Below are 133,481 nucleotides of genomic sequence, written 5' to 3'. Positions count from 1 at the left end.
TATTAGAGCACATATTCATTGAGTCACATGTTATTATTTAATCTGATACCAAATTGATATTGAAATTAAACTCAAGTACCAAATTGAGACAAAAAAAAAACTAAGTAAGCCAAATTCATATACCAATTGTTATATTAATTTTTTTTTAAAATTGAATAAGATTTGGAACAACTTGAAATTGGATTTCACTTCTACAATTTGCCATGATTTTTAGCTGACCGGTTAACTTTACTAAGGGTGAGTTTGGATGGGCGGTGCGTTTAGCGTGAGACAAAAAATAACCTAAACGCACCACGCCGCACCGCACCCAATCGCCCATCTAAACTCACCCTAACTCGCCATTAGCATTTGTGGTTCATAAAAAGAGAGAGAAAAAGTCATTCTAATGATATATCTACATCTATCTATTTATATAACTACGCCAAAATATGTTATAAATTTATATATTCTTTAAAAAATTGAAATTTAGTCATTATATTTAATTTTTAAGAATTTAGTCTTTTACTTTTGATTTTAAAATGTAGGGTTTAATTGTTAACAATGTTTTTTTTAAAGGTTAAATTCAAGTTCGTTCGTCATTTTTCAATTATATGGCTACCAAGTAAGTATTTTTTTATTTGAAAATGGCACATCAATCAATTTAACAATCTTAATAGTTGGACCTAAATTATAAATTCTAAAAAGCAGAAAAACTAAATTTCAAATTTTCGAAAAGTATAGGGGCTTATGACGTATTTTAACCATATAAATATGCATTCATGGAATGTCTTTTGAATAAATTTAAATAGAGAGACACATGTCACCATTATAATTTTGTTTGTACATATATAAATATATCCATATATAATCCTATGTACATACATATATAGATATCACGAAAATGGAGCTTTGCACCCTTGGCTCACAAGCATCCCACGTGAAATTTTGTCACATAATATACATTGTTCCTTCCATTTTCGGTTGTTTTTACATTTCAGGGCCTCAATCACTTGTTCTTATCAAATAGGTCCTCCTTGAGAGGTCCAATACCACTCATTTTGGATGACAATATAAAATGAATCTATCAATTTTTGGCTCAACCCTATCATATAGGAATCATTTAAAAGAAAAATCAGATTCAAAGGTGGAATAAGACATGTTTTTTTAATAAAATTTTCAAGTTCGGGTTCGGGGTTAGATGAAACCAATTTTTAAAGTTTTATAATATCTATTATATTCTTTCGGGTATCAACATTTACATTTTTTGTCAATTTGAATCTTACTTTTTAAAAATTAAATTTAGCCGTTAACCTTTCAAAATGTACCAAATTATTTTTTGAATGAAATCCTGATTAATACATAAAATTTTTTAATGATATGTGCGAATACCGCGTGATAGTCTATATGTACTTCATGTTGACAAGACACTATTTAACTTATATGACACGCCAACAAATAATAATAATAATTTATAGAAAGTTTATAAATATTCAAAAAAATAGCGTGAAGTATATGTGGGTTGTCATAGACTACTATATTTAAAAATTTAACGTTTTAATCAGTATTTTCGTTTAAAAACAATAATTTGACTCTATTTTAAAGGTCGATAATCAAATTTAACTCTTTTAAACTATTTGAGAGCCGATTTAGTTTAAAAATAATAAGGACCAAATTGACAAAAAAAATTATAAACGCTAAAGACTAAATTTGACATTGTTTTTTTTACTAAAATATATCACCAATTGAACCCGTTTATGAAATCTAAAAATTCTATATTGTATTATTTAATATTTTGAAATAATTTTTTTAAAATTCGAATTCAAATATTAAAATTTAGAATAAAGTTGAGACCCCACTTTGTAGCATATTTCCCATCATGTTTGGGGTCCCCAATCTCCACTTAGGACACAACTGAAACCATCAAGATTCAAGTGGAGAGATTATTGTTATGATTAATTATTGATCAATAATCAACGGTTCTAGTTTTTCATTCAATTTCCAGCGTCCAATTTTGGACTACTGGTATTAATAATTAGGGATGATAAAATTCAAACCATTTAATAAATTTTGAATCGATTTATTTTGATCGGAGAGATTTTTTTTTTTTTTGTAAAGTGAATGTCAGGCAAATAAAGCGGAGTGCGGTGAAATTTTTTTTAACAACGAATATGGAGCAGTCATAATAAGTACTTGTTTCATTCTATCTCGTCTATTATATTAAATTATCATTTTACTATTTTATTTATAACTACTATAAGGATAAAATTATAATAATGCGTTATAAAAGAACTAATATGTGGGATGAGATAATGATCAATGCATCCAATATCTACGGAGGTGATCAGGGACGAAGTTATAAAAACTTTTTAGAGGAGCTGAAGGTGAATCATAAATTTTTTGGGGGGCGTAAATATTTTATCGTTAAGGGTGGCTTACCCCCCTATCTACACCTTTGGAGGTGATAATGATTTTTTTAATTATACATCCATGGTAGAATAAGGTAGGTGGTAAAGCAAAACGCGTGTTTAACAAATGGAGTGGTGGTGAATTTGACAACATTAGACCCTATCCCACTCCATTGTTAGAAATAAGATTGTTAGAAACGACAACCATGAATCTCAAAAAGAAATTACTCTGTACAACGTAAAACTAACATGAAAAATATATTTTTTATAAAACCGATGTATCCTCCATTTCTGTTTTATGATCCATTAAAATTAATCTTTTCATGGATACGAGGGTCACATCCCTTAAAAACAAAAGACAATTAGGAGCCGTTAATTAATAGCCACGTGTACGGTCAAGAGAACATTTTCTCCCCCCACTTTGAACCATCAAAGATTCAAAGCACCTATCAGCTTTGGCTTTCATTAGGGTTTGGAATTTTCCTCGAAATTTGTTTTTAACTTATTTTGACAAATCCGATTGCATGATTGGTCCTTTCGTTGTCTTTAGTTAACAATCACATCTCTCTCTCTAGTTCATATTAGGGTAATTTTTTTTTTCCGGATTTGAAAACTTGATTTCATTGGTTCGAATTTAAATTTAATTCGATTTGATTTGGATATAAAAAATTAATAAATTAAATTCGTCCAACCTGAACTAAAAACTAATTTGAATTTGAACGAGATTAAGCAAAGAAATTTAAAAAGAAACGAAAAATTGATTTGAATGGTAGTATTTGGTTCGATTTTGTTAAATTCATTTATGTTATTACTTAAATATATTCGATTTGATTTGATTTACAGTTGATATGCTTAAAATTTGCAACTATTCGAATTGAAACTATATTTTTTAATTTATAAATGCTTTTAGTTTTATATAACATAAATAGTTTTAATGTTTTGGAACCTATAATGACCCAACACGAAAAAATTGAAATGATTAAAATCTAAATTGATCCTAAATTAAAATGACTCAAAATTTTAAAAATTGATTTGACCTTATTTAGATTGAATGAACCCAAAATTAATATGACCCACCCGATTGAAAGATCTTAAATGTATCGAACGAATAGTCAGAGGTGACACAAGCGACTGGAAATAACCTTGACCCTCTAAAATGGAATATTTTCTCTTTAAACCCTCTAAATTCTCTAAAGTTTAAACTAATATAAGGTAAATTTATCTTTTGACTTCCCAAGAATAATAACATTATGATGATTTATTCTTTGTAAAAAATTGTAAAATTATAATCTAATACAGTGGTAAATTTACATTTTATCTCTCATAAAATTTATATTTTAACTTTGACTCCTCATAATTTGTTTTTTTGGCTTCGCTGGATATTAATTATCAATGAGAACTCAATCAATCAACCATGGAGTAAAAGAAACTTACCATTCATTTGCAATTGAAAATAGGAAATGTGTTGGGTGCAGTAATAAGGCACATTATCCTCTCAATGGGAGAACATTGTTCGAACATTGAAGACGACACTATTAAGAGGAACAGCCACGAACCTTGAACATGAACCGTAAAACGGATATAGAAAATACTTCCCAAAAAAGAAAATAGGCAATAGAGCCAATGGAATCTTAGCTTAATGACATGAACTTTAAAGAATTCAGATTCGAGTCTCGCTCAATGTAAATGTATAAATTCTCTCAAATTTTACTCCGAATTAGCTATTGAAATCATTATTCTATTAAATACTTGTAATGATTGATTATATTAAGAGGATAGATATAAAAAGAAAGATGAATGAAAGGATTTTTTTGCAATTGGAAACCAAACAAGAAGATAGGGTTGACATGAAAAGGGCACATGGGACAAGTGAAAGGCACAACATGGGCATGTTTGGTCTCTATGAAATGAGAACCGTCAATGGGGTTAGGTAATGAATGTATGGGGTCCAAGATCTAGTATTTGGTTGCCACTGTTATGATTGAGTAAATATCTACTTGTTTGGACTTGGAAGTACTATACATGTCATCACATGATGTTCCAAAATACTAGTAATCTAATTGGAATCATGTCCATCGGAATCACATTCATGATAATCACATTTGTCATTCATATATAGCGTATATTTATGATAATTTAGACATTAATGTCTGCTTAAAGGTGGGTTTGGATGGGCGATTGGGTGCGGTGCGTTTAGTTTAGTTTAGTTTACTTTTTGTCTCACGCTACAGTATCGCTACAGTGTCTAATCTCACCACCACCGCTGTTTTTACACTAATCGCAGGTAAACGCACCGCCCATCCAAACTCACCCTAAGATAATCTATGATGAAAAAAATATCAGTAAATTGACTAATTTGCAAAGAGTTAGATTTGTTTATGAGAAAAATTATTCATCTAAGTTTAAAAATCTGCTCAAAATTTGAGAAAAATATTCAGCCTAAAACAAATGATATTGAACAAAAAATGTAGGCTGGTTTAAAATATAGATCGGACTCGAGTTTGAATTGATTTTTTTTATTTGTAATGTTTTATATTATGTAATTTATAATACATAAAAATTAAATATACAATATACTATTATAATGTAAACATTAAAAAAGTTAAGATAACTATATAAAAAATTATTAAATATTAAATTAAAAATAATTTAAATATATATTTTTAAATATGGGTGGGCTTGGGCAAAATTTTAAGCCCATATTCCAAGTCAGACCGAGTTTGGACAAGTTTAGAGTGTGTTAATATCATGTCTAGACCCGACGCATTTCAAGAACTATATGAGATAACTCTCTTAAAGACATTTGAACCCTAGATGATGGACCTAGACATTTTTTCTCCTTTAAGACTATTGACTCTCATTTTCCTCCTTTCTAATCATCTCTTGACACTCACGTCTCGATCATCTTAATGTATCTGTGACTCTCCATCTCTTAAGTGAACCGTCATTGTATCAACAAAATTTTTTTTACAAGAGAAGGAAACACAGTTACTTAGAATCGAACCCAAACTCTAATACTTACGACAAAATACTCTTGCCACTAACTCCTTGTATCAATAAATTAAAATAATAAAAAAATAAATTTTGCAATGTTTTATTTTTATGCAAATTAATAAATAAATGAGTGAATAAATAATGAACAGATCGAATATATGTTCTTTTTCTAGGTATTTTCTTTATTTTTAAAAATTTATAATAGAATTTTAAATCGAGCATGTTTAATTTTTCATTTTTCATTTATATTTAAATATATTTCAAATAATAATAATCTTGGGTCTTCATTACTAAAACATAAATTTAACTCCTATTTTAAATTTCAAATCTAATATTCTTATAAAAAAATTAAAACACTCAATTCTTAAACGTGGTTAATTAAATGTAGCTACAACGAGAAGAAATTTCCTTGTATAAAAAAGTAGTGTATAGCCGATTGAATTTTAGCTCGATTGGTATAGACATTATTGTCGATACAAGAAGACGTGAGTTTAAATGCACTGAAACGTATTATCTTTTTATTTATGAATTAGAAAGAATAAACATTTACTAGTTACGATTAACGAGGAAGATCTTAGATCATATTATTACACTTATAAAAATTGATTATATTAATTAAATTAAATTAAGACAAGGAAGGCAACATGTCCAACTGGGTGGGAGGTATGTTGCTGTCATCAACATGTCCAAGATTGCAGTAGAACCGTCAATATATTTATTTATTTATCTATAAATCAACAGCTGGATTCTAGAGAATTGGAAATTGGGCAAAAAAATATCTGAAAATTCTGAAAACGACAAATCTATGTATTTTATTTTATTATTTTTTTGGAAATATTTTATTTTATTAATTATAAATTTTATGGGTTGAAAAAAGACATGTGCTAGGCTACCAAGGGCTTTCCCTGTTAGGAAAAACTTGGATCGGCATTTATTGTCATTTTTTTGAAAGATTTTTTGTAATGGGTTAATTTCATTATATATCCTCAAATTAATATCAAAATTCTAAATTACAAATCATTTTAATTGAATTGTCAAAGTAATCAGTATTATATCATTAGTTTGGAGTAGAGGTGCTCATGGGACGGGTCGGGTCTAAGCATGGTATTAACATGTTGGGTTTAAAATTTTACTCAAACTCGTCCATATTTGCAAAACACTAACCCAAACTCATTTTAAGCTCGTCTATGTTTAAAAAAATTATTTTATTTTAATATTTAATAATTTTTTATTTATTGAAAATTTCTATACAGTCATTTTAACATTATTTTAATGTTTACATTAGAGTAGTATTATATATTTAATATAGTTTTATTTTTTTAATGTGTTCTAAATTACATAATATATAAAAATAACATAATATAAAGTATTATATAAACTGGAAATGTGTTGGGGCGGGCTTGGGTCTTGAATATTCAAGCACAAGTCCAGCCCATATTTCAAACGGGCCTAATTTTTTTTGTCCATACCCAAATTTTAGTCTAATATTTTTGCCTAAACTTTTTCAAATTTTTAATGGGCCTTTGAACTTGGACGGGTAATCTGACCTATGAACAAACCTAGTTTGGAGTATATTATACTCCATTCCCTACCCTTAATAATAATAAAAAAGAATATGAATATATATAAAAGAGAGAGGCTAATCTAAAAGGGCAGACAATGATTTTGGTTCTCCAAAAATAAAATAAAATTATTATTTAGTCCTTTAATAAATGACTAAATTGTAAATTAATATAAATTAAATTTGTACTTTGACTCTCTTCTAAAATTATAAAATCATAAATTAATACATGATAAAATTATATTTTGACCACTCAAAATTTATAATTCAAATCCATCCCTAAAAATATTATTGATATTGCATTTTCTAAACATCTTAGATTCATATTGTCCATTCCTTTATAATTTGATTTTTAACTAGCATTGAAATCATAAACGTACAACTATACAATGGGAAATTCAAGGACCAATTTGAAATTTAAGCGATAGATAGAGGGGGTTCAATGAAATTAGTCATTTTTTGACCATTTCTTTTTTTATTTTTTTATACCAGATATATAAATACCCCATTGCAGGGTATCTCGTGAAAAAAAAAAAAAAAGGCTCACAAGCCAAGAAAGCTTTTACCTTTGCAACCATTTCACCACCTTCATTTACGTTCAGTCACACATTTGCTAAATCTTCCATTGAATCTAGACACCTTTACGCCCCCTTCTTCATCTGCAAAAAAAGAAGAAGAAAAAGGTCATTTTTTATCACTTTTTCTTACTCAAATTCCCCAACTTCCACTTAGTGTACACATTAGTTCCTCTTTTAATGGTTCTTTGATCTCAGGGTCTTTAAGAATTTAGCTTCTTTTGAGAGTTTTATGATCTGGGTTGTTTATGTAATCTTAAAATACTTGGATTGATCCGATCATTTAGCCTCTTTTTCGTGACTCACTTTTTTGGGTTTTAGTCCCTTTTAAGTATCTAACACAACTTTACCTTTATGTGATTTACACTTAAATTTCAGGGTTTTTCAATCTGATCCATCTCTTTTCTTGCTATATCAGCTAAGGAGCTTCAATGGATTCATGTTGTGTAGCTTTTAAACCCAATTCTCCTTTATTGAATACAAGAAATGGCTATGGCAATGGAGATATTAAAAATACATTTTTAGGGGAAAGAACAAGAGGGAGTGTTTGGTTCAATCAGCTCTCAAACACATTGAGAGGTGATGATAAGAAGGAAAATAAGATAAAATCTGGTGTTTCTGCTGTTCTTACATCAGATACACCAAGGGAAGCTGTGGTATGTTTCAAAACTTTTTCCCGTTTATGTCCCTACATGATCTTGTATTTTGCATTTTTTAATGTATGATTCATGACTATTTGAGAAAATTTATCTGTTTAGACATTGAAACCACGTCGGTTTGAAAGACCAAGAGTTGACCCCAAAAATGTAGCTTCAATCATATTAGGAGGTGGTGCAGGGACTCGTCTTTTTCCACTTACTAAAAGGGCTGCTACACCTGCTGTAAGAACATATATATACACGAATTTGATGATATATACTTGATTTTGATGCTAAAAGTACCATAGAGGTCCTTGTACTCCTTGTACTCAGATTAGTCCTAGAGCAAATTGGTCATTTAATCTACTTACGAGGACTAATTTTCTCTTTTTTAGTAGAGAAGCTAAAATGCTATCTGGCTTCTAATACAGGGGCTTCTATGGTACTTTTACTGATTTTGATTCATATAAAACATGTTGTTGAATGTTGTTTTTTATGTGAATTATGATGTTTTTAGGTTCCAGTCGGAGGATGTTATAAGCTGATTGATATTCCAATGAGTAATTGTATCAATAGTGGGATCAACAAGATTTTTGTTTTGACTCAGTTCAACTCGGCTTCCCTTAATCGTCACCTTGCTCGTACATATTATGGCAATGGTATCAATTTTGGAGATGGTTTTGTCGAGGTACGATGTTTGAGTATCAACAGTATTAAGGATTCATTTGTTCTTAGATTATTGAACGATTCATTCGGTTAACAGGTTCTGGCAGCGACTCAAACATCGGGAGAAGCAGGGAAGAAATGGTTCCAAGGAACCGCTGATGCTGTGAGACAATTCATTTGGTTATTTGAGGTAAAACCCGAGTTTCGTTTTCCCTTTCTAATTTTGTGTAGTTTGTTTTTGTGATGAATTAAGTTTATTCTTGTAGGATGCAAAGAATAGGGATGTCGAGAATATACTTATCTTGTGCGGTGATCATCTTTATCGAATGGATTATATGGAGTTTCTACAGGTATTGATTGCTTTTTACGAGATTGGGACTCGTGTTTTTTGGCATTTAACTAACTAATTTCCGATGCATAACAGAGTCACGTCGACAATAATGCTGATATTACAATCTCGTGTGTGCCAGTGGACAACAGGTTTTTATATCTTCTCTTGTTTTAATAACGTACTTCTTGTTGGATATATATTTAAAAAGCTGACCATAATGTGTTACTTTCTAGCCGTGCATCGGATTATGGACTGGTGAAGATGGATGGAAGGGGTCGTATTGTCCAGTTTGCTGAAAAACCAAAGGGTGCCGATTTGAAAGCAATGGTAAGCATGTTCAGGCATCGATGTTATCACGGTTATTACGATAAGAAACTGTATTATTTACGTGCTTTATTATTATGATTCTCTGTAGCATTACGATAAGAAACTGTATTATTTATGTGCTTTATTATTATGATTCTCTGTAGCAAACTGATACCACACTTCTCGGGTTGTCTCCCCAAGAAGCTATGAAATCTCCTTACATTGCATCTATGGGAGTTTACGTATTTAGGACAGATGTGTTATTAAAGCTTCTAAGATGGAGATATCCGACTTCAAATGACTTCGGGTCCGAAATCATTCCTGCTGCTGTCATGGAGTATGATGTCCAGGTAAGAACTTTTAAAAACGGAACTTCTGTTTAAGCTCCAAATGCACAACTGACCCCTATCAAAGCTATGCACTAAATTCTGAGTGTCTCTCGTATGTACAGGCATATATTTTCAAAGACTACTGGGAAGATATCGGAACGATCAGATCATTTTATGAAGCCAATTTGGCCCTCACTGAAGAGGTTGGTGAAACTTATATACGAACTTACCGCTCGGTTCTTGAAGTAAATTTAACCTCTAATACTTGTCTCCTTTTTGCAGTTTCCGAGATTTGAATTTTATGATCCAAAGACACCTTTCTATACATCTCCCCGTTACTTACCACCAACCAAAATCGACAAATGCAGGGTACGGGATTGGTCTACTTTCGGTTTTATTTCCGGCACTTTTGTTTTCTTACTTCTCACGTTTTGGCCCGTTTTTACAGATTAAAGATGCAATAATCTCCCATGGATGCTTCTTACGAGAATGCAGTGTCCAACACTCGATAGTTGGTGAACGCTCGCGTTTGGACTATGGTGTTGAGCTTCAGGTTTAACTTTCATCCTTTTCCATTTAAGGAAAAACCGATTTCCGTTAACGTTTATTCTTTGATTCCTCTTATTCACTCTTTGCTATCTAACAGGACACGGTAATGTTGGGAGCAGACTATTACCAAACTGAACCCGAAATTGCTTCTCTATTGGCAGAGGGTAAGGTCCCGATTGGAATTGGACGCAATAGTAAAATCAGGTAACTTAACATGAAGAACAAATTCGAGAGTCGAATGAAATACAAGAAATTTATTTTTTTCTAAAAAATGTATGGTTTTTGCTTTTATAGGAACTGCATTATTGACAAGAATGCTAAGATTGGAAAAGATGTGGTCATTGTGAACAAAGATGTAAGTATACTATCCCTTCCATTTTTAGAAATTTGGTCCTTCTTAGTTAATTGAGCAAATTGATCCCTTTTAAAAAAAAATTAGATCAATTTAGTCCCTCTCAATTTCGATCAATTAATCATGATGTTCACTTTTTACATCCATTTATCCTAATTTTGATTGGTATAATAGCCATCATTGAAATCCTTATTTCTTCCATTTTTGGTAAAAAGACCTCATTAGTTCCTTTCAATTTCAAAATTGAGTAAATTGGTCACTCCTAGAAAAATCGAGTAATTTAGTCTCTTTCAATTTGAAAGTTTGAGCAACTAAGGACTATTGATTTTCATTAATTTATTTTTGATTAGTATAATAACCTTTAATGTTTACATGTTCTATCCATTTGGTTCTAATTTTAAAAATTCAACAAAAGCCCTTAATATTTATACACTCTGTCAATTTGGTCTTGGTTCTAAATTTGTTGATATCCAATAGGATATTAATTTGTTAAACTTTTAGAATCATAACCAAAATGACAATTTGTATAAACGTTAAACACTAGATTTATTATTATACCAATCAAAACTAGGATAAATTAACTAAAAAATATGATAATTTATTCAATATCGAAATTGAGAGGACTGAGTGGTCTATTTACCTCTATTTTTCAACCATGGCTACATCAAATTAAACTATCAATGAACTGCTGTTATTTCTTTTGATTAGGGTGTTGAAGAAGCAGATAGACCAGAAGAAGGATTTTACATAAGGTCAGGTTTAACCATCATAATGGAGAAGGCAACCATAGCAGATGGCACAGTTATATAAAAATGGGGGACCTTAAAAATGACATCCATGGGGGCAGCTTTGAAGATTGGAATTCGAGTTGCGAAAAAAGCAACCGATGAAGATTGAATTCGAGTCTGAATGTCGGATATGGCGGAATGCTGTACATGCAGCATTTGCCTTTGAAGAAAAAGAAATGAAAGCTGCAACTTATTATGTAAATTACAAGTTCTTTTATGTACTGTAAAATATGGTTCTCATAGAAATAAGTTTAAGAAAATAAGATGGCTAGCGCTTTAGCAGCCCTTGTTTCCTTTTATTAGTAGAGTAATAATATATCTTTTGAGAGACTAAAATGGCTGATGCTCGTTTCTTTTATCGATTTTTATCCGTTTTGATGTTAATCGTTTTAAGAAGCATCCGAAGTGTTGTTTGTCGACAAACCTTTTAACAGGTTGGTATTGTTTGTGGATTAAGTTATGGTAATCTTACAATTTTATGGTGTGTGAGTTGGAGTGTCAAAAAGAGGCTACTTGGGACATGGGTTTGCACGAAAGCATTTTGTCGGGTTGTCGGGTTGGCTTCGGTGAACGGTTCATCTATCAAAAGAAATGTGTGCATTTACTTATTTAGGGTTCACGTGGAATTGTGATGTTGGGATCTTGGGTGCTTATTTTAGTAGGTAAATTAACGCCTACGCTCCAAAAGATAGATTATTACGGGTTATATTTGGGATTCAGGTATCTGTTTTAAAGGAAATTTATCTAAAATTACCTATAGGTGGATGCATGGTTAAATGTGAACATTGGTTTCTATATATTAAGTTAAAGATCAAATTAATCTTTTTTATTGAAAATTTCATCTATTCTTTTTTTGTTAAAAATTGGCACTGCGTTAAGAGTCGGATTGTTTTTTACTTCTTTTTTACTAAAAAATTGGTAAATTAGTCCTTATATGTTAAGTCAAAGAGCAAATTGATCTTTTCTGTTAAAAATTTAATTCATTTTTACTATTAAAAACTGACACGGCTGACAGAATAATCAAATAATTACATGTGTTGTGCTACGTGTACTTCATTATAACGTATAGGGGTTAGTTTTAACAATAAAAATGAACATAATTTTTAATAGGACTATTTTATTCTTTAATTTAATATATAAATATTAATTTACTCATTTCCTTTTAATAAATGGAACAAAATGCATATAAGAACTTCCATAATACTTTTGCCAAACATTAGCCTACGGTGAGATTTGAATCATGCCCATATATGACATTATTATACTTCTAAGTTCACTTATCGAATCAAGTGACACCATACATCCCCTCTAATGACTTATAAGATCTACCGCACTTCGAAAACGTAAAAAATCTCACAACACCCTCCACGTGGCAGGTCACCATATTGACACACTCTTGTTCTGGCTTTTGTCTTTACACGTGGCCTAGTTTACGTAGAAACATGTTGCCACAAAATGCATGAAAAACAAAAACAGTTTCCTCATAAAACCAAAACAATGAAGAACATAATAACAATAGTAATACCCTAATCACCATGCAAGATACGAGGAGAACTGATTTGAAACTACTAGAAGGAGGTGTCTTAAAGGAAGCAGAAGAGACCATCAAAGCTGATCATGTCGGAAACAACCCTGAAACTGATTCAGATTCAGCCACTGCTCTGCAACTTTTTCTTGATCGTATCCCCATTAACAATTCAATCCCTGGCATTAAAAACTCTCCTGGTAATCCATTTATTACGCAATATATATGTATATATGTATTTAGAGACAAAATATGTAGTTGTTGAAATTAAACTTGGGTTTTATATATAGTTGTGGAATTGAAAACTGGGGATACTGTGAAGGATGCAATTGAGTTTTTGTATACAAAGAATGCCTTCGGTGCTCCCATTGTTGATGTTTTAGACCCTGAAATCCCATTAACCAGATTCCCAGATCGCTACATTGGTTTCCTTGATTTTGCCACCTTGGTTCTCTGGTCCCTTCAGGTATGTGTGTGTGTGGTTATGCCCTTTTGCCGAATGCTAGCAAGGAGACTGGTGTAAGTATGTATGTATGTATGATTATGTCCTTTTGCAGAATGCTAGCAAGGAGACTGGCAAAGGCAATTTCATGTCCTTGCTTGAAAAGAATCCTGAAATTGGCAATACAAAGGTCTCTTTTTTTTTTGGCCTTTTTTCTCTTGTTGAATTCCATGCCTTTTAAGGTGAATTATAGGTGGATAAGAATTTGGATTTAGTAATTAGATTTCGATATTTTTTATATTTTGAACTTGGTAATTGGATCTAAATTTAGGGGCTAAAATGAGTCTTGCTTTGAAGTTCAGGGTTAAAAATTATATTATCCCTCATGTGTTGAATTTTACCAATTGGAACTAGGTAGGGGAGTTAGCAAAATCTTTCCTATGGAATCCATTTTTCCCTGTACGCTTAGAGGATACCCTATTTCATGTTCTGTTGCTGATCTCGAAACACCGAATCCAAGTCGTGCCGGTCATCGAACAATCCAATCTTAAAGTCACAGGTTTCGTTACACAGGTACAAGTACTTATAAATCTAGCTTACCAAGCCATATATAGCAAATAGAAGGCTAACTTATTGCCTATTTTATGATAGAATGCAGTTATCCAATTGCTTCTTCAATCTGATGGACTCACTTGGTTCGACAGTATTGCCGAAAAGCCGCTATCGGAATTCCGGTATGTGTATCGTTTTCGAGCAATTCTTGCTTAAGTTTTGATTTTTTTACATCTTTTTTCAGGTTCGAAAACGAGAGTGTAAGTTTCGTGTATGGTGATGAGAGCATAGCCGATGCACTTCATGTCTTGTTTAAAAGCCAAACCGGTGCAGTTGCTGTTATCAATAGACAAACTCGAATGCTTATCGGTAGTGTTAGAAACGGCGATGTGTACCTTCTTATGGAGAACGATAAGATTTTCCGTGATCGAAAGTGAGTAATGTTTGTATTTCTTGCCACCGTTGACAAGTAGTACAACTTACAGAAATTTTTACGGTTTTACAGGGTTGTGACCGTGGAGGAATTCATTCGTATCGAGACTAGTGACAGGGATCCCGATCCTACCATCGAACGAGACATGGGGGCTCTTTTATCGGCAGGGGTTCTTCAACTACGAAATAAATACCGTCCGAGAATGGACTCACCGGTCACCAACAAAAAAACCGATACACTCAAGGAAGCAATGAAGAATGTAGCAAGAACTAAAAGCGATTTCTGTTTCCAAGTCGATGATTCGGCATACTCACGTTGAGAGACATTATCCTTCAGTTTTCGCCACCGTCAATGAACTCTAATATCGATGGAGGAGGCTTCTTTGAAACTGCACTCGAACTGACTGGTTGTCAGATCAAAGGTGGAACACTAGTTTGTGATCATTAATGCATTTAGTCCTCAGGAAGAGTCACCATTCGGTCTGAGCGAGTGCCGGTTCTGGTTCCAGTTTTGGCATTGCTTCTATCTACTGGAGTGTGCTCAACTTGAGATGTTTTAACACATCTGCTCGGCTCCGGTCCTAGAACATGTCGACGAACAGCAGCATGTTGGTAAAGAAGATGCTTAACATTTAGAATCTGGGTTATTGAGGTACTTGTCCTTCCATCATCTACTCGAGTTTAACCATAACAGAAAACAACATTGTCGGGAACGGCTCCGAAAGGATTAACGATTTCGGAAGAATATGTTTATGTAATTGTTAAAGATTTTTAAATTATTATTAAATTGACACAACGACTAAATATTTGTTGTTTGTTGTTATATCAATTTTTAAATTATCATTGTATTAAAGCTTAAAAGTGTTAACTTTTAAAGAAAATATTAAGTTTCGTTTTCTTCCTTCAATTCTATCAAATCAAGTTTTATTTTTTTAAAATCAAGTTCTTACTTAAATTATTAAAATACATCAAAAGGTTTTTGACCATTAATTTTAATAGTTACTTTTTTAATAAAAATTATAAAACTTTATAAAAATCATAAAATAGTAAAAATTATAAAAATTTAAAATAAAATATAAAATTCGTAAAATTCGTATTTAAAATAATATTTTATATTTTTATAATTTTATTAATTTAAAGTTTATATTTTATAATTTTCTAGTTTTTAATAAAATTTAAATATTTTTATATTTTTATTAAAATTTAATAATTTTATTTTTTATAATTTTTATTATATGTCACGCTGTGATTGTGACCAATCACACGGGTGATTTTAATTAAAAAATTAGGAGTAATTAATTTTAACAATTAAATTTTAAAATTAACTATAAAAAATTTTGATAATTTTTTCAATTTAAGCACTCAATGAGTAGAAAAATAGGGATTAATTCTGGTTTTTTTTTTGAGAATTTTTGAGGCTGTTAAGTTTTTTATTAATAATTGTATGATCGATAATAAAAAAGAAATAATTAAATGATTATTTTATTACTTGACTAACTAGATGACTGTAGTCTAGCATTTAATATAGATAGAGAAAGGCATATGGTTTCCCCTTCCGTTTACATCAGTGTCGGTGAAACTAAAAAGTCAACGCTGTAACAAGGGGGAAAAACATGGTAAAAAAAGAGTGAATATTTATAAAAAAATTGAAATGAAAGATGCCCATCTCCGAATAGATCTGCTTGTTTATCGCCTCTTGCTTTCATCTCTTGTCACCAGAAAAAACTATTCCTCGTAGTCCAAAGCTGAACAACGGAGGTTCCTTTTGAGGTTTGAGTTCTTTTAAAAACTATATTTAAAACCAATTTTTTAGTTTTATATTGATTCTTCTTAAAGATCCCAATTTGTTTTTTCAAGCATTCCATTTTTTTTTTTTTAGAATTCATGATAGATTCCTTTTTCAATTCAACGATTTTGGTTGTTCTGGATCTGGGGTTTTGAGGTTTGCTTGTTTTCTTTCAAAGAAAAAAAAATGGGTTATTGTTTGTTTAGTGAGAAAGTTGAAGGGAAATTATGGGATCTCATGTTCTTCTGGTAACTCTTGGTTTTTGTTAGGGGTGAGCATTCAATCGAATCGAATTAAATCAAATCGAAAATTTTCGAATTAATCAAATTTTCGAATCTTATTTTATCATCTTAACTTTATTTAAAGTTTTCTCGAATCGAGTCGAGTGAGATAGAATTTGAATCGAATATATTTGTTCGAGTTAAATTTTAAAAAATAATTTTGGGTCCTTTTAACTATTGTCACCCATTGTAATAAAAATTGTCCACATTAATCAAATTTTTTATTAACTTTTATCACCTCATAATTTATTTATTAATTTTTATATCTTGGTTAGCTTCTTTGCTTGTTTAGTTGTTTCAATTATCTTGATTCTTGTCACTATATATTTTGGAATTAAAAATATATTAAATGTAAAAATATGATTTTTAATAAAATTTATTTTAAAAATAAAATGTGAAATTGATACCAATATAAAATTCTAACACGAATATTTTATGGCATAATTAATAATTCAATTTTAATATAAATATTCAATATGACTAAACAATTCAATAATTTAAATAATATAAAATTTAATTTAATAATATAAATAAAATTATTACTATTTATATTTAGTGATTTTTGGATAATTTTAATTTTTATTTGAGAGTAAAGGGTGAGAAGTAAAAGTTTAGAAGAAAAATAAAAAGTTTTGAGAAATAAAAGTTTGAGGGAATATAAATAAGGAGAGTAAAATTTTGTAGGGAAAATATTAAAAAAAATTTGGAGGAGAGAGGGTTTGGGGTAGGTGAGAGGTGGGAGGTGGGAGGTGGGAGGTGGGATGGGAAGGGAATAAAAGTTTTAGGAAAAAAGTGGGAGGAAGTAAAAATTTGGAGGAAAAATAAAAGGTTTTGAGGGTTTTTTGGAGTAAAATTTTGAGAAAAAATAAATGGGAGAGTAAAATTTTGGTGAGAAATAAATTTTGGGTAGATTGGGAGGTTGGGAGGAGAGAGGAGTAAAAGTTTTGGGGGGAAAGTGGGAAGGAGTAAAAGTTTGAGGGAAAAGTAAAAATGTTTAAAAGTTTGGAGTAAAAATGTAAAATATTATAGTTTAATATTCGAATTATTCGAATTATTTAAGTTATTCGAAAACTCAACTCGATTCGAACTCGAAATTCGAATAACTCGATTAACTCGATTCGTTTAACTCGAAATTCGAATTTTTTTCGATTTTTTCGAGTCGAATCGAGTTTTGCTCACCCCTAGTTTTTGTGATATGGGTTTGATTTTCCTTTTGGTGGGTTTTGTGTATTACTTTCAAAATCTCAGTTCCAAATTTCTGAATCATGAGATTTTAAGCATGTACTTGGTAAACAAACATAGCATTAGGGTTTTTAAGTGTTTATTTTGGGAACTTAATGGATCTTTGTGCTTACTTTGATTTGATTCTTTTCTTATGAAATAGGATTTGAAGCTAATATCCGATGGAAGGAATCGGAGGGCCACCGATGCCTCAATGGGGACATGATGCTTGGAGGATGTATCAGTATTATCTAGATAAGTCGACTCCTCATACGACTTATAGGTGGATCGGATCCCTTGTTATAGTAGCTATCTATTGTTTGCGGGTCTATTCCGATCAAGGGTTTTACATATTCGTGTTCGGTCTAGGGATTTACCTACTGAATTTGCTATTTGGATTTGGGTTTTTGTCTCCTTTGGTTGATCCTGAACTCGAAGGTTCCGATGGACCTTTGTTGCCAATAAAACGTTCAGACGAGTTCAAGCCGTTTATTCGTAGGCTACCCGAGTTTAAGTTCTGGTAATTGAAAATTTATCATTCATGTTCCTACTTGTAATGATGCGGTAATAGTTTGTTTTATGTGCTCTGTGCCTAAATCTTTTGTGATATTTTGGTTAAGTCTAAAGCATAGTCTGGTTTTCGTGATGGATGGAAACATACCTTATGTTTTTTACCAAGAAAATTTATGTGTGAATATGTACATGTTTTTTGTCATTGATGATCATGAAACTTAAGGAATAGTTATTGCATTATTTAAGATTTTAACTAAATGGCATGCTTTAAGTGACACGTAATTACTGTTTTTAAGGTAAAGGTACTATGAAAGTCTTTATGTTAGAAGTCGGATTGTCTTTTGCCTCGTTTATTCAAAAAATGGGCAAATTAGCTTCTGTACATTAGATCAAAGAGCAAATTCTTTCTTTTACTAAAAATTCTATCAGTTTTTACTGTTAAAAATTGGTTCTTGTATACTAATATGAGGTACATGTGTCACATCATGTGTCACTGTCTGGTTATTCTAGTAGTCACGCTAGTTTTTAACAGTACAAATGAATGAAATTTTTAATAAAAATGATCTATTTGCTCTTTGATATAACACACAAGGGCTAATTTGTTCAATTTTTTAATAGAGAGGGTAAAATGTAATCTGATTCATGTAACTTTAACCCTGTCTTTAACTGCAATGTAGCATAAGAGTTTCTTGGAGATGATTTAATCTCTAAGATTCCAACCTTTGTTGTTCTGTTTGGTGTTTTTTAGCATACTTGCTGAATATGAGACGAAATGATCTTGCATTACAATTTACGAGCACAGGCGACAGTGTTCTGCTGCAAGTTTCTGATTTTGGAAATCTAGAAGAATATGATTGAAAGCATATTTGCTCTTTATCTGTCAATTTCATCATTAATCACCTCGTCATTGTCGATTATTCTGATTTCATGCATGTCACTGTTTCTTTATAAGTATAGAATAAGGACTTATTTAGATAAACTATTAAACTTGCGGCGCTTTTTCTTGATCTCAGAAGTTCATTGTCTTGCAGGTACTCCATGACCAACGCTTTCTGCATAGCATTTGTCATGACTTTCTTCTCTGTATTCGATGCTCCCGTCTTTTGGCCTATACTACTTTGTTATGGGATCGTTCTCTTCGTTATTACAATGAGGCGTCTAATCGGACATATGATCAAATACAAGTATATCCCATTCAGCATCGGAAAACAGGTTCGCCTTTAGTTTATAACAATTTTTTTTTCTTACAGAAATATTCCGGTAAGAAAGGTTCTGCTAGTAGCAGTGGTTCTCGTGAGGATTGAATCTCGGCATACATGATCATTGATTTTCATCTTTGGAGAAGATGAATTTATGCTGTTTATGGATTTTTTTTTTTTTTAAATATGCAGTTTATTACAAAAACATAAGTTCAGTTTGACCCTGCTTATACACATTTTTAAAGATATGATCAAAGATTTTGGGGGATTATTGTGCAGAAATGTATACATGCAACAAAATCATTGTTTCAGTCCTCTGATGGTTGATATTGGTAGCTAAATTGTTAGTGATAAAGATCATCTTTTTTTTATTATTAGGAGGAACCATCAATGGTTGATTATGCGCTTAATTTCTCTTCTGATGTGCTTTTTCATAACTGGTGCAATGATGGGGTTTTCCGCAGTAAATGGAAAATAGGGTAAACTATACAAATAGTGATTCAACTATGCCTATTTTCTATTTTGATCATCAAAATTGATAATAGAAACTTTTTTAATCGACATAATATTACATTTAGTTTTCATTTATTCTAATTCTTAATATTTTATAAATTTATTCCTTTGGATTTATAAATTTTATCAAATTTTATTTCAAGGCTATAAATTTGTAAAACTTAAAAAAATCTCAATTATAAATTAATAATATATTTATATTTAGTAAATTTGTAGTGATTTTGTAAATTTGATCATGCTCATGTATCTTTCTTTAAATATACTTATGAATTTTCATTTTTTTCATTTTAAGCACACTCATGAAAGACTAAAAATATATCAAAATAGTTTATTATCTAATTTAGTTGTAAATTTTAAAAAAAATAGAGGTGATTTAAGAGTTATTTAAATTATATTACTAATTTGTACTTGAGAGATTTTTTTCTTTTTGGGTTTTACAAATTTATAAATTAATAATATATTTATAGATGTAGAATACTTTAAAAGCTAAAAATTTTGGTTGGGAAGATTGAGGATCAAATTGATAGAGTATGTAAGTATTGGTGACTAATTTTGTTATTATACTCATAGAAAAAAAAGCTTTCCGTTATCAATTTAATGGTGGATAATCGAACATGAACAATTTAAATATTAGTGTTTAAATTGAAAATTTTTAAATTTAGGTGACCAAAATAGGAACACGAGAAATAGTTGGGTGACCATTGTTATATAGTTTACCTATATTAAAAGGGTAAACTATTCTAGTAGTTATCCGGTTATTAATTTTTGTCATTATATATTGTAATATATATTAGTATTGGAATTTATTTATATATTTTATTTATAATATATTAGGATATTATATTAATATCATTTTATATTATTTATCTTTTCTATTTCATTTATTTTATTTGCATTTAGAATTTAGATTCAAAAAAAGAGAGTAAATGTATTTGGTGAATCAAATACTATGGTCTAATAAGGAACCTTTCGGATTCGTTGATAATTTTTTGAAAGATTTCTTCGAAAAGGTTTCATTAACTTCTCATTTATATCGCGTAGACCTTGTTGTTGCGAAAATTCTTAATTCATGAGTTGTAGGGAGGGACTTATGTCGCCACAAACAGAGGCTATAGCAAGTGTTAGATTCAAAGCTGGTGTTAAAGAGTATAAATTGACTTATTATACTCCTGAATATGAAGTCAAAGATATTGATATCTTGGCAGCCTTCCGAGTAACTCCTCAACTCAAAGTTCCGCCTGAGGAAATAGGGGCCGCGATAGCCGCTGATTCTTCTACTGGTACGTGGACAACCGTGTGGACCGATGGGCTTACCAGCCTTGATCATTACAAAAGGCGATGCTACCACATTTAGAATTTGGGTTATTGAGGTACTTGTCCTTCCATCATCTACTCGAGTTTAACCATAACAGAAAACAACATTGTCGGGAACGGCTCCGAAAGGATTAACGATTTTGGAAGAATATGTTTATGTAATTGTTAAAGATTTTTAAATTATTATTAAATTGACACAACGAGTAAATATTAAATTTTAAAGTTGTTGCTATATCAATTTTAAAAAATTTTAAATTATCATTGTATTAAAGCTTAAAAGTGTAAACTTTTTAAAGCAAATATTAAGTCTCGTTTTCTTTGTTCAATTGAATATTTAAATTTTAAAATGTATCAAATCAAGTTTTATTATTTAAAAAACCCATTAATATTTTTCACTCAAGTACGTATGAATTATTAAAATGCATCAAAATGTTTTTTACACTTAATTGTGTACTTAAATTATTAAAATGCATCAAAAGATTTCTTGACCATTAATTTTAACAGTTACTTGTTTCTAATTTTTCAGTTAAAGTCATGATGTGTCATAATCATTGTTAACAAAAATTATAAAAAATTATTAAAAATATAAAAATATTAAAATTTATTAAAATGAAGAAAATGTAAAAATCAAAACTATAAAACTTTATAAAAATCATAAAAATAGTAAAAAAATTATAAATAATGTAAAAGAAAATATAAAATTCGTAAAAGATTCGTATTTAAAATAATATTTTATATTTTCTATAATTTTATTAATTTAAAGTTTATATTTTTGTAAGTTTCTAGTTTTAATAAAATTTAAATATTTTATATTTTTATTAAAATTTAATAATTTTATTGATTTTTTATAATTTTTATTACATATCACGCTGTGATTGTGACACGGGTGATTTTAATTGAAAAATTAGGAGTAATTAGTTTTAACGATTAATTTTAAAATTAACTATAAAAATTTTTGATAATTTTTTCAATTTAAGTACTCAATGAGTAGAAAAAATAGGGGATTAATTGTTTTTTTTTAATTTTGAGAATTTTTTATAATTATTAATAATTGTATGATCGATAATAAAAAAGAAATAATTAAATGATTATTTTACAACTTGACTAACTAGATGACTGTAGTCTAGCATTTAATACAGATAGACAAAGGCCGAGAAAGGCGTATGGTTTCCCGTTCCGTTTACATCACTGTCGGTGAAACTAAAAAATCAACGCTGTAACAAGGGGGAAAAACATGGTAAAAAAAGAGAAAATATTTATAAAAAAATTGAAATGAAAGATGCACATCTCCGAATAGATCTGCTTGTTTATCGCCTCTTGCTTTCATCTCTTGTCACCAGAAAAAACTATTCCTCTTAGTCCAAAGCTGAACAACGGAGGTTCCTTTTGAGGTTTGAGTTCTTTTAAAAACTATATTCAAAACCAATTTTTTAGTTTTATATTGATTCTTCTTAAAGATCCCAATTTGTTTTTTCAAGCATTCGATTTTTTTTTTTAGTATTCATGATAGATTCCTTTTTTAATTCAACGATTTTGGTTGTTCTGGATCTGGGTTTTTGAGGTTTACTTGTTTCCTTTCAAAGAAAAAAAAATGCGTTATTGTTTGTTTAGTGAGAAAGTTGAAGGGAAATTATGGGATCTCATGTTCTTTTGGGTAACTCTTGGTTTTTGTGATATGGGTTTGATTTTCCTTTTGGTGGGTTTTGTGTATTTTTTTTCAAAATCTCAGTTCCAAATTTCTGAATCTTGAGATTTTAAGCATGTACTTGGTAAACAAACATAGCATTAGGGTTTTTAAGTGTTTATTTTGGGAACTTAATGGATCTTTGTGCTTACTTTGATTTGATTCTTTTCTTATGAAATAGGATTTGAAGCTAATATCCGATGGAAGGAATCGGAGGGGACGGTGCATCGGTGGCATCACCGATGCCTCAATGGGGACATGATGCTTGGAGGATGTATCAGTATTATCTAGATAAGTCGACTCCTCATACGACTTATAGGTGGATCGGAACCCTTGTTATAGTAGCTATCTATTGTTTGCGGGTCTATTACGTTCAAGGGTTTTACATAATCGCGTACGGTCTAGGGATTTACCTGCTGAATTTGCTAATTGGGTTTTTGTCTCCTTTGGTTGATCCTGAACTCGAAGGTTCCGATGGACCTTTGTTGCCAACAAAAGGTTCAGACGAGTTCAAGCCGTTTATTCGTAGGCTACCCGAGTTTAAGTTCTGGTAATTGAAAATTTATCCTTCATGTTCTTACTTGTAGTGATGCGGTAATAGTTTGTTTTATGTGTTCTGTGCCTAAATCTTTTGTGATATTTTGGTTAAGTCAAAAGCATAGTCTGGTTTTCGTGATAGATGGAAACATACCTTTTGTTATTTACCAAGGAAATATGTGTGTGAATATGTACATGTTTTTTGTCATTGATGATCATGAAACTTAAGGAATAATTATTGCATTATTTAAGATTTTAACTAAATGGCATGCTTTAAGGGACACACAATTACTGTTTTTAAGGTAAAAGTACCATGAAAGTCCTTATATTAGAAGTCGGATTGCATTTTGCCTCGTTTACGCAAAAAATGGGCAAAAATGGGCAAATTAGCTCAAAGAGCAAATTCGTTCTTCTATTAAAAATTCTGTCAGTTTTTACTGTTAAAAACTGGTTCTTGTATATCAATATGAGGTACAGATGTCGCATCATGTGTCACTGTCTGGTTATTCTAGTAGTCACGCTAGTTTTTTACAGTACAAATGGATGAAATTTCTAATAAAAAGGATCTATTTTTTCTTTGATAGAACACAAAAGGGCTAATTTGCTCAATTTTTTAATAGAGAGGGTAAAATGCAATCTGATTCATGTAACTTTAACCCTGTCTTTAACTGCAATGTAGCATAAGAGTTTCTTGGAGATGATTTAATCTCTAAGATTCCAACCTTTGTTGTTCTATTTGGTGTTTTTTAGCATACTTGCTGAATATGAGACGAAATGATCTTGCATTACAATTTACGAGCACAGGCGACAGTGTTCTGCTGCAAGTTTCTGATTTTGGAAATCTAGAAGAATATAATTGAAAGCATATTTGCTCTTTATCTGTCAATTTCATCATTAATTACCTCGTCATTGTCGATTATTCCGATTTCATGCATTTCACTTTTTCTTTGTAAGTATAGAATAACGGCTTATTTAGATAAACTATTAAACTTGCGGGGCTTTTTCTTGATCTCAGAAGTTCATTGGCTTGCAGGTACTCCATGACCAAGGCTTTCTGCATAGCATTTATCATGACTTTCTTCTCTGTATTCGATGTTCCCGTCTTTTGGCCTATACTACTTTGTTATTGGATCGTTCTCTTCGTTCTTACAATGAGGCGTCAAATCGGACATATGATCAAATACAAGTATATCCCATTCAGCATCGGAAAACAGGTCAGCGGCTTACAACACAATTATGCCTTCGCCTTTAGTTTATACTCGTGGCCAACCAGGAAATCTTAACAAATCTTTTTTCTTACAGAAATATTCCGGTAAGAAAGGTTCTGCTAGTAGCAGTGGTTCTCGTGGGGATTGAATCTCGGCCGGTTCGGATTAGGACATACATGATCATTGATTTTCATCTTTGGAGAAGATGAATTTATGCTGTTTATGGATTCTTTTTTTTTTTTTTAAATATGCAGCTTATTACAAAAACATAAGTTCAGTTTGACCCTGTTTATACACATTTTTAAAGATATGATCAAAGATTTTGGGGAATTATTGGGCAGAAATGTATACATGCAACAAAATCATTGTTTCATTCCTCTGATGGTTGATATTGGTAGCTAAATTGTTAGTGATAAAGATCATTTTTTTTTTATTAGGAGGAACCATCAATGGTTGATTATGCGCTTAATTTCTCTTCTGATGTGGTTTTTCATAACTGGTGCAATGATGGGGTTTTCCGCAGTAAATGGAAAATTAATGGCTAATATATAAAAAGGGTAAACTATACAAATAGTGATTCAACTACGCCTATTTTCTATTTTGATCATCAAAATTGATAGTAGGAAACTTTTTTTAATCGACATAATAATACGTTTGTTTTCATTTATTCTAATTCTTAATATTTTATAAATTTATTCCTTTGGATTTATAAAATTTGTAAAACTTAAAAAATCTCAATTATAAATTAATAATATATTTATATTTAGTAAATTTGTAGTGACTTTGTAAATTTGTTCATGCTCATGTATCTTTCTTTAAATATACTTATAAATTTTCATTTTTTTCATTTTAAGCACACTCATGAAAGATTAAAACATATATCAAAATAGTTTATTATCTAATTTAGTTGTAATTTTTTTTAAAATAGAGGTGATTTAAGAGTTATTTAAATTATATTACTAATTTGTACTTGAGAGAATTTTTTTTCTTTTTGGGTTTTACAAATTTATAGATGCAGAATACCTCTAATTTAAAAGTTAAAAATTTTGGTTGGGAAGTTTGAGGATCAAATTGATAGAGTATGTAAGTATTGATGACTAAATTTGTTATTATACCCATTAGAAAAAAAGGCTTTCCGTTATCAATTTATTGGTGGATAATCGAACATGAACGAATTTAAATATTAGTGTCTAATTTGAAAAATTTTAAATTTAGGTGACCAAAATAGGAACAAGGAAATAGTTGGGTGACCATTGTTATAGTTTACCAATATTAAAAAGGGTAAAATATTCTAGTAGTTATCCGGTTATTAATTTTTTTGTCATTATATATTCTAATATATACTAGAATTAGAATTTATTTATATATTTTATTTATAATATATTAGAATATTATATTAGTATTATTTTTATATCATTTATCTATTTCTATTTCATTTATTTCATTTACATTTAGAATTTAGATTCAAAATAAAGTAAGGAATTATAAACTTAAAAAGCAGGGATTGGGTTGCGCCATACATATGAAGGAATATAAAATAATGATGTATTTGGCAAATCAAATACCATGGTCTAATAAGGAACCTTTCGGATTTGTTGATAATCTTTTGAAAGATTTCTTCGAAAAGGTTTCATTAACTCCTTATTTATATCGAGTAGACATTGTTGTTGCGAGAATTCTTAATTCATGAGTTGTAGGGAGGGACTTATGTCGCCACAAATAGAGGCTAAAGCAAGTGTTAGGTTCAAAGCTGGTGTTAAAGAGTATAAATTGACTTATTATACTCCTGAATATGAAGTCAAAGATACTGATATCTTGGCAGCCTTTCGAGTAACTCCTCGACTCAAAGTTCCGCTTAGGGAAGTAGGGGCCGCGGTAGCCGCTGAATCTTCTACTGGTACGTGGACAACTGTGTGGACCGTTGGGCTTACCAGCCTTAATCATTAAAAGGGTGATGCTACCACATTGAGCCTGTTCCTGGAGAAGAAGATCAACATATATGTTATGTAGCTTACCCTTTAGACCTTTTTGAAGAAGGTTATGTTACTAACATGTTTACTTCCATTGTGGGTAATGTATTTGGGTTCAAAGCCCTGCGCGCTCTACATCTAGAGGATCTGCGAATCACTACTGCTTATATTAAAACTTTCCAAGGCCCCAAGGGTAGATTGATACAATATAAACCTCTGGTAAAATGCCTTTCCCCGGTAACCCAGCGGATAAAGTACATTACATAGTCTGTTTTAGGGATTGGCGACTTACCCATTCCCTGACTTTGGCACTGGACGTTCCAAAAATGGGTACTATTGGGTTGGGTGAATTAGCTTTCCTTCTCCTTTTAGGACCTATCCGAAAGAGAATCCAGTACTTCTTGGTCGTGAATATCTGAATAGGAAAAATTACAAAATGAATAGGAAAAATTACAAAATGATCTCTAGCTATTCAATTTTACTTTTTTGGTCACTAATTTACTAACGGTCGTAGCTTTTAAAATTGACATAATAGTAATTTTAAGCCTTAACATTTATAAATTATATCCATTTAGTATTGATTTGAAATAATTTGTATAATAGCAATTTTAAAAGCTTACGAGTTATCTTTCGTTAATAACAAGTTTGTAATTTTTATAGTTAAATGGTAAAAAAGTAATTACTAGTGAAATTTACCCAAAAAATATTATATAAAAAATCCATCAAGCCCAAAACCAACCATAAAAAAAAAAAAAAAAAACCCTAAACCCCATGTATTCAATTGTAGAAATATATAAACCCTAATTCTCTACCGTCTTCATTTGGTTGCTATTGCTGTAGCTTCTTCTTCTTTGCCTTTTTCGAACTTACTGAAGCTATGGGTAAAGTGAAGGGAAAGCATAGATTAGATAAGTACTATCAATTAGCCAAAGAACACGGCTACCGTTCTCGAGCATCATGGAAATTAGTTCAGCTCGATTCCAAATTCTCCTTCCTAAAATCAGCCCACGCCGTTCTCGACCTTTGCGCCGCTCCCGGTGGTTGGATGCAAGTCGCGGTACAACGTGTTCCCGTCGGCAGCCTCGTGCTGGGCCTCGATCTCGTTCCCATCGCTCCTATACGAGGTGCTGTCGCTCTCCAACAAGACATAACTAAATCCGAATGCAAATCCAAGGTTAAACGGGTGATGGAAGAACATGGTGTTATGGCTTTTGATGTTATTTTGCATGATGGGTCACCTAATGTTGGTGGAGCTTGGGCTCAAGAAGCAATGAGTCAAAATGCTTTGGTTATTGATTCTGTTAAGTTGGCTACCCAGTTTTTAGCCCCTAAAGGCACTTTTGTTACCAAGATTTTTAGGTCCCAAGATTACAGTTCTGTTCTTTATTGTCTCAAACAGGTAATAATTTTATTCATTTGTTTAAAAAACATAGTTATAATCTGTCTGTTAAGGTTTGGGTTTGATTTGGTTTGGTCTTTTTTGTAGTTATTTGAGAAGGTTGAAGTTGATAAACCAGCAGCTAGTCGTTCAGCATCAGCTGAGATTTATCTTTTGGGTTTAAAGTATAAAGCCCCTGCAAAGATTGATCCACGTCTTCTTGATGTTAAACATTTGTTTCAAGGATCAACAGAGCCACAAAAGAAGGTTTGTTTTATGTTTCAAAATCTCTTTAAAAGGCTAAACTTTGATTGTATCTTTTGCTCATTATGTTTGATGATTGATGTAGGTGATTGATGTACTTAGGGTATCGAAACAAAAGAGACACCGTGATGGGTAATCTTTTCCCTTTTTTTCATACAGCAATTCGACTGCTTTGTTCTCATTGTTATTGATTCCTCTGGTTATGCTTGGTTTTCCATTACAGTTATGAAGATGGAGAGACAATCTCGAAGAAGGCGTCTACTGCTGCTGACTTCATTTGGTCCGATTCTCCTCTCGAAATCCTTGGTTCGGTTACTTCCATAACCTTTGCGGATCCGGCTTCATTGCCTATTAAGGATCACAGCTCCACCACAGAAGAGGTGATTATCGTATCAGTATTGCTATTGTTTTGGCTTGCCTTAAGTTTACTTGTGATTACTTACTTTGCTTCTGCTTGACAGGTCAAAGCTCTTTGCGATGATTTGCGTGTTTTAGGAAAGCAAGATTTCAAGTACCTTTTGAAGTAAGTAACATGTTTCCTTTTGAAGTCCTACCTTTTGAAATTTTTGTGATAATATGAAAATGCGCATGAATGTGACATGTATTAAGGTGACTTGATTACCTTGATTTGATATTTGATTGTCGTGTAGGTGGCGGATGCAATTGAGAAAAGCTTTGTCTCCTGAAAAGGCTACTCCTACTCCTACTCCTAGTACTGTTACTGATGTCAATAAAGGGGATGAGGAGAATGAAGATGATAAGTTACTCAATGAGATGGAGGAGCTCACGTATGCCATGGAGCGTAAGAAGAAAAGAGAGAAGAAGCTTCTCGCAAAAAGACAGGCAAAGGTTTATTCCTCATTTGAGAAAACCCTCATCCCTACATGACAAAATCATGAAATGGATTGAATTTTGTGTTTATACCAATGATTATGTTTCTACATGATAGTAAATTAAATGATTATACCAATGATTAGCTTTTCTTATAGCCCTTTTTGTCAGAATTCATGTTCCTACTCCAAACTGTATTATGTTGCCTTTCGCACTTGTTTTGTTGCTGATTTTTTACCTCACTGTTCTGCAGGACAAATCACGGAAGGCAACGGGAATGCAAATCGATGCCCTGGAAGACGGTTATGTTGATCATGAGTTGTTTTCTCTTTCTTCTATTAAGGTTCGTTTTTCATCACTGAAGACATAAAATCGGATAACTCCAATGTTTCGTAACCACTAAATGCAACTGAACTTAAGGCTGAAGTTATGTCATTTGAACCAGAGGCAAGTTGATGATTAACCTTTGTAAGCCCCTTTGTAATGGGCATGACCTAGGCATAGTTGATGTTTGATCTTCTTGGGTATTAATATGCCATTTCTGATTAGAAGCCGGTTTTGATCTTAACATATTTTCCATTTACGCATTGGGATCTTTCTGTTTTACTTAAATGGTGCTTGGGTTTTCTAAATGACATCATGACAACCCTTTATACGTTCATCTTTTTACTTCTGCAGAATTTTTTATTGATGCTAATCTATTGCTGCCTTTAGGGTAAGAAAGATCTTGCGGCTGTTGATTCCAACGAGTATGATGATGGGAATGTTGATGTAAGGGGTAGCGAAGATGAAGAAAACCAAGAGAACACTGAAGATGAGTCATTCAGTGATATCGATTCTGACGAAGAACGAAGAAGGTTGGTATCTGCTTTTCATGTCCAGGATACATAATTTCTATAATGTCTCTGTATGTTAACCTTGTAATTTTAATGCTAGATATGATGAAAGAATCGAAGAGATCCTTGATCACGCTTATGAAGAGTATGCGGCCAAAAAGGACGGGAAAACAAAGCAGAGGAAGCGTGTGAAACAAGCCTATGAGCAATTGCAGGTATGAAGCTCTTAAAGCGTGTCTAGAGAACTTTTCTATATCCCGATCCCTTAATTGAATTTTCCTTCTTGGGCTGTTCAGGGTGGTGATGACGATGATGTTATGATTTCCGATCATGATTCAGACAAGGATGTGGCTGATCTTGAAGCAAATCCTCTTATGGTATCACTAGACAATGGGGAAGGACCAACTGAGGAGGAAATTACAAACAGGTGGTTCAGTCAGGATATTTTTGGTGAAGCTGTGGAGCAGGGGGATTTAGGGAAGTATGACAGTGGTGATGAAATGGAGGTCGATAATCGAGATGAAAAGCCGGTTATTCCTGAGAAGTCGAAAGCAAAGAAAAAGCAGGATGAAAAAACTTCTATTCCTGACAAGGCCAAGGAGAAGAAAGTAAACAATGCTGCCGGCCCCAAAAGCACCAAACTCCAGGGTGCTTCTAAAGCAGAGGACGATTTTGAGATTGTCCCAGCACCGGCTACAGATTCAAGTGACGACTCATCTTCAGATGACTCAGAGGATGACGATGTTGAAACGAAAGCTGAGATATTAGCTTGTGCTAAGAAGATGCTAAGGAAAAAGCAAAGGGATCAAATTCTTGATGATGCTTATAATAAATATATGTTTGATGATGACGGTTTACCGAAATGGTTCTTAGAGGAGGAAAAGAGGCATCGCCAACCAATTAAGCCCGTTACAAAAGAAGAGATTGCTGCAATGCGTGCACAATTCAAAGAGATCAATGCTCGACCAGCTAAGAAAGTTGCAGAGGCAAAAGCTCGAAAGAAGCGGATTGCAATGAAAAAGCTCGAAAAGGTACGGCAGAAAGCAAACAGTATTTCAGACCAAGCTGACATCTCCGAAAGGTCAAAGAGGAAGCAAATTGAACAACTCTACAAGAAGGCTACACCCAAAAAGCCCCAAAGGGAATACGTGGTCGCGAAGAAAGGGGTTCAAGTTAGGGCTGGCAAGGGGAAAGTCCTTGTTGATCGACGGATGAAGAAGGATGCTAGGGCACGAGCAACGGGTAAATCCGGAAAAGGCAGTTCAAAGAAGGGAAAGAATGGTAAAGCTGATAAGAAAGGTAAAGGTTCTAGCAAGGCTTCAGGGAGGAAGGGAAACAAAAACAAAGGTGGCCATGCATGAAAGAACAAGTTTTGAAAGATGCAATTTTAGATAAAAAATTGAACAATAAATTACATTTAGGAACTGTTTTCTTTTGTTGTGGTTGACACCTGATAGATTAAATTGAAAGTACGATGCTTTTTTGAGTGTTTGCTGATTCAAAGTGTAATTTGCCTGTTCCATTTGCGGCATAAATATTGCCGTTTATCTATTGGCAGTCAATTTTGTTATGTATTTAAGTGCCTGATATATTTTGCTTGCAAAATGTACGTCCAGCTAATGCCTAATGCACATGTAGTTTTATTACTTTGTTATGTATATATTTGCCTCCATGCCCTGTATCAATCAGTTGGATCTAAAAAGTGGAATCAATATAAATCAATTGACTTGAGATATTTTAGTTTTTGAATTTTTAATAATTTTTTATCAGATTGATCAGATCGGTAAATTAGTGATTTGATCGATTTAATTATCGATCCGGTTTAAAAAATATTGCCGATCATCGTGCTTTATTTTGACCCCAATTCTTTCAACTTTGGGGTTGCCAGGTTTTGTGCCGATCATCATGCTTTGTTTTGACCCCAATTCCTTTGATTAAGGGGTGTTTGCTTGTTCATTCACTGTTAGCATTTTCGTTGCCTGCTTCCTTATGGGTACCAACGTGATGACTAGGGTTTTCCTTGTCAAGTGACTGAAACCATCTTTGCAAGATTTGATTCTCTTGCTATAAGCTCTGGTGGACGAATGGTAGTTGTTGCTTTCTTTGATCTAGTTATACCACACGTTTTCTTGACCTCGTGAGTCAATATCCTTGATTAAGAGGGATCATCTCGTGAGTTGAAAACACTAGAAAACCCATGACCTTACGACCCTATACCATGCTCACACATTACACATACTCGTTGTCTTGGCATAACAGCTCATACCTATGATGATAAGATATCAGTAGGTCAATGGACAACACATGACATCTTGAAAATGATTAAAAGTAATTAACCTGATAAAGGGACCAACATACTCTCTCTTCTCCCCCTCTCCGATCTTCTCTGGCAACCCACAATCCTACCATCCTACCATCCTTACAGCTCTTCGTCCACGGGGTAAATCGTCACAATCCACTACAATCTCTTTGTATCAAGAGACTATTTTAATGAAATTTGACAAAAGGGAAAAAAAGTAACAAAAAGGAATTTGTTAGAATTTAACACCAAAAAGTTGGTTTATAAAGTAATGATTTATTCACACTAAAGTATCTAAATGCTCACTAACTGTAGTGAATTTCAAGTGTGGATAGAGTTTAGTCCCATCAACCCCACACTCATCAATATCAAAATATGTATGATCTCCTTTCACAAAGGCAGAATATATGAAAATCATCTCCAAGTTGTCCGGATATGAACTCTCTGCAAATTCCGCAATCAACCCGAGTTTAATACATATCAAAACTAGAATCAAACTAGCAATAACTCAAAAAATAGCTATGACGGTTCCTTCTATAATGGCACATTATACATACCTTTGATTTTCAGAAGAAGCTCCTCTTCCGGTACATGAATCTTCTCGAGTTCCCTACCAATTTTATTCTCCCACATTGCTACAAGCTCATTGATGGAGTATACATTCCCTTGGGGTCTCAAATACAATGTCTTGTTAAGCGTTCGAGGATCATCTATGGCATTGATGGTGCATGCAGCAACGTCAACATCCTTCACAAAGACGGCTGCAAGAAAGAGAAAAAGCACATTGCTTCATAAATGTCCTAATGTCCATATCAAAACACGAATATATTAACCCTAGCAGGCCATGAGCAAACCTTTAGCATTTCCATCTCCGAAAATAGTGACCTTGTCCCTCGGGGGAGCCTTTAAACCAGGTTGAGCTAACGATGGAAGTAAATAACCCATGAATAGGTTGCAGCAAATGTAAGTATAAGGAATGTCTTCAGCTTCTATAAGACGTCTAATCTCAGTTTTTCCAGCATAGAAACGATGAGCCAGGTTATATATCTGAATTTTGTTGGGATCTACACCGAACTCAGAAGGAATGAACTTCTGTTCCCATTGCAATTATTGAGTTCAAATATGAGTACATGAACTTAGATGATTGATATTTCATTATTAGCAGCTAATCCAAAAGATTCACAAATAACAATACCATTATTAAACCTTTTCATAGGGTTAAAGTACCTTGGAGGTCCTTGTATTATAGGAACAAATCAAATTAGTCTCTCTATTAGTAAATGAATCAATTTAATCCCTGTAAGAGGAATCAAATAAGTCCAAATTGTAATAGAATTAACATTTACGGTATAAAAGTGTCTTGAAAATTATGTTTTTCCAATTGCAGTTCAATTCCAAATGAAACTTTTCATTTACAAAACCATAAAAGCTTTATAAATATTAACTCTATTCTAACTTGTCCTTATTTGTTTCATTTTGATAGTACAAGTACTAAATTGATCCACTTAATAGTAGTGAGACTAATTTGATATGGAGGGACCTTTAAAGTACACCCTTTTCATAGTCTAAACCATTGCAATTATTGTATTCAAACAAGATGAACACTTTAGGGTTTATATTCTACTATTAGCTTAATCCAAGAGATTCACAAATTACAATGAAATCATCAAAACTTTCTAAAATCTAAAACCAATATAAAATTAGGGTTCCATAAAAAAAAAACCTTTCTTGATTCCTAAAAGTCCCATTTCGCCAATTTAAAAAAGGGGCAATCTTCAAAGACAATATCCAAAATGAATTGAAGGGTTACTAACCTTAATACACCCAGATTCTTTAATAACCTTAAGAAGTAGTTTTTGATCAAGAGCTTGTTTTGATGGGATTGAACAAATAACTACATCCACTTGTTTCACTGCTTCCGTGAGACTATTTTCATCTTCAAGTGAACCCTGAAAGTCCAATTTTTGAAAATTCAAAATTAAAAACCAGTCCTTTGGGTATTAATAAATGATTAAAAGAAGTAGGAAAAAGCTGAAAAAATGTTACCTTGAGGGGAATGGCACCAGCAGTGGAGAGAAAGTTGAGTTTTTGAGCTTTGTTGGGGTCATTTAAAGAAGAATCTCTTATGAGAATATAAGTTGGGTGACCAAATTGAAGGCTGAATTGAGCTAAATGGTAACCTAATCTTCCAGTTGCTCCTATTATAAGGACTTTACTCTTCTCCATTGATGGAGAAATGGGGAGAAACCTTTGTTTTTAACGGCATGGGTCTTTGTAAGTGAATTTGAGAAGAATAATACTTTTTTGGTTACACTACAAAAACAGTCGGTTCTTTTCCCTCCATTACATTTTAGTTACTTAGTCTAAAATATTACGTTTTAGTTACTTAAATTATCGTTTTATTACGAAGTGGTCATTCAACTATTAAGCTGCGTTAGCTCCCTAACGGCAGTCTTACGTAGTAGTCCAAATAGGTTTTAACGGAATTTAACAGTAGAGTGACTACTTCGTAACAAAACAATAATATACGTAAGTGACTAAAATATAAAATTTCACATATAAATAATTAAAATATCTTTGATAAACAAAAGTGACTATTTTTATAATTTACCCATTTAATAGGAAAAAGGAATAAATTTGGCTGTTTTGGGCTTTAAAATATTGTATTAAATTGTGGTTTAAGCACTTCTTTTATGATAATTTGTTGAATTTCAATGGCTTAAATTTTATTTTTATTTTTATTGTTTTGTTTGATAGGTGGGTTATAATTTAATATTGGGTAAATTACCCGTTAATCTCTCTACAATTAGTTTATTTTATTTTAGTCACTAAAAAAGTTAATTTTATCACCATCATTAATTAAATTGATCAAATTGGCCATTCCATCCTTAAATTTAATAGAATGCTATCATTTTCTCTTTTTTCTTTAAATTTTCTGTTTTTTTCTTCATTCAATTTTTGGGGTAAATTACACTAAAGGTTATTAAACTATTAATCAATTTACATTTTGATCATTTAACTTCAAAAAGATACAAAACAATTATTGAACTATTGAAAATCTAAAAACTAAGTTTATGATTTAATCCAAATATATATATATATATATATATATATATATATCGAAAGAATGATTGAAATATTAAGGTCGAGATGTGTTTAAGCAAGAGAGGAAAGGAAGAATATGAGAAATGGGAGAGGAGAGAATGGAAGAAAAAATGAATGAAAAAAATAAAGAAAGAAAAATTGAAAAATTATATAAGAGTATTATGTGAAATTTAACAGTGAAGTGATTAATTTGGTCAATTTAATTAACGGTAGTGATCAAATTAACAATAAAATTTCGAGTGACTAAAATAAGAATGATTTAATTTTAGTGTGACTAACAAGGCGTAGGTTACCCTTTAATATTTCAACCATTCTTTCAATATATATATATTCGGGATAAAGCAACATTTTTGTCCTCTTGCAATTTGCTAACTAATCACAAGGACCAGATTAGGAAAAAATATAAGTTCAAGGACTAATATAAAAAAATTAAGAACCAATTTAAGAAAAAAAAAACTAGGTTCAAGGACTAAATGTTGACTTATCCCTGTATATTTGAGCCATAAATGGCCTCATGTCTTCCACGTTATCAACATTCAACAATGACATTGAAGACTACACCTTACTTAAAAAAGGTTAAATTTTTTTAATAATTTTTTAATCTTTTTTAAAAAAATTATGGACTAAATGTGAATTATCATTTATCAGTATCGTTAAAATTTTTACAATTTAATCAATTTTTTCATTTTTTTTGGAATTAAATCTTGGAGCCTTAAGTTGACAATAATTCTCATGTTGATGTCTGAACTTTTTTTTGTCTAAGTTAGTCCTTAAACTTGGCAATTATTTTTATGTTAGGCTTAAATTAAGTAATTGTTCTCACATTGGGGTTTGAACTTTTTTTGTCCAAATTAATCCCTGAATTTAGCAATTGTCCTCGTATTGGGGCTCAAACTAATCAATTCTTCTCACATTGGGGCTTGAACTGTAACACTCCTAACCCAAATCCATCGTCATAATAAGGTTACAGAGTATTACCAGAGTTTACAGATCAAATAAACAGACATTTCATATCATATAACATCCATTTCATAAACCAATCAAAATTAAACATATTGTCCCTTATACAAGCCCTCGAGACCTAAAATACACGTTGGAAACAAGTCGAGACTAGTTCGGATACTCAAAGAATTTTTTTCGAAAAACATTGAAGTTTTTCAAAGTTGCAGGGGACACACGGCCGTGTGGCCAAACCGTGTGACTCACACGGTCAGGAGACACGCCCGTGTCTCAGGTCATGTAGGCATTCAAAATAGGGACAAATGGTCGTGTCACAGCCCGTGTCTGTGCCCGTGTAACTCTCTAACTTGGGTAACACGGCCAAATAACACGCCCGTGTGCTAGGCTGTGTTGAACATATTGACTTGCACAATTTTAAAGATACATGGGACACACAGCCGTGTCACCTAGCCGTGTGTCACACACAATGAGACACACGCCCGTGTCTCTGCTCATGTGGACGAAAATAGGCCATTTTCTAGGCCACATTTCTCTCCCAATTTGGATCAACCTGAACACAACAATTTACATATCAACAAGCCAATAACAAGGCATTCAAAACAAGCTAAAAACAAGTCTTAAACATGTAATATCATAACATACAACCAATATGTCATTAGGCACCTCAAATGACAAATTAATAATACGTCAACCAAATATCCATATTTACCTAGATGACCAAATTCATGTATGCATATTCAAACCACATTTTACTTCCTTTCATTCTACCATATCACTCATGCATCAAACATGACAAAGTCACTTATATATATGCATCAAAATATACCAAGCACAAGCCATTCAAGTGGCTAGTCTCAACAAAACCCGTATATGCCAACATTGGCCAAATTAACCTATACATGTCATTATAACCAAAATTTATTTTCTAAAAGTACCAATAGAGCCGACGGATAGTATGAAATAGCTCCGACCAGCTTCCAACCCGAACAAGCTTCCGAATTACTATAAAACATGGAAAATAACATAGAGTAAGCATTTAAGCTTAGTAAGTTCGTATAATACAAAATTTAACATACCATATTTCCATAAAATAGGTAAATAAACATAGTTTATTTCAACCAATTTGGCCAAAGCCTAAACACATGATCATCAACATAATAGCCATGAAAATCACATATAAGATCCAACACACATGGTTGAATTAATCAAATAATCACATTTCATGTATTTCATGTATATACCGGTAATAGTCCATATCAAACTCATATGATTTCATAACAAAACTGTACCCGTTGAACTATTTAAAATACCGTTGGATACACGGGTAGTACACACGAGGTGTACTAAATTGTAATCCGTCAATTCATATTCATGTATGCTCATACGAGTTGTAAACAGTAAGCTCTTTCAAGCTGAATAACGGGAAGCTCATGCGAGCTGTATAACGAGAAGCTCACGCAAGTTGTGGTGTGTCTGCAACACATGCAAGACCCCAACCAAATTGGTAACCCTAATGACATGTCATTTGTATCCTACAAATTTCATAAGGTTCAAACGGGGCTCGGTAATTGTCAAATATACAACTGATATTTATTCATGGAAATTATACAATTCACAAACAATAATTCAATTAAACACATATAAATATACACTTTAATTACACAAACTTACCTCGACAATGTATTTAGATACGAATGCGACTAATTCGATATATTTTCTTTGTCTCGATCTAACTCCGTATTAGGTCTAACTGAATCTATACGAACAAATTTAACTCAATTCAATATAATTCTCATTCAATTTAGTCCAACACATATTTTTTGGAAAATTACTATTTTACCCCTATACTTTTAATTTATTGCAATTTAGTCCCTAGGCTCGGAAAATGACTTTCATGCAGTTTAATCCTTACACATATTAATAGCAGCCCACATAATTCAAAATTTCATAATTTTACCATAAATTTATCATCTTTTTCAATTTAATCCCTAATTGATAATTTCATCAAAATTCTTTTTACAAAATTGTTTATCTAACAACAACCTTTCATTTTCTATTATAAAGCTTCAAAATTCAAGCATAATCATTAAAAGCAAAACCCTAATACTTTAACTGTTTTACAAATTAATCCCGAGTTAGGTAAATTAGCTACTAAGATCTCGAAACATAAAAATCATTAAAAACAGGACAATAATACATACCTAATTAAGCAAAACAAGCTTGCTAATATCTCAAGCTTCCATAGCTAGATTGTTTTTTTTTTTATGGTAGATGATGATAATAGATGATATTTGTTTATTTGTTTATTTTATTATAACTTTAATCATTAATTTCCAAAATTAACCTTAATATTTCATGAAATTTTCAATGATGACTATTCATACTTATCCACTAACCACCTTAATGGTCTATTTACTATATAAGGACCTCCAATTTCAAATTCTGTAGCTATTTAATACCAATAGCTATTAGAAATCAACTTTTGTACTTAATGCAATTTAGTCCTTTTCATCAAATTATGTATGTAAACAGTAAAATTTCTTAACAAAATTTTAATACGGTATTTCTATCATACTGTAAACCATATAATAATAAAAATAATTTTTTTCAACTTCAGATTTGTGGTCCTAAAATCACTATTCTGATTTCACTGAAAATGGACTGTTACATGAACTTTCTTTTATACAAGTTAATCCTTGAACTTGGCATTTGCTCCCACATTAGAGCGTAAACTTTAGGGTTTTCAAGGAAATATCAAGGATTAACATAGATAAAAAAAATTTAGGGCCCAAAATGGGAACAATTGTCAAGTTCAATAACTAGGGTTTTTTACCAAATTAGGATAGAAAAAAAAAATTTACTGAAATAGTATGTCAGAAAAAAAATTTGCCAAAATATGTTACTTTTTCATTGGAGCCTATTAGATAGGCGCCAATGAATAAAATAATAATAATAAAAAAATTTATTAAAATATAATATTATATTTTTTTAATATTTTTTTAAAAAAATACGGGTCAAAATACGGTCGGGTCGGGTCGGGTCGGGTGGCGCCTACCAAGTAGGCGCCAATGAAGGAGCCTGGTACCCAGGCGCCAATGGGTCTGCCCCCCCCATGGTCTGCTGCTGCTGCCATGCCATTGAAATGTCTCTTCAAAACAAATTTATTTTTGCTATAAGTATTAGCAAATGAACCAAGCTCCAGTCGGTAGAGAAAAAAAAAAGAGAGAAAGGAGAAGAGGAGAAGGAGAAGAAGAAGAAGAGAAGAAGAAGAAGAAGAAGAAAATTTATAAAAAAGGTAATGTATTTTTTAATAAATAATTTTGTTTATAATTTAATAAGTTTATAGTTTGTGAATTTTTAGTATATATTTTAGAAAATATTGTGAATTTTATGTTATTAATTATTAATTATAAATTATCTACATTTAGTGTTTATAGTTTAAATTAGAATTTTGTATGAATATTTTAAATTTTTGTATGAATATTATAATTTTTTATGAATATTGTAATGTTGTATGAATATTGTAATTATTTTATAATTAAATTTGTATTTATAGTTTTGGATTAGTAATTTTTGTATGAATATTGTAATTTTGTATGAATATTATAAATTTTTGTATGAATATTGTAATAATATTATAGTTTTGTATGAATATTGCAATTTTTTTGTATGAATATTGTAATTTTGTAATTTTGTATGAATATTATATTTTTTGTATGAATGTTGTAATATTATAATTTTGTATGAATATTGCAATTTTTTGTATGAATATTTGTAATATTGTAATTTTGCATGAATATTGTAATGTGAGGATATATTGTAATATTGCAATTTTTGTATGAATATTGTAATTAGTTTATAAATAATTTGTTAGTAATTTGGGAAAAATTCACAATATTTTGTGTTTGTAATTATTTAAAATTTAATTTATTAGCAATTTAGGATTAAGCTATAAGTTGTTGTGTTTAGTTTAGTATTTGGTGAGCTTAACATATAAAGTTTATAAAAAATTAAAAATCATTTCATTAAAAGTTTAATTATAAAAAATTAAAAATCATTTTATTAAAAGTTTGGGTTTTTACACCAATAATATAGAAAAAAATACTGAAATAGGATGTCGAAAAAAATTTACCAAAAATAATTGACTTTTTAATCATATAGTTGTTGTTAACTTATTTAATTTTTATATAATGTAACTTTTATATAATTAAATTTTATTTGATTTTGTATTTATTTAACAATAATTATTGATTTTTGAAACAAATTAATGAATTCATTTTTTTATTGCGATTTGCGGAAATGGGTTCTCTAATTAATAATAATAATCACATATCAAGTACTATTAATGAGATGGTAATAAAATTTATTTTGATAATCATGTTATTTGTTAAATTAAATTATATTGTATTAACTATTTTGCTAATTTAATAATGTCGTGGTCCGTATCATGCGCATTGAGGGTTGTGTTAATAGTGTAGGGTTTCACCAAATGAACGCCTAATACCATACTTAGAGTTAGCGGGTTCGGATCGTGACATTGATTCGGACTTTGATCTGCGATACGACTTGATTTCCGCTTTAGTCGAGCGATGGCGTCCGGAGACCCACACATTTCATCTGCCGTGCGGAGAGTGTACCGTCACTCTAGAGGACGATGCAGTACAGCTCGGGCTTCCCATAGACGGGAATGCGATCACGGGCATAAGTTCAATCTCTAGGCCGGCTACCCTTTGCAATGAATTACTTGGACGCTCGCCAAGTCAGGGGAAATTTACCAGTTTGAGATTTTCATGGCTACATGCCAATTTTGAGCATTTGCAGTGTAATCGCTAATGAACGGGAGGTGATGCAGGTGTTCGAGCTTATATTATGCACCTTATAGGGGTGTACTCATGCGGATGCAAGCGGCAAGAAGGTCCACTTGATGTACTTACCCTTATTATCCAATTTGCATAACGATCGTTCATACGGTTGGGGTCCGCAGATTTTAGCCATTACGTATCACGAACTTTGTCGGACAACAAATCCTTCTCGGTGACATTGGCGGATGCCTCATCTTCTGCGATCGTGGGCACTTTACCGGATGCCATTCTTGGCATCTATTAGTCATCAATCATATGTATTTCCACTCGTTAATAGGTGATGAATTTTTACTCATTATAATAATTAGTTGACTTTTTTTTATAATATATTATTCTAACAATTTGTTTTCGTAGGTGGAGAAGTAATCCAGGGATCGGGAGGTCACCGTCGGTTCCGATATATCGTTTAATGATTGAGAATCATGCTGGAGAGGGGGTACGTTTTTCGAATATAAACTTAATTTTATTATTTTATCTCACTCGACCCGCGTTAATATAACAACGTTATTAATTGTGCAGTTCATTTGGATGCCGTATTCTGCTCCAGAAATTATGGCAGTTATGCCATCATCGGCCCGCGTCCACTCAAACCTATGGTGTATTAGCGCACCCATTATCAATTTTAACGTAGTGGAGTGGTATCATGGCAATCGAGTACTCCGACAGTTCGGTTGCATACAGTAAATCCCGACACTGCCAGTACAATTGGGGGAGATCCATGGGATGAGCAAGAAGGGGAGGTATGGAGATAATTGGGAAGAAGTGCACGAAGAGTATATCACGATATGGAACAACCGGTTCAGGATGGTACCTCAGATGGATCGTGCTCCGGATTTGCAGCCCTCGTTAGAGTATATACAGTGGTACTGTGAGACAGGGAAACCATTTCTGTTTGATGGGCGGTCGATTGTAGTCCCTCCGTATACGACACGAATTACGCAACCCATTGGAGATCTGCATCATGCACGAGCGAGCAGGGGCGAGCGAGCGAGCGAGCGAGCGAGCGAGCGAGCGAAAGGCAGAACTACATTCTAGGGATAGTTCTTATCATCCAGAATTAGGGGGCGGTGACTATTTTGTGGCCTCGTATCCACCTCAGTACTCTGCTCCTTCTGGCCAATATCCGCCGTCGTACTCCTCTCCTCCCGGATCAAGTTCATCGATGGCATTTGAGACATATGATTATTCGTCTATAGCCACACACCCCAACATCTTTGTTGAGGAGAATGTTGATAACCGTAATCGCCCACAACGTCGTCGTCGAGCTCCACAAAAATATACCCCTAGAACCACACCATCAAACCATCAATTTTAGGGGTTTTGTAATAAACACCCGTATATTTATGTAATGATAGTTCTTATCTAAATAAAATTACAATGGTTTAAAAATGTCTCCATAACTGCAACAAATTGTAGACAATTTTATGATTCAAACCATATCTATGTAATGAAGTACATATCAATTTCTACTCGATTAAGACGATTGTCCAACATGGTAGTTTCGGAGAGGGCATTTACTTCGATTATGACCGGGTAATCTGCATACGCCACACAAATTCCCGTCAGATTTCTCCCTAATGTCCATTTCGTTATGGATTCTGGATGATTGCGGACGACCTTTCAGGTTTCTACGCAACCTTATGTCTGGGACTAGCTCGAAGGTCGCCGGAGGTACCTCCCAAGTAGATAGGTCAGGAAGCACGGGGAACTCGTTTTCCCATACACGTAACGTGCGTTCGATGGTGTACACTTCATCTATAAATTGTTCTACATTGAGCCCAACTTTAGCACAAGCTGCCACGACGTGTGCACATGGAAAATGAAGTGTTTGAAACCTTCTACAATCGCACCGTCTATTTCGGAGATCAACTCCGTAGGACCTAGGTGGTATACTGGGTCGACGACCGATGGTTTCTGTAACTCGAAACGTTTCATTATGTCGTGAATATACTTCTACTGTCATCGACCTTGCCATTCGACGGTTTACAACCATTGCATCCCTAATGCCTTCGACAAAGACATGGCCCGCCTCCGTCTGGTTCACTTGTTGCTGACCCATTCTTGGCATCAAGGTAGCCAACCTGAAGAACGTTGCCGAGAAGACAGATGAAATTGGAAGATGCCGTGTTTTTAATAACACAGCGTTGATCCCCTCCACTAAGTTTGTAGTCATTTGACCATAACGAAAGCCATCGTCAAAACTTTGAGCCCATTGCCACGGCTCCATGGTACCCAGCCACTGCCGAAAAGATGTGTTGGTTTGACCCTCCATGTCACTTACAAGCCGGGCCATTCTTTGGCGAAAAATGTGTGGCTCTAACTCAGACAACTGCATATATATTGAAAAAATTTAAGTTCTGATTGCTCTAAAACATTAAAACTTATATTTAAAAGATAAGGTAATTCTTTACCCATTCTCACAACTTGTCTCTTCCATCTGCATTCTTATAATCTCATTTGGAAGTTAGCGCGATGTCTTCGGATGCGATAAGCAGATCGCCATGGTACACCGTAACGCCTAATGGTCGCAATTAATCCTTTTCCTCTATCGGAAATGATGCAAATATTATCATTGCTAATCACATACCTCCGAGTTGGTAAGAAAGAACTCCCATGATTCCATGTTCTCCTTATCGACGATGGCAAATGCTATCGGAGTACGCTCGTTCTGTTAGTCTTGAGCAACCGCAAGAAGTAAGATCTGTGTGTATTTTCCATATAGCCAGGTTCCATCTACTTGCACAAATGGTTTGCAGTGGGGAAATGCGCGCACACATTGATCAAAAGTCCAAAACATCCGATGGAAAATTCTTTTTCTCGATTGTAGTTGGTCATTTGAACCGTCATAAGATCGTGTCTGCAACTCAATTACAGTCCCCGGTACGTGTTCCCTCATGGCGGCTATCCATCTCTGTAATTCATTGTACGATGCATCGAAATCTCCGTACAATTGCTCCATTGCCATCTGTTTAGCTATCCATGCCTTCCGGTATGATACTCGATACTGGAATCGTGCTTGTATTTCAGCAATCAGTACCGAAACTTTAATGGTCGGCATGTCTTTCACCATTGGCATGATGCATGTACAGATAGTTTTGGAGTCAAGTTTTCGATGATCTTCTGTCAGACGTGTTGAAGTGCATGTGTGGGGCTCCACAAATTTTCGTATTTCCCACATCTGCGACTTCTGCATAAATGCATTTCGTACGCCAATTGCGACCTTTCGCCGACCTCCAACACTCTCCAATATATAATGTTGGTTCGGACTCGATGACTTTGTAATCTACCGATATATTCATGCTATACCGCTTAATCGCAAACATACATTCTTCCTTACTTTCAAATCTCTGGCCCACGCGTAACTCATCTGGATCATAATATATGCCCATTCGGTAACCATGTGGTATTTCGAGTACTCCGAAACTCAATTTGCCGCGCGCGACGGGTCTATCCGAGACATGTGTGCCCCAGGATTATTGTGTATCTGTCGATGAATCTGGTTTCGATTGAAGACGATTAACATTTCCATCCTCATTCACCCTTCGTCGTCAATATCATCCGGGACCTCGTCTGCGTCGGGATCACTCTCACTATCCACTTCGTAATCAACAGGATCACTACTATAGTATACATCATCACCAACCACATCAGTCTCGGCTGCAGCATTAAGATCAATATTTATCCCATGTATAGGTGATTGACTATCAACATACGATACCGGAACTACCATACACGGCGCTTCAACTCCATCTTCTTCACCTAATGGAGTGGGATCTTCAGTTGCCTCCACACTGGCTAACTCAACAAATAACTGAATCGGTGCATTTTTGTTACTCGAAGTCCCACAATAAAGAGCGACCATTATTTCCATGTCTTCATCGTCTACAAGTTCCATTTCGGTAAATTTTATTGGATCTGTTGATATTGGAAACTTGTAGAAAACTCTTGATATCCTTCTCCCACAACGTCTATAAATTTTTCACTAATTTTTTCCTTCATATCATCAAATGAGATATTTCTATCAAATCTCATTGCTACTTGTTTGCGACATTCAAATATACATCCCACAGTTGTTAAAATTTCTCCATCGAAATAAACGCATACAAAAAACTGATTCTCCATTTTCAATACTAGATCTGTAAAAAAAGAATTTCAAATTTCTTAAAACTGTTTCAAAATGTAAACAAAATACATAAAAATTGCAAAATTACAATATTACAATATTCATACAAAAAAATTGCAATATTCATACAAAATTATAATATTACAACATTCATACAAAAAATATAATATTCATACAAAATTACAAAATTACAATATTCATACAAAAAATTGCAATATTCATGCAAAATTATAATATTACAACATTCATACAAAAAATATAATATTCATAGAAAATTACAAAATTACAAAATTACAATATTCATACAAAAAATTGCAATATTCATACAAAACTATAATATTATTACAATATTCATACAAAAATTTATAATATTCATACAAAATTACAATATTCATACAAAAATTACTAATCCAAAACTATAAATACAAATTTAATTATAAAATAATTACAATATTCATACAACATTATAATATTCATAAAAAATTATAATATTCATACAAAAATTTAAAATATTCATACAAAATTCTAATCTAAACTATAAACACTAAATATAGATAATTTATAATTAATAATTAATAACATAAAATTCACAATATTTTCTAAAATATATACTAAAAATTCACAAACTATAAACTTATTAATTTATAAACAAAATTATTTATTAAAAATACATTACCTTTTTATAAACTTTCTTCTTCTTCTTCTCTTCTCCTTCTTCTCCTTCTTCTCCTTCTCCTCTTCTCCTTTCTCTCTTTTTTTCTTCTCTACCGTCTGGAGCTTGCTTCATTTGCTATTACTTATAGCAAAAAAAAATGTTTTAATAAAATTTCAATGGCATGGCATGGCAGCAGCAGACCATGGGGGGGGGGGGCCAGCCATTGGCGCCTGGTTACCAGGCTCCTTCATTGGCGCCTACTTGGTAGGCGCCACCCGACCCGACCCGAACCGACCGTATTTTTATCCGTATTTTTTTTAAAAAAATATTAAAAAAATATAAAATTATATTTTAATTAAAATTTTTTATTATTATTATTTTATTCATTGGCGCCTATCTAATAGGCTCCAATGAAAAAGTAACCTATTTTGGTAAATTTTTTTTCTGACATACTATTTCAGTAATTTTTTTTTTCTATCCTAATTAGGTTAAAAACCCCTATTTTATCAATTAATTTTAAAAAAGTTATAAAAATATTTATTGAATTATCAATATTTTTTATCCAAGTCGTTGGATTGTTAATTTTTTTTAATCGGGTTAATGAGCTGCTCCAAGTGACAATTTTATAATCAATACGGTGGATTAGTACACATTGATAAGTAGAAAGGAAAAACCTTAAATCTGAATCGATTTGATGGTAAGTGTTGGAGATTGAAAGGAAAGTTGTTTTGATTTTGATTCACACATTCCTAATGTTCAAAACTATTTCATGAAAAAAAAATTAATTGCAGAAAGAAAGAGAAAGATGAGCTTTCGATTAGAATAAACAGTGCAACAAACATTGAATGGGTTTACCATTTTATTTTATTGGGTTAATGAAAAAAATATTAAATAATCTTGAGAGTGATCAAATTGTAAAATTTACTGTTCTCATATTTAACGTTTGTTAAGAACAATCAATATGAAACTTTCTAATACTTCAAGAATCAATTTATAACTTTTGAAATTAAATGATCAAAATATAATTTTACGACATTAGATACAATTTACCCTTAATTTTAAAAAGCAAAGATTTAAAGATTTTAAAGCCACCGCCAAATAATTTTTCATGCATTATTAAAACATTTTTTAAATTAAATGCACGAGTTTCAGGGTTTTTTACCTAATTAGGATAGAAAAAAAAATTACTGAAATAGTATGTCAGAAAAAAAATTTACCAAAATAGGTTACTTTTTCATTGGAGCCTATTAGATAGGCGCCGATGAATAAAATAATAATAATAAAATTTTTTTTAAATTAAAATATAATTTTATATTTTTTAATATTTTTTAAAAAATACGGGTAAAAATCTGATCGGTTGAATTGGGTGGGTGGCGCCTACCAAGTAGGCGCCAATGAAGGAGCCTGTAACCAGCGCCAATGGCTCCTTCATTGGCGCCTACTTGGTAGGCGCCACCCGCCAACCGACCGTATTTTTACCCGTATTTTTTAAAAATATTAAAAAAATATAAAATTATATTTTAATTAAAAATTTTTTTATTATTATTATTTTATTCATTGGCGCCTATCTAATAGGCTCCAATGAAAAAGTAACCTATTTTGGTAATTTTTTTTCTGACATACTATTTCAGTAATTTTTTTTTCTATCCTAATTAGGTAAAAAACCCATAAAATAGTTTACATTTTTTCACTTTCCCACCTACCACCTACCGCTTTGAATTTCTGACAAAATGACTGCCCATGTCATTATCATTATCAGTGGAGTCGATCAAATGTATCTTTTAAAATATTTTGTAAAATGGGGAGCGGTCCATGTCAAGTGGATTCCCATTAATATGAATCTTTAATAATTTTTCTTCAATTTTTGTTATCTTTCCGTCACATAACAAAGAAATTCAATTAACTGTCGATTGAGTCTTAACTCAATTGGTATAAGTATTATTGTCAATGCAAAAGAATAGGAGCTCGAGTGTACTAAAGCACATTATCCTCGTATTTATGGGTTGGGGAGGGACTATGGGTAATTTTAAGCATTGTATCAAAAAGAGCAAATATGATCATAACCTATAATATTCTCAAATTAGACCTGCTAATAACATTATAAAAATAGAGTAATCAAATTACAGTAAAATTATTAACTTTCAATTTTCGATATAGTAGAGGGCTCAAACCGAAAATAGAACCAAAATATTATAGCTAGAATATTTTATAAAATTGGTTCTTTTTTTATGATCATTGAATTATGTTGTTTTGGTACACATATTTCACTAATGTGAATATCAAAATGCATTTAAACCCATTTATGAATTCCTCCTCCCCTTTTCTACACTACCAAACAAAATTCTTTGATGAATTATAAGAGGAGGGCAAAGTCTTAATAGCAATGCGACTAGTACGATTCAAACCGAAACTATAACTCGGACGGTGAACACCTTAATCATTAGGCCAACACGAAATTCAAATTTTTAATGCTTTAGTGCTACCACAACATAAATATGTGTGACCAATGTAAAAGCATTAAACAACTCAAAAAACAGCATGAAATTATGTGATTAATAAAATAATTGTTTTTAATAATACATGAAAAATCATTTGATGGCAGATAAATATAGGTTAAAATATGCCAGAAGTTTACGTATTTTTAAAAATTTAAAGTTTAGTCTATATATTTTTATTTTTAGGAATTTAATTCTTACATTTTTATTTTTCAAATTTTAAGTCCAATTGTTAATACACTTAATTATTTTTGTTAAATTTGTTGGTGTGATATTTTGAAAAAAATCACTTGTTAATCATGTAATTAAAAATGACGTTTTAATTAACATCAATTTAAAAAAATAAAATTATAATGATTAAATTCTAAATTTTGAAGAGTACAAAACTTATAACATATTTTACTTATTTATTGTAAGATTTGTTTTTATATACAGTTTCATTAAATAAATTGATGTCCGTTGATTCATGATACCAAATTCAACTAGACTAATCAGTAAATTAATATTAAAAATACGAGGGTTATTCGGATTTTTCAGGTCTGGCCTTTTTAGAGTACTTTTTTTTCTCATTTGGATTTAATATTCAAACTCAAGTTGTTTTAAATCATTTTAAAATTCAAATTATTTTCATATTTCAAATTAAAATTCAATTTAATCCAATTAATCACGTTCTCAACAAAATTCAAATTTTATAATTTTTTAATGAAATAATATGTGATCCACGTCCATAGATGTCATTTTTCCACTTCAATTCTAATCCCTGTGGCTGACAGACCACATATTTCAGACAATCATTTTCAGACCACATATTTAGGACCCATTGACGACTCATGGATTTTAAAGCTAACGTTGGAAGTATATTAAGAAGTTCGATATTTTTAAATTTAAGAGATTGGTAGAGGCAGTCCTCTAAAATGGAAGAAATTTCATTTAGAATTTTTATAATTTATAAAATTTTAAATTAGTAAAAGTAAAATTGTACTCTGGCCTCTTCAGAATGATAAAAATTTTGATTTAATATTTTAAAAATTATAAAAAATATATGCTATTAAAATGGTGAAATTATATTTTTACTATTGTAAAAATATAAAATTTAATTCCAGCATTTCCCCAAAAAAAATTTCCTAGCTTCACTTCTGTTTGTGGTGAAGATGAAGCTGAGTGTCTCAAAGGTCCAAATCTTTTTTTTTTTATAATAGGTAATTATGAAGGGAAGGGATTCATTTGCGTCGGTGTAACTATTCCACAACTTTTTATATGATTAATATTTTAATTATCCAATTATTGGATTTATCGATATAATTGTATTTGCCATGCATGCAAATTTTCAAACCAATCTGATATCTCTATCATATCGATCTAAAAAGTGTATATATTAAAATTCATTAACGGTTAAAAGTTTTTTTTTTACATAAAGCAAATAGTTAGAATTTTTTAAATTTATGTAAAATTTGACATGAAATATGACTATTGGATTGTTAAATTATTAATTGTATGAAAAGTTAAGCAATAATTTAAAACACTTAATTTTAAACCGATATAAGTGGATTCTCCCAATTAAAAAATATATGAACTTTTTTATGGACATAAAATTATAGATTTAATTATGGTTTTAGTCTGTTTTACTACGTTAAAATTTGGGAATTAAATTTTTTATTTTAATTTGGTATAATTTTATATTTTTTTGGAGAAAATAAAAGATATAGATTCAAAAAAGACTAGACCCTCAAAGGAGGATCTTCAAATAATCTTAAACTTAGCCTTCTGTCACGAATCATCTTGGCTGGATTATCCGCAACAGTGTTCTCCTTCGAGGGAATATCGTGTTAAATCCTCAACTACTTTACCTTTATCACGAAATAGTGTGTGACATAATAGGCTGTTTTACCAAAATAGTCCAAAAATAAATTATATTTACAAAAATAACTCAATTTCAAAAACAATTACCAAAATAACCTAAAATGAACAGTACTCACTCGTTTTTTGCACAAATAATTGTCTAATAATTGTGTCAGAATTAAAAAAATTAATTTTTTGGGTTTTGGTCTGTCAATGGTCGGAACCCATGTATTTTTTTAAAATTGTATAATACTGATATACGAAAAAGAAAAAAGAAAAAAAATTATTTTTTTGGGTGCTGGTCTGTCAATGGTTGGCACCCAGTACAAATTTTTAAAAAAATTCTTTTTTTTCGTGTCAAAATCAGATATAAATATACGAAAAAAATAAAAAAAAATTTTGGGTGCTGGCCTATCAATGGCCGGCACCCAATACAAATTAAAAAAAAATTTCTTTTTTTTTCGTGTGAGAATCAGATATAAATATACGAAAAAAATAAAAAAAAATTTGGGGTGCTCACTTGTCAATGGCCGGCACCCAGTACAAATTTAAAAAAAAAATTCTTTTTTTTTCGTGTTAGAATCAGATATAAATATCTGAAAAAATAAAAAATTTTGGGTCTTTGATGCATCAATGGCTAGGCACCAAGACAAATTAAAAAATTATTTTTGTATATTTATATCGATTCTAACACGAAAAAAATAAATTTTTAAATTTGTCTTGGTGCTTAAACCATTGATGAATCAAAGACCAAAAATTTTTTTTCCGTATATTTATATCTGATTCTGACACGAAAAAAAAAGAAAATTTTCAGCACCCAATTTTTTTTATTTTTTCGTATATTTATATCTGATTCTGACACGAAAAAAAAGAATTTTTTTTAATTTGTACTGGGTGCCGGCCATTGACAGGCCAACACCCAAAAAAAATTGTTTTTACTTTTTTCGTATACTAATATTTGATTCTGACACGAAAACAATTCAATTTTTTTTTACTGTTGGGTGCCGGCCATTGACAGGCCAGTACCCAAAAAAATAAAAAATTTTCCTTTTTTTTTTTCCTTTTTCGTATATCAGTATTATACAATTTAAAAAAATACATGGGTTCCGACCATTGACAAGTCAAAACCTAAAAAATTAATTTTTTTAATTCTGACACAATTATTAGACAATCATTGGTGCAAAAAACGAGTAAATACTATTTATTTTAGGTTATTTTGGTGATTATTTTGAACTTGAATTATTTTATAAATATAATTTATTTTGTACTATTTTGGTAAAACAGCGGACATAATATATTGTTGTTGATCAATATATCATTAAAAATTAATATTTTAATACATTAAGAAAAACTGGTTTGACATAGTACTAAATTAACGTTGTACGTGTTTGAAATAAAATTTTAGAAAGTGTTGTTGCTACTTTTTAGACATCTTGTCTCATTGCAATAATTAATACAACACATAAAGGCAAACATATGTTGCTTGTGTCAATTCGGAAAAATAATATTTTAAATATATAATTAAATGATTTTCAATCCACACGATATTTATAAAATTAAAAATTAAAAGTTATAATATGGTCGAATTTTGTGTGTGTTCAACATAAGCTTAGAAAATTAAGCTAGTATTAGTCCTAATGAAAATTATCATCAGTTACCAACAACTGTTTAATATCTTATTCAAGCTAGCATCTCACATAATGCAGAGGATCTTCTAAAATAACCAGCTGCTCAATTTTATTGACATTTCACTGAATATGTTAAAATTTAACTTCCTAATTTTTGAAACACCAATCGTAAATCTGTCTTACTTCAGCAACGCTACTTAACGTAGCCAACTCGTTGTGAATAGTTTCAATCACCATTGTGTTGTTACTTTTCATCTAATATGCTCAAATTTCAAGAATTCGCTTTTCCTATTTTTTTAATTTAAAAATACCCATCTAATTATTTACATTATTAAGATTCTTTTATTAATTTTGTTGGTGTGATATTCTAAAATTAAAAAGAAAAACTTAGTGGCCACGTGATAAAAAACATATTGTAATTCAGATAGAGAATTTTAACCGCTGCATTTTAATCAGAATAAAATATTGAAACTAACTAATGACATTTAAGTAAAATGCTAATGTATAAAAGTTAAATATTAAATTTGAGAGTAATATAGGGATTGAAGTTGAAATTTAACCATCAATAATGTAAAAGGCATGTGGTAAAAAGGACAGAGTGGTATAAATTTGCAGTTCGTCCATTCGTAATAATTTATTGTGTCTTTTCCAAATATAAATAATTCAAATTAATATTTATAGTTATGGAATAAGTGGGAAATTTTCATTTTAATCCCTTTATTTTCCTAAATAAGATTCCTGACTTTGAGGAGAATATATTATTACTGCTAATTTTTTTCTTTTAAATGAGTCCTTGTCAATTGGATTATGGTCAAAACTTTATGTTTGAAAAAAATTATACTTTATTTTTATAGTTACGTGTTTGAAGAAAATAATTAAAACGTCTTATCATTCCATTCATAGTGTAAATTTGAAAAAAAAAAATCTTTTAATATATAATTCCACTAGTCCTTCGGTTGAATCAAGAATCAAATTCAGAATATACCTATTCATGAGTCGGGTTACTCGTCTATGCCCGAAGGTCCATCTAAATTTTAAGAAGGTTTAGGGCAAAAATATTAGGCCTGAAAATGGGCTTGGGCAAAAAAATTAGGCCCATTTAAAATATGAGCCGAGCTCGAGCTTGAACATTCAAGGTCTGAGCCCAGCCCGACCAATTTTAAATTTATAATATTTTATATTATATAATTTAAAATACATAAAAAATAAGCCTATACTAATTATGTAATACTACTCTAATGTAAACATTAAAATAATGTTAAGATGACTATATAGAAAACTTCAATAAATAAAAAAGGTATAAAATTATTAAATATTAAAATAATATAATATAAATATTTAAAAAAATAAAAATAATATGAGCAGACCTAAAATGAGTTTGGGTAAAATTTTAAGTCTAGATTTCATACCAGGCTAAGCTTAGGTAAATATAAAATATATTAATATCATACTTAGATTCGACTCAAATCCAACCTGACTTGACATGGCTCATCAGCACCTCTATTTTAGAACAAATATTGTATAATTGTTCGGTTTTCTATAAAAAATATTATTCCCCAATGTAAATAACCTAATATTGGTTTATATATTTTTTTAATTTTTTTATATTTTGACTAAAATTGTTTGAAATCTATCGAGAATTTAATATAATATTTATTCACATAAATAAATAAATGAATTGAAAAGTCTCCATAATAGCATATTTTATTTATTTAAGTCCTTCAAGCTTTATTTCATGTTCTTCATCTTCTTCTTTTAGTTGTTCATCAATTAAGCAAGCTTATAGATTCCAGCTATGGCGGAAAAGAAATGGATTCTGATACTTTTTTTAACTTTCATCATTGCAGTGTCTCAAGTTCACCATTTATACATGGGGTACTGTATACGTACATACATACACACACGCACACACATATATATGTATAAATTCATGATTTGTTCAATGATTTTGTGTTTTTGCAGGGAACTAGCAAGCATAATGCTTGAAAAGCTTCAACAATGGCGGAAACCATTCAACAATGGTGGAAAGAACTTAGCAATTGGACCTAACTTAACAGCTTGTCATTCATCGTACGGTCGACCGGATCTTCTCGTTTATTGTTGTCCACCGGGGTTTCAGACTCCAGTACCCTTTACCGATTTTAAGTTCCTTGACCCATCACCGGTCCGTGTCCGACGACCGGCGCATCTTTTAAACGAAAGTTTTATAGCTAAATATAATAAAGCTTTATCAATAATGAAGTCACTACCATTCGATGATCCACGAAGCTTTCTCCGGCAAGCTAATTTACACTGTCAGTTCTGTACCGGCGCTTACGAGATGTTGAACCGTTCCGGCTCGGAGCTGAACATCCACCGTACGTGGATGTTCTTTCCCTGGCACCGGATGATGATATATTTTCACGAACGAATCCTTGGTAGCCTCATCGGAGACGATACTTTCGCGTTGCCGTTTTGGGCTTGGGATATCCCGGACGGAATGACGATACCGGACTTTTACGTAGACGAGAGCTCGCCATTTTTTCACAGCCAGCGCGATTTCTCTCATTTTCCACCTCGGGTGGCAGATTTAGATTATAGCACTGATGATAACGATCCACGTTTTGATGGGAAAGAACAAACGGAAACCAATTTGGCATTTATGTATAATCGAATGGTGTCCGGCGCTAAGAAAACGGAGCTGTTCATGGGATGTACATTTAAAGCCGGCGACAAGAACTGTGATTCGCCGGGAACTATAGAGAGTGCACCTCATAATACTTTACATACATGGATCGGGTCGGGTTTAAACCCGGGAAGGGAAGATATGGGCAAGTTTTACTCGGCGGCGAAAGATCCGGTTTTTTACGCTCATCATTCAAATATCGATCGTCTTTGGGAAGTTTGGCGGGATATCAACGATCGGAAACTGGATATCGACGATTCCGATTGGCTTAATTCTTTCTTTTTTTTCTACGATGAGAATCTGAATTTAGTAAAGATTAAAGTTAAAGATGTTCTTGATATAACAAAACTCGGTTATTCATACGAAGAAGTGGATCGTCCATGGTTAAACCACCGTCCTCCGCCGTCTGTACCACCGGAACAAGCTCGCCGGATAATAAAACTGAAGCAAAACGAAAACCCAGTTTTTTCCTCCGATTTCCGGCGAGTTTTAGACGGTAAGTTAACGGTAACGGTGAACAGATCGGTAAAGAGGGAGAAGTTTGACGAAGAAGAGACCGTCGTTGTGTACGGTATCGTAGTGAGAGGGAATGAATACGTGAAGTTCGATGTGTACGTGAATTTAAGCGATGACACGAAAATGAACCCCAAGTTCAGGGAATTCGCCGGCACTTTTGTTCATATCCCCGGCGGTGGCCGCGGCGGCCACGACTTGAAGAAGATGAAGCTTAAACTGGGAATTTCTGAATTGTTGAAAGATTTGAAAGCTGATGAAGATGAAACTATATGGGTAACATTGGTACCGAGGACTACAAGTTGTAGTAATGTATCCATTGAAGGGATTAAAATTGAATACATCAAATAGATTTTCTTTCAAATCTCATTTTTTGATGTAAATCGAATTGATTAAATTATCGATTTTTTTATGTATTTAAATATTAATTTAATATTTAAGCGTAGAGGACTAAATGTGGTAAGTTCTCACTATGTTTCTATATAAGGGTCTACCGTAAGTTATAATCAATTTAATTATTTGTAGTTGATTAAATTGGAGTAACAATGCCAATTTCATTGTTCGATTTATTGGTCATGAATGTTTATCTTACGATTCACGTCATATATTCAAGTCATATAAATTAATATATAGTTACGATGTGTGATGATAATAATTTGCTTCTGTTAATGAAATGTGAATCACCTCAGAGTAAAAAAAATATTCATAAAAAAATTACTTATAATCCCTCCTTAACTTATAAATAAGAGAATAATATGTTTCAACACGTGCCAGCTCGACAATAAACTTTGACCTCTCTTCACTTCATCACAGCACACTTTGATTGACTTTAAGTATGACAAAAATGTTAGAAGCAAAGCACCGACACCTCTATCTCATACATTTACTCTACCCCAAGACATTAATGAATAGACATGACTTATGTGTTATGTGTTCAAAAAACAACCTCATTCCTTAATTATGAGATCGGGAGTTTCTTAATAATGAAATAACTTTTGACTATGTATGAATTTTTAAAAATATTTTAATTAAATTATTAAAGTATTAATCAAGCTTTTCTATCAATTTATTCAATAATATAAACATTAAATGTCGTTTTAAACATAAGGTGGAACATATTTAAAAATGTAAACTACATTTATGGTCATTTTTGTTTACCTCATGTTACGTTTTAATCACTTATGTTTGAAATGTTATGTTTTAGTCGCTTACGTTAACGTGTTGTAACATTTTAGTCATTAAGCTGTTAGTTGTCGTTAACGGTGTAACGACGTAGTACGTTAAATCATCATTTCAAACAAAAAATTTAGGTTAAATTATACAATTGGTCCCCATATTTTTTCATTTTGAGCAATTTAATTTTTTCTTTTATGTTCTTTTAACTTTCTTTCTTTTTTTTTTCATTATTTTCCATTTTCTTCTGCTTCTCCTTATATTTTCCTACCTTTTCCATTTCTTTTAACATATCAGTAAGTCGAATTGGCAATGAAGAAAGAAGCATGGTATGGGTTTATGGGTTTTGGTTATGGACAATGATGGCTTTCAACTTTTTACTTATTTCTTCATTGTCAATTCGAAAAAATATGGGGATCGATTATATAGTTTAACCTAAAATTTTTGTTTGAAATGATTTAATATGTCACGTCAGCTTACTGTTACACTGTTAATAATAATTAACGGCTCAGTGACTAAAATATTGTAACACGGTAACGTAAGTCACTAAAATGTAACCTGATGCTAACAAAGTGGCCATAAATGTAATTACTTACCCTATTTAAAACGAAAATACATTTATTTATCGCTTCAAATATTAAAAAAATAACCTCATATCTAATTTGTTTTTTACAAATCAAATTCAAGTATATATATTTACAAATTTATCTTTGAGTTTTAAATATGTTTTACACTATATTTAAGTTAACAATTAAGTTGACTAAAGGACTTGGAATGATACTAATATTTTGAGAATATTTTGGAGTTTAAAAATTAAATTGAAATTTGTACAATAATTGAGGATGTCAGGTGAAATTAAACCTATTTATGTCATTGAATTGATTGGTACTGGGAGCACCACGTTTCTTTTTCGAAAGCCACAGTTCAAGCGAAATGATGGTATAAAATAGTAACCACGTATTATTTGTTTTCCTTTTTTTAATAATCTAATATCACATCAATATTTTTATCTTTAAAAAAATCTTGAAATTCAAGAGAAAATTACTGATGTGATATTAAATTATTGAAAAATAATAATATCCGTGTTTCATACAATCTTTTCTCGCCATAACTTACATTTATAGTATAATAAAATTTAAATATGTTTCATGGGATATATGCTATTTTACTAATTTTATTGTAAAATTTACTAATTTAGTGATAATAAAAGAAATGTTTTATATGCTAACATTGTTTATACATATCTAAAGGTAACGTAACATATCCGATAATTTAATAAATATCGAAAATTCTTTTTAAGAATTTTATTACATTCTATTGAACGAACGTGTCACATTATACACCACTTGTGAATATTGTGGAGCATGTGTTTCAATGGTTGTGAAGGCCAATGGTATTACTTGGTCTTACCTACCTCCCTTCTACTTTCTCCATAGCTTTATTATTATTATTATTATTAAAATATGTTCATTTACTATAAGGGTTATTTGGACGGATGTTTATTTTTAGTGTGATGTATTTAATTTTTTTCTTATTGTATAATATTTAATCTCATTATTATCATTATTTTTACACTAATCGTAAATAAAATTATCCATCTAAAGGGACCCTAAAATAAAAAGTTATTTTTCATCTTATGATTAAAATTGATTAAAATTACAATATAATGACTAAATCCACAATTTACACAGCATAGTAATCTTGTTCTATATATATATATGGAACCAATGTATCTTCTACTAAATTTATTTTACGATCCATGAAGTTTAATTGATTAAATTTTGTGATTATCATTCTAAATAATTATTTTCCGAGACTCAGACTTGAGTTCTCTCTTTAAAAATAGAATATACCTTAAATATTGTGGACCATTTGTTTCCATGGTTGGGAGGGAACCAATGGTCTTAACTACCTTGTACCATGTTCATAACATTTATTATTATTAAAATACGATATAAGTCTTTACACCGTTTATAGGAGTTTAGTTTCTCTAGTTTTCAAACTGCTAAAATTATTTTGTTCAATCTAGGTTCATTACAACACCATTTTTTTAATTACACGGCTATCAAGCGAGCATTTTTAAAATTTTAAATTATCACATCAATAAATTTAATAAAAAAATATTAACAATGTTAACAATTATATCTAAATTTTAAAATTTAAAAATATAAATATAAATATAAAGACTAAATTCTAAATTTGAAAGCACATATAGTAAGGGGGTTAGTCATGACTATCGGTAGTAGATACCCTGGTTATGACAAAAAAGAAATGGTTGAAGAACAACTTCAAACCACCAATTTTTCCTTATGTGAATAGCTCGACAATAGACTCTTGCCAATCCAAGAGTCCTAAAAAGATGCTTCTAGAATTTAACCGAGCTTTATGATAAAGAAAAACCGAACTCTAACTAATAGACTCAACTATTCAATCCCTTAACATAACATGATTACCTTTTCACTTAGACTACATTAATTTGTTCTTACAAATCAATTTATGCTAATTAACTATGTATTGCTTTAATTATCGAACAAGGGACCCTACTTTAGATGATAACAAAATAACACTAAGAGACGATTTTCACCTATATTGTAAATAGGAGGATGAATAATTTGATTGGTATGGATTTTTATCAGTTAAAAAGGCTTAAATTGTTAAAGTGGGAGGGTTTATAGGGTAATTAGACAAAAATGTATGTTGGTGGACGATTTACATATGTTTTGAAAGGAGATTATGAAATGTTTTAAAGGGCAAATTAGTAAATAAATAAATAAACATAAACAAAAGAAACAAAACACTCATATTCTTCATTTCATCATCTTTGACCGAAAATCACCATTGGAAGACTTTGAGAAGTTTGGCCAAGCATCTATCTTGCATGGAAGTGCGTTTTTAAGTAAATTTTATGTTTTTGAAATCCTTGTAACTTAATCTAGCTAACCCGAAGACTAATTCGTAAAATTTTTAAATGTTTGAAAAGTTACCATCAAGGGTTTTACAATTTTTTTATGCTAAATGGTAGAATATGAAACTTTATTAAGAATTAGGATTAATTTGTAAAGTGAATTTGGATAGTTTTGAGTTTAGGGACTAAAATGTTAAAATATTAAAGTTTACATAAATTTTCTAAAAATTTAGTTGAATTGGAGCTGTTAAGGGATGGTATATGAATTGGCCGGAAAGTCTTGGGTTTAATTATGAAAAATATGTAAGTTTCGATTTTAGGGACTAAATTGAATAAAAGGTAAAAATTGAGGGTGAAATGGTAAAATTTTAATAAAGAGGCTATATGCATGAATTTAAATGTTTTAAGGTATTTGAATGGTTAATTGAATTAAATTATCATATAGATCACGAAACGAATCAACCAGTAGACAAACGCGAAAAATGAAGAATTGCTTAGTAGTCCTTAGTGTCGTGTTTGTTGTTATTTCAGTTTAGGTAAGTCCGTATAGTGTATAAAAAAAACATTAATTGTCATGTGGCACACACGTAGACTACCATGTGGATGCCACATCAGCAAAGTTAACAAACGTTAATTTTTCCATCAATTTTAGGGTGATTTGACAAACATGCAAGTTCATGGGCTAAAAGAGATAAAAAAATTGAACGAAAAATTAAAATACAATTCAAGAGACAAGTCATTAATTTCTTTTTAAGGAAGTGATCCTATCCATTTTTTTTTCCTTTTAAAATTAAAATATTGTATTTTACTATTCGTAAATATTAATATAATAAATATTTATGGATATTTTTTTCCAATAATTTCATCTTGTTGGCTTCATAGTGTAGGGGTGAAAATTGAATAGAGGTGCTCATGGGCCGGGCCGGGCCCATAAAAAATTTTGGCCCAGGTCCTAGGCCCGGGCCCGACCCGACCCGAAATATGGGCCTAAGATTTTGCCCAGACCCGGCCCGGAAAAAAATCATAAGCCTGGGCCCGACCTGGCCCGGCCCATTTTTATTTTAAAAATTTTAAAAAATTATTTTAAAAATATTTTAAAATTAAAAAAATTTAAAAAAATATTTTAAAATTTAAAAAAAATTAAAAAAATATGTAAAAAATATTTTAAAATTTAAAAAAAATATATTTATTAAATCGGGCCGGGCCGGGCCCGGGCCGAAAAGTGGTGCCCGAGGCCCGGCCCGTTTTCTAAACGGGCCTCGTTTTTTTGCCCAAGCCCATATTTCGGGCCTATATTTTTACCCAAACCCTCCCATATTTCGGGCGGGCCGTCGGGCCGGGCCGGGCCGCCCGGCCCATGAGCACCTCTAAAACTGAAGCTATCACTTGAATCTTGTGCAACATGTATGTTTTATGTGTTTGCTTTCATCATGGGTTGGACTGATCAGTGACCAGTGGGCTTAATTCCATTGTTCTTACCTACCTTGAACTATATTCATACACACATGTTCTTTTGCAAAGCAGCAGTCTTGTTCGTTGTAAAATTTTATCTGTATGTTAGATCAAAGAATAAACTGATCATTTCTATTAAAAGTTTCATTATCTTTTATAGAATAACCAGACGGTTACACGTGACATGTCATGTGTACCTCATTCTGACGTATAGAGACCAATCTTTAACAGTAGAAATGAGTGAAATTTTTTTAAGTAAAAAAGACAAAATGTAATCCAATTCTTAATATAAAAAATTTTAACCATACTTTTACTCATCAATCCCATTAAGAAGGCAGATGCTACATACTCCAATGTTATGTCGATTCCAACTCTATTGCAATTCCAAGCGTTGGTCCAATTAATAAACTCCCATTAAGAAGGCCCATGTGCCATTGTTGTGTTGATTCCAACTCTTTTGAAGTTCCATGTGTTGGTCCAATTAATAAACTCCCATTAAGAAGGCACATGCTCTAATGTTGTGTTTGATTTCAACTTTTTTGCAGTTCCATGCGTTGGTCCAATTAATAAAGTCCCATTAAGAAGGCACATGCTACATGCTCCAATGTTGTGTTGATTCCAGCTCTTTTGTAGTTCTATGGTTGGTACATGGATTAAATTTTAAACATATGATAAACTATCATTTGGACAACTTGAATCTAATGTGTTAAGATAAGAAGAAATAGCTCTCTTAGATTTTACTGATGTTATTCTTTTAGCACATTAAATATAAGTTGTCCATGTAGCAGGTGCAAACGAGTTTGAATTTTGACTTACATGGTTGAATATTGTAATAGCCTGATTTTCAGTGATGTCAGAAACAGTGGTTCGAGATCACCAAATTTGGCAAATAAGCTCGTAAATTTTTATTATTTAATATTTACGAGTCAAATGTGGTTTTTAAAAGATTTTTGAATTAGTAATTTGTGTTTTATAAGGCTTTATTTACGGGCGTGTGTGACACACGGCCTAGCACATGGGCGTGTGTCCCCTGCATCTTAAAATTTTAAAACAGAATGCTCAAAATTGATCACACGGCCTGGTACACGGGCGTGTGGCTTGGCCGTGTAACCCCTACACTTAAATGTATTGCAAGTAAGAGAGTTACACGGGCTAGGGACACAGCCGTGTGCCCTACTTCAAATACCACACGGCCTAAAACACGGGCGTGTGTCCCTTGCACCTTGGAAATTTTTGAAATTTCGCGAAAAAATCTCTGAGTTTCCGATTTAGTCCCGAATTGTTTCTAATGTATGTTTTGGGCCTCGAGGGCTCATATAAGGGACAATATGATAAATTTATGACTAATTTCTGATATGAATGTGAAGTAATATGAAATATTTGAGTCTGATTGGTAAACCCTGATAATGCTCCTAAACCCTGTTCCGGCGACAGATACGAGTTAGGAGTGTTATAAATATAATCAATGGCTAGGCAAATAAAATGACTTGATTGAAATAATATTGATATTTTGAGGAGTTAATTAAGATGTTTTAATATTTGAAGATCAATTTGAAAATCTTGGTCATAGTTTGAAGACATTTGGTGCAATTAACCCTAAACAGAGGCGGATCCTTTTGGGGACTAAGTCCCCCAAAATTTTAATTAGACCCTTTTAAAAAAAAATCTCATTAAACTCCTACAATTTTTTTAAAAATTTTACTTAGGCCCAAGATCCCCCATTGGCTTTAAAGATATTGTGATTTACATGTTTAAAAGGAACTCTATTAGAATAATGTATCTATTTTTGTAAAGTTACAAGCATGAAACTCAAACATATAGGATGCAACCTTTGTATCGAATCAATGCCTCGGTTGATAGACGTACTTATTCACTTTCAATTAGTAATAGTTTATAACTAATTATTTTTAATGAAATATAATTTTTAAAGATAAAAATATTTTCTTAATTTAATAAAAAATTTATATTAAAAGATGATTGATGTGAAAATTTTGTATAAAAATGAAAATAAATAAGATTAATATTTGATACATTAATAATATATAATCCTATGCAATATCATTTAATCTTATAAACTCTAAAAGTTCAATTAATTATATAATGTCACATTATTAAAAATAAAATAAATTAAATTTTAAAATATTTGATGATATATCATCGTTGAATTCACCGATGATACATAAAATTATATATTGTGCATAAAATATAAATACAAAGCGAATACGTTAATGTAATTCAAATCAATATGAATTGTTTCGGATCGAGTAAGTGATAACTATAAAACTCTAAACCCAATTCTTTTATACAATACAATTTCATTCCCCATACATTAAATTACTACACGGACGAATTTATGGATCGAATCTTGATCTCTAAACCAATTAATGTAAAGAGATTATTTGCTTTTTATGAACCATAGTGATGCATGCAAGGGTGCTTAGAGTTTAGAGGGTCTTTTGAAATTTTTTGGTGTGGGTCTAAGCCACCCTCGCCCACCGATCATGTCCTTGGTCAAGAATGGTGCAGCTTCGTCTTGTGATAGGCGGTGCGACCATTGAACCCTCTTCGAGGTATCGGCTCCCGGACCATAGCACTTATGTTCACCATAATACACAGTGCTGTCATGGAAAATAGGAATTCGTTAAAATAGTCTAATTTTAGCCTCTCTTTTTTTTATTGGTTTAGTTGTATCTTTCGTCGTTCTATTTTTTATTTTTATAATATTACAACTTTATTAGTAAATGGAGATATAAATTATACCCTAACCTCCATATTGGTCTTTAAATTTTTTTGAGCTCAAAAGTGATACCTAAATTATAAATTTTGTCTCATTTTATCTAAAAGAGTGTACGACTGCCAATAAGAATGTGTCGTATATTGGTATTGTTTTTTAGGTAAACCGTGACAAAAATAATAGTTTAGATACCATTTATGAGTCAAAATACTTTAATGGTCAAATTGAGAATTGGGATATAGCACAGGGGTCAATTTACTAACAAAGCCTAATGTTGTTAGTAGGTTCAAATTGATAACAAAATTAGTTGCTCCCATTAAATTTTCATTTATTTGGTCAAATGTTCAAGGTCACGCAAAAAATCAATCAATCATATATAACTAATAATAAATTTACATGTCAGCTGAATGCTTAAAGCTGTTTTAAAAATACTAGTAACTTTATAAAGATATAAGGACTAAGTTTCAAATTTTAGCATATTAAAGGGACTAAATCCAAATTGGACCTTTATGATTAAATAATGTACCTATGCTTGGTTTGGTCTTGCCAGTCATCCCATCCTTGTGGGACAATCACATTGGACATGTAGGTGTGGGCAAAGATGACTCGAGAATAAGCACCCCACGGCCTTCCAAGGAAAGCAACGCCAATGCCGGTTACCTTGCAACCCAAGAAAGTAAAACCAGTGTTTTCCGACGGTGAAATCCTCTTTTGGGCCGTGATGGATCCGTTTCCCTTCGAAAGGGAATGCAAATGGCACCTCTATCATGGAGATCACAGTTTATATATTAGAGCATGCAACCAATGAATGTTGGCTACAGCAGCAACGTGCATTGCATTTTCAAGGAAAGAATTCATGTTTAAACACTAAAGATGACATTATTAAGAGAGACAATTATGAACTCTGAAAAAAAATAATTTTGATGTAGCATATATTAGAAATGAAGGATAACTTGGTCATAAGTAGTATGCATGGGCACTCACTTCATAAAGGGAGGCAGCATTTCCACATATGAAATCGGTGGCACCTTCAATGTAGCAATTGTTGAAATAATGCTTACCAGCATCGTCGAGGAGAGTGTCTTGATAGGAGAGAAACCTACATCCATAGAATGCAGCTTTGTCGCCGGATACCCTCACTGCAACAGCCTTGCCGCTCGTCCCAAATTTGTTCTATATATATCCACACATATTATTTCATTATATGCTGAAATTGGTTAGAGGGTTAATTTCACCAAACGTCCTTAAGCTATTGCTTAGATTCTAAATTGATTCTTAAACTTCAAAGTGTTCTAATTGAGTTCTCAAAGTTTAGTAATATTGTATCAATCAATTCCTTTTGTCGGCCTAATAAAATATTAGTATCAATAAAATTTAGGAGGAGTTTTGTTAACACGTAAAATCCAAATTTTCTATGTAGTAAATACACATGTGTTTATAATTTGATTAATGTATACTCATTGTCAAATTTGAGATGACATTTAATGCCTAGACTGATGGCTATTTTCCATGGACAACTTATCGGATTAGAACACCATAAAACAACCAGCAATGAGTCAAATTCGACAATCAAAAACAGGAAGTTCAACAACTGATTTTTACTTAATTGGACTGTTGATTTCCAAGTTACCAATCTATAATATTACTTAATTGGACTAACTTCTCAACAGTCTTAAAGTAAAAGGATGTAATTCACAATTAAATTTATATCTTGCAGTTTGGAAATCAATTTAAAACCCAAATGTCACCAAAATCAGATATGTATACCTGAATTGTAAGATAGCGTCCAACGAAGTTGGAAGCCAAAACAGTGAGTGTTGCAGAACGAAATATCTCCCCACCTTCACTCCATGTTATTATGGTATCAAAGGGTTTAGTGCCACTCAATGTTATAAATGGCTTATCAGCTGGCACAACAATCTTTTCCCTGCATGAAACAAAACAATTCTAAAAAAGGTTTTCTTTCTTCAAGAAAAACCCATCATAATTTAGCTTATTATAAATCACCTATAAGTCCCTGGCTTGACCAAAATGAAATGAACTTGCTTATTATTAGATGGAACAGCATCAATAGCATCTTGAATCTTCACGAAATCGCCACCGCCGGATAGATCAACCTTTAAAAGAATGGCGGTAGACATATCTATGTCAACTTTTGCAGCTCTAAGAGAACCAAAAGGGACTACTGCGATTGCTAAAATGAACATGAAATGAATTGCATGGCTATATATATTGATATTTGCAGCATCACCGCAACACCCCATGTGCGCATGTGCTGAAAGCTTTTTCTTCGTCGGTCTCGATGGGTGTGCATGCAATGGAGCTTGATTGAAACACAATCGAACTAGGGTTTACGTAGGAATAACACAAAGGGACAGTTTGGGGGGTTATTATATGATCTCTTTAGGTACAAAGGGAGTGAATTTGTCAAACATATAGGTGAACTGAAGTGTTTGAATTTCTTATGGTTGAAAGTTGAAAGTTGAAAGATATGGTGATATTATGATTCACGCTAACTTGCATGTCAAGTAATTAGAGAGAATAATAATAACTAATCTTCATGGTAGAAAATGGTTGCCATCAAATTGTTATTTATTTTATTTGGGGTTCGTGATTATCGCTACTAACAATATTGTTTCCAAAGTTCAAATTCAATTTTTTTTTAAAAAGTGCAATGTGCTTTACCGTTACACCCAGCACTTGTTGGTGTAACAACAACTTCTTTGAAAGTTCGCGAACAATGTTTTGGCCATTTTTGGCAAAGATCAAGGTATTGTGAAAATTGTGTAGTTAAATTTCTTTATTTAATTCAGTGTTTGTAATGATTGACTTTGATTGAAATTGTTAATATAGTTAATTGTAACTTAAGAAAATGATTGTTGCATTACATGTTAAAAAAAAAAAGTAGGTTATGGTACACCCATAAGGTGGATAAAAAATGTGTAATAAATATTTTATTAAAATTTTATATAAAAATAAATTTTTAGTTGAAAAGATAAAGTTAAATATTTAAAATTCATTGCGTCAGGGATTCAAATTTTATATAAAAACATAAAAAAAAAAAACAAAAGCACCCTTATAATAATACAACTTAATTTGTATACAAAAAGTATTTCGATTTTTGTTCAATTAAATTAGTACCCCGATTAACTTATGAAACCAACTTGATTAGAGCTTAGGGTCCTTTTGGATGGGCATTTATCTTCTGGGGGTGCGTTTAGTTTTTTTTCTTTTCTTATGCTACAGTATCACTACAGCATCTAATTTCACCACCACCTTTATTTTTACACTAACTGCAGGTAAACGCATTGCCCATTCAAAGGGCCCTTAGTATAGATTTAAACGCATTGCCCATTCAAAGGGCCCTTAGTATAGATTTATAATTACTAGTAAAGATGTTGCAAATTTTATATATTTTTTCACTAGGTAGGTTTACTATAAAATATTTTCCTCAAAACTAAGAATCAAATGGTTACACCTAATAACTTGACTTATAACAAGTAAACATGGGAACATTCTCAAAAGATTTGTGTTTGGAAGTTTCTATTTGAAACTTTTTCAAAGATTTATAATTCAATACTGAGCTTTTAAAATAATTTTTGGACAAAGCCCCAGTAGTTTTCAGTCCAATAACATAAACATCAGCTTATGTATTGTGAATCTTGTCCTGACTGATGCCTTGGGTTAATTTTATACAAAGATTGTGAACACAATATGTGGTTTGTGTGCCTTTGTCTCAGCATAGAAATTGAACATTTTTACTGCAATTTGTCTATTCCTGTTTATACCATTTACTATATCTAATTGTGGTAGCAAGTTGGTCGAATGGTGGTCAAGACAAACATTTGGGATTTTACTTCTCACAAACAAAAATTTTTCATGTGGTACCCACAAACACAAGAGAATCTTTCTGGTTTTTTTATTTTATTTTATTTGAGATGTTTTTTTTAATAAAATATATGTTTAAATTCTTACACTCACGCGTACACTACACTACCACACAGGAGAATTTACAAATCGAATCTTAATATCAAGCATGGATGAACTCACTTCGTTGAATGTGCCTACTACTCAAGTTTGGATTTGGGAGAGGAGAAAAGGCAATATCATGTTTTGTGAACAATAGAAAACAAAGCCGTAACTGGGAGAAGGCTTTTCTAACATTGCTTCCTTTTTTTTTTTTTATTCACAAAACTCGAGTTCAAAACTTACTTAAGAGGTATTGAGCTTGTTACCACTCAACTCAACAAACGTTAATATTTTGAAGAAAATTATATTAGTGGCGTCAAATGCAATTCGCTTTGCAACTAGACATATTACAACTTATTTAATTTGTTGATATGTTTTGTCTTAATTATTTTATTACATCTTTTTAAGGACTTGAGCAACAATTTTCAATGAAACTCAATTAAACAAGTCTATTTTCAAAGGAGTTTTAGTACAATTTACTTAACTTATTTAAAGAGATACTGAATGTGAGTATCCCCTTGTTGATTGTTTTACTTTCTAATTTTAATTATATCTTTAATTGTAATTGACAATAAATTACTGAATGCAACAATGCCGATGCATAAGAACGTGGGTTTGAGTGCGCTAAAATACATTATTCTCCTATTTAAGGGTTGGGGAGAGACTATGGGTAGTTTTAGGCATTATATCAAAAAGAACGAATATGATAAGAACCTATAATGAGATTAATTAATAAAAGAAAAAAAGATAAATATATTTGGGAGGTCCCTCTATTACCATAAAACGGATAAAAACATATATAATTACATTAAAAAAAAGTAAAAAAGTCATGTGAAATCTGGGAATATTTGGAGCCCTTAGTCTCTAAATAACAAAGGGATGGTTCACATCCCCTTGTTGCTGCTCATTATCTGCAATATCACTGTCTCAATCAAACATACATATAGTCTCAAAAAGGGAGCCAACATGATCCACTTGTTGGTCCCGATGTCCACTGTCCCAATTGGTGTGTTGTCAATTTGTCACATTGTTTCATTCCACAAAGAGACAACTTGTGTACCATTGGATTAAGTCATAAAACATTACCAAAAAAAATAAATAAAATTGTGGTGTTTCTTGCCTTGCAATGGCAAAAATGGGGGAACCGTGAAAAAAATTGCAAAATAATTTATATTTTCCATGCATTTAATCAATTTCTGTCAACATCTTTACTAATAAAAGTATGAAAACTCTTACATTAGGAGTCAAATTTCTCTGTCTCTTCCACTAAAAAAATGGATAAGTTAGTTCCTATACGTTGGATTAAAGAGCAAATTAGTGCTTCTTATTAAAAATTCCATCTATTTATACTGTTAAAAGTTGGTGTGATTGACGAAATAATCAAACAGTGACATGTGACCTGCCACATGTACATCATGCTAATGTATAGGGGTCAATTTTTAATAATAGAAATGGATAAAATTTTTAACGGAAAGACTAATTTTGCCCATTTTTTAATAAATAAGATAAAATGCAATTCAATTTTTAATACAGTAGCCCTTTTACCTTAATTGTTGTTAGTCTATTTTGATACCCTAAATGGTCTCATCCTACATCAAATCAATCATTCATTGTACACCTTAAATTCTATCGGAATCAATTGGAATATGCAATTTGAACACGAGAATAAGCTGGAAATTTCATTAGTTATCTAATATTATTATTCATACCATTTTCGAGCATACGTACAAAATGTTCATATATACCGTATATGTACTTAAAAACAAACAATCGGGGAATCAACTCGAATCGTTGATTGATATTAATCTTTTGCCTTCGTCAAATGCCAACATTATACAGATTCTGCAACTCAACATCCAATGTTGCAGCGCTACAGAAGGTGGTTGAATTTGCTGCATTTACATATACAAGTTGTTGAATCCATATAATGAGATGCCATGGTGAGTAAAAGCATATATAGGAGTGAAAACAAAGGAGTAAGGAAAGGAAGTTACATCGAGGCAGGACGAGTCGAGAAACGGCGTGTCGGGGACACAAACGGTTCCTCGAACCACTGTTTCCGGATTGAAATGAAGATAACAAAAGGGCTTTGCCATATCTGAAGATATCCCATTCCCAACTCTTGGAAACACCTGTTTAGAACACAATTCCACCATTAGCAATACAAAAAGTTATCAACAAATATAGATAAGGGTAACAGTATCGTGGAAGTTCCTATAGTAGAAGTCAGATTATATTTTGCCCCTCTATGAAATTTTTAATAAAAAAACCGGTTTACTTTTTTATCTAATTTGGAATAGAGAGAGGTAAAATGCAATCTGACTTCTAATACAAGTACTCTATGGTACTTTTACCTATATATAGATAACTGTTGATTTTGCCTTACATCCTCCTTGGCAAAAGAGTTGTCAGTTAAAATCAAGCCTTGGATTTACAGCAGCTATTTCCATTGATAAGAACTGCAGATTATGAGCAAAGAGGAACACAATTAAGATCATAAATACATATATACATAATATTTGAAGAAACTTATAGGGTTTTTAGTGTAAGACCTCAACTTGGCGTTGAAGCGATTGAACATAATTGATAATTTCATCAAGCATTCCAGCTTTACCAGTGATTTTATTACATCTTGGAACTAAATTTTGTAGATATTTCAGTCTTTCACTAATTTTCTCCTTTCTAACCTGCGTCAAATCATAAATCAGCCCTAAAAATATCATGAAGAGTCTTGTATTAGGAGTTATATTACAATTTGTCCCTAAAGAGTAAATTGATCATTCTCTTAAAATTTTTATCTATTTCTATTGTTAAAAATTAGTCCCTTACGTCAACATAAAATACACGTGAGTACATAACGTGTAATAATTTAGCTGTTTTGTCATTTATACCAATTTTTAATCATAAAAATGAATAAAATTGTTAATAGAAATGACGGTTTGTTTTGTCATTTAGACTAGTTGATCTATTTTTTAAGTAAAAGGGTAAAAATACAATCAACTCACTCTCTCAGCTAAGCTGTGACTGTCAGTGGCTTGACCACGACGTGCTCGGACATGAATATAATCAGGTTTTTGAACCTCAGAAACCTTTGAATTTGCCTTGTAACTATTGCTTTTAATGGTGGTGCTTGGTGGACCTGTAATTTTTGACTCTTTTTCTTCTTCTTCACAAGCTTTGATCTTCTTAGTGGAACCATCTTCCACAACAGCCTAAAAGATCAACCAAAAAGACAAATTCCCAATTTAATGATTTAAAAAAAAAAAAAACCCAACATGATATCCTTTGAAACCATGGTCTTGTTTTGGTTCTAGTCACAAATCAGAGGATTTCTTTCTTTTTTGTAAGCACATTACCTTTGAGTTTTGCAGCTTATCAGCTTTCCTTTTCTTGTAGCTCTCTCTTCCAACGGATGAACCCATATTCTCCGCCGCCTCGGAGGCTGCTACGGCTGCCAGTACGGGTGGTTGACGGCTAGACGTCCTGGAAATGGCGTAATCTATATTGAAACTCGGTTCATTACCGTACTCACATGGCTGAAACCCCAAGGTAGCCTTTTCAAGTTTCCCAAACTCAGACCAGGAAGGTTCTTTGCCTTCCCGAGTCAGCACCGAGTCATCACTCATTAAACCACCATGAAAGCTATTGACATGAGTGGATTGAGTCGAAATCACTCCACTTAACTCGTTGAAATAAGTTTGTTCTTTCACTGTCATGTCGGAACGTTGTAATATCTCCGGCAATGCTCTGTTCATGTCAAATTCTCAGAATCGAAAACAGAACAAAAAGAAGAAGAAGCGAAAGTTAATGAAAAAATGGTGATAGTAATAGGAAAGGATAATAGGCTATAATATATATTGTTGAAGACAAAGAAGGTTAGGCAAGTTGGCTACTTGAATTCATGGCTACATGAGTTCATTGTCAAGGATACTTCCATATATCACTAGTTCATGATGATATATAAATATATGTATATATATATAGGCAACAAGCACTCCAACATTTTCAAAAAAAAAAAAAAAATCAATTTAACCTCTCGGAACATTTTGCATCAAATTTGAGCCCTAAACTTGATCAAAGTACTTCGTTAATCAAAATTATTAGTTTAGGGTTCAATTAAAAAAGTTTGAAGGGATTTAATTAATTTTTTCGAAAAAGTTTGATGACTTATGGTATATTAAGCCATATATATATATACAAGCTGTTGTTTACGAGTTTAGTTGAGTTAGTGTTACCAATCAATGAGTTTCAATTCGATTAAAAATTAATAAGAACTCAATTTTTGTTCGAGTAGTTAATATTATTAGAAGAGTATTTTCGTCTTTTAATATTTTTATGTAAAATCTAGAAATATATACTCGTGACAAAAGAATTCTAGTTTTTTATATAAATATATTTATACATTGTATCAACATATATAATTTTCAGTGGTAAAAAGAATTATGGAGATCGTTGTACTAAGAGTCGGATTGCATTGAATTCTTTTCTAAAAATGAATAAATCAGTCCATATTTATCATATTAAAGAACTAACTGGTCTTTCTATTATAAATTCTATCCATCACTACTATTAATAATACAAATAAATTAAAAATTTAACAAAATGATCGATTTACTTTTCGATTTACCGTTTAAAATTAATTTATCTAATTTTAAATAACTAATCTTTAGTTCAATATCTTTATACTACTTTTATCAATGAAAGATTTTTATTTAATGCGAAAGGGAGAGAGACAATAAGGGAAGATAACTTAATAACATTTGGTACTTTAATTAAGTTTCAATATTTAATTTAGTATTCAAGTTTTTTTTCTAATATTTTTATTCGGGTTAGGTTTGAGTAAAATTTTAGATCTATTTTTCGGGTTTGAGCTTAAAAAACGGGTCTAAAATTCTATTGGAGCCCGGCCCATAATCATCTCTGGGCCTAAGCAACTATTCGACTATTGGTACAGTAGATCAGGATCCATCGACGAGTAAAAAAAAATATACCTTAGTTCCAAGTCAATCTGACAATCGATGTCGGAGATTTGAGAAAAAAGGTTTGGATTTTGGTTCATAGATTTGTGATATTTAAAGTTGTTTCATGAAAAAAGAAGTAAACTGTAGACGAGAGGGGGAATGAGAGCTTTTTGATTGGTACGTGAGATGCAAATAGAGAATACCATACAACAATAATATTGACAGCCTAATAGCTTAAATGAAAATTTTTAAATAACTTAGTAAACATTTTATAACTTTTTAAAATTAAGTGACCAAATAGTACAGTTTTTGAATTGAATACTTAATATTCTATTTTTTTTACTCCATCCTACTTAACATCCTAGGCAAATCCCAAATCAGCAAAAGGATAACAACACTAAGTAGCAAGAGGCCTTTTGGGGTGTATGGGCACTCCAAAGAATCATGTGCACCCAGAATAGATAATATTTTACGGAACTAGGTGTTGGCTATGATAATTCCTTTAATCTTATTTATAAATTCTAAATTTTTTACCTAACTATTTTTTAAATATATTTTAACAAATAATTTAATAGGTTTCAACTTTCATAATATATTTTGAAATATGAATTGTTATTTTCTTTAAATTCCTCACTATTAAGATTAAAAAATAATTTATTGTTCATATATTTCTTGGATAATTCTATTATATTTGAAGTTCTTATGTTGCAATAACAACAACAAATGCATTTCAAATTTATGGACTGCATGTGGAATCTAATTTAGGATAGTGGTGGGGCAGAGAGCCATATACTGTCTCCATAACCAAAGGCTGTGGGCTTTGGGGCCACTGACATGACCTCCACGTGGGCTTCTCCGCTGCACGGAAAAACGGCTTCTTTTCTTTAGTAACATATTAGGGTTAATTCATCAAACATCTCCAAACTTCTATCCAAATTTTAAATTGGTCCATAAAATTCAAAATATTTTTTTAAAATCCACAAAATATCAGTATTGATTCAATCAAGCCTTTTTGCCAGCTTAAATATCAATTTAGTCATAAATGCTAGTTTTAATATTATATTAGAGGTAAAGCTACGAATTTTGTATTAAAAGAGTTGAGATAAAATTATAAATTTTTTAGGGTTAAAACTAGAAATTTTATAATAAAAGAACCAGAATTAAGACTTCAAAATTTTAAAATTGTTTATATTTAAAAAAATTAATATTATTTTAAGTTTTATTTTATATCCTTTTATATATATAGGCCCGACCCAGGGGTAGTTTGGGAGTGCGATCGATCAAAGCCCAGGGGCCAAAAATTATATTATTGTATTATTTTGTTTCTGTTTTATATATGCATATATCCAACTTGCATACACTTGCAAAACTAAGACCATAGACCCATAACAAAGGGCAAGCAAATGGCCTAATGGGACCTCTCCTCTCCTTTCCATTTCATTTCTTCCATCAGTTTTTCTTTGGTCTTTATTAATATCAATAAATAAAAATATATTTGAAATTACAAATATTCCAAATTTAGTTGTATGTATATACGTAGGAGTAAAAATTTTTTTGGTGAATTACAGTAACAGGGTAAAACCCGAACAACAAATAAGACTAGTGCGACTCGAACCCAAACCATATTTAGAGCGATAAATACCCTTGACCATCAGATCATCACATAAGATTCAGAGTAATGATTATTATTACATATATAGCATTAAAGATTAATATAACAATGGGTTCCAATAATTGGAAACTAGTAATTTTAGCCTCCTATAAATCATCAAATTATAAATTAATACACATTAAAATTTATATTTAACGTATCAAAAATTTATAATTCAATTTTGGTCCTTAAAAAATTTCCTAAATTCGGCCTTCACAATGGGAGTTTGGGGATATTTGGACGAATGGATGATATCCGATCTCCATTTTCTTATCCATCCACTCCTTTGATCTCAAAGAAGTTCAATAATTAAAAGCCCTATCCGTAAAGGTAGCTGAAATTCAATTTAATTATTTTAATAGTTTATATATTTATACTTTTTAAATGATTAAATTAAAATTTATCTTTTTTGGGCTCAAAGTACAAATTTATTATATATTAATTTAAAATTTTATAAATTTTAAAAAATTAAAGATTAAATTTCTCATTTTAAGGGGGACAGGCCTTGTTAGCCCTCCTCCCGTAGCCCTTGCCTATACTAAACTCGACACCCAATCGTATTGAAATACTTCAAGAATATATATATATATATATATATATTCCTAAAAATATTTCTCTTCATATCTATTGAGGGAAATAATAAAAATCCCATGATCAAATACAAAATCTTCTTACTATACTATTTTAACATTGATGAAAATATGTAGTAGGTCTCTTTATTATAGGGGCATGATTAAATTAATTTTTTATCATTAAATAGATTAATTTAGTCTTTGTGTTATTAAAAGGAATCAAATAAAGCTAATTAAAATTAATATTGTTTGAAGTAGATCAGTGAGTATCAATTTAAAGAGAGATAAAAATTCAGTTAATTTACGAATTGATATAAATTAATTAAACCAAGTTAAAGAAAAGATTGAACACAAATTTTATAATTTTTAATAATTTTTTATTATCATAAAATTTTAATAATTTATTTAATTTTAAATATATAAACCAATGGTTTGACCGATTCGAGGATTAATACCATTCCAAAGACATCATTAAAAGCTAATGAAGGCAACATGTGCACATAAATACATATGTAGGTATTTTTCTATGCTTTGGTACCCAATTGGCCAATTTATCTAAGGATGTCAGACATCGCACTGTTCATTGAAAACCATCATTCATCTATTTATGGAAGGATAATTAGAAATTTGGTTAAATTCCGTGTTTTATCCGTTTACTAAGTTTATATTTACAATTTAATCCTTTTGGTTTAATTTGATATAGTTTAATCATGTAATTTTATCATATCATTGATTAGTTTAAATAGTAGTTACAATCATTAATCATTTTGGTTAAAATGCTAAATTATTTTTTCTTATAACACTTACTCCAATACACGCAATAAAAAAAATCAACATTATGAATTGATAACGATATTTTTTGTATCATCGTTTTAATCAGAATGACCAATGTAGTTAACTATTTGGATTAACCCAAAATATGAGAACAAAATTCAAATTTTAACGTATTAGAAGGACTAAAACTTGAATTTAACTTAGAACCAAACTCAAATTTGAAATACATAACTTACACATGCAATGGATGCATGCATGTGGCATTTGGATAGGGAGCTGATGAGTCAAAGAGCTAAAGGGGCCAGTCAAAGGCAAAATACTTGGGTTCTTGCAGGATCAATGTCTGCCCGTCAACAGTAAAGACAAGTTACAATAATGTCCATAACTGCTACCATATACATGGCCAAACAATTTTTTGGGAGGATTAATTTGCTCTTTGTTAGTAAAAAATTAAAATAAAATATGAAGTACATTTCATGAACTGTTATGGTATTTTTATAGTTGTTAAAGATATTATCATTTTGGGTTTAAGATTTTGTAATATATAATTAAAAATAGAGTAAATTACACCCAAGATTATTGAATTAAAGATATTAACATTTTGATCACTCAATTTAAAAATATTGGAAATGGTCAGTTAACTATTCGAAAGTTTTTATTTACGTCATTGAACTGTTAAAATCGCTACTGTATGTCATTCTATGTTAGCACCACCTGCACCAATCGAAAACTCCACTTCTCCTTCTATTCCACATTTTTTTATGAAACAGTTTTGAACGTCACGAATCTGCAAACTGAAACCTAAACAACTTTCTTTTCTAATCTTCGATACTAATCGCTAGATCGACTTGAATCTAAGGTATGTTCTTCTACTTATCGATGGGTATTGAGTCACAGTATCAATCGTCAAATTGTCGTTTAGAGCTCACTAGTCAGACTTTTTTAAAAACAATTAACAACCCAGCGACTTAAATTAAAACTTTCGAATAGTTTAGTAACTTAATTGAAAACTTTCGAATAATTTAGTGACCAGTTTGTAACTTTTTGAAGTTGAATGACTTTAGGTGTAATTTACCCTTAAAAATAATGTTTAGGTATTACTTTGTAAATATCCAAATATAATTGATGGTATTCATTCATCTCCAAGCCAAAATGGAGCAAGTAATGCTGCATATAATTGATTGGATTAAAATTCAAGTAATCAAAATGTAAGGCTAGTTTCATTAAAAGCTTTTGATAAAAGTATGACATGGGTGGGTTTGGTTCGGTTTGATTGAGTTTTTTGAATTAATCGATTCATTTATGATAATTTGGTTTAGTTCAATTTTTTGGGTTTTCATTCTGATTTTAGGTTTTAGGTTTTGGGTTTTGAGTTTACGAAGATAATTTCTAATAATTTCTTTTAATTTTTATAAGATTTTAATTACTTGTTTAATTATTATTAAATTAGCAGTCAAAATTGAAAAATAAATGATTTCTTGAATCGGTCTGTAAAATGTTGGGCTCTTATTATCATTGACCAAAGTCAAACCCTAACGACGTAAAGGCAAATCTCAGCCCAATTATTTGCAATGAAACGTTCGGCTCATCAAGAACATTACCAATATGGACTTGGGCCAAACAATTTATTAATAAAAATGCTCAAATTCTCTTTATTTTTAATTTTTTGAAAAATTATTCATTAATTACAAGAAATTGCTCAAACCCTTTTTGTTAGTTTATGTGTGTGGGAGAAATTTTTTTGAATCATATTAATAATATATATGAAAAAGCACATAATAAAAAACCACAATTATAAAACCATTCAGTTCATGACACGTAAGTAATAGCTACAGTGAAGGGAAGTCGATACCACCCCACAATTATAAAACCACAAGGTAAGTATTCTGTTCGTGACACATAAGAATGTCGGAACAAAAATAACTCCCTTAATTTGACTTGTGTGATAGAAACTGATGTCCCTTAATTGGGGATTGATTCTCTCATCAGGTGCATCCAAACTCATACTATCACAAAGCCGAGCCATAAAAAAATATTGCAAAAAACATATTCTCCTTTGGATCTCAATAAGTTGGCAGCCATTACAGTACAATAAGTTGTAAGCACGGTGGATGTCGAGTTTAAGATTACCTACCACACTAATTTCAAATTTAATTTATATCTAACTGTTTAATTTTCAAATCTTTCCCCTAAACTCGACACTCATGATATCAAGATGCTTTCAATACATTATAGTAATTACTCTAATTTTCATGAAGCACCCACAACTGTTAAGATAGTGCTAAAAAAATTGTATTTTGAAAAATAAATTTTCAAATTAAAATTTTAAATAAATAATATAAAAATCTATAATAAAAAAACCTAAGAGAAAACAATCAATTAAGCAAACATCATGATGAATTATAGGTTAATTGCTATCGTCAATTGATTTTACGATTACGAGTTATCTATGGCTTCAACTCGTGCCTATCCTAGCTAGGGAAACACAAGCTTCAACTTTGGAGTTATATGGCTTTAATTAAAATTTTTATCCATTTTTACTGTTAAAAAGTAGTTACTATACGTAAGCACGAGGTACATGTGCCACATCACATGTGATTGTTTGATTATTCCATCAATCATTCCAGTTTTCAACAGTACAATCGATGAGATTTTTAATAAAAAACCAATTTGCTCTTTAATTTAATGTACGATAACTAGTTTTCTCATTTTTTAAATAAAGATGGCAAAATATAATTTGACTCTTAATACACGAGTCTTTATGATACTTTTCATTAACTTAATAATTTACTATACATTTAAAGCTTTAATAATAGTTGTTAAAAGAAACAGATAAAACGAAATGAATGGGCAATAAATGGTTGAGAAAAGTGGCAATGAATACATTTGAACTAAATTTGAAATTTAAAATTATCGATGTTGAGGGAACTTTACTTGAATATCAATCTTAACTGTAAAGCAGAAGAAGAAGAAGAAGAACCCAGCCAATTGGTCTATAGCGTAGTGATCAGGTCATGCTACCAAGGTTTAAGAGATCTAACTAGTGATTTTTCATTATTTTCTTTATATTTTTTTTGTTTAGACAATGTTTTTATAATCGGGTTAACGATCGAATTAATCAAATCATTAGTTTTCAGTTTATTCATTTGATCCAATTTGATTAAATAAATTATTAAAAGATCATTAAAAATTAAAAACTCAATTTAACAAACTATTTAATAGATCTCTACCAATTCTCAATTTAACAAGTTAATCTAATTCGATTTCGACCACCTTATTGCTGTCTTCTTTAAATGAAAATAAATGTTTTACAAAGCTAACATGACTTAGAAGAAACCAGAGCAAATATGACTAAGAATCAAGTGATGTACATTGTTCCTACAGCCTATCCTAGGCCATAAATGTCGGTTCACATCGATTAAATAGGGTACCTGTTTAATCCTAGGCCATTCTTAGGTTAATTTATTTCAAATTTTAATTGGATTTTATAGTTACCAAGGGCTAGATTATTTCTTTGCCATTGCCCCACAACCTACTATTTGGTAGATTAAACAAATTAATGATTTGGTAACCTATCACTTAATGTATCTGCTTGTTAGGGATCAATCCGTATAAACAGCGAAATAAAAAAAATAAAAGATCAAACATAAATTTTACGTGAAAACCTCTCAATTAAGAGGATAAAAAACCATAGGCAAGGAGACTTTACTAATGAGAAAGAAATCTGAAAAGTATAAGATGAAGATAATCAAAACAAACCCTGAATACAAATCTCTCAGACTAAAACACAAATTTCTCTTAAAGCTCCATTAAAGCTATTTCTTAATTGTGTTATGTTGTATTTTTCATCAACCTTTCTAGAGTTACTAAGGCCCTTTTATAGGCCAAATTCGGAGGTCAAATATGACTAAAACGTCTTGGATAAATCAGAGTTCGACTGAGAAAAAATAATCAGAGTTTAATCAGGAGAAGTAACTCGGTTAAGTGGGGAACATGTCATCACATCGTGACGTTGTTTATCGGCTCGTCGTAACGTCGTCCGTCGCATTGTCAGGACGCTGGCTCTTCCTCGTGGCGACAACGTCGACCTTGATTCGTCCAAAATGCGAGGCACACTCCACAAAATTAAGATTTTGTAAGAAAATACTGAAAATTAATAACTGAAAAATTAAATAATGAATTTGAATTATAATTTTTTTTAATTTATTACTTAAAATTAAGTATTGAATATAATTAAATTGTATGATTAATATAATATTTAAATTATGAAAATTTTTATTTTATATTTTTATCTTTACTTTTAAACATTTTATGTTATTTTAAACCACGTTACTAAGAATATACACATGAAATATTTAAAATAAATTATAAAATATAAATATAAAAATCGAATGCATTGTACTATTTTATTAAGTGATAAGTAGTTTTATCTTTTAATCCTTTTATATTATAAAATTTTATTTTACCCTAAATTTTCAAATGTGTTTAAAAATATAATTTAATCAAAATATCAATTTTAATTAATTAAAATTTTCAAGGAATCAAACAGGCTTTTAGTATAAATTTTCACCTTAAGAAATTATGTAGAAAAATTATTAGAGTTCGCCTCTTTAAGCCCTTTAAAAACTATATTTTAGTTCCTAAAATTTAAAATTCAATTCTAACCTCTGAAAAATAAAATTTATAATTTAATCCTTGAAAAACCGTAAAATTTAACTGATAAAATTATATTTTAACTCTTTAAAAATTTATAATTAATGTCTGACAAAGTATAAGAAACGACATTTGTTTTCCTTTTTCAAAATTCAAAAGAGAAAGAAAAGTTTACTTCCTTTTAAAATATTTATATGCATGCATCATTTACAATTTTAGCAAGTAAGGGACTAAAAAAAAAACTACATAAAAAAAAGGGGGCAAGTTTGGTGATCTCTTACACCTAATAAAAGCGAGAAAAATGAGATTAGTGGGACCTTAATGCTATAAATTACAAGATTAGTGGGACCTTAATGCTATAAATTTCTTAACCCCATGCATGATATCTGGCACCACATGGGTTAAGTCCCCTAAAACAAGGTTTTTAGCAAAGTTGTATGTATATCATGTACCCCATTTAATTTAATATCCGATTAAGAGTCAAATCAGATAAGTTCTCTCAATCTTATTTTATTGATCCACAAAGAAGGTTATTACTTATGCAATTCTTTTAGACCCATTAATTAATACCGTTGCATTCTATAGACTCATTAGGGGGTAAATGCTGGCCATAAGTTTTAAAACTTTTCCATATCCGGGATGAGAATTAAACCTCGGAGTATTAGTTAAGATAGGAAAAACCCTTGTCGTACTTCCCAAGTAATAGTGTACTAATCATAATCCATAAAAAAAATCCCTCATGTGATACGCTATCTCATATTATATCCTTAAAACAATGGCTCATTCCGCCAAGCAATGTGAAGTTTAAAAAATTGCTTCCCCCAAAGTTTCATAACAAGTAAATCCAAAAATTGATTAGCATGGCCCATTACTTTCTTGTTTAAGAAGTGAAAACAACCACAAAAAAATTTGGGGTTGATTTGAAACTTAATATACTAATGGAGGTAGGCCTCCTAACACACCCTAGAAACAAGGAAATGTTTTATTTATTTCCTCAAATAGGATTTACTTTAAAGGGGGATTGAAAAGCACATATTGGCTATGATCCTTTACCAAACTTGTTAGAGAAATTAATTTCAATCAAGTCAAGGCGAAAATTAAATATGCACTATGTGTCAAGTAACACACAACAATTTGTAGATCAAAATTGGTGGTTGTGGTGGTGTAACCTCATTTGTGGTCTTATAGCAATGTCAATGGCTAATGAAAAAGATGAATCCTTTACAAGGGTTAATGAAGTTACAATGACTGTTCATCTTGGTGTGAGTGTCTGTTTTTTTATATATTTGAAGGATTCTTAAAAGATTGTATCGTAACACTTATGTTCGAATATGTCAGATGCAAATAACGACAACGCTGGGGACCTGGCAAGGGTTTCGTCTCTTAAATGAAAATTTTCACTTTTGGTCTTTTAAATTTTATAAAATTTTAAGTTAGTATATCGTAAAATTACACCTTGACCCTTTTTTAAATTGATTTATAATTCCTTGAGTCAAAGAAAAAAAATTCAACTTTATTCAATTGTATCTCAATATGACTAGGCAAAGCACTTACATGACAAATATTAATATATATATATATATATATATATATAAACTTATTGTTATTATGATTATAGCAGTGGTGACGTGGCACTTTAAATCATAATTTCAAACAAAAATTTTAGGTTAAATTATACAACCGATCCCCATATTTTTTTGTTTTGGGCAATTTTTTTTCTTTTATATTCTTTAAACTTTACTCTTTCTTTTTCTCTTTATTTTCCATTATCTTATGTTTCTCCTTCTACTTTCCTACCTTCTCCATGTCTTTTAACATATTAAGAAGTCGAATTGGCAGTGAAGAAAGAAGTAGAAAGTCGAAAGCCATCATTGCTTATAATTAAAACCCATAAACCCGTACCATGATTCTTTCTTCACTGCCAATTCGACTTCCTGATATGTTAAAAGAAATGGAAAAGGTAGGAAAATAGAGGGGGAAGTAGAAGAAAATGGAAAAAAAAAAAAAGAAAAAAGAAAAAAAAGGAAGTTAAAAGAACATAAAAGGAAAAATTAAATTGCTCAAAAAAATATAGGGACCAATTGTATAATTTAACCTAAAATTTTTGTTTGAAATAATAATTTAACGTGCCACATCAGCTTACCGTTACACTGTTAATTGCAATTAATAGCTCAATAACTAAAATGTTCCAACATGAAAACGTAAGTGACTAAAACGTAACATTTCAAACATAAGTGACTAAAATGTAACCTGAGGTAAACAAAAGTGACCATAGATAAAGTTTACCCTTTAATTTATAGATGAACTCTAGAAACTAATCAAATATTTATTAGTGGCTAAAGAGACTTTAAAAAGCCTTCAACTTTAAAACCTTGTATAGAACTCATTCAACTTGCATAATTTTCACTAAAAGTGTCATAACTCAAATTCTCAAACTTCAATCGACGCACCAAACCCAAAATTCCCGACATGTATCATAAGTTTGTTTGGTTTTTTTCTTTTGGTGCCCAAATAAATGCTTGCGACTTGCTCTTAAAAGACTCAATCCTAAATTCGTATCACTCAATAGTATGATTTGGTCATTTGATGCAATTACATCTTTTTACAGACTTCAATCTGTGGATTTCATGGGAAGCAAACTACAAAAACCAGAAAACATTTAAGTACAAACATTGTATTCACCATATGTATAAATCATTCCAGGTACAAGAAGATGATCAAGCACTACTACATTCATAACATTCAACAATAAGCACATTAACCCCCCCCCCCCTTCAAGAGACTAAACGATCACCGTGTTATATCGGGACCGAACTTAAAAACAAGATAACACTCAAGCCATCGAGAAAATGAACACACTGATTAGAGCTACAGATTGAGCTGCACTGGGTACCTATGAATGCAATCTTCCCATGGATTATTAGGAGATGGCTTCACATTCCGGAGTGCAACCCAAACCGTGCTGTTACACTTGAAACCACTCCCGAATGCAATCTGCCAAACACGGTTTCCCTTCCGCATCCGGCCTTTTGCTTCTGTATAGGCAAGTTCATACCAGATCGAACTCGAAGAAGTGTTGCCGAATCGGTGAAGAGTCATACGGGAAGCCTCAGCATGTACCGGAAGAAGCTGCAAATTCTTCTCAAGCTCATCAATTACGGCCCTCCCACCGGCATGAATACAGAAATGATCGAACGCGAGCTTGAAATCCGGGATATAAGGCTTGATTTTCGCATTGAACAATTTCTTGGCAACTAATGTTACAAAGAACAAGATTTGTTCACTTATAGGAAGAACAAGGGGACCCATTGTTGTGATATTGGTCTTGAGTGCACCACCAGCAATTGCCATTAAATCTTTAGACAACGAAACACCTGTTTTACCATTATCATCCTGTTCTTGGTAAACACACTTGAATGCCTTGTCATTTGCCCCACAATGTGTCCTAACCACATGAACAAGCTTATACTTACTCCGCCTCCGATCAACAGACCGATTTGATAGCAGAACCGCGGCACCCCCGACGCGGAACAAACAATTCGGGATCAACATCGATTTCTTGTTCCCAAAATACCAATTTTGTGTAATGTTTTCAGTACTAACCACAACAGCATAACTATTCCTATGAACTTGTAACATGTCTTTAGCAAGATCAATGGCTATAACACCGGCACTACATCCCATACCCCCAAGATTAAAGCTTCTAATATTACCCCTTAACTTATATTTATTAATGATCATAGCAGACAATGATGGTGTTGGATTAAACAAGCTACAATTAACAACAAGTATACCAATGTCTCTTGGTTTAACATTAGTATTAGCAAAAAGCTTATCTAATGCACCAAACATCACCTGTTCTGCTTCTTCTCTTGCAGCCGCCATTGATGGTCTTGGTGGAAGGTAATGCATTGCTTCAGGCACACATGTTTCTTCACCAAGCCCTGATCTTTCCAATATCTTGCGTTGAAACTCCAACGAAGATTCATCAAAATCACCTGTTAGCTTTGAATGTTCCATGAACTGTTGGTATTTGACTTTCAAATGTGATGGAGGAAGATAACATGAATAATCCAACAAGTAAACGGATCTTGGCCGGGTCATGATATAAACAGTGGATCCAAACACAAGAACAACCGAAAACACAATGAAACTAACGAGGTTGTACTGAAGTTGAAGCCATAATTGATGAACATCATCAAGACTCAACCTTGATGCTTCAACAACAATAACAGACATTAAAGGGATCAAACAAAGAGTCAAAAGATGACTTATTAAATAATGGTAACCGAGTTTAACATACTTCAAGTTAACACTTTGTAAGAAATCAGGCAATCTAGTACGTTGCCGGATCTGAACCCTATTGTTCTCTTCACCATTCATGGCGATGGGTGATTCAAAAAAGATGGGGACTCTTTTTTGGAATATTTCTTCACAAACAAAGATTGGGTTTTTTGAGAAGAAGCTTGGGTATTCTTTGTTATGTTCAAAAGGGGTATATATAGTGAAGATTGGTGGGGTTTAGAAAAGGTTGATGCAACTGCAACAACGACCAAACGCCATTAAAGAACACGTAGAAAATTGTTCGATTACTATTAGTAGAAAGCTACAGAGAAGAAGGAGAGGTGGGGAGTTGGGAGTTTCCTGATCTGATTTTTTAAAGTTTCTGCTGCTAACGCCATCCATTCCCCTCACCATTAAAGCTCCATTTTTTTTCTTTTGACTATGATTTGCTTTTCATTTTATTAATGGGAACTAAAATGGAGAAAAGAAAAAAGGAAAGGGCTCTGAACATTGAATTTGAAGATTTTTAATTTGTGGGCCTAAGGAATGGGAGAGAAATCAAAGGGCTTGATTTTGTTCTTTTTTTAAAAATGGTGTCTTTTAGAGGGTGATGAGTCAAAGAGAAGGAAGTGGAAGTTTCAACGATGTTTCTTGCACGGCTTCAAAGATCTGAACTTTGTAAAAGGGTTTGTGAAATACGAGAAACAGTGTTTTTTCACTCTAATTTCTTCAATAACAACAAGAAGGTACAAGATTATCGAATCAAAGACGCATGTCACATGTTCTTAAGATTTCTTTTCTTAGTCAAAATCAGGGTATTAATCAGTGATTAATTTTATGTCGTAAATATTTTCTATAAAATAAATAACTCAACATGAAATATGCATGAACATCCTCGCAAACACTATAGTTGCTTTTCTAGAATATTCCCTTAAATCGAATCTTCAAAATATGAATATAATATCAATCAAGTTCTTTTATCAATTAATTGTTAACTTGCGTTTGGAATGTCAATTAAATAACGTGCATAACATTGATGAAATTTTAAACAAGTGTGTACATATTGCATTGATTATTTAGATTGGATGAAATTTAAACAAGTGTGTACCACTTATTTTTTTAATGCCTCTTATAGGTATACTAGTGTTTAAAATTTGATCCAGCGTTTTAAATATAATTCACAATGCTCAAGTTGATGGTTATATTGACATTTTAAGTACTCAATTACAGTATTTTGAAATTAAGAGATAAATTTAAAATTGAACCATAATTTAGGGACATATAATGGAATTAGCCCTTATGTGTCTTTGTTAAACACTTATTAAAGCTAATGTTTATATAATATTATAGGTTTTTCAACATTAATAAAATTATTTTAAGGTTGTTATTTCGTAAAGATAAAAGAAAAAAAAATATATAAAAAAATGAAATTCTAAAATTAAAAAAACACTATTTTATTTTGGGTATAAAACAATTTTGATTTACTTCCATTCATATGAGTGTACGATTTTTAGTCTTTGTTTTTTTATATAATGCCTAGAACCAGACCCGGCCTTGAGGGTAGTTTAAGAGTGCGGTCGCTCATAGCTTAGGGCTGGAAGGGGCACAAAATTTTTTTTCCAACTTTTAACATAGAAAAAAAAATCTTCAACCTTTTAAGTGTTTTTTTATCGACGTTTCATTGCAGACCAAAAAAAAAAAAATGGGTCTCAAAATTTTCTATTTTAGTGTATTACATTTTATAATTTTTTTTAAAAAAGGGTCCCGATTCATTGTTTTGCCTTAGGGTCCAAAAAAATCAAGAACGAGGTTGTTGTTTAGAACTATCCATCGCCCCTCCTCCACTTCAACACACTCAAACCCTCGTCCTCTTACATTGACACAAGTACTAATACTAAATTATTAAATCATTGTGCTTTATTTGGAAAATAAAATAAAATCAATGTGCTTTAGGTGATCGAATATTTTATTTTCCAAAAAGCCAAAGTTCATGACAGAATTTTTAGAGAAATGTTATAATTATGGGTCCACTTACCTAGCTGTCCATAATTTTGTAATTCATGGCCATGCTATTTACCATTTATTATATATTTTCCTTCTTGAACCATGCATGTTGGTGCCAGTAAGGTTCACTATTGATATTATTTTTTTATTTTTTTTCTTTCTCCAAGTTATCATTGTTCTCAATGATGAATTTATAATAATTGAAGGGAAATTGGCAGTGAGGTGTGTCAAAAGATATGGGTACATTAGCTTGTACATTTATATCAACAATACGTGATTCATGTACCTCATATTGATATATTAGAGTTAATTTTTAATAGTTTAAATGGATCGAACTTTTAATAGAAGAAATAAATTTGTTCTTTAATATAATGTATATGGACTAATTTGACTATTTGTTAATTAAAAGGAACAAAATATAGTTTAAGTTTTAGTATAGGAACCTCTATGATACTTTTTCCTAAAAAATAGTCCTTCGTATTATCAACAAAAGCGCAATTTATCTTCAATTAAATCAGTTTGGTCAAGAATTTGTTCATATCTTATCACGCGAATTAAATTTAAAAAAATAAATTGGTTAGTAAGTTCTAAACGATGATTCGATGATCGGTATGGTGGATCAGTACTCATTGATTAGTAGAATATATCATAGATTCAAGTCAATCCGGTAGTCAGTGTTCGAGATCAGAGTAGAAAGTTGTTTTCATAAAAAAAAAATTTTGAACTATAGAAGAGACGAGGAATGAGAGCTTTCGATTAGTGCAAGCGGTTTGAATAGAGAAGACCGTACAGTAGTGATTTTGATAGCCCGGTGACTTAAATGTAAACTTTCGAATAATTCAATAATCATTTTGTAACTTTTGAAGTTGAGTGACCAAAACGTAAATTTACTAATAATTTAGTGACCTTGAATGTAGTTTATCCTAAAATAAAATAATCGATTTAGGGGCATGGTATAATATGTAAATTTGCATGGGAATTCTTCAAAGAATTCCATAAAAGATTAGGGGGCTCTAATAATATTAAATTTGCATGGGAATTCTTCAAAGAATTCCATAAAAGATTAGGGGGCTCTAATAATATTACCATTGAATAAATAAATAAACCCAAGTTGAGCATATTGCTTGCTTTGGTGGAAATCAAAGGTGTGGAGCGCATTGCCCAACATCACAAACTACACAAATCGTAACTAGTAATTAAACCAAACCAATGAGCCACTAATTTCAATTTTCAACGTTGTATTACTTAGAACATTTTTTTTAATTTAATATTTCAATTAGAGTTATTATATTTAATTAATATTTCGCTTAATTTATTTTCAAAAGGTCCAATGATGGTTTTAAGTTATTATACTTCAATTTGATACAATTCAATCCCGGTTTCTATAATGTTATTAACGGGGCTAAATTGATAGCATTACTAATTGTTGTTAATTGATAACCATTAGAGGTGAAACTAGAAATTTTGTATTTGGAATCGAGATTGGGTCAACTACATCCAATCTTATTAACCTATTAGTTAGTTTACGTTTTAGTCATTCAGCTTCAAAAAGTTACAAAAATAGTTTTTGAACTATCTGGAAATTTTTATTTAAGTCACTGGGCTATTAAAATCGTTTGTGCATGGCCTTCCCCGTTATCACCACCTGCACTAGTCGAAAGTTATCATTCTCCTTCTCTTCTACAGTTCAATTTTCATTAAACAGCTTCGAACGTCATCGAATAACCAAAATCCAAACAGTTTTCTTCTCTGATCTCCGAAACTGACCATTTGATCGACTTGGATCTAATGTATGTTTTTCTACTCAACGATAGATACTAATCTACAGTACCGAGAGTATAGTTTACCCTACTTTTTAGGCTAAAATATAATTTTATCATTTACTAATAACTTACAACTTGGTGTACGGGGGAAGAGAAAAAAAGGAAGGGAGGCCATACCCCCTGCTTATCTTTTGGGGGTTAAATTTGTTAGTGTCCCGTTTCAAACAAACAAATACTCACTTAGTAGTCATGTAATTAAAAAAGTAACGTTGTAATGAATTTGAATTTAACAAAATAATTTTTAACCATGTTAACATTTGAACTTGAATTTTAGGATCTAAAAAGGTAGAAGAATTAAATTTCTAAAATTAAAAATACGGAGACTAAATTCTAAATGTATAAAAATGATAGAGACTTTTAACATATTTTAACCGAAAAAAATCAAAAGTCAAAGGCCCCAACCGTGCTCGGCTTCACAATGATAAATGCAGAACAAAAGTCAAACGGTGAAAGGCCTTTTGCCCAAAATTTGCTATGGGCTTACGTCTTTCGTTTTCCGTTTCTTTCATATGATTGATGATGTATGTGGGCCATGTATATATATATATATATACACATACATACATTATCTTTGTAATAATTCTAATTTTTATTTTATTTTATGAAGCTTAATTATTAGGAATTTTGATATTAGCCTTTATAAATTACCAATTTTAATGTAATTATATTTGGTTATTGTACTTTTAATATTTGAAATTTTATTTCTGACTTAAATGATAACAGTTAAATCCGTTAATTAAAATTTTAGATCCATTTTTCGGTTGAACCCAAACCTAAAAAATAAGTTTAAAATTTTGATAAGATTTGACCCGAAACCGACCCGGCCCATAGACAATAATTGTAATAAATTAATAAAAGCTACAACTGGGCGATTTAGATTAGTTGGCCGCCATCTCCCACCGGTATACTCTTTCCTTGTCTTTATACACAAAATACAATACCACACACAAACAGTGTATCTTTTTAAATTATAAATATAATAATAATCTCAATTAAAATAATTTATTATAAGTGATAAATTAAATAATTAATTCAACGAATAATTTAAATATAATAAATCTAACAAAGAACTGATACATTTACGAAAGGTAAGACTTGAACTTTAATTTCATTTTGGTCACACGAAAATGTATTAATAAATTAAACAAATGATAACTTTCTGGGTACAATGATTTGGATTAATAATGTATTAAGATTAAGATTGAGTGATGGTATCATCATTTGTATATATATTAGATAGAAGATTATTTCGTTTCACAAAAAAAACACATACAAGAAAAGTGCAAGAAGAGGGCACAAACTAATTAACCCTAAGCTAACAGGCTCACTCCATACACCCATTTCCTATTTTCTAACCTCGTGAGAGATCATAAAAATATAAAATTTAACCCATGTAAACAAAGGTTTAATTACTGTTTTTGTTTACCATGTTGAAATTAGGATTTATTCTCTCTACTTTAATTTTATATAATTTAATCCCTTTACTTTTATAATATTGATAGTAAATCCAATTTGATAATGTAATTAACTATTACCATTAATAGTGACTATATAGATTTTTATTTTTACCTACTACTAAAATTTACAAAGGTATCATTTCTTTCTTTCAAAAAAAAGAGATCAATCCCAAATTTCAACATAATAGAGGGACTAAAAACGCAATTAAACCTTAACAAATAATATCAAATTATCGCTTGACATGCATATGGTTCAACTTCTGCATAATCCATTTGTTTTTGCCCTGAAATAAAAAGCAAACCAGGACAGAATAAAGCAAAATACATATATTATAAATATATAAAATTAATATATATTCCAAATAAGATATTTTTGTTGTTTCACGACAACAACAACAAAAAGAGAACATAGAGGAAGTGAGGATCACAGCTTTTGTGCCTCTTCTTAATACATCAATACTGACATGCATGCATATATATATAAGAGCATAACAAAACTTAGATTTCACTACTTTTGTGATTATTCTATAATTAGTAGGTAAGCAGCATAATAATGGGGTTCATTGTTGTTTAATGTTGGTGCATGATGACAGGTCATGAGTCCATTGATCATCTTCATTAATTCAGCTTCTGATTTTTCATCCTGCAATATTAATTAAACACAAAAATATATAAGATAATTAGCCATAAAATAAATAATAATAATGAGATATTTCCAGCTTGTTTGATATATATATATATATATATATTCTTGTTGGAACTCCATGCAAATGATTGGAAATTATGTAAGTGGGTCCCCTACATATATACTTTTCTTAATAAAGGTCACTGTTCTTTCTCTTGATAGGGGGAATAAGGATTATTATTCGAGGATTGAAGATTTAATATCAAACCTAAATACCAAGTTTAGGGACTAAAAGTTATATTAACCCATTTTAAAAGCTTAAAAGCTTATAGGTTATGCACATGAAATCAAATAAGTAACAAGTATAGGGAAAAGTAGAATCAATGAAAAGTTAGATGGTCAGACATGAAGAACAGCAATGAAACAAGGTTGATGAAAACATGTCAAGTGTATATCCTTTTGAGACCATAACTGGTGTTAGTGTTACCTCGGGTGTTGCTGCCACCAGTGGTCCTATAGTTAGGGAATGGCACTTTCCCTGACTCAATTTGCTTCACATCTTTCACAAGCAGTTCATAGTGCCTCTTCACTTCCTCCGCCGTTTTCCCTCCGACAGCCTTGGCAACATTGTACCAACGGTCAGGTGTGTCCTTGTCATAAACAGCCAAAGCTTTTTCAAAATCTTTGTTTTGTTTGGCTGTCCATGAGCTAGAACCTTGGGACGACATTGAGCTTGATGCCATATTATAAAAGCTAATAATATGATATTCACTAAGGGGATGATGATGGTATGAGCAAAAGAGTTGGCAATGGCTGATATTTATAGAGGCAGTGAAGGGGGTGGTGAGGTGGGGGGTATATGGCCAATTGGCTTAGAAATTTTGGACGCCATGTTGCAAGAATTTTAAGTGATTTGTCTCCCTAAGAACCACAAAATTGTAAAAAAAGATGATGAAGAAGAGGAAATGTATGAGAATCAGTATCTACTTAGTCTAAGCACCTAAATTTTGATGAATAATGTATTAACAGTCAAAAAAAAAAAAAAAAGAAGCTTTGTTTTATTCTTTTTTATTTGATAATCATGTCAAGTTCTATGAACTGATTGATTTGAGGGATAATCTTTTGGGGGAGTTTGCAAACATCTATTTCATCTACAACAAAAGTTTTTTTAGTTGACTATACAGTATTAGAAGATATATGCCTTCCAATGCATGATGATGGAAAATCAAAACCCAAATCATGGGAAAAGTTTTGTTTCTTTAAGCTTATAAATAGGGGTAAAACATCATTTAGTCCCTGAATTTAGTAATTCTTCTCTATTTGATTCATGAACTTCTTTTTAGTCAATATTAGTCCCAACATTTGACAACATTTCTCAATTTTGGTCCATGTAATGATGCGGTTTTTTGATACCGTATAGGGATGATGTGACATGTCATCCCATAAACCAAAATTGATTATCAAATTTTAAGGAAAAAAAATTTAGGGCTAAGTTGAAAAAAATTACTAAATTCAAGTATACTAAATGTTGCTTGAATTATTCATTTTATTTCAAGTATCCATATGAGCTCGTAATATTTTATCACTTTATTTAAATGAGTTTTTATATTTTATGTACATTTAAATTAGTTTTAACTTACTTTACCAACGTATATTGGGTTAATTGGTAAATAATATGCAAAATCTCAGGTCTAAGTCACTCATTTCGAGATTTAGTCAAGTCCAACTACTAGACACTAGAGATTTTAGACCCTAAAATATCTTATTAGCCTGTATTCAAATACACTTTTTAGCTTTATATATATCTTAAATTACTCATAAATCTTTCCGAACCTTTAAATTAAAAAATATTACACACTTAAACATCTGCTAATTTGCAGTTAACATACTGTGATCAGCACCTTTTAGCCTTTTAATTTATGCTCAATCAAACCTCTAACCTTTTAGCCTTTTTAATAGGCATGTGATTTATTAGTAAAGTTTTGGACTCTTTAGTTTTAATGGTACTCTTTCTTACAATTTGGGGGCTGTTTGATTTCCTGGAAAAATAGTGTGTCTAATTTTCCTTGTTGAATCGAATATTGAAAACCCATTTTTCCCCAGTTACTGTATTTCTCGTCTCAATCATGGGAGAAAAAAAAAAAAACATTACATGTTTTTCAAGACCAATGAGTTCATTACAAGGGAAAGTGAAAATTGCAAATCTTGTTAATCTATTGCACTTGTTTAAAGACATGCAAATGACAAAAAACACAGAGATCATAGCATCAACACAACAGTACATTGGTAAATTATTGTATGGTCCTAAATGTACAGAACACTTCAAAAGCTGTTACCAGATAAAAATAAAACAGAACACTGCTGTATATGAAAAAAAGATATAGATGTTCTTCAATTTTATTGCCTTGTAGTACAGTAATTATTGTTGTTTTTAATGGAAATTTGATTTGAACTATTTGCTTTGTTACTTTGTACCTCCCTCCAAAGATCCATAACCATACCTGAACTGACTTCAGGTCTGCAATACCCAATATTGTTCAAAAATTGAGCAAACTAGTCCCTATTCATTACATTAAAGATCAAACTGGTCTTTTTTATTAAAAATTGAGGTGCACTTGGCACGTCACGTGTAACTATTTGGTTATTCTGTCAACCACTGAAATGGATAAAACTTTTAATATAATATGATTTCTAATGTAAGGACCTCTAAGAAACTTATACCCAATAAATTGGTATCTGCAACAAGTATGCATTCACAAGGAGTCTTAGACTGTTCAAAATCCATATCAGTTTATTTACTTACAGTCGGATTAACAGACCATTTCTCTGTACATAACTCCGAACAAAAGTGATCCATCATCCAAACTGCGTAAACAATTTGCATGTACCCTTAGATTCCGTCTTTAGAAAACGCGATGGACGACATTTTCGAAGCAATTTCGAGGAAGAAAAGAAGCTAAATATCTTGGTTGGAATAACAAGTCAAAATCCACAAAGACAGCATCAAAATTGGTAGGACGGTGGAGTGATACCATGGTACTGTTTTTAGCCTATGCAAGTTGAGTATATAGTTTAGCCCCAACCTATAGGGACCTTACTATGCCATCACTAAATATCCTGCAACTAGACCCTCACTGTAAAGTCCGCAGAATTTCGATTTTAAGATTCATAATCGACGACGATTCCTTCGTGATGCCGGTCTGATCCATCGACGATGCAAAGATCTCGGGTTTTTCTTTTTTCTGGGATTTTTTTCAATGTGATCACACATTATTCTTTTGATGATTTACCCTATACCAACCAGCACTGGTTCACACAATAAGGTAATGGCCAGCTAGTGTTCAAGTTGCAAAGGGTTCTCACATTCACATAAAATGGGGGGCTCACAGTGATGATTGGTTGAAAGTTACTCCCTACAACTTTCATGGAATATTTATCATTCTTTGGCTAAGTGGTCCTTTTAGTCCAATTGTGTTTTTGCCCTTTTTTGCAATGATTTTGTTAATCATTTCTAGCCTTTCAAACTTCGTAAACTGCATCCACGGTGGTTGAATTATTAGTAAATTTATATTTTGGTCACTCAACTTCAAAAAGTTACAAAATAATCATTGAACTGTTCAAAAAATTTTATTTAAGTTACCGGGTTGTTTTTTTTTTTAAAGAAAATACCTGCTAGCAAGCTCCAAGCAACAATTCAATATGATCAATACTGTGGATTAGTACCCATCGATGAGTTGAAGAACATACCTTAGTTCCAAGTCGATCTGACAGCCAATTTCGAATATTAGAGAAGAAAGTTGTTTGGATTTTGGTTTGCAGATTCGTAACGTTCAAAGTTATTTCATGAAAAAAATAAATTGTAGAAGAGAAGGAGAATGAGATTTTTTAATCAGTGCAGACGGTGTGAACAGAGAAGGTTATAAAGCAACAATTTTAACAACCCAGTGATTTAAATAAAAACTTTTGAGTTTTGAATAGTTTATTAACCATTTTATAACTTTTTGAAGTTGAATAACCAAAATGCAAACTTAATCACCTTGGGTGTCATTCACCCGAAAAAAAATCCATTGGTTTTTTTTTTGTGCTTTTTTTAAGTGAGATATTTTTTGGTTATATTAAAATTATTCGGATTAAAGAATTTATAAGAAGTGTTTGTAGCTTTATTTGTGTAAATTACGATATTAATATAATGCTTAGCCTTTTAAGTTTTGTAATTACGTTCATTTTAGTATCTATACTGCTTTTCAATTCACTTTGGTATAGATAAAATTTGACAAAATTTTTTTATTTTGATACTTGAATTTAGATTCCATTAAAGTGTTATATTATCACACTTTTAAAGAATATAAGTTGAGACACTAAAATAACTTAATTACTAAGTTCATATGCTAAAACGGATCAAAGAAACTTAATTATTAAATTCAAAGACCCCAAATTATAATTATTGTGGGAATTTTATTTTATTGGTGCAAAAGTTACAACTTACTTTGACTATATATATAGCTTAGACTCATGATAAGCGCTAAAATTAACATATTTTAACCTCGTTCTTAATGCGTTCTTGGGAGATTATTCAATGTTAATTGTGAATTTTATGCTCCTAATCCTTTAAATTCATGTTTTTATAATTAATAGAGCATTTGGAAGCAAAAGAAGTGAAAAACGAGCAAAGATTGAAAATTTGGAGCAAGCTACAAGAGCCACACAGGATGACCCATTCCACACGGCCTTTTAGGTGTGGGTATTATTTCGCTTCTTGGTTGTTAATCGATTAATTTCCTGAATCGTTCTTTGTCGTGTTTGTTAGTTAAATAATTTAGTTAATTTTAGTTTTTAAATCGATCACTCAAATTATTCGGTTAAATAATAGAAAGATAATAATTACTAGTACTCTTAGTCTTTGTAGGAATGATACATTTGCTCATCTTAATTATACTATTAATTGATAAATGCATTTACATTAGTCAAATTTTTAGTTAATTTCGTAGATATGAACTCAAGCGAGAAGAATAAAATTAGTGCCTTTTATGGGTTTTTTTCCCTTTTCAATTTAATCTTTGAACAAAGTGAAATTTGGGAGAATGGAATATTTTTTTCCCAATTGGTTGAATTATTTTATTTGCAAAGGGAAGGCCTAGGAAGGGGGGGGTGAAAACAAAAGGTATAGGGGTATATAGGAGGGAATATGCAAAGGCAAATGGCAATAATTGTATGAATATGACTTAGGCATTTTTGGATTTAAATTGCAATTGCTTACGTGTTTTTTATTCGAAATTATCGTAACGAATATCATAAATCGTACAGTTATTATTGTTTTCTAATATTAATCTTATTATAAGTTTGTGTCATATATGTTCTTTTTTATATAATGCTTAGAATTACTCATAGCTCTTCCACAACTCTAAATAGGAGGATAATACACTTTAGCACACTCGAACCTACGACCTCCCACACTAACAATAATACCAATACCAATCGAATTAAAACTCAATCGGTAAAATCAATATTGTTAGATTAGGGTAGGGTTGTTATATAAATTCATATCACAAATTAAGTATATTTTGGGTACAATTGGATTGATTTTTTTTTTTTTTTTGTGATTCCCATTTCTAAGGAAAGAAGCATTGAAAAGTTGGTCGATACATGTATATATGTGGCTTATATAAAATGTAAAAGATGTGATGTAGCAAGAGGACACGAGCCCATGCAAATTGCAAATAGATAATGGATAAAATAATGAGATTAGTTCGAGATTTTAACCCTAAATTCTTATATTTGTTCATAATTTTCATAGAAAATATGGTGGGTTAGAAATCGGTAAAAGTATCATGGAGATTTTTATATAAGAAATCAGATTGCATTTTACTTTCTTTACTTAAAAAATAAGTGAATTAATCAATATACGTTAAATCAAAGAGTAAATTCATCATTCTAATAAAAATTTCATTTATTTCTACTGTTAAAAATTGTTTCTCGTACGTCAACAATGAGATGCACGTTATACCATGTCAATTTTAACAGTATGGTGAAGTTTTTAACAAAAAGGATTATATTGCTCCCTGATCTTACATACAATGATTAATTTACTCATTTTTTAAGTAAAAAAAAAAACTAAAATACAACCTGACTCTTAATATAAAGACCTCCGTGATACTTTTATCTTAAAAATTCCTCTCGAAGGGACTAGATTTAAATTACAATTTGCTCTATGATCTCTAGCGTTGTCCCTGTATTTGTCAAAAACATCAAATGATGATATCGTGAAAGTTTTTCATCTCATCATAATTAATCTCATCTAAATGGTTTCGAGTTATGAATTAGAGCATGGAAGAAGTATATAATATATATATATATATATATATGTATGGTATTGGAATTTTATACAAAAATTTGTACATTGGTATTTTTCATCGTACATTGATTCTAATGTTGGAAGATTCAAAGAGACCAAAGCAAGATATGGTGGGGGCAAAGATTCGTATGTTCTTATGCTGATCTTGTTCTGTCCTTTTCCCTAAAGTGCATATATAAAAGTCAATGACGGCTTCGTGTCTGTTTCGTTATTTTGCAATCAATATATCAGTTAAATTCTACTATTGATCCCTGTACTTTGCGAGAGTTATAGATTTAGTTCATGTACTTTTTGAATTTCGAAAGTTCAATCTTGACGCAAATGACATTTGTCAACCCATTAACTCGATATTTAATGAGTAATATGTGAAAATAATAAGTTGACATGGTATTACACATTTGATAATATGTTTTTCATGTTAGATTTTGGAAATAGCAGAACTTAATGAATTTAATAGTTATCGTTTGGTGAGGATTGAATTTTAAAATTTGGAAAGTACAAAAACTAAAGATGATCAAATTAAAGTGTAGAAATTAAATCCACAAATTTCGTAAAGTATATGGACCAATAACATAATTTAACCTATATTAGATGTTTTTTTCTATGTGTAAATTGTGGATTTAGTCCTTGTATTTTAATTTGATCATTTTAGTCCTTGTGCTTTTAGAAATTTAAAATTTTAGTCTAGATCAAATGTTAGGTTATTATTTTCACTTATTACTTACAAAAAACCAGTTAATAAATTTAACAACTATTGTTTGCATTAAAATTGAAATTTTGAAATTTAGAAAATATAAAAACTAAGAATGATTCAATTGGAGAACATGGACTAAATCTACAATCTTACACATAATACGGGACTAACTGTAAAATTTAATCAAATAAATTTAATTGTTATCATCTGGTCAGGACTAAAATCTCAAAATTCGAAAAATATAGCCGGGTTTTGTGCCTGTGTCAGCCCCCTTTTTTCCGACCTCAACTCACTATTTCCTTTCTTCAACCATGCTCCTCTTTTCCTTTATCGTTTTCTTTACTATTCCGTTTATTTGCTTTGCTTTTTCTCTACTGCTTTCGCTTATAGTATGGCCGTGAAGGGGTTGGTGGTGGTGCTCCGTCTCCGGCATCTCTTAACTAGGGTTGACTCACTGTGCTTGTTCCACTCGTGGCTTTTGTTGTTTTTACCTAGTTCGCTTTGGTGACCTTTCTTACTTTGTCACAAACTTTCATTTTGATCCTCATACAAGAGTAACGGAGAATCTAAGAGTCGAAGAGAACAAATTTGCTTCGACATTTAATTTGGTACTTTAAATTTTTTTTAATGTTTTTTTTTATAATAGTATATTTGTCAGGCAACATGATGTTGTTTAACCCGAATATCAAAATTGTACCTTAAAGCTAAACTCAAGTGCCAAATTAGAATAAAAAATAATGTGCTAAATTAAACGTTGAAATTAAATTTAAGTACCAAATGATACAATTAATCTTATTTCCATATAAAGAATTTATTGGTGGTGTTTTAGACAGTGGTGCACAAACTTCAACCCAAACCTAAATTTTCTATAGTCCATATAATGGGCCTAATTGGGTTATTTTTGTCACACTCTTGGATCCTCATCATTACTGCCGGACCTATAAGCCGGACAAAGATGTTCATGAGTTGAGTTAACATATATCGGACACATAAATCTTAACTCCGATTCAAAATTGTGGTTAAATCTAATTTTAGATAATTGAATTTAATTTTAATGTTTAAAACGTTAAATTTAGCTAGCATAAAGAGGGATTTACCAAAAAAAGCCAATTTTTTTATAAAATTACCAAAATAGGCCGGTTTTTTAATTATTTACCGGACTGGGCCATTTCCCCCAAAATCGCGCCACGTCGGAGTGATGTCGGGGGCGAGGCGAGAATCGCGTCACGTCGGTAGCGACTGCCGACGTGGAAGGAAATCGCTCTCTTGAGGGCGCGATTTCCTTCCACGTCAACAGTCGCTACCGACGTGACACGACCTCTCGTCACTTAGCGTGATAGCGGAACGCGATTTTGACCACGATTTTACGCTCGGATTTATGGCTTTTAGGGTTTAGGGTGCAGGCTTTTTAGGAGTTAGGGGTCCAGGAAAATTTTTTTTCGAGTTGACGTTTCTGGTTAAATAGTAGGAAATCGCTTCTACTAGGATGCTATTTAAGAAGAAATTGTGAAATAGTGGCCTCGTGGACGCGATTTCGCTACAGTGGTCATGTGAGAAATAATTTTTTTTTGACGTTTTCTGAGGAAATAGTATAAAATCCACCTCTCGATCAACGCACTGATCAGTTTCGGCTCCAACTTGCATCCCCGGCCTACCGTCGCCACGTGCCAAAATCCCGCTTCCCGCAGGTAGTTCTCTACTAATGGTGATGGAGCATGCATATTCCGAATATTGCATTCCAATACCCGATCTTCAGCCTTTTATAACAAAAAATATATTAATAAATATCTAAAATACATAAATAAAAATATCTTAAAAAATTTAAAATTTAAATTTAATACTTACCATGTTCATTTGCTCCACCGATATGTGATTCCTATCAAGACGAATCAACGATCCGACCATTGTTGAAAATATTAAAATTTTAAATTATTTAAAAAATAAAAATTTTAAAATTTTCTTAAAAATGAAATTTAATGGAAAAAGAAATTTAATATGAATTTGGAGATTTTTGAAGGAAATTGAGAGGATTTTGGAAGGAATTTGAGAGTTTGAGAGAATTTTGGAAGGAAATTGATAGAAATTTTGAAGGGAATTGAGAGAAATTTTGAAAGGAATTGAGAGAATTTTTGAAAGAAATTGATATTGAATTTGTTTGTGAAAATAAAAGGGGTGGGAGGATTTATATAGTAAAAAAAAATTTGACCGTTGGGGGAGGCAACGGTCAATTTTTTGACCGTTGGGCACTGTTCACGCGCGCGTCTACATCGCGTCCACGTTAGCGCGACCTGCTGACGTGGACGTGACCTTCTGCCTCGTCCCCTGACATCGCTCCGACGTGGCGCGATTTTAGGGGAAATGGCCTAGTCCGGTAAATAATTAAAAAACCGGCCTATTTCGGTAATTTTATAAAAAAATTGGCTTTTTTTAGTAAATCCCTCTAGCATAAAAATATTTAAAAGAAATTATAAAATTGTAAAAAAAAATATAAAATAAATTTATAATTTCAAAATCAGAAGTTACGAAGGACAAAACCCTACAAAAACCATAGGTTTTAATAACAGCGCCGCCTTGCATGGGAGGAAGAGAAAAGGAAGTACTGAAAAATCCGCTGAGAGACAGCCGTACCGGCGTTGACAGCTAGCTCACCTTGGAAATTATTATTTATTTATTTAATCAATTTATTTATTTAAAGAAATGCTTATTTGTTTATTTTTCCACTCATCATATAAAAATAAAAAAGAAAGGTAACAAGCAATGAATTGAAAAGAAGGCATTTACTTCATTCCACTTTTATGTTTTAAAACTCCTGATAATACAAGAAAAAATATTCGATAGAAACCACACACTAACAAGCAAACCCATTAAACCCTAAAATAAGAGCCGAAGCTCACTCAAACCCTAAAACGCCTTAACCTAAGCCCAAGAACCGCCGCCACCTGAGTAACGAGATCCACCGTCACCGTATCCACCACCATCACGGCGTCCACCTCCGTAACCACCACCTCCATATCCACCTTCACGGCGACCACCATATCCACCGCCTCCACGGTTGTACCCACCGTTTCCTCCAAATCCTCCACCACCGCCGCCGCCACCGCCGCTTCGGCGAGATTGTGCTTCGTTGACGGTTATATTCCTTCCATCGAGACTCCGACCGTTCATTCCTTCAATAGCATCTCTCATAGATTTCTCATCACGGAAAGTAACGAAGCCAAAGCCTCTGGATCTTCCAGTCTCACGATCGTTAATGATCTGAGAAAAAAAATAAATAAATCAACAAAATCTCAAAAAAAAAAACTAAAATTTGTTAGAATCGATCGATCTTCGGCCCAGAGGGTATGAAGATGGAACGTACCAGCGAGACTTTAGAAAACAGATTAGAATAGTAACAAGAGATTATCGAGTAGTAACACAAAATAACAGATCAAGGATCACAGATCATAGACATGGAGGCCCAGGTCGGGTTGGATTCGAGTCAGATCTGGAGTCCGATCACTGCGACAAACGGACCTTCGAATCGACGATCTCGCCGTAAGCACTGAAGGCTTCTTCGAGAGCACGGTCGTTGATGGTCCATGCAAGACCTCCGACGAAGCACTGGTACTCGACATCTGCAGAAGCCATGTGGGGAATGTAATTAAACCCTAGGGGCGGCAGAGGAAATAAAGGGAAAATGGAAAGGGTATTTTGGAGATAGAAGAGAATGAGAGATGAAGAGATCTAGACCTAGTTCTTATAGAGGGAAAAAGAAGAGTGAGGTTAACTATGGTTACTTATTTTCTGGTTTGTTTGGTTGTAGGTTAATAATAATAATAATAATATATTATTTTTTTATTTTTATTTTTATGAGGTGAAATAAATAAATAAAAATGAAATCATCCATGTAAATTCTCATTTATCGTATTATTATTGATCGGAATGGTTTAATCGATTATGTCAATTAATAAATATATATGAACTAGTAAACTTCTAGTTTACTATTATTGCATAGTACAAACTAAAGGAAAAGCGGTAGTTTTGTAATATAAAGTTATTATCCAATATAATAGATTTAATATATTAATTCTTTTAGAGCTTGAATTAATTTTGCATTCTCTTGAGAAATGAAACAAATCTTATTAGATATATTTATATTCATGCAGATAAATTATTTATTTAAACAAAACTAATATCACAAAAATTTGAGCTCGAGTAATCAATCGAGCATGTTTGAAAGTCCCAAATAAAAGTAACATCAATTAATATGTTATCAAAAATCCAAACTTCGAAAGATATAAAATAATGCAACTCATATTTTTAAAAATATTATCATAAACTTTTTGCATGATTAACTGTCGAGAATAACTAGTTAGGTAAAAACATCAAAATCAGACATAATGTAAGGACTAGCAATTTTTTTTCATATGCATCATTGCAAACGTGCATGAAATTCAACTCAAAATTCAACCGTTTATGTTCATTGATCTTTTCCTTTTAGAATTGTTTATGTTATTTTTCTAAATAATTAATTAATGGAATAATATAAAGCGTATGAATTACCTTTGACAACTTTACAAAAGTAACAAGTTTCTCAGGAATGTACAGTAGGCAAAATATAAGACATTTGCAAAATCAAACCACACGAGTTTTTTTTTTATACTTCTTATGAAACAATTGATTATTACAAACAAGGTCCATAAAAATGTCAATGGCCAAATTAATATAGTAATTTTCATTTTGTAAGTTTATGAAAATGTTTTCAACTAAAACAATTTCAATAATTAAACATCACAACAATTAAACTTGAAATCCTAGATTAGAATCGACCCAAAAATCAATTTAGACACTCCTCAGAAATTGTCTTTACACATGTACAAGTATTGAAAATATTCAAATTCTATAGCCAATTTAAGAAGAGGCGTTAGGGGAACTCAATCTTTATTTGACTAAATTAAATCCGAACAATCATAAAATTCATTGATTTACCAACAATCATAAGTCTATTGGTTTATCAACACAAAATTGCATACTATAGAGATATAAATAAGTCAATCAATATTCATTTTCAAGTAACCTGTGAAAACAAAATTTAAAAGAATATAATTTCAAATATTTAAACCGCGTATCAAGTCGATTTAATATTTAAAGATGTTATTATTGAGAAAATAATGTAAAAGTAGAGATCTAATTAAGTTGATGCGTCTTTTTGTTCAATGTTGAGACTTGATGAATTTATCAAGAAGTAAACAAATTAAACTTTAATAGTAGATTGTAAATCCAATCAAAATTTATCAATAACAAACTTTGAGAATAAATCTTATTTCCCATTTTATATAGATAACGATATCAAAATTTTCACCATCCTTGAGAATATAAAAATTAAAATAAGTTAACGGAGAAATTATAATTTATCATGAATTAGCAAAAATATAATTAGACATGAAACACTAAATAAAAGAAACTTCCTATAAAAACTTTGCATCTTGTCATCTAAGATCTTGAAAATCATGGAAGATAAATTTGATCGTCAATAAAAAACGATCATTCTGAGTAAGATCGTGTTGATAACGTATAATAAAACTAAAAGAATTATAGTATGAACGAGAGAGAAGAGTATATACAAATGTTAAAGGATAATTCTACTTTTATTTCAAATACCAAAAAATTTATGCATGCCCTCTATTTATAGGGCCTCAATCACCATAGGTCACAACCATACAATAAAGAATTAAAGGTACCCTTGCAACTTCCAACCTATCGTCATCGCATTTGATGGTCTTTTTCCAATAACTAGGCTCACTAGAACTCTCCTTTGTTCCTCCTCGTCTCAAATCTCCCATTAGTTATGCCTAAACCGACATAAACTCTTCAAATCTTACTTTGAAATCGAGAGTTAATGTCTTTCGATCTCCTTCTCTGACTGTTCGATTGCTTGGGTTCTAAGGCGTGTTATTCTTCTCATTCTTGACATCGAACCCACTGTCAGGATCTGGAAGGAGAGCACTGAAGACTTAGTTCAATCGATCATATTTTAAAACAACTTTTTTATGTTTTATTTTTTATTTAATTTATTCCTTTTTGTTTTTCAAGTTCTAGTTTAAGGCTTTTTCATTTTTCCTAATGATGGAGATTTGGGTTGTAGGCTGGATCAAAGAAATTCGAGATTGCATTTCTATTTATCCTTACCACATTCAATTAAAAGGAACTTCAAGGAGGACTACTTTCAAACTAGTTTTTCCTCGCCTTGATGGATTTGACTTTCCCAGCTTATTACTAGCACACTCAAAGAGGGGAATACATATGACTAAAAGCCTAAAAAAAATATCCACCACTTAGGAAAAGCACTAGTCGAGGCACTGGGATATAGGGGAAAGACTCCATTTTTGGTAGGGTTTCCTAACGTTCAACCGAGAATCTAACCTATCAACAGAAAAAACAAGCGGGGTTGATTCATCTGTAACTTTAGGTATGTATGTTGAAGGGTGGACAATGGTGTTGGTGGAATTAAGTTTGGGTTGATTTATGGTGTTTTATGAGGTTTTGATAGTGGGTTTGAGATTAAGAGTGGAGGAGGGCACACCATTGGAATAGGTCAAAGCTTATGGCTTGCAAGCTTCCAACCATGAATTGACTTTTGCTAAAGATTTGGCGGAGCTAATGACAGGGGTGAAGCCATAAAATTTTGTTAGGAGGTCGAAATTAAATTATAATTTTTATTATAGTAAAAATACAATTTTACCATTTTAATAACCTATATCTTTATAATTTTTAAATGATTAAAATAATTTTTTTATCATTTTTAGGGGCAAACTGTAATTTTACTTTTATTAATTTAAAATTTTAAAATTTTTAAAAGATTTAAATGAAAAATTTGCCATTTTAGGGGGAGGTAGAGCCCCTGCCAACCCCTCTAACTACGCCCTTCAAATCTATCCTTCAATGTCATGGAACATCTTTTTTTCTTAAAAATGAAATAAAAGATTATTTTGAAGAACAAGGAGTATCTCATTCTAGATTAAGACATCATTATGGGTTAAGACAGAAAATCGTTTGGCATTCTGAAATGAATGAATGGAAAAATTGGTTAAGGAGTCATTACCAATATGATTTAGTTCAGAATATATGGCTAAAATCAGTTCCAAGACAATGGCGAAATAGAGTCAATCAACACTATCTGGCTCAAAATAAAGATTTAACAAAATGAGATTCAGATGAAAAAGAAAGATTAATTCATTACGAAAAAAAAAGATCTTCAAGAGAACTCGTTACTGACTCAAGAATATAAATTAAATCAAGAATAAAAATATAAAAAATCTAATTTAAAAAAATACTATGGATATGATTTTTTATCATATAAATCTATTAATTATGAAGATAAGAGGGATGATGATAAAATGGGTAAAGTTGGAGCACTCTTCGGAAATCAGGATAGATTTAAAAACATTTAATCTTTTGGAGAGAGTTGGAATTTCCATATCATCATTCTAATATTTAGATGGAAATTATATAAATTATTTATTAATTACAAAAATTTCAAGTGATTAAAATGATCAAATTATGCAACATGAGTGTTCATTTTACAATTTTTTTTATTTTCAATACTTAAAATAAAAACTTATGAAAATTGGATGACCAGCTTTGTAATTTCCCATTTTTTTTTGTTGACTACTTTTACGATATTATCTATTCATCTAATTAGCTAATTTGAAAAATAATAAACGGCCATGATAATGACACCATTGAAGATAATATTCCAATCTCTTGAGAAAAATCAAGATGATGATGATGATGACGACGACGACGACGACGACAAAGACACCATCCAATTTACTTTTCATTTTTCTTATAATATAAAAAAGGTCAAATTGTTAAAAGGTACTTGTACCATGTATTTCTTTTGGATTTAGTCCCTCTATTGTAGTTTGATCATTTATAGTTTGTTTACTTTTTCAAATATGTAATTTTTTTGGTTCTTAATTTTAAACTTAATCATTTTTAGTTCTTATATTGTTTCGATTTTGAATCCCCAGTCATGAATTCATTAACTAAAATAAAGTAGCTTTTTGTAAGTATTACGTAGAAATAACAAGTTGACAGAGAATTATACGTATGATAATATTGGTTAGTGTTGACTTATTTGTCAATTGAATTATAAGTTGCAACTAAAAAAAACAACCGTCGAAACCCTTATATACATTTGCAAGGCCTTGCACTAATAGTAATTCACTATGACTTAATAGTACATCATGTCATTTAAGTTCAACTCGCTCACCAAGTCGCAATTGTAATCCTATGCATTCAAGTGGGTTCACTCTCCCGTTAAGTGTTTTCCTTGGAAATAACAGTTTGTTTGCATACAAAATTGCACCTAATTCATGCTTCTCTAATGAACAAAACAGTGCTCACTTAATTTGCCCAGAGGCAAATCTGGGAGAGGTAGGCAAGGGCCTTAGCCCTCCCTCAAATGAAAAATTGTTATTTAAATATCCCATATAATGATAAAATTAAAAAAAAATTATAGTGAAATTGTACTTTGACCCCCCAAAATGAATAAAATTATGTTTAATTCTTTAAAAAACGATGAAATAATAAATTATTACATTTAAAATTTTATTATTATATTCCAACTCCTTAAAATAATTTAGATTCGCCCCTGAACTTATCCATAAACCAACAAACAAGTTTTCAATATACAAGTAGCGTAAAACTTGGATCTCCAACTAGTACGATCAATTAATACTCTTCAATTTAATCCAAAACTTGCTTTCCAGACCATATGAAATAGAGAGTTATCTTCTTTTTCAATAACAATATCTCTCCGAATATTATAAGTAAATCACATTAGGAATTCTTCAAATAATATACTCGCTAGATCAAATAACTTCACCACTTATATTATTGTATATCATTGCTCAAAATCCTAAAGAAAAAGTGAGTAGTCAAAATATTTAGGTGAAATATGCCAATAAATATGATAAATTATACAAAATGAGTTGCAACAAATAATATTAACAACATGTTTGTCGCGAAGATTTTAGAAACAATACAGTTTAACTTAATGAATTTAATATCTATTGTTTGATCAGACTGAAATTTTAAAATTTAAAAAGTATAAGGACTAAAAACACTAATATAAAAGACATAAAATAAATCCATAATTTACCCATAATATAATAACTAATAATAGAATTTGAACTAATAAAAATATAATTAAAATAAAATAAAAGTACATAGAGTTTGAATATGAATAAATTATTCCATTATCTCATCATTATCAAAACCCAACAAAAGATTAAACTGAGTCAAAGGAAAGATGTATATTCAATAAGAATATATTTAAGATAAATAAATAAATAAATAAATAAATAAATAATTCAAGCAAGCAAAAATCTCACAACCACCTACTCCTTGCATTGACTAAAAACTTGAATAAAATTCAAAATAGGGTTAAAAATAAATAAATACATTTTATAATTATTATTAATAATAAATTTCACTAAATTGAGTATATTTTAAAATTTTAATACCTGGCTTTAATTTATGTTTCAAAATGTAATTAAATTTTCTTATAATTACGAGAAGATGTAATTACGATTTTAAAATGACATTTTACATGTACTACTATTATAATATTATTAGTCTAAATAATTAAAATATTAACATATTTTATATATATAAAAATCGCTCCAATTAAAGGTGCTCATGAACTACGGTCAAGGGTTATTCCAAAAAATTTTAGACTAGAGTTTGAACTTGGTTTACCCAAAAGACATATTTTATTGTTTAAAATTTTAATAAAAATAAATTTTATTTAAATTTAATTATTAAAATAAAATTATTTTTATATTTATAATTAATTATAAAACAATAAAATGAATTGAATTGAATCGATCCGGATTGAAAAATATAAATCCAAACTTGGCCCAAAACGAGTCTAACCGATCAAGTCACTATAATGAGTTGAAAGTAATATTTTTAAAGGAAAAAATTGAGAATTTAAAATACAGGGATTAGAACTAAACTTGAGCATAATAAAGGGACTAAAACCCAAATTTTACCCAAAAAATTTAAGGAAAAGTAAAACGTGTTTGCTTAAATAGCAAGAACAGATAATTCCAGCACCAAAACAACTGTTAAAAAATTAGGATCTTTCTGTATTTTTTTGGGTCAACAATTAGCAGTAAAGTGAGTTTCCGTAAACAAATTCAGCTTAAAGAATTCACGAAAAAAATCCCCTTTTTTTCTTACAAAAACAATGAAAAAAAGACAGAGAATGTAATGTTTGAAGCTTTGGTTATATAACCGGCTTTAAACGAGATTAACGGCGCCGGACCTGGTTCTGTCGTGAGACGAAAATGGTGCCACCGGTTCAGATTTCAATCCCCACCACCGGTTCAATCTCTTTTACTATTCCTTGTTTAGTTTCTTACCTTATTTTTTTATTGCTATTTCTCTGAAAGTTTCTATTTTTCTTTATGATAAGTTGATTTGTCAGTGCTTGAAAAGGAAAGAGACAGAGTGTTCAAAGTCCACCACTTTAGTTTTTGACCAACCTTGATTGATTAATTAATTAATTAAGATTTTTTTACTAATTATTGATTCAAACTTTCATTTTTGTCTATTTTGTCAACTGAAAGAATTGAGAAATTAAAAAACACACACAGGCACACACACAAAGTAGATGAAGAAAAGTTGATAGAGATTTGGACCAAAAAGAAAAAGTATGAGTTTTTGTGTAGCAAGGTAAGAGCTTTATTGGGTTCTAAGTAAGAAATTATTTTTATTATTAGTTCTTTTATTTTTGTTAAATTCTCATTGCATATTATGTATAGAAGATAATATGAGAATTGGGTTTAGGGTTTTATGAGCCATGGTGGATCAGAGAAATATAGGGGTAGCTTTAGTTTTATTTTATCTATTGTTGTTGTCGCTGTTGTTCAAGCCTACGGTCGAGCAGCGACTGAGTTCGAGTATCGAGTTTACAGCTTTGTTTGAACTTAGATCATCTTTGGGGCTTAAAAGTAGGGATTGGCCTAGAAAAGTTGATCCTTGTTCGAGTTGGAACGGTATACGATGTGAAAACGGTAGTGTTTTTGAGATTAACATATCCGGGTTTAGAAGGACAACTGTCGGTAGACAAAACCCGCGGTTTGCCGTTGATTCCCTTGTGAATTTTACGCGTTTGGTCTCTTTTAATGCCTCTAAGTTCTTGCTTCCTGGTTCGATCCCGGATTGGTTTGGCCGACGGTTGTTGACACTACAAGTGTTGGATCTCAGGTCTTGTAATATCACTGGTGTTATACCTTCGAGTATTGGGAATTTGAGTAACTTGAGTATTCTGTATTTGTCGGATAATAGGCTTACCGGGGCGATTCCTTCGAGTTTGGGTCGATTGTTAAGCCTTTCAGTTCTTGATCTTTCGAATAATTTACTTACCGGGTCGATTCCTCCTGGCATTGGGGCACTTTCGCAACTACAAATCTTGAATCTTTCTAGCAATAGTTTAAGGTTTTCGATACCTGCACAACTTGGTGACCTCGATAGCTTGGTTGACCTTGATCTCAGCAGTAACAGTTTGTCAGGGTTGGTACCGGAGGATCTTAGTGGTTTACGGAATTTGCAGAGAATGGTCTTAGGGAACAACGGTCTCACTGGGTTGTTGCCGGTCAATTTGTTCCGATCTCCAAGTTTGTTGCAGGTTATAGTCCTTAGAAACAATAGTTTCACCGGTGAACTCCCTGAAGTAATATGGTCAATATCAGGGTTGAACCTGCTCGATATCTCTCAGAATAACTTCACCACCGAGCTGCCGAATTTTGCTTCGTATGATAATGCCACTGCTGCAGTACTCGACATTTCCGGGAACAAGTTTTATGGAAGTCTCACGACTGTACTCAGACGGTTCAGTTCTATGAATTTGTCGGAAAACTATTTTGAAGGCAGTGTTCCAGATTTTGTGCTTGGCAATGCATCTCTCGGTACTAATTGTCTCCAAAACGTGTCAAATCAGAGGACTTTGACAGATTGTGTATCATTCTATGGCGAGAGGGGCCTGAGTTTCGATAATTTCGGGCCTCCACCTCCCGAAAGTGGGAAGAGTAACAGCAACAGAAATAGAATTATATTGGCTGCGGTTTTAGGCGGAGCCGGATTTATCATGCTACTAACGTTGTTTCTATTGCTAGTCCTACGTGTCCGTACACGAAGGAGAGTAAGTCATAGAGGGATTGATGTAGGACAAGTCTGTGCTGAAACAACACCTCCTTCGCCTGGATTAGCTATTAATTTTTCGAGCCTAGGTGATCTATTTACGTATCAGCAACTTCTTCAAGCCACCGGTAATTTCACTGAAGCGAACCTCATCAAGCACGGCCATTCTGGGGATCTCTTCAAGGGTATCTTAGAAAGTGGGCTTCCTGTTGTCATCAAAAGGGTCGATTTGCAATCGATTAAAAAGGAAGTGTACTTATCAGAATTGGATTTCTTTAACAGATTTACGCATACACGACTGGTTCCCCTATTGGGACACTGCTTGGAGAAAGAGAACGAAAAATTCTTGGTTTATAAATATATGCCGAACGGGGACTTGTTGAGTTCTTTGTACAGGAAAATCAATTCAGAAACTGATGGTTTACAGTCGTTAGATTGGATAACAAGATTGAAAATTGCTATAGGAGCTGCCGAAGGCCTCTCTTACCTTCATCATGAATGCACACCACCGATCGTCCATAGGTATTTTTTTCAGCTTCCCTTTTTTTATGCTTAAATTTCCGAATTTAGTTGCGCTTTATGTAGGCAAACTATCGTATGATGAAGATTTTGTATGTTTCCGTGTTTATAAATCTGCATTGTATCAACAATATGTTCTTTTTTATGTTGTTGAAGAGATGTTCGAGCTAGTAGTATACTCCTCGATGATAAATTTGAAGTACGACTAGGGAGCTTGAGCAAGTTCTGTCTTCAAGAAGACGATGGCCGTCAAAATGGAATTACAAGATTACTGCAGTTGCCACGGTGAGTATTCCGTAGGGTCGTCCTTGTTCACATGATGAATATATCTACGTTCCTGTTTTTGAATTTTTATTGTTCCGAACAAAATCTATCAAGTTTTACTTGATAAAGGGTTTCATACAGCTTTTCTTTGTTGCATGCAGGTCATCGTCGGAACGGGGTTCTTCAGGTACGTGTACTTTTTGTTTGTAAAAGTTCAAGCTTATTTAGATCTCGATCGCCATTCATTGATTTCTTATCGTATTAGGCCCAATGTGTTTGTTCCATCTCTTATATGGTCGCATGTATAGGAACCAGCACCTATTGCCGTGATATCCTTGAGCTTTTGCTGAAATTTCCTTTTTTATTTGTAAAATGGCTAGATTCTTCTACGGCATTATGTGCATATGATGTTTACTGCTTCGGGATGGTTTTACTTGGACTGGTAACTGGTAACTTAGACATGAATGCATCAAGTGAAACCGAGATGAAGGAATGGTTAGAACAAACACTACCATATATCAGTATATATGATAAAGAACTTGTGACAAAAATTTTAGACCCGTCTCTTCTCGTGGACGAGGATCTATTGGAAGAAGTCTGGGCCATGGCCATCATGGCTAGATCATGTCTCAACTTGAAACCGTCTAGGCGACCCCTAATGAGATACCTTCTCAAAGCTTTGGAAAATCCATTAAGGGTAGTTAGGGAGGATCATTCAAGCTCCGCAAGGCTTAGAAGAACATCCTCTAGAGGTTCATGGAATGCTGCTCTTTTCGGTAGCTGGCGTCGAAGCTCTTCCGATATAGCAGCCTCCACCACTAGAGCTGAAGGTGGAGCCGACCATACATCTTCCCGTAAACACCATTCGAAGGAGATATTCATATTCCCCGAGCCACCACCACAAGAAACCGAAAGACTCCCGTCGTAACTAGCAGATAAGATTTATTTTGTTTCTTTTATTCTTTTTTGTTAATGAGACCTTTTGGCTGGTACCCGACAAGGTAAATCGGGATTCCAATATGCACATATACGATGGTTTATTTTCGGATTCGATTTTCGACAGCTTGTTTTCAGGGTTTAAGACAAGCTTTTTACAGTTCAATCTGTAATTGATCTTTGTTTTTTTTTGTTATGTAAATTGTTTGGATTACAAATTGAGAAAAAGAGTGTTATTTATATGGTCATGAAATTGGTGATACAAGTGTATCCACACACACACACATATATATATATATAAAGGATATAAACAAACAGACATGCATTACTATTCCATTGAAAGATACAAAGGAGATAAACAGACAAACATGGATTCCATTGAAAGATCCGTTAATAACAATTAGAATTGACAATTTTTTAAAAAATAAGGAGATAAGAGGTTCCACCGAGATTTGAACTCGGGTTACTGGATTCAGAGTCCAATGTCCTGACCACTAGACCATGGAATCATCTGATGTCACAGTATTTATTTATGATAATAAAGGAAAGTAACGTTTTCCAATCTAACCTCCCCCATCCGCCGCCGTATATCCTTCAACCACCGCACCTCACCTTGTCCTCCATACTCATAAGTCAAAAGTCACCTCTCTCCACCTGAAACAACATATTCATTATATAATGCTCCGACACTCCATTATGTAAAGCGATAAATAGTTAGTCTACCTGCTCTAGACATAAGGGTTGAGGAGAAAACTGCTCGACACAAGTAAAATTTTGAAGAAACATTTTAAGCTTTAAGAACGACAGTAGGCTTGATCCAAATAAAGAAGAACATTGCCCCTTTTTTTTTTTCTTCCTGTTTTCTTCAAGTAAATCCTAAGTTAAAGATGTTAGCATTTCCATTTGAACTCCATTTTTGCTATGAAGAGAAATCAGAAAGACGAGCATGTTTCATGTTGGGTGTATGGAGAGATAGGGCTGACATGTAAGAAATATCTATATGGCATAATTTTATTGGAGGAACGTTTTGCAATTGGATTGTGCAGTTCTTGTGATGTAATTTCTATTAATCCATCCGATCGGTTTCTTGAACATTAAAAATGCAAGAAATAAAATTAAAAAAAAAACCATTTCAATTAGTTTAATGGTAGTTTTTAACTTCAATTCTCAAACAGTTTGCTAGTCAATTAGTCTAACCTCTCTTTTCTAATCACTATCTCCATCAATTTTCAATCCGGTTTAAACAACTTTACTTTTGAATTTACCAAAATATGAATTCAATTTGGTTATAAAAGTAATAACTTGAATTGTCCAACATGAATAAAAATATTTGAATCTAAAATGATCTGAAAATGAAATAATTTGAGTTTGAAATTATTTTAATCCAAAAATTTCAATTTTATTCAAACTCAAAATAATCTAAATTCAAAACAACCCGGACCAAAAAATAATTTATATTGAAAAATCAAACTAACCAACTCATATAACCCGAACCGAAATAACGCAAATTTAAGAAAACCTAAAACAACCAGACTTTAAATTGACACTAATCTAAACTCAAAATGATATGAAAATTTTAAAACCCTATTTACTTGACCAAGGAATGGCAACGAGTTTTTTTAACTCCACATGAGGGATTAAAAATTCACGAAAATATGAAAAAGGAAATACATGGTGATCATTTAATCCCAACTCCACCATCAGTATATCAAATAATGATAATACACAAATCAGAAAAATCTTGTCACTTCTCATTTGGCAAAGTTTTACAAATTGAAAATTTGTTCCCTGAACCTGGGATTTCCACATGATTCATTTATCCATCATTGCATTAAAATGTAGCAAAAACAAAATAATTCATAGCATAGATTCACAGTGTCAATGAACTAAAAACATGGTATATGCCATTGCAAGAACATGCATGTATCATTTTATTTTCAGCAACTGAGCAAGAAAAAAAGTAGAGGAACAACATCAGCGATAAAGGCTTTCGGATCTGAGATTCTCTGCGATCTCAGTTTCCCAACGGTCACCATTCTCGAGCAGCTTCTCTTTGTCATACAGAAGTTCCTGCAAGATCATTGACAATAACAAATTTTACTTCAACTTGCAAGGGATAGTAGCTGTTTATGATTTAATTAAAAAGAAGATGAACCTCATGAGTCTCGGTGGCAAATTCAAAGTTCGGTCCTTCAACGATCGCATCAACAGGACATGCCTCTTGGCAAAGTCCACAATAGATACACTTGGTCATATCGATGTCATACCTGAAAAATTGAACTGATGTCAGACAAAGGAGACAACAATAACAGAAGAAGAAGAGAGACGATGCACCTTGTTGTCCGACGACTTCCGTCCTCTCGTTCTTCAGCCTCTATTGTGATTGCCTGTGCTGGACATATCTATTAAACCACAACCACTTCATGAGAAATAAATCGTGATAGTAAATCCATATAAGTAAACTTCAATAGCGACTACGAGCACGGTTTGACCAGGTCCAAACATTTGCAGATTGCAGACGTGGCTCCCTTCTATAAGCAGTGGATGTAATAGAGATAACTCAAAGAAAATATAGTAAAGGAATCGATTAAGTGACCATAATATCTGTTTAAATGTCAGTATTTCAATCTAAAGCAAAATACAGACTCAAAAGCTAAAAGCCCACAGGCAATGCCATGATGGTATTATTCCCACCCAATAAAAGAAGCAATTTAGATAATGGGGTCAATAAGATGAAGCTTCAACTTACAGCTTCACAAAGTTTACAAGCAATGCAACGTTCCTCTCCAGTTGGATATCGGCGGAGAGCATGCTCCCCACGAAAACGAGGGCTCAATGGACCCTTCTCAAAAGGATAGTTAATCTGCAGAAGAGAAGCCATGTTAGTATCATAATTCATGCATTTGCTTCAATGTCCACTCCACCCCCACCCCCAAAGAGAAGGAAATAAAAAGACACTTACAGTAACTTTTCTTTCAAAGAAGTACTTGAGTGTCAACATGAGACCCCTAACCATTTCAGTTAGAAACAATGTGTTTATGCTTCGCTCAAAAACTGCAATTCAGCAGAGCATAACAAACCATTATTCCCTAAAATAAATCATGTAACAAGTTACGGAAAGCAAAACATTTCAGTGCTTTAAATTACCAGAACTCCAGTCCTTCGAAATCTCCTTTGCAAGCTGCTCTCTTTCTTCATCATCTACAGTTTACACACATGAAAACATAAATGAGCCAAGACATCTAAATATTAAGTAAAATCAAACATCTAGGCTAGTGAACATGCATTGAAAAAAAGCTGTAATAGGCACGTCTTAGAGTGGTTTTTGAGTAGAATGGTGCCGGAAAAAAAAATCATGGAAGCACTTATTCCCCATTGCAGGCTGTTTCAAAATTCAAAACATCTCTCAGTCTCTCCCGATTAATAGCAAAAATCATTCGTCATAATTCATATTCTTAACTTTACATCCATCCTCCAAAGAGTTCTCAAATACTTCCCCTTTCAAAATAACGAGATTTATAATAAAAATGAATTACATAGAGGGAGTAGAGCAACCTTTCATGGTGCCATAGGAGTGTGCACCGAGTCGCAGCCCATAGTGTTGTGATGAACCCTGCAACGCTTGCCCTGACAAAGCCTATTCATACATAACAAAGTAATCAGTAAAACAAAGAACCCTTGAAAATCATAACGATGCCTGATAACACTGAATCAATAAAGTGAAGTTAATATAGCATTTTCAGTCGACAGGTAAAGCAATTAAAACAGCAAATTTTAATATTACAAACAACGTAGATAAATTCTCTAACCTAAACTTTTACCTACGGAGCCTTGCCCTTTTCCTTAATTCATTTCCTAAATTAAATCACCGCATGCCAGAAAAATCCTAACATTCTAGTTCCCCTAGCCTATATCAACGGAAATGGAGAATTTATAATCGATTCCATGAAATTACAAATCTAGGGTTTAAGTGAAACGAAAATTTTCAAATAAAAAAAAAAGTGGAGAAAAGTGAGTTCTTATTACGAGATGTCGAGCTCTGAGAGCGGTGAGAGAGTTACGAGCGAAGATCGCAGCCATTGATTTTCTTTTCGTTCTTGGTTAATCTAACGGTACTTGAAGACGATTAAGGTCTTCGCCGATCGGACTGTAAAACCAAGCTACAGGAGAACCTGCTCGTTAATTGGGGGTTTATTTCCAGTTTTCACATCATTTTGGGATGACAAATAACGACATCGTTTCAGTGATCCAATTGCAAGCCTATTGCTCCTTTGAGATTGGGCCAGGGCCTGTAGTGTAGAATCAATTTTTTTAGTAAATAACACAAAGGACATTAAATTATTAATAACCTTACATTTTAGTTACTTAACTTTAAAAAATTACAAAAATGTTATTGAACTATTTGAAACTTTTATTTAACTCATTGGGTTATTAACTTTTTCTAAAATCTAGAAAGTGAGCTCCAAGCAACGATTTAACGATCAATAAAGTGGGTTAGTACCTATCAATGAATAGAAAAATATACCTTAAATCTAAGTTAATATGAGCTGGATATTGAAAAACATCGTGATGTTCAAAGTTATTTCACATGAAAAAACTAATAAAAATTTGAGAATAGAGAAGACAATATATCATCAATTTTAACGATTCAATGACTTAAATAAAAATTTACGAATAATTCAATGATCATTTTGTAACTCTTTAAAGTTAAGTGACCAAAATGTAAACTTACTAATAGTTCAGTGACCCGTTTCTCAATCAGCGCCCAAAGAGGCTCGGGGTTCAGTTACGCCGTCGTTTAAGATCTAAAATCTCGAATCTGAATTATAGGGTTTAAGGATGAACTTGGCCCCCTAATTCTTCGCCTCTGGTTTTCAGTTTCACCAGCCAGAAGACCAAGCAAGCAAGAAAATGACGTCGTTTTGCAGGTCAGCATTAATGGCGGCTTCTAGATCCCTCTCTTCTCGACCCAAATCCCTTACTTTAAGAACCCTAACCCCAAAACCCATTTCTTCTCCTTTCTCTTCTCCATCAACAAGAACCCTTCCTTGCGCTTCAAGGTACTTTCTTTTTCAATTTTCCGTCTAAATGTTGTGTCAAATTCTTAACTTTCCTTTCGGTTTGAAGGATCGTATCGGCGTTGGGAGGAGTAGAGTCGATGATGCCACTTCATAGTGCCATTGCTTCTGCTCGATTACAATCAAGCATCGCCGTTGATTCTTCCTTCTGGAGCTGGCTCTCTCAAGGTTCATATTTTTATTTTTTTGGATTTTTTCCTTAATTTTTCTTGAGCATTAATTCTCATTTTTGTTTACTTCCCTAAGTTCCATTCGATGTTTTTTCAAGAACCCAAAGTAGAGATTTTAGATAGAAATGATTTTTGTGTTGCTCTTAGTTATAATTTTTATGAGGAAATATATAAATAAAAAAAGGTGAATGGACCTGATAGGCCTTCTATTATAGGGACCTGATCAAATTAGTCCCTCTACTACTAAATAGATCAATATAGTCTCTGAACTACTGAAAAGAATCAAATAAGGTCAAGTCATTTACTGTTTTTATGGTTTTGTAAATGAAATCTTTTGTTTGGAATTGAACAGCAATTAATAATAAATTTCAAGATATTCTTTATATAGTAAACTTATCTCTGTTACAATTTGGACTTATTTGATCCTTTTTAATATTATAAGGACTAAATTGATCCTTTTAATAATAGAGGGACTAATTTGATCTAGTCCCCATAAAAAATACAATAATTTTGAGCAATACACTTACTTGCTTTCCTACTTTATGCAAAAATAGGACTTGCAACACCATTGTGACAAAGCTGGATCTTTTGTTGGACAATGAAAGGCATATGATCTTTTTTTTTTATAGAAATCTATGTCAATGGAAATCAAATTGTTCAAGATTTTTTCTTTGTATTCTGAAATTATGCATTTAACTTTTAGGGTCTGCAGGTTTTTTTCCTTTACTATTTGTTTCGAATCCCGAGCTTCTTTATGATGGGTTGAATGATAGGGATGACATACTGTTTTTGCTTTGGTATTCAATTTTGTTCAAGATAATGGGATTTTTCTTGCTGATGTTTCTATGTGATGAATCTGTTAGTCCTTCCATATGGTTTTGAGGAATTACTGTCCAGTGTCCATATCGAAATCCTTGTATTTAAGTGATTCAGTCTTTAATTGCTTGCAAAGTGAATTCCTTAGACCTTGCTTATTCCAATATAACATTGCTATATAGCAACTCTCATCTCCATTTATTGCATGCTTTTTGTTGTCCCTATGTGATGAATCTGTTAGGCCTTCCATATGGTTTTGAGGAATCACCGTCCAGTGTCCGTATCGAAATCCTCGAATTTAAGTGATGCTCATCAGTCTTAAATCACTTTCAAAGTGAAGTCCGTAGACCTTGCATGTTCCAAACCTAGAATGTTATTGCAGTTTTACGATATACCTTTCCTATACACTTCCATCTCCATATATTGCATGATGAATCTGTTAGGCTGTCGATACGGTATTTAAGGAATCACTGTACAGTGTCCATATCAAAATCCTCATATTTAATTGATGCTCATCAGTCTTCTATCACTCGATGTTCTTAGACCTTGCTTGTTCCTAACCTAGGCTGTTCTTGCGGATTTTGTAATATACCCTTTTATTGCATGCTTTTCTCTTTCAACTTGCTTCATACTTTTATTCTAATCAGCAGAGATCGAAAAGATATTTCGGCCAAGCTTTTCTTCCTATTGATTATCTTCCATTTTTCTTCCTTGTGTCCTAGACTTCGCGGTTCCTCGGTGACAAGAGTGAGAGCTTCCATTATTCCAAACCTAACTGTCTTGCAGTCAACCAGCAGTTCGTTTTCGCCCCTTTTCTGCATTTCTCATCTCTTTGCTGGAATCATTTTCTACCTGTGGCAGAAATTGAGTTTTCTTTTCTTTTCCTTTCCCCCAAACACATTGAGGAGACATTGTATATTGTCACATTTGACTGTTTGTATCCGAATATGACGATTTTATTTACTTGTGGACAAAAAATTGAAGGCAAATGCAGTGCCATTTACATGTGTTTTTGGTGTTGTTTCAAAACGGTAAAGGTTAATAATGTTTTTAGTTTCAGTACTTGTTTCATAATCCACTGATCGAATATTTATCGAATATTTAATGTTTTGTCAGTGCATAAGTCATGAATAATAACATACCACATCATATATTAGTACTTGTAAATAAATATAAATAATATTTTTTTAAAATACAAATAATTTTATTTAAATATAATTAAACGTTATAAAACAGAGACCAACAGATATGATTAAATTTATTGTCGTGTTTCATTATTACTATAATACTATTACAACCAGAATTTATTTTTAATGTTATTTCTATAATTATTAAAATATCCATAATTAATTTTAAAATTTTAGGTATTTATTTTCTAAGTTAAATCCTAATTGAAGAGGGATTAAATGAAAACTAAAAAGAAAAGCTTATATAAATCCTAATTGAGGTGGGATTAATTAAAAGTTAAAAGATAAATCCTAATTGAGGTGAGATTGAAAAGCTAAAAAAATAAATCCTAATTGAAGTGGGATTAATTGTGGGGCTTATATATAATCTTAGCTCAGTTGAGTGAAATTATATCTATTCAAGAAGCAAGCTTAAAATTAATTTTAAAGTCGGCACTCAACAGAGACAATAACCAAACACTACAAAATAGAGAAAGAAGAGATTATTGTGATTAACTATGTCGATTTCTAGCAATAAGTCGGTCGTTGTGAGACAAGTTTTTGCTGAAGATTTGGACAGTGAACTTTTGATGATTAAGACAGCAATTCTGAGGTATCCTTTTGTATCTATAGATACTGAATTTCCGGGGACGATATTTAAACCCAGTAAGCAAGTGATCCGTGAAGGCAATCCGATTATCAATTATCACTATATGAAGTTGAATGTTGACGCACTTCAAGTTATTCAGCTCGGCTTGAGTCTTTCAGATGCTCAGGGTAATTTACCGAACTTTGATTCTCCCTTTTCTTACGTTTGGGAATTTAATTTTAGAGATTTCGATATCAACCGAGACTGCTATGCTAGCGATTCGATCGAACTACTCAAACGTCAAGGGATAGATTTTGAGAAGAATAAAGAGAAAGGGATTGATTCTAAAGATTTTGCAAAGAAGTTTTGGGATTACGGCTTGCTTTTCAACTGCTATGGTCTGAAAAGTATTACCTGGATTACTTTTCACGGCACTTATGACTTCGGATTCATGCTAAAGATTCTTACTCAAAGTCCACTGCCTTTGCATCTTCACTCATTCATGCATCAATTGGCTTATTTCTTTGGCTACAACATTTTCGACCTCAAATACACCTTCAAGTTCTTGGGACTGCTAGGCGGTTTAGAGAAAATAGCTCAAACATTAAACGTGGCTCGTATTACCGGATCAAGTCATCAAGCCGGGTCGGACAGTCTACTCACGCTTCAATGTTTTATGAAGCTCAAGAGTGAGAATATTTTTGAATCTAAGTGGAACGAGACAAATCAAATGTTGCTGCCTCCCCTAGCATTATATGGACTAGTTCAAACCGTAGGATGAAACATTTTGCTCTCTTTAGTCTCATTTGTTTAGAAACATAAAAGCAATGTTATTGAAATTATCATTGTAATAAATGAATTACATATTAGTAGTTAATAAGAAAAGGATAAATTACATACATAATCGGATGTAAATATTGTTACTTCTCGGTTAGAGAATTTGCTTAATAATATTTTGAAAATATGAACTAACATAAGACCGGAGTTTGTTCATTCAACCATCGTATAGCTGTAGGGTTTTTTTTTCCATAATTCAAAGGTCAAATTTTTACGTAATAAGATTATGAAGAAATTTCATGCAAATCCGAGTGTACAAATTGAGTGCCAGATACTGAAGTAGGCGACTTGGATGCAAAGCAGGAAGTACTGGGGTTCTTGGACTACTGGGGTTTGATTAACTTTCATCCAGTTGATTCTGCGGTGGTCAGTCCTGGTGATGATGGTGACGGGATAGGATTCTTTGCTTGAAAATTAGTTTCACTTTGAGGTGATTGAATCACGCCCATCAGTTGTTCCCAAAGCTAACCTTTCAACTCCATGCATGCCATCTGGGTTTCTTCCAGAGTCTGCAGTTCTTGATGATTTGTTGAGACTTGAGGGACCATCTGCTGATTACCATTGCACCATTGCAACTCTTGTTCAGCTGATTGCTCTCGGAAGCGCTACCATTGCCAGAAGCAGGTTCGCGAATAGTGACTTAACTAATAACCTCAAAATATTGAGTGCACTATGCAAGGAAAAACTGCACCAACTATGTCTGTTGGGGTGGAATTTATATATATATGTATTTTGTATCTACGTATGCATGTTATATTCAGTTTTATGTTCCTAAGAGAGCAAGAGGGAATTCTGTCCCTAAAGATGTCTGAAGCAACAGAGACTAAGACTACTTCTCAGTATGATGAGGTTCCCCAATAGGGGATCAGATAACTTGGCATCCCAGGTTCCACCAAATTAAAATTAAGTGTTGTAAATGCAGAGAACCACATGTCAAAAAATTGTGAACACAGATATTTATTTTCTTATTTAATCTGAACCTTATAATATAGCATATGTATAATTAAATAAAACTATATTTATAAAATATAATAATTCTAACAAAATAATTATATTATTACTTGAATTGAGTGGGAAAAAGATGCTGAAATTTAAAATTAAAGATTAAAGGATGGATTATATTTTATTTAATATAAAACAGGTCATAATTTGAGTATATTAAAATATTACATTAACTATTTTTGACCATTAATAATTAATTTTAATTAACTATTTTTTGTATACTATTACCTCTAGAATTTATTTATTTTTAATATTACTTCCGTAATTATTAAATATATTCATAATTAATTTTAAAAATTTTCCGAATATGGTTAGATTTTTCCCAATAAAATTTTAGGTATTTATTTCATAATTTATATCCTAATTGGCTGGTAAAACTTGTGTCTTAAGTAAGTGCTTAAGTAGGATTCCAAACCTGAATGAGAGAGCAAATAGTAGCAAAGAGGATTAAATGAAAAAAAAAGAAGATAAATCCTAATTGGGATGGGATTAAATGAAAAGTTAAAAGATAATTCTTAATTGAGGTGGGATTAAATGAAAAGTTAAAAAGGTAAATCCTAATTAAGGCGGGATTAACTGTGAGACTTATATATAATCTTCATTTGTTATTACATTGGACAATCTTTCTTATTTAGACTTTTATCACCTTCATTTGTTTTATTGCTAGTTTTTTTTTCCCTTAATGATAAATATTTTTTTAAAATTAAATAACTCAATCTAATTAATTTAATATTTAATATTTTTTTTATAAAAGTGGGATTAAACCAAAACAAACTAAAACCAGACCACTCTACATTATATAAATCATGTAGAGTCGGGGGTTGCATGAATATAGACTTGCCCAAAGGTATTGAGAATGTCATTTTTGCTAAATCATCTGTTATCTTGTTGGTCTTTCTGAAAACATATATTAAGCGAATTGTCCAGTCATGCTGGATAAGCTCCTTAATGCTATAGATCACCGAAGAATTATGTTGTTCCTTTCTAATTTCTTGAATTGCTTGAATAGCTTCTATGTTGTCTATCTCAAGAATCACTTTCTTCAAGCTTAAATTTCATGCTAATTGGAGACCATCAAGTATACCCCAGAGCTCAACCATGAGCACTAAACAACATTCAATATTTCTTAAAAATCCTGCAATCTATACTCTAACTTGATCACGGATTATTCATTTTAAAATAGCACTTTCTGAAAATTAACACACAACACCGTAAATATTCACCTTTTCTATCCATCATATGGTGGTTTCCATCTTATTTTTAAAAAAATTGAGATTTACCTATTTCTTTTTTTAGGTTTTTTTCCTTAAAAAAAATTAAAAATTTAGACCCAAAATTTTGAATAGCAGATGGGGGTTGATTTGACAAATAATTTGGTGGTTTGGGGATGGCTGTCACGAGCTACTCAGCTCATGTTATAATTACATTGATGCAGTAGTTGGACTTAGGACACACACCATGTAACGTGACGTGGTTGTTACTTTCCTTGCCTACCCAAACCATGAATATTGAGGTTATTAAATCGATATAACTTATAAATATCGATGATTAAAATTGTTATAATAATAATTTTAAAAATTATTATACTTAGTTATTGGTGATAAAAAAGAAAAAGTTTAAATAGTTAAGTAATAATTTTTATTTTTTATAATTAAATAATTTTAAAAAATTATTAATAATTGAATAATTATTTTGTAATATTTTATAATTAACTGAACAAAAGGAAAGAATTAATAGATAAGGAAGAGAATAATGTAAGGTAATCAATAAGATTTTATATTTATGATTAGTTTTTCCTTGGACAAGCAGAATTTGGGGCCATGGGGCCAGAGTTATATATTTATTGGGTAAACTATACTTTAAATTATTAGTAAGTTTATATTTTGATTACTTAATTTTAATAAATTATAAAATGATCATTGAATTATTCAAAAATTTTCATTTAAGTAATCGTGTTGTTAAAATTGTTGTTTAACCTTCTCAGATCGCACTGCCTGCACCGATCAAAAGCTCTCATTCCCCTTCCTTTTTACAGTTTAGTTTTTTTTTCCCATGAAACATCACAAATTTATAAACTAAAATTCAAACAGTTCTCTTCTTTGATCTCCGACACTAACCATCAGATCAATTTGGATCTAAAGCATGCTCTTCTACTCGTCGATGAGTATTGATCCACCATGCCGGACGTCGCTTGGAACTTGCTAATCAAACTTCTTTAAAAATAACTTAACAGTCTAGTGACTTAATAACAAAACTTTTTAATAGTTCCGTGACTTAAATGAAAAATTCTGAATAATTCAATGACCATTTGTAACTTTTTTAAGTTGAGTGACCAAAACTTAAACTTACTAATAGTTTAGTGATCTTGGGTGTAGTTTACCCGTATTTATTTTAGTATTGAGCTTAACCCCTAAGCATAATTAGGGGCGGCAATATAGCGGTACATGGCAGACATCAACAAATTTATTATCACTTCATAGTTGACACATTTTGTCAGCAGAATGGGAGGAGACAAACAATTATCATAATTACTCTATACCAACTAAAAAAAAATCCACCTGCCTAGTCCTATATCCACTTTTCAATCGGGCAACTTGACTTTTACCATCTTTATGTCCAAAATTTAAGCCTAAGTTTATTTCTTAAATAATAATAGAACTTACTATTACATTCAACACTTATTAATCTACTTTCCTATCATAATTTACAATATATTAACTATTATGTTTACATTACATGAACATATTATAATTGTATATTATATTCAAAATTATTAAATACTTACATTATATAATTTTGGTCAAATTTTGATATTGGATATTGTACTTTGTGTAAATTATGGATTTAGTACTTAATACTTTAATTTGATCAATTTTAGCCTCTGTACTTTTCCAATTTTGAACTTTTAGTCCTAACCCGATATTAACAGTTAAATCTGTTTGATTAAATTATGTCATTAGTCTTGTATTATGCGTCCACGTTCACCAATTGGATCAGTCTTAGTGGTTGTAACTTTTGAATTTGTAATTTTTAGTATTAACACAAACGACAAGCGTTAAATATATTAATTGATTTTTTATGAGTAATATGTGAAAACAACAAAGAAACAAAGCATTACACATGTGATAATATGTTTGATACATCAGAAATTGAAAATAACAGAACTTAACTTAATGAATTTAATAGTTATCATTTGGTTAGGACTAAAATTTTCAAATTCTAAAAGTACATGAACCAAAAATGGCCAAATTAAAGTATAAATACTAAATTCACAACTTACACAAAGTACAATATCTGATAGTAGAATTTGACTTGTAAATTTTTTCAGACAAAGTTTGAATTAACGGTTCGTGAAGAAAAACCACCGATGCTTCCTTTTTATTATTTTTATTTTGGAACAATACAATTTTGGCCTCTAAACAAGTTCACGTTGGTATTTGTATATTTTTGTCCATTTTTCCATTTGAACTTGATAATTAGGTTTATTTTGGTCCTTAAACTTGAAAAATATAAAAATCTGATAATGTGGTGCTCTAAGATTGTGTTGCATCATCACCTAAAAATTAAAAGATTTATATGAATTTTCAGACGATAGTGTGGTACAATCTCATAGGGTCACATCTAGTGTTTTAATAACTTGACTGATGGTTGAACCGGTCAAACCACCAATTCCTGATTCAATTGGTTCAATTGGTTCAACCGTTAGACTAAGAATAATTAAATAATTCATTCAAAATTCATTAAAATCTAAAAAATTAAAAATTAAAAAAAAATATTACACCGATTCAACATGTTCAACTGTCGATTTTTGTTCTAGTTTTTTTTATTTTATTTTTTCAATTTCAAGCAGTTTCCAATGCAAGTGGTTCAACCTCTTTGTTCGGACCATTATACCAATCAATTCTCAGTCCAATCGACTAATTTGATATTGCTCCAGTAAGACGAGTCACATAATCAAATATTGACGGAATCTAAATTTAATGACTAAAATAGATATAGTTGCCAAATTAGTGCCAAAATAAACTAAAATAAAATACAAATTCCAAAATGAACCTAATTACGAAACTTAGGGGCTAAAAATTATATTACCCAATTAGTTTTTAAATGGATTCCAAATCCCTAAACTCACGAATCCTTCACATTCCTCATTAATATATAGTTTTCAAACGTCCCGCGGTGGCCGTGCATCCCTATTGTAAACTTCCTATGGTCTTTCTCACTGGAAAAAAACACACTCACGCACCGACCTATAAAACAAAAAAAGCCCCCGGTTTTGTTCGTAAATTTACAATAAACCCCTCACCCAACCCACTTCAATTTGTTTGGCCAACAATATCATTAATTACTTATTACTTATTCCTTAATTATAGATTAATTAGTTGTCTTTTCATAATCTTTAGCTGGAAAGTAGTTGTGATATGTAATATATACCTTACTAATCAAATATACTGCAAATTGTCCAGGTAGAAATATCTCTTTGGTCCCTCTTAATTTTAATATCGAGCAAATTAGTCTTTTTTTAAAAAACTAGACTAATTTAATTTCTATCAAATTTGAAAGTGAGCACCCAATGACAATTAATCATAGTGTTAATGTTTTATGTTAATTGTACATGATTTTGATAAGTATAATAACAAATTTAGCTCAGAACGTAACATTGACATAATATATGTAAATGTTATGAGCTAAAATAAAGATCAAATTGATAGAATAAGTAAACTTGAGGGCTATATTTTTATTGTACAAATAAAAATATGTACAATTGACGGAAAATATTAACTTTGTGATTAATGTCCTTATATGCTTGCTTTGAAATTGTCATGGATTAAATTGCTCTAATTTTTTAGAGGGATAAATTTACTTAATATCAATTTTAAGAGGGACAAGAGATGACTTCTAATCTTTAAAATATCAAACCCTCTTCGAATTTAATTTTGATAAATTTTGAGATTTAATCGTAATTATAAATTATTTAAAAATTAATTCAATTGTTTATATTGTAAATATTCTCTATTAGAATTCATTTATTATAAGATTATGAATTTCAAAGGATTTTATGAGATGTAGTATAGATTAAATTGATATATTTAAATTGATTAAAAATTTAAAGGTTTCAATCTTAGCTCGATTGGCGTGGACATTATTGTTAATGTAGGAGGATATGAGTTTAAGCGTGCTGAAGCGCATTATCCTCCCATTTATGAGTTGGAGATAGGCTATGGGTAGTTCTAGGCATTGTGTAAAAAAAACATATAATCAGAACTTATAACGAGATTGTCATCAATGGAGGAAGGGATAAAATTAATTTCAAATAAATAATTAGAATTTTCTTTTCTTTTATATATATATTTGGTAATGCTTGGTGTGTAAAGATTGCAATAGCGAGAAGCAACGATAAGAATGATTACTCTGCAATTCTACCAGCTGCAATTTATTGTGATCTAAAATAAAAGGATAAAATAACATTTAAGTCCCTGAAATTTTAATATTTTTCTCATTTTGTCCCTAAACTTTCTTTTAATTATCACTTTTGAATTTATCAATTTTTTTTCAATTTGGTTATTAAACTTGGATTCCATTAAGGTAGAATAATGTGATACTCTAAGATTATGTCACATCATGAGTTGAAGAAAGTTTTAATTTTTAGAGTGGTGATATGACGCAATATTAGAATGCAAAGTTATCACATCTCAATGGAATCCAAGTGGAGGGACCAAATTGAAAAATATCTTCAAGTTTGAAACTAATATGGATAAAATATTAGTTTTGTGATCAAGTGGAAAATTTATCAAATTCAAAGACTAATTATGTAATTCTATTTTGTTTAAAATATTTATTAATATTAATTAATTTATAATTTATAATAACATTTATATGAGAATTAGTAACAAATACTTATGTAATTAATTTAAATAAATTTTATGGTACGGTATATTGCATTCTCAATAGAAGAACGCATATTCGAACATTGGATATAATATTATTGAGAGGAGTAGTCACGAACTTCAAACATGAACCGTAAAACAAGCATAAAAAATACCAAAAATATATTAAATGTAATAAAAATTAGGGTAAACTACACCCAAAGTCACTAAACTATTAGTGAATTTATATTTTGGTCACTGAACTATTCTAAAATTTTCATTTAAGTCATTGGGTTGTTAAAATTGCTATTGTATGGCCTTCTTTGTTCACACGTCTATACCAATTGAAAACTCTCATTCCCCTTCTCTTTTACAATTCAAAATTTTCATAAAATAGTTTTAAATGTCACGAATTCTGCAAACTAAAATCTAAATAACTTTATTTTTATTTGACATTGACCATCTAATCAACTTCAATCCAAGGTATGTACTTATACTCGTCTATGGGTGCTAATCTACTATACTGATCGTCGAATCATCACTTGGAGCTCACTAGTCGGATTTAAAAAAAAAAAAAGCCTTATCAGCTTAGTGAATTAAAAAAAAAAACTTCCAAATAGTTCAATGACCATTTTGTAACTTTTTGAAGTTGAGTGATGAAGACGTAAATTTACTAATAGTTTAATAACTTTAGACGTAATTTACCCTAAAAATGAGAAGGGTCGTTAAAATGAAGACAAAATGGATTAGGTAGTAAGTTTACATTAGATATTCACATTCAACCTGGTTCAGTGTTTAAAGACAAATGACAACTGAACTTGGTTGTCGTTCAAATATCCTTGGTATTCTGGTCTGCTTTACAAAAATTGTGATCTACGTAAAGGACACTTTGGTCATTCTCTCTTAATAATAATAATAATAATAAAAGGTTATTGAAAATAAATAAATTAATTAACAAACACAATTTTCAATTTTTCATGGACATTTATCTATATATTGTTAGAGTTGTTTGACCCGAATCTTGTCAGTTGTTAAAAAAATAAAATAGAGAGGCAAAATATGGTACCTATGGTTGAATTTAGACCTGTCCATGGGCCGGGCCGGGTTCGGAAATATTAAATTTAACTTTTAAAAAATTATATCCACGTTTATTAAAATAAAAAATATTTAACTTCTTAAAAGTATAACTTCAAAAATTATAAATACTAATATAAATTATTAACACGGTTATTGATATAGCATCATTTTATGTTTATATATTACATACACAAATAATTATATTTATTTAGTATAAAAATAAATTGATATATTTATTTATTTAAATGTGTATGATTTAATCAAAATTAAAGTATTGTGTATACATTTGAACTACAACCAAGTTTCATGTGTATAATTATACCAAATTAAATTTTGTGTATCAAACTACACATTGTGCAAACACCCCTAACCTGTATCCATCGCCGGAACAGGGTTACTGAGCATTACCAGGGTTTACGAATCAATCAGACAGAAAATTCAAACGTTTCATTGCATATCAATATTCATAATAAAATCAATCAAAAATCATATATATTGTCCCTTAAACAAGCCCGAAATACACATTAGAAACAAGTTGGGATAAATCGGAAACTCGGAGAATTTTTCAGAATTATTTAAAATTTTCAACACATGCAGGGGTCACACGCCCGTGTCTCAGGCCATGTGAGCATTCGAAATAGGAACACATGGCCGTGTCCAACCCGTGTCCATTCCCATATAACTCTCTGGCTTGGGTCACACGGCCAAGTAATTTGTGAGAATTGGATCAAATCAAAATTTCATATATAAAATTACACAAAATCAAAGTTTACGTATAAAATTACACATTAAGCCAAAATTTATGTATAATTTTGAGATTTATCTCTTTTTAAAACAGTGATATGGGTTATTTGGATGGGTTAGGCCAAGTTGAGCCTAAGCCCGGACCTAGAATTTTTTTAAATTAAGGCTTTAGACCGAGTCATGGATAAATCTATTAATAAAATGTTTACCAAATAAGTTACTTTTTCTAAATATGTACTTCTCATTAATTTTTTTTTTCATTTTTCAAAGTCATTTTATTTATCAAATGTTGAAAAATTTGTAGAAAAACTCAACGAATAAATATAACATATTTTAATAAATACACGCAATCAATCTGTACGACGCACGGGTTTTTGAAGCTTTATTGTGATTAGAATTATGATTAAAGTCTCATTAATTGATACATACAACCAAACTCGTGTATCATCGAGTAAAAAAACTAGTTTATACTACACATTAAGCTTTTAATTATATTTGATGTCAATTTAGTTGAGTATTGAACTTAAATGAGATTTTAGTCTAATGACAAACTAAAATGTGTATTTTTCTATTATAATTTACTTTAATCGAAATGAAAATTTCTTCTAAATTAATATAATGTTATGTTTCTATATTATATTATTAAATAATTTGTTCATATTTTAATTATATTATATTTTCTTAAATATTGAGACTTTAATCATTATAAAAAATAGATACGTAACGAAAAACATAATTTATGATATTTGAAAATTGAAAAAAATCATAAGATTTTATATAATATTAATAATTTAAATATTATAATATTATATAATAGTTGTTTATATTTTAATTATATTATAGTTTTGATAATATTTGTTCTTTTTAACACAATATTTAGGAGTACCTATAGCCATTCTCTAATCTTTAAATTAGAGGATAATGCGCTTTAATGCACTCGAACCCACGGCTTTCTGTACTAACAACAATACTCGTACCAATTGAGTTAAGATTCAATCGACAAGGTGATAGATTATTTTACTGCTTTATTTAGTATAAATAAAACAAATTAATAAATAACAATATATTTCTAATTTTATTTTTTTAACCTAGCCTTTTAAGAAAATATACAAACATATAAAAGCCACAAACGTGGCTTCTTCTTATTGGACCAAAAATCATATCGTTTTTAAAATTTAGGTATGAAAAAAAGTTGAAGTACTAAAGTAAAAAAATAGTATATTTTCAGGGCTAAATCGAAATTAAACCTTTTAATTTTTAAGTACTAAAGTGAAAAATGGTATATTTTAAGTACTTAAATATCTAAATTCAAATATTATCCGAAATCATAAATATTTAAATTATAGTGGCATTTCTGTAATAAATCTGCATAATCAAACCCAATATTGTAGTTAACATTCATCCTCCACCGTCTTCTTCACGCTCTTCATTTGTATATCCATTTTTGAAAGTTGAAGCTTCACTTTTCTTCTTTCTCTTTAAAGCACCAAAAACCCCTCCGCTCCTTAACCTTTTTTTTTCCCTTAAAATTCATTTTCCTTCACTTTCCCGAGAAAAAAAAAAGGGTCCCATCACTCGCCGGAACCAATGCCGGTCACCGGCGAAACCGAAGACAACAACAAAAACAACTCCATAACTCACATTCTTACCTCGAAAACGCAGCTGTTCAATCTCAAACTCTACGCAGTAATCACCATTCTCGTAGCCTTCGTACTACTTTTTTCTTTAACGATCTTCCTATGTTTCCGTTTAAACAGAAACGCGCGAAAGCGCAAAGTGAAGCACAGTTCTGGTCTAATCCCGTTGGTCTCTAAAGAGATCTTGGAGATCAAGGCGTTGAATCGGAACGTAGGTTCTTGTTTCTCTTCCGAGGAAGGAAAGATCGGAAATGCGGTTCCTAGTAAGAGTAGTGAGGGAGTCAGCGACGATGCGTCGGGAGCCAGTGACGTCTCATCGGCGGCGGATGCTCAGAATATTGGTTGGGGTCGGTGGTATAGCATGAAGGAGCTGGAGATGGCGACACGTGGATTCGCCGAGGAGAATGTGATCGGTGAAGGTGGTTACGGCGTCGTTTTCCGTGGCCTTTTGCAAGACGGTTCCGTCGTCGCTGTAAAAAATCTGCTTAATAACAAGTACGTATAAACTATACTTCTTTTGATCGTTTCGAGAGATCATGCTTTTTTTTCTGCTCTGTTTGTTTCCCGGGGAAAAGACAAACATTTTCCGGGAAAACATTTGCGCTCTTTGGTTATTTTATTCATGCATGTTAGATCCAAGACGGACAATTGAAAATTGTATCTTATTTTTCCTTTTAATTTCTGATTTGACTTTTTATTTGGTCCAACCTTGTAATTTGACTCCAATTTGGCTTTAGATTTCTTTTCAACGAGTTACTATGTTCTTGGCTTTAAATTTTAATAATATTTAAAAAACTAAACTTTTTTTCTCTTACCTAATGCACTTATTAGCAAAATTCTTATGGTCAAATTGTATAGAAGTCCCTGAATTATGTCTGTTTGACAGATTTAGTCCTAATCATTTCTACTCGTATACTTTTCAAATTTTGTATTTTTAGTCCTGAAATTTTTTTTTCCTGTACTTTCATTTCATCAAATAATTTGCATGGACTATTTTTTTTCAAAACATGTAGTCAATGACAAAGCCAGAAAATTGTTTTAGGGGACATAATTGAATTATAAATTTTTGAAAGGCTAAAGTGCAATTTTACTAAAATTTCACAAATATTAAAATGACTGAATGGAAATTTTACCATTTTGGGGCCAATGGGCCACTAGCTATGTGTGTCATACACCTTGACATTTTTTTGTACAGAGAGACAAATGTGATACATATTTACCCTTTTTTCCTTTTTTTTTAATGTGTAAAAATTTGCCCAGGGACTAAATCCTCCAAAAATTCATAGTACAGGGACCTTTTATAGAATTCGACCAACTTTTATTTTGATTTAAAATGTTGTTTAATCGAAATTCTTTGTAACATTGTTCTACAGAGGCCAAGCAGAGAAGGAGTTCAACGTTGAAGTTGAAGCCATTGGCAAAGTGAGACATAAGAACTTGGTGGGTCTAGTTGGGTACTGCACTGAAGGTGCTCAAAGGTAAAAAAAAAAAACTGTATACGTAGTTGTGTATTTGGAGTTAGATTGCATTTTGTTTTTCTACTAAAAAATAGGAAAATTAATCCTTATATGTTATATCAAAAAGCAAATTAGTCATTTCTATTAAAAATTTCATCCATTTGTATTATTAAAAACTAGTGTGACGGACAGAATAATCAGACGATGACACGTAGTGTACAATATGTATCTCATGCTAACATATAGAGATCAGTTTTTAATGGTGGAAATGAAAGAAATTTTTACCAGAAGAATTAGTTTACTCTTTGATCTAACGCACAAAGATTAACTTGTCCATTTTTTACTAAAGAGGTCAAAATGCAATCCGACTTTTAATATAGGGGCCTTTCTGATGCTTTTACCTCCATTTACAGACAAAACCTTATATCATTTTAATGAAAATGAACCGTCAAATCCTATAGTTATTATTATCATTATCATTATCATTATCATTATTATTCATTTATTCAGGATTCTTGTGTACGAATACGTTGACAATGGCAACTTGGAACAATGGTTACATGGTGATGTTGGACCTGTTAGCCCTCTTACTTGGGATATACGAATGAAGATTGCCATTGGAACCGCCAAAGGGTGAGTGCACCTTCCTCTTCTATTCCCTTTTTTCGGGATACGGATTGTTCAGGAATCAAACTCGAAAAACTCTGGTTGCAAGTCCTTTCTTGTTTCTTTTGCAGATTAGCCTATTTGCATGAAGGGCTAGAACCCAAAGTTGTGCATCGTGATGTAAAATCAAGCAATATTCTACTGGACAAGAAGTGGAACCCGAAAGTATCCGATTTCGGATTAGCCAAGTTATTAGGATCTGAAGCGAGCTATGTGACCACGCGTGTAATGGGGACGTTCGGGTTTGTTTTCTTTCATAATCTCATGTCTATATGTTTTAGCAGATGGGAACTTCATATATATATGTGTGTGTATGCAGTTATGTTTCACCAGAATATGCAAGCACAGGCATGTTGAATGAGGGAAGCGATGTCTATAGTTTTGGAGTATTGCTGATGGAGATAATTACGGGGAGAAGCCCGATCGATTATTCCAGGGCACCAGGAGAGGTAAAACCAATGTGTTTTCTCTTGCAATGCCTTCATCGAATGCCAGAATACCGTGCAAAATAACACATTTTTTATTTGATGTATATTTTCAGATGAACTTAGTTGACTGGTTCAAAGGTATGGTAGCAAGTCGTCGCGGTGAAGAGCTCGTGGACCCGTTGATCGAAGTTCAACCTTCACCTAGAGCTTTGAAACGAGCATTGCTCGTTTGTCTCCGGTGTATAGATTTGGATGCCAATAAACGACCTAAAATGGGGCAAATCGTTCATATGCTCGAGGCAGATGATTTCCCTTTTCGCTCGGTAAGCCCTATCTCATCACAATACTTGTTGCTTCACAGCCTTTTATAATTAGCACTCAATTATCGATAACATACGATAATCTGTATCGCAATCGTTCTCATAGAGAAAACCATAGCTTCATTTAGTGATAATATTTCTTTTCTTGACAGGAGCATCGACCGGCACGGGAGAAATACTCTGTTCCATCCTCCGTGCCAACATCCGCCAAAGTTCCGCATCCAAAGAAGCAAACCGAGAAAGTTGATGCCGCGAAATCAAGACGGAAATAATTGTTTTTTTTAGAAGGCATTACAATTTACCAAGGTCAGATTATATGCTGTAGAATAAGTTTTCCATTAGTTCCACATGAAGAATGCTAAAAAACACCTTGGATGTGCATACCTACATACATATATATTATCGCCATTTTTGCTTTGTATATATATAAACTTCGAAGTTTAAATCTGTTGGATGTCATCTTTTAAGATAAATTGCGTAAGTCAATGAGTAAATGCTCCGGGAGATCAAAATCGTTCAGGCAGACAGTAGCT

At 31.5% G+C, this 133,481-nt stretch overlaps 16 protein-coding genes, 1 long non-coding RNA gene, 1 other non-coding gene and 1 pseudogene across 27 annotated transcripts; 10 read left to right on the top strand and 9 right to left on the bottom strand.

Annotated features, from left to right (window-relative positions):
* The first annotated feature begins 7,464 nt into the window (after nt 1–7,464).
* LOC105795318 (glucose-1-phosphate adenylyltransferase large subunit 1) lies at nt 7,465–11,809 on the top strand. Of its 2 annotated transcripts, none has more exons than XM_012624890.2 (15): nt 7,465–7,622; nt 7,933–8,170; nt 8,273–8,395; nt 8,670–8,840; nt 8,916–9,008; nt 9,085–9,168; nt 9,243–9,298; nt 9,383–9,476; nt 9,620–9,805; nt 9,907–9,987; nt 10,067–10,153; nt 10,233–10,337; nt 10,431–10,537; nt 10,628–10,688; nt 11,394–11,809. In XM_012624890.2, exons 2-15 carry the CDS (start codon nt 7,946–7,948, stop codon nt 11,493–11,495), a joined length of 1,575 nt encoding a protein of 524 aa, XP_012480344.1. In that variant the 5' UTR covers nt 7,465–7,622; nt 7,933–7,945; the 3' UTR covers nt 11,496–11,809. The 2 variants fall into 2 exon arrangements, with proteins under 2 accessions (XP_012480344.1, XP_012480343.1); XM_012624889.2 differs by having other exon boundaries at nt 7,893–8,170.
* A 1,187-nt stretch (nt 11,810–12,996) lies between these two features.
* Nucleotides 12,997–15,331, top strand: LOC105795315 (uncharacterized; annotated as a pseudogene).
* A 652-nt stretch (nt 15,332–15,983) lies between these two features.
* LOC105795317 (protein RER1A-like) lies at nt 15,984–25,097 on the top strand. 4 transcript variants are annotated; one of them, XM_012624887.2, is made up of 4 exons: nt 15,984–16,194; nt 17,876–18,232; nt 19,257–19,437; nt 19,476–19,738. In XM_012624887.2, the coding sequence occupies exons 2-4, from the start codon at nt 17,895–17,897 to the stop codon at nt 19,527–19,529; spliced, it is 573 nt and encodes a 190-aa protein (XP_012480341.1). In that variant the 5' UTR covers nt 15,984–16,194; nt 17,876–17,894; the 3' UTR covers nt 19,530–19,738. The 4 variants fall into 4 exon arrangements, with proteins under 4 accessions (XP_012480341.1, XP_052484678.1, XP_052484677.1 ...); XM_052628718.1 differs by lacking the exon at nt 19,476–19,738 and adding an exon at nt 24,775–25,097 and having other exon boundaries at nt 15,994–16,194; XM_052628717.1 differs by lacking the exons at nt 17,876–18,232; nt 19,257–19,437; nt 19,476–19,738 and adding exons at nt 23,117–23,485; nt 24,506–24,686; nt 24,775–25,053 and having other exon boundaries at nt 16,039–16,194.
* A 1,290-nt stretch (nt 25,098–26,387) lies between these two features.
* LOC128040001 (ribulose bisphosphate carboxylase large chain-like) lies at nt 26,388–26,917 on the top strand. Its single transcript, XM_052628971.1, has 2 exons — nt 26,388–26,577; nt 26,691–26,917. Exons 1-2 carry the CDS (start codon nt 26,388–26,390, stop codon nt 26,915–26,917), a joined length of 417 nt encoding a protein of 138 aa, XP_052484931.1.
* A 494-nt stretch (nt 26,918–27,411) lies between these two features.
* On the top strand, nt 27,412–31,533 carry LOC105795313 (adoMet-dependent rRNA methyltransferase spb1). Its single transcript, XM_012624882.2, has 10 exons — nt 27,412–28,049; nt 28,137–28,295; nt 28,378–28,424; nt 28,516–28,672; nt 28,754–28,815; nt 28,943–29,141; nt 29,377–29,466; nt 29,838–29,980; nt 30,060–30,174; nt 30,256–31,533. Exons 1-10 carry the CDS (start codon nt 27,528–27,530, stop codon nt 31,318–31,320), a joined length of 2,559 nt encoding a protein of 852 aa, XP_012480336.1. The 5' UTR covers nt 27,412–27,527; the 3' UTR covers nt 31,321–31,533.
* Nucleotides 31,534–31,681: 148 nt separating this feature from the next.
* On the bottom strand, nt 31,682–34,555 carry LOC105795314 (probable pinoresinol-lariciresinol reductase 3). Of its 2 annotated transcripts, XM_012624884.2 has the most exons (6): nt 34,305–34,555; nt 34,073–34,207; nt 33,113–33,350; nt 32,816–33,019; nt 32,569–32,702; nt 31,682–32,441 (listed from the first exon to the last, which is right to left on the bottom strand). In XM_012624884.2, the coding sequence occupies exons 1-6, from the start codon at nt 34,482–34,484 to the stop codon at nt 32,418–32,420; spliced, it is 915 nt and encodes a 304-aa protein (XP_012480338.1). In that variant the 5' UTR covers nt 34,485–34,555; the 3' UTR covers nt 31,682–32,417. The 2 variants fall into 2 exon arrangements, with proteins under 2 accessions (XP_012480338.1, XP_012480337.1); XM_012624883.2 differs by lacking the exon at nt 31,682–32,441 and having other exon boundaries at nt 32,477–32,702.
* A 19,076-nt stretch (nt 34,556–53,631) lies between these two features.
* On the top strand, nt 53,632–55,589 carry LOC105795312 (polyphenol oxidase I, chloroplastic). The gene is made up of 2 exons (XM_012624881.2): nt 53,632–53,800; nt 53,888–55,589. Exons 1-2 carry the CDS (start codon nt 53,721–53,723, stop codon nt 55,452–55,454), a joined length of 1,647 nt encoding a protein of 548 aa, XP_012480335.1. The 5' UTR covers nt 53,632–53,720; the 3' UTR covers nt 55,455–55,589.
* Nucleotides 55,590–62,926: 7,337 nt separating this feature from the next.
* LOC105795310 (putative pectinesterase 11) lies at nt 62,927–65,879 on the bottom strand. Its single transcript, XM_012624875.2, has 5 exons — nt 65,375–65,879; nt 65,135–65,294; nt 64,352–64,540; nt 63,894–64,129; nt 62,927–63,251 (listed from the first exon to the last, which is right to left on the bottom strand). The coding sequence occupies exons 1-5, from the start codon at nt 65,629–65,631 to the stop codon at nt 63,071–63,073; spliced, it is 1,023 nt and encodes a 340-aa protein (XP_012480329.1). The 5' UTR covers nt 65,632–65,879; the 3' UTR covers nt 62,927–63,070.
* Nucleotides 65,880–69,002: 3,123 nt separating this feature from the next.
* On the bottom strand, nt 69,003–71,294 carry LOC105795311 (transcription factor bHLH63). Of its 4 annotated transcripts, none has more exons than XM_012624878.2 (6): nt 70,693–71,294; nt 70,342–70,548; nt 69,889–70,023; nt 69,691–69,795; nt 69,331–69,468; nt 69,003–69,228 (listed from the first exon to the last, which is right to left on the bottom strand). In XM_012624878.2, the coding sequence occupies exons 1-4, from the start codon at nt 71,089–71,091 to the stop codon at nt 69,745–69,747; spliced, it is 792 nt and encodes a 263-aa protein (XP_012480332.1). In that variant the 5' UTR covers nt 71,092–71,294; the 3' UTR covers nt 69,003–69,228; nt 69,331–69,468; nt 69,691–69,744. The 4 variants fall into 4 exon arrangements, with proteins under 4 accessions (XP_012480332.1, XP_012480333.1, XP_012480334.1 ...); XM_012624879.2 differs by having other exon boundaries at nt 69,723–69,795; XM_012624880.2 differs by lacking the exon at nt 69,889–70,023 and having other exon boundaries at nt 70,693–71,293.
* Nucleotides 71,295–82,605: 11,311 nt separating this feature from the next.
* LOC105795309 (3-ketoacyl-CoA synthase 4) lies at nt 82,606–84,733 on the bottom strand. The gene has a single exon (XM_012624874.2). The coding sequence runs from the start codon at nt 84,328–84,330 to the stop codon at nt 82,816–82,818; it is 1,515 nt and encodes a 504-aa protein (XP_012480328.1). The 5' UTR covers nt 84,331–84,733; the 3' UTR covers nt 82,606–82,815.
* A 5,094-nt stretch (nt 84,734–89,827) lies between these two features.
* LOC105796233 (protein RADIALIS-like 1) lies at nt 89,828–90,947 on the bottom strand. The gene is made up of 2 exons (XM_012625808.2): nt 90,628–90,947; nt 89,828–90,158 (listed from the first exon to the last, which is right to left on the bottom strand). The coding sequence occupies exons 1-2, from the start codon at nt 90,881–90,883 to the stop codon at nt 90,154–90,156; spliced, it is 261 nt and encodes an 86-aa protein (XP_012481262.1). The 5' UTR covers nt 90,884–90,947; the 3' UTR covers nt 89,828–90,153.
* A 9,001-nt stretch (nt 90,948–99,948) lies between these two features.
* LOC105795308 (glycine-rich RNA-binding protein GRP2A) lies at nt 99,949–100,905 on the bottom strand. Its single transcript, XM_012624873.2, has 2 exons — nt 100,700–100,905; nt 99,949–100,441 (listed from the first exon to the last, which is right to left on the bottom strand). Exons 1-2 carry the CDS (start codon nt 100,811–100,813, stop codon nt 100,103–100,105), a joined length of 453 nt encoding a protein of 150 aa, XP_012480327.1. The 5' UTR covers nt 100,814–100,905; the 3' UTR covers nt 99,949–100,102.
* Nucleotides 100,906–107,297: 6,392 nt separating this feature from the next.
* Nucleotides 107,298–111,337, top strand: LOC105795306 (probable LRR receptor-like serine/threonine-protein kinase At2g16250). The gene is made up of 4 exons (XM_012624871.2): nt 107,298–109,900; nt 110,054–110,182; nt 110,323–110,348; nt 110,542–111,337. The coding sequence occupies exons 1-4, from the start codon at nt 108,039–108,041 to the stop codon at nt 111,087–111,089; spliced, it is 2,565 nt and encodes an 854-aa protein (XP_012480325.1). The 5' UTR covers nt 107,298–108,038; the 3' UTR covers nt 111,090–111,337.
* A 115-nt stretch (nt 111,338–111,452) lies between these two features.
* Nucleotides 111,453–112,180, bottom strand: LOC105795307 (uncharacterized). Its single transcript, XR_001134235.2, has 2 exons — nt 111,821–112,180; nt 111,453–111,751 (listed from the first exon to the last, which is right to left on the bottom strand). It is a non-coding gene; the product is annotated as an uncharacterized LOC105795307 (long non-coding RNA).
* TRNAQ-CUG (transfer RNA glutamine (anticodon CUG)) lies at nt 111,535–111,606 on the bottom strand. The gene has a single exon. It is a non-coding gene; the product is annotated as a tRNA-Gln (tRNA).
* A 639-nt stretch (nt 112,181–112,819) lies between the features above and the next one.
* On the bottom strand, nt 112,820–115,313 carry LOC105795304 (NADH dehydrogenase [ubiquinone] iron-sulfur protein 8-B, mitochondrial). Its single transcript, XM_012624870.2, has 8 exons — nt 115,124–115,313; nt 114,653–114,734; nt 114,245–114,298; nt 114,060–114,151; nt 113,847–113,960; nt 113,432–113,499; nt 113,253–113,364; nt 112,820–113,167 (listed from the first exon to the last, which is right to left on the bottom strand). The coding sequence occupies exons 1-8, from the start codon at nt 115,175–115,177 to the stop codon at nt 113,072–113,074; spliced, it is 672 nt and encodes a 223-aa protein (XP_012480324.1). The 5' UTR covers nt 115,178–115,313; the 3' UTR covers nt 112,820–113,071.
* A 602-nt stretch (nt 115,314–115,915) lies between these two features.
* Nucleotides 115,916–118,170, top strand: LOC105795305 (protein NONRESPONDING TO OXYLIPINS 2, mitochondrial-like). Of its 2 annotated transcripts, none has more exons than XM_052628714.1 (3): nt 115,916–116,157; nt 116,225–116,343; nt 116,900–117,187. In XM_052628714.1, exons 1-3 carry the CDS (start codon nt 116,009–116,011, stop codon nt 116,917–116,919), a joined length of 288 nt encoding a protein of 95 aa, XP_052484674.1. In that variant the 5' UTR covers nt 115,916–116,008; the 3' UTR covers nt 116,920–117,187. The 2 variants fall into 2 exon arrangements, with proteins under 2 accessions (XP_052484674.1, XP_052484673.1); XM_052628713.1 differs by lacking the exon at nt 116,900–117,187 and adding an exon at nt 117,884–118,170 and having other exon boundaries at nt 115,920–116,157.
* A 412-nt stretch (nt 118,171–118,582) lies between these two features.
* On the top strand, nt 118,583–120,164 carry LOC105796231 (probable CCR4-associated factor 1 homolog 11). Its single transcript, XM_012625804.2, has 2 exons — nt 118,583–119,688; nt 120,057–120,164. Exons 1-2 carry the CDS (start codon nt 118,846–118,848, stop codon nt 120,162–120,164), a joined length of 951 nt encoding a protein of 316 aa, XP_012481258.2. The 5' UTR covers nt 118,583–118,845.
* Nucleotides 120,165–129,891: 9,727 nt separating this feature from the next.
* Nucleotides 129,892–133,395, top strand: LOC105795303 (probable receptor-like serine/threonine-protein kinase At4g34500). Its single transcript, XM_012624868.2, has 7 exons — nt 129,892–130,572; nt 131,451–131,555; nt 132,045–132,167; nt 132,272–132,442; nt 132,520–132,649; nt 132,742–132,951; nt 133,101–133,395. The coding sequence occupies exons 1-7, from the start codon at nt 130,028–130,030 to the stop codon at nt 133,218–133,220; spliced, it is 1,404 nt and encodes a 467-aa protein (XP_012480322.1). The 5' UTR covers nt 129,892–130,027; the 3' UTR covers nt 133,221–133,395.
* Nucleotides 133,396–133,481: the final 86 nt, after the last annotated feature.

This window comes from Gossypium raimondii, chromosome 3, assembly GCF_025698545.1.
Source record: "Gossypium raimondii isolate GPD5lz chromosome 3, ASM2569854v1, whole genome shotgun sequence".
Lineage (NCBI taxonomy): Eukaryota > Viridiplantae > Streptophyta > Magnoliopsida > Malvales > Malvaceae > Gossypium > Gossypium raimondii.
The sequence above is the reverse complement of the archived record's forward strand: the minus strand, read 5'-3'. Positions and strand labels throughout refer to the sequence as shown.

Bases quoted from the DNA above. Each gene is read 5' to 3' on its own strand.
- LOC105795318 (XM_012624890.2), top strand. From the start codon at position 7,946: ATGGATTCATGTTGTGTAGCTTTTAAACCCAATTCTCCTTTATTGAAT. The intron at 9,009-9,084 runs GTAAAACCCGAG...TTATTCTTGTAG, and splicing joins AATTCATTTGGTTATTTGAG to GATGCAAAGAATAGGGATGT. The intron at 9,169-9,242 runs GTATTGATTGCT...GATGCATAACAG, and splicing joins ATTATATGGAGTTTCTACAG to AGTCACGTCGACAATAATGC.
- LOC105795317 (XM_052628717.1), top strand. From the start codon at position 23,136: ATGGAAGGAATCGGAGGGGACGGTGCATCGGTGGCATCACCGATGCCT. The intron at 23,486-24,505 runs GTAATTGAAAAT...ATTGGCTTGCAG, and splicing joins CTACCCGAGTTTAAGTTCTG to GTACTCCATGACCAAGGCTT. The intron at 24,687-24,774 runs GTCAGCGGCTTA...TTTTTCTTACAG, and splicing joins CATTCAGCATCGGAAAACAG to AAATATTCCGGTAAGAAAGG.
- LOC128040001 (XM_052628971.1), top strand. From the start codon at position 26,388: ATGTCGCCACAAATAGAGGCTAAAGCAAGTGTTAGGTTCAAAGCTGGT. The intron at 26,578-26,690 runs GTACGTGGACAA...TATGTTATGTAG, and splicing joins AGCCGCTGAATCTTCTACTG to CTTACCCTTTAGACCTTTTT.
- LOC105795313 (XM_012624882.2), top strand. From the start codon at position 27,528: ATGGGTAAAGTGAAGGGAAAGCATAGATTAGATAAGTACTATCAATTA. The intron at 28,673-28,753 runs GTGATTATCGTA...TCTGCTTGACAG, and splicing joins ACAGCTCCACCACAGAAGAG to GTCAAAGCTCTTTGCGATGA. The intron at 29,467-29,837 runs GTTCGTTTTTCA...TGCTGCCTTTAG, and splicing joins TTTCTCTTTCTTCTATTAAG to GGTAAGAAAGATCTTGCGGC.
- LOC105795314 (XM_012624883.2), bottom strand. From the start codon at position 34,484: ATGGAGAAGAGTAAAGTCCTTATAATAGGAGCAACTGGAAGATTAGGT. The intron at 33,020-33,112 runs GTTTGCTCATGG...TCTTTCTTGCAG, and splicing joins CGGAGATGGAAATGCTAAAG to CCGTCTTTGTGAAGGATGTT. The intron at 32,703-32,815 runs GTATGTATAATG...CGGAATTTGCAG, and splicing joins GCTTCTTCTGAAAATCAAAG to AGAGTTCATATCCGGACAAC.
- LOC105795312 (XM_012624881.2), top strand. From the start codon at position 53,721: ATGGCGGAAAAGAAATGGATTCTGATACTTTTTTTAACTTTCATCATT. The intron at 53,801-53,887 runs GTACTGTATACG...GTGTTTTTGCAG, and splicing joins GTTCACCATTTATACATGGG to GGAACTAGCAAGCATAATGC.
- LOC105795310 (XM_012624875.2), bottom strand. From the start codon at position 65,631: ATGGGGTGTTGCGGTGATGCTGCAAATATCAATATATATAGCCATGCA. The intron at 64,541-65,134 runs GTATACATATCT...GGATATATATAG, and splicing joins GACGCTATCTTACAATTCAG to AACAAATTTGGGACGAGCGG. The intron at 64,130-64,351 runs GTGAGTGCCCAT...TCTCCATGATAG, and splicing joins ATGCTGCCTCCCTTTATGAA to AGGTGCCATTTGCATTCCCT.
- LOC105795311 (XM_012624878.2), bottom strand. From the start codon at position 71,091: ATGAACAGAGCATTGCCGGAGATATTACAACGTTCCGACATGACAGTG. The intron at 70,549-70,692 runs GTAATGTGCTTA...TTGATCTTTTAG, and splicing joins ATAAGCTGCAAAACTCAAAG to GCTGTTGTGGAAGATGGTTC. The intron at 69,796-69,888 runs GTCTTACACTAA...CATAATCTGCAG, and splicing joins CGCTTCAACGCCAAGTTGAG to TTCTTATCAATGGAAATAGC.
- LOC105795309 (XM_012624874.2), bottom strand. From the start codon at position 84,330: ATGAATGGTGAAGAGAACAATAGGGTTCAGATCCGGCAACGTACTAGA.
- LOC105796233 (XM_012625808.2), bottom strand. From the start codon at position 90,883: ATGGCATCAAGCTCAATGTCGTCCCAAGGTTCTAGCTCATGGACAGCC.
- LOC105795308 (XM_012624873.2), bottom strand. From the start codon at position 100,813: ATGGCTTCTGCAGATGTCGAGTACCAGTGCTTCGTCGGAGGTCTTGCA. The intron at 100,442-100,699 runs GTCCGTTTGTCG...TTTTTTTCTCAG, and splicing joins GCGAGATCGTCGATTCGAAG to ATCATTAACGATCGTGAGAC.
- LOC105795306 (XM_012624871.2), top strand. From the start codon at position 108,039: ATGGTGGATCAGAGAAATATAGGGGTAGCTTTAGTTTTATTTTATCTA. The intron at 109,901-110,053 runs GTATTTTTTTCA...ATGTTGTTGAAG, and splicing joins ACACCACCGATCGTCCATAG to AGATGTTCGAGCTAGTAGTA. The intron at 110,183-110,322 runs GTGAGTATTCCG...TGTTGCATGCAG, and splicing joins AGATTACTGCAGTTGCCACG to GTCATCGTCGGAACGGGGTT.
- LOC105795304 (XM_012624870.2), bottom strand. From the start codon at position 115,177: ATGGCTGCGATCTTCGCTCGTAACTCTCTCACCGCTCTCAGAGCTCGA. The intron at 113,961-114,059 runs GTAAGTGTCTTT...TCTCTTCTGCAG, and splicing joins TCTTTGAAAGAAAAGTTACT to ATTAACTATCCTTTTGAGAA. The intron at 113,500-113,846 runs GTAAGTTGAAGC...GTGGTTTAATAG, and splicing joins CTTGTAAACTTTGTGAAGCT to ATATGTCCAGCACAGGCAAT.
- LOC105795305 (XM_052628713.1), top strand. From the start codon at position 116,009: ATGACGTCGTTTTGCAGGTCAGCATTAATGGCGGCTTCTAGATCCCTC. The intron at 116,158-116,224 runs GTACTTTCTTTT...TTCGGTTTGAAG, and splicing joins ACCCTTCCTTGCGCTTCAAG to GATCGTATCGGCGTTGGGAG. The intron at 116,344-117,883 runs GTTCATATTTTT...CTTGTGTCCTAG, and splicing joins CTGGAGCTGGCTCTCTCAAG to ACTTCGCGGTTCCTCGGTGA.
- LOC105796231 (XM_012625804.2), top strand. From the start codon at position 118,846: ATGTCGATTTCTAGCAATAAGTCGGTCGTTGTGAGACAAGTTTTTGCT. The intron at 119,689-120,056 runs GTAGGATGAAAC...GATGCAAAGCAG, and splicing joins TATATGGACTAGTTCAAACC to GAAGTACTGGGGTTCTTGGA.
- LOC105795303 (XM_012624868.2), top strand. From the start codon at position 130,028: ATGCCGGTCACCGGCGAAACCGAAGACAACAACAAAAACAACTCCATA. The intron at 131,556-132,044 runs GTAAAAAAAAAA...TCATTTATTCAG, and splicing joins TGCACTGAAGGTGCTCAAAG to GATTCTTGTGTACGAATACG. The intron at 132,168-132,271 runs GTGAGTGCACCT...TTTCTTTTGCAG, and splicing joins GCCATTGGAACCGCCAAAGG to ATTAGCCTATTTGCATGAAG.